The sequence below is a fragment of the Pinus tabuliformis genome, chromosome X (genome assembly GCF_031772625.1).
Source record: "Pinus tabuliformis cultivar Carrire ecotype Pingquan chromosome X, CPIR1, whole genome shotgun sequence".
In the NCBI taxonomy this organism is placed as follows: Eukaryota; Viridiplantae; Streptophyta; class Pinopsida; order Pinales; family Pinaceae; genus Pinus; species Pinus tabuliformis.
Genome location: NC_142308.1, coordinates 469,439,538 through 469,583,716, shown reverse-complemented (window position 1 = coordinate 469,583,716; position 144,179 = coordinate 469,439,538).

Here is a 144,179-nt window from a genome sequence, read left to right as displayed (position 1 = left end):
GATGGAAAAGTGGATGCAACAAAAGTAGATGCAAAATTATATGCAAAACTAGACACAAAACTCGATGTAAAACTTGGCGCAAAAGGGATGCACAAATGGATGAAAAAATGGATGCAAAAAATGATTTAAAAAAGATGCAAAAAAGGATGCAAAAGTCGATGCAAAAGTTGATGCAAGTGTAGGTGCAAAAAGTGGATGCAAATGAGGATGCAAAAGTATGTCAAACAAAATTAGGTGCCAAACTTGATGCAAAACCTGGAACAAAACCTGGTGTAAAGGATGACACAAAACTTGGCATAAAATTTGGTGCAAAACGTGGTGCAAAACCTATTGCAATACCTGGTGCTAAACTTGGTGTAAGATTTGGTGCAAAACTTGATGCAAATTTTGTGTCAAGTTTTGCACCATATTTGATAAATGGATGCAAATAGCACCAAAAATGGGCTCTAGATGCAAAAAAAGAAGTAAAAAGGGACGCTAATCGCTGGTTTTGTTGTAGTGTTTAGACAGATGATCTGACGATAGAACTTATGTTTAGTTTAGGGTTTTTCTCCCTAGAAGGCAACCCCTCTATTTATATGAGGGCATTGTATTGAGTCTGTGTAATATATGTGTATTCTCCAAGCGAGAAGCAGAGAGGTGAGACTGTGAGAGAAAACAGAGGATATTACAGCGGATTTGCTGTAGGTTGTGTCTCTTCATTTTGCTGGATAATAGAAAGGAAGGACTGGCTGTTTAGGGTGGACGTAGCCCAAACTGGGTGAACCACGTATATCTGTGTCTCTCTTGTTTCATGTGTTTTCTGTGTTTATATCTCTGCAATATTTTATGTGTTCCATTGCTCCATAATATATAATTTTCTAACAAAGACTGAACAACTTGATCATCAATTGAAAACCTTCAAGTTCAGAGTGAGAGTCATACAATTCCTTCAACTTATTTAAGGCTTCAAAATAATTTTAAAATGGAAAAATATGTCGACTCACCTATTCATTTATAGATGCTGCAATTAAGGCATAGGCCTTGCTGTTCTTGTTTTCCGAAATGGCAAGCTCCTTATCTGAAGTGGGCATTTCAAGTGCACTGTCTCCTTCTCCTACACAAACCCATTTCCACAACTGATTGAAAATGAGGTTGTGGTTTATCTTTGGGACCACTTTGGATAATTCTCCTTGCTAGTGAGAACCACTCCCATAATAGAAATTAGTGAATGCATCATAACAAACTGATTTGGCCTAAAAAAATTTAGTGGTTGCACAAAAAATAAATTGATGTGTTTGTAATAAATTCAATGGTGAAGTCTTAAAAACATCATCATCACAATATGGCCCCTTTTTAAAAACCAACACAAAAGGGAGCATATGTTCTTCAAAGATCATGTAATATATATATATATATATATATATATATATATATATATTGTTGGCATTATGATACAGGTGTTGTCCTTGATGGCAACTCACATATATGATGAATGATAGCAGTTCACAGTGCAACAGGTTAACAACAAAGGATTACAGATTAGACTCCAGAGATTGAACAAAGAAAATGGTTTAAGAAGTATACACTGGTTCACTTTGTCCAAGAAGCGTACACACGCAGTTTAACAGAACAAAATGAGCGTATACGTATGCACACACTTTCATAAAAGGAAAAGCATGCATGGGATGGACAATCGAGGTATTGGTTCGAGGTGTTGGTCTGAGGTTTTGGTGTGAGGTTTTGGTCCAAGGTTTTGTTTCGCGGTATTGGTCGGAGGTATTGGTCTGAGGTTTTGGTCCGAGGTATTGGTCTGAGGTTTTGGTCTGAGGTATTGACAAAGGATCTAAGTATATAAGAAGGAGAAGATCAAAAGGCTAGGTGTGCAAGTAATGAATATCTTATGAAGAGAAAATATGCATGTTATGGGTTTCTGGTGCTTTGCTTGATCTGAACTAAGGATGAACCTAAGTGGTTGATGATGGATGAGATCTGATGATGGATCAGGATCATAATACTTGAAATGTATTATCATTATGTGGTCTAATCATGGATAATCTAGATCTGGATGCTAACACATGTTTTATTCTGTAAATGTTATGATCTGGGTATGACTGAAGTCTGGAATAACTGTGAAGTTTTTAGTTAGTATTTGTAGATGTATATGCTGGTTCGCCTTGGTCAAGGCACGTATACACGTCCTTTCGGTACTCAAAAGTAGCGTATACATTATGAGATATAATGTTTGAAGTTGCAATTGGTTCTGGTTGTTGATGCAGAGTTTTGGGTTCTGCTTTGTGTTCTAGTGACAGTGTTCTGAATGTTCATATTAATTGATTGTGATTTGCTTCAGTGATGATGGGTTTTTAGTGATTGGTTTTATTGTAGTGGTGATTTATATTGAGATGTAATGTTGCTGATGGGTCCAATATGAAAATTGGATGAAACATGGCCTTTGTTAGTGTCAGTATCTTCATCCCTCCATCAGTGATCAAATTTCTCTTTTTTCATGCATATTAGGTGTCCCATTCGATCAGCTGCATTCCATTAGGTCATGGATCAATTGATGGTAGTGGTTCATTATCAATTCCCTCATGGCATTTACTTGCTAACATGTTTTCACATGTTTAGCTCATTTACTGTCATTTACTGTCATTTCATTTGCAAAAGCCATTTTTAGGGTTTTAGGTCTCACTAGGTCTAGGGTTTGTCACGATGGTCATCAAAAACCCAATAAAGGGTCAGCAGGCACATGAGGAGGTCTAATAAGTTCATAAGATAAAAATTTCACTAATGATATGCTCAATAAGTGATTTTTACCTCAAAACTCTGTTTTGAGGTGAAAACATAGTTTTTATTTTCTATGTACAAAATTTATGTAATTTGAAATATTTTCTATATGTAATAAGTTCCAGCTACTTCTCTTGTTCACCTTGCCAACTCCAACCACTACAGACAAAAGTAAAAGCATCAATGCATCAGTTTACCAAATGATCAAGAAAAGTCAATTCAAATGAAAAAACAGAGCTTATGTCCAAAAGTGACTTTGACATTAGAAAAGTGGGTTTGGAATAAGTAAAAATTAAAAGCCATCCATATATAAAGTGAAAGGAGTGCCATTTATCATTTTATTGTGCAAAATACCCTTGGAGAGCACAAAATCACGATTTGGAGGCAAATTGAGCTAAGGAGGTTAAAAACCCTGTTTTCCAAGCAAACTTGCCTGGCGCTGCGCATCAGAGGTAGTGCGCTGTGCATCAGATTGGCACTGCGCATTAGTGACCTTTTGCCAATGTTAATTTGCACGGGCACTGCACATTAGGAGGGCGCTATGCATTGGGCCTAGTGCGCTGCACATCAGTCCAAAACTTGCTAAATCGTTCCAAATCATTCAATAACCCTCAAAAACACTGCATTGCTATTCTACAAGTAAGTTATCATTGCCCTAGAGCTGAATTTGATCTCATACTTTTGTTTTTCATGAGTTTTGCATGATGAAAGTTAAACCTTAGTTTGTCTTCATTATTCTCCATTCCATTGTGCAATTTTCACTCCATAATCCCAAAAAAGCATCATTAAACCCTTTTCCCTCTTCCATTTGCCTAAATCACTCCATTTATCCCATTTTCCATATCCCACTCCCCTAAAACAACTAATTCCCTTCACCAAACCCTAAATCCCTCACTAAACCCTAGTTTCCCAAAACTTATTCCTTCATTCCCAAACTCCATTTCCTATTAGTAAAATCTCTTCATACTCATCTCCCTTGTCCTCCCTCATTACCATTTTCTACCATATCATCATCACATCCCTTCCCTAAGACAAGCACCAAGCACCATGGCAAGAAATAGTGAGTCAAGCTATGAAGAAGAAACACTAAGTGATAGTTCAAGAGACAGAAATGTACAACCTAGGAGACCTCACAAGGGTGGGAAAATTATCAGAGAGGAACCTATTAGCATTGCTGAACTCCTTGCTTGCCCCCTTGCTACCACTTGTTTCAGATACCAATCTTGCTTTGAGTTTTGTGAGATGGTTGAGAGGGTTAAGTATCATCATGAATTGGCAAGGCAATTTGTCATAAACATGGAGAATAACATGGTACATCTTGCTGGCATCAATTTCACTCTTTCACCAGCCATTATTGTAGAAGCAACTAGGATGCCAGATGTAGGGGAAAGGTGGAACAAAAGATAGAATATCAACAAACAACATTATGAACCATATATTAAGGCCAAATATCATGGTAAATTGAGCAGGGTGTTTCCTTTCAAGTTTTTGGAGGACCGGTATGTTCCACTTATGAAACTCATCATCAAATACTTCACATGTGAGGGTAGGTTCTCTAGACTCTATGCTTATCATATTAGATTACTTATGCACTTCACCAGGGTTAGAATGATGAGTATTCCATATTTCATTTGCAAAAACATAGAGAGGATGATTGTGATTGAAAAGAGAAAACCATACCCACAGCAACTCAACAACATTTATCACTTTGCGGTCATCAAGATTATTGCTGTGCATTAGCTCACTCAGTTGGGAGTACCATGGGAAACCTTCATAGCCCATGAAATCTTCAAGGGGCCTCAAATTTTTGCAGATCCTCAAGAGGAAGGTGGACCTTCCAGGCAACAAAAAGAGCATGAAAGCAAAACTGAAGAGGCTCACATTCCTGTGTTTATAACTTATGAAAAAGGTACAAGAAGACTTTTTGCAGCTGCCAAACAAGTATTATCTCCACCAGGGGTGGAAGGGGTCTCGTTTCCTTCACCGGATCACAGGAAAATGCTATCTTCACCTGGGGTGAAAGGGGCTTTGCCTTCTTCTTCAGCAGAACAGGTACAAGACAAAGGAAGGAAAAAATTTCCTGATGAAGGGCCTTCTGAAGGGCAAGACTCAAGGATGTGGTCATCAAAGAGAAAGAAGCTAAGATCCAAGCCTTATCACTTGACCTTGAGAGGGCTAAGTGGATCATTAAATTCCTTGAGCAAGAGAACAAGAAATTGGAGGACAAACAAACAATCATGGAGCTGCAAAACATTAGGGAAAACCGGCAAGTGGAAAAAGAAAGAAAATCAAGATGACATCGCTAGAACAAGAAATAGAGGCTGACCGAGAATCATGGTTGGAAAGAGTGAATATCCACCTTGAGAAGCTGTTTGATAAGGCTAACAAGGAGAATAACATGTTGTGCCACATGGCTTATCACTACTTGGCCTGGAATAAAATTTGCAAGACAAGGATAAGAAACCTAAAAGCTAAGTTAAAGAGAGCCTTGAGAGCCAAAAAGGAACAAGGCAAACTTAGAATTTTGGCTGAAGCTTCCTTGGCTCAGCAAAGCAATTAGTAGGCTTGCCTCTTGCCAAATTTGAAGCAATTTTGAAATTTTTTTGTCATTTCACAAATTTTAATTGCAAAACATAGGAATTTTCATCTGATGCGCAGCGTCGGTGAGCTGGCTTGGAATTTTCCAAAATGGCTTGCATTTTTGGATTCCTCAAGGAAAAATACTAAAACCTAGAAAGTTTCATGAAATTTGGAGGAGATCTGGGTCACCTAAAGGGAAAAAAAACACCTAAAAAATGCCCTCTCTGCCACTTTTTTGACCCACAGGAAGCAGTCTTGGGAGAAGTGATTTTTGAAGGGGTAAATGGACTCCAAATCCAAAAATTCCAGTTGTTAAAGAAAGTAGACAGACAGAGATTTCCAAAAAGCCATCTTGGACCTAATTTTGTGAAGGGGGAAGGCCTTCAAAATCAGCGTTGAAGTGGCGCTGCGCATTAGGCTCAGGGCGTTATGCATCAGGCAAAATTTTGCCAATTTTGCTCAAAAAATCAGAATTTCGCCTAGTTTTCTACAAGTTTGACTTTTTCTTCTCTCATGGTAAAATTCATGATGTAATATGATGTACTATGATGTAAAAATGATGAGAAATGACTTAAGGAGGTAGATACATCAGTTATAGGTGGTTTTGAGCTGAATGAATCAGTTTCCATAGTTTTAGAGGCAAGTTATTCCACTACCTATTTTTGAGTTCCTAGTATATATCTTGTTGAAACAACCCCTTGACTCATGGATTTGACCCTTGATGGCTAGTATAGGTGGTTTGATGCCTATATCTTGTACTTTCTTAGTCATTTGTCAAGGTTGGACTTTTGTGGATGGATTGAGCACTATTGTACATCACTTCTGCAGTTTGGCAAGGAAATAAACCAGGGTTTTGTAGCATTTTGTGGGATTCTTGTGGTAATGTGAATTAGCATTGTTTTCTTCTCTGTTATTCAGTTTATATTATGTTTATATGTGCCATCATATCTCTCTTTCTGCATAACTAAATGAATCAAGTGTAAAAGGTGGAATCCATTGGTGTGTCAGTGCTCTGCCTTGGGGTTTATTTAGTTAAAAATGTTTTCTGCTATTTGAAGAGGACTCATGACATTTGCATGCACTCTCCAACTCCTCACCAGTCTTTATACTCACCATTACATTCATTTCAAAGTGCTAAAACACTTGCCTACCTCGCCCCACAGAAACCTCTGCAAATTTGAGTTGATTTCCTGGACCCAAAGCTGCCTTCCTCATCTGATCCAGCAACCAACCATTAAAATCAATAAAATTCCTCTGAACATATACCTAGCCTAAAATTAGTATTCATATCAGTCATCTCAAGCCTTACTTTCCATATTTTCTTTGATATTGACAAGGAGAGAGCCCTCTCTCGACCTGGTAGGGCTAGCTACCAGGTTAAGCGTGGTTTGATGTTACCCTAGACCTGCCTTTCTCAACCTGAGGTAGATTTAGGCACTAACATAGTGGCGACCATACTGGGGAAGAACTGAAAACTATTACCCCAGTACATTAAACAATTCTAGACTTTTGGATGATGAGTTTAGAATTTAGTAGGCTGACAAGATTGTAATGTCAATTTGAATTTTGGGAACAATTCAACACACTGGCTTCTAGATGATACACCAGGGCCAATCCTGATCCTGATCCTCCTCCCGTGTATGAAAACCCAAATCTCATTCCAAGAATTCTCCGACAAGAAAGTTCTGTGATACCGGTTTTCAGATCTCATTCATGCCTAGTTGTTTTTGAATATCTTGAAGATCTCCAGTTTGATGAACATTTTGATCTATCTTTGTTTGAAACTAAATCTGAAAGTGTAGTTGGTGCTACTGTTCTAAATCCAGAGTTTGTTCAATATCTTGAAACTGAAAGGGCAAATAGATCAATTGATGCTTATATTTTGAATCTTCAAACTTCCATTGTGGCTACCAATATTCCCAAGTTCTTAGAATCTACATCCGCTACTCTTGGTTCATATGCTATTGCGTCTAGTTCAGAAATTCCTACTAAATATCCTTTTATCCCCACTCTTCTTGTGCAACCTACCATATATGATCAGAGATTTGATGTCTCTTCTCCCCCATCAACCCCTTCAACACTTCAGACATCAATCGTTTCCTCACCTCCTTCGACGCCTCATACACCCATCACATCAACTGCTATTGTTGTTCCAACTCCTCCTACATCCCCAAGGCCAATTTCAAATCCACCTCGAGCAATGGCTGCTAGATATGCACCTCTTGTTTTGCCACAGAACTTGGATGCTATTCCTGCTGATTACCAAAGTAAAATCCCATTGTTTGATGCTACCCAAGGTATCACGGTGCAGCAGCATGTTGATATAATGAGTGATTTCTTTGACCTTCATGAGATAGATGAAGAGAATGTGACTATGAGATTATTCGTGCAAACTTTTGGAGGCGAAGTGCGAAAGTGGTTCAGAGCATTGCCTGCTGGGACTATCAATACATTGGCGGTTCTTCATAGACAATTTCTGGATCGTTGGGAGGTAAAGAAAAACCCACTCCAAATTCTTTCTGAGTATGAAAACATAAAGAGGAATGTTGGTGAAAGTGTCCAGGATTATTGTGTTAGATTCAATACTGTTTATAATGCTATTCCAGCTGATATCAAGCCACCAATGGGGCTAGCTTTGATAAAATTTCCCGATGGCTTTGATCCCGACATGGCATATCAATTGAGAGAAAGAGATCCTGCTACATTGGAGGATATGTAGAAAATTGCAGTGAGAGTGGAGGCAAATCTGCTAACTAAGAGAGCTAGGACAAAGACCGAGAAGAAGGTGACCATAAAGGAAGAAGCTTCTTCCTCAGATCATTTGATTCGTAAAATTGAGAAGATGTTTGATAGAATAACCATTGCAGATAAGCCCGAGACATAGGTCAAAAACCCAAATTTCTGTGGTCAGCAGCAACCACAGTTCAGGATTAAACAACGGGAGCAAAGAGCACAAGATCAATCAGCTCAGTAGCAAGTTAAAACACCATTACAGCAGAACTATGTCCATGGCCTGGAATCAGATGATGATGAGAATCCAATAGGAGAAGAGAATCACTTTTTTACACCAGATGGTTTGCCAATCTATATCATGGAGGATGAGGAGTATTCAGAAAGCCCAGTTGTACAGAAAGATGAAGATTTTATATTAGCCAATGAAACAGTCCTAGAAGAAGAATTAGATGAATATCAGAGGGGATATATGAATGCATTGACAACGCAACAAAGATAGTATTCACTCAGGAGCAGGGATGTACCAATCAATCCAATTCAAAAGTGGAAGGAAGCAGCACCATCAAAGAATGATTCTCCAAATGTTCAGAAGAAAGGAAAGGAGCCAACAGATCCTACTTCCAGCAAAGCACAATCAACAAATGAAAAGTCAAATCAGCCAAGTGCAGCAAAGGAGAAGTCTGAAAAGAAGGATGCTCCAGTCAAAGAGGTAGAGAAAACTACAGCCTTTAGCTTAGAGAATGAGATTGCTAAGTTAAAAGTGTCGATACCTTTGACTGAATTAATGAAGAATAGCAGTTATAAAAGTCAAGTGTCAAAGATTTTGAATGTAGATCCCCTATCTGATATGGTTAATGTGGAAGATGACCAACCTGAGCTTATCTTTGGTCCAGCATTAGAAGGCCAATATGAGGATAGTGATGTAGCCCCTTTTTACATCAGCCTTAGATTGCATGATTATGTTTTGCACAATGCCATGTTTGATTTAGGAGCATCTCACAACCTGATGCCAAAGGAAATTATGGAAAAATTGGGTTTGGACATCACTCGCAAGTATCATGATCTTTATTCCTTTGATTTCGGTAGGGTCAAATGTATTGGTCTCATTAAAGATTTGGTTGTGACTTTAGATTAGATTCCAGCAAAGAATGTTCTCATGGATGTATTTGTGGCCAACATTCCCCCTAGATTTGGCATGCTTTTATCTAGGTCGTGGGGTGAAAAACTCAAAGGGACATTACAGTTAGATTTCTCCTATGCCACTATTCCCGTGTTTGGTCAGTTGAGAAAATTATATAGGGAGAAAAAGATGAAGTATATGATCACAAGCAAGGAGAAACCTTTGAATCATCCAATTAATTATGTACATACAGATTTAGAATCTTTTGTTCTTTATTCTGACAGTGGTTTCAATGATGTAAATACTCAACTAGTTCAAGTTGAAGATATTCCAGAGATAATAGAAAATTTCAGAGCAGTACTTGATCAAGAGAGACAAAGGCTTGAAAGTACAGCTGAACAATCAACATTCCGCCAGCAGCAAGAAATTGGTGGACAACAGCCAAAGGTAGAAGAGCAGGCAAAATTCCAGGACTTGGAGGAGGAAGCCGATTTGTGGAGTATGGATTTTGATGGAGCAGTAGGTAAGGATGGTGCAGGAATTGGTATTTGGATATGCAACCTAGTTTTCCTACCAAATAAAGTCCCAAGTAATGTAGGAATTTGTTCATATAAATTGGCTTTTGATTGTTCCAATAATGAAGCCAAATATGAGGCACTGATTGTTGGCTTGAAAATCCTCAAGAAGTTGAATGAAAAGATAATTTCAGTTTATGGCGACTCCAAATTAGTAATCAAAAAAGTCAAGGGTGAACACCAAGCCAAACATCCTCGAATGAGGGCTTACCGTAATGTGCTTTTAGATATTTTGAAGTTGTTTCCAAATCATACTTTGACATGTGTCCCTTGTACACAAAATGTTATTGCAGATTCCCTTGCTACAACTACAAGTAACTTAAAGATCCCAATGAATTCAAACAATAAGTTTGAAATTCATGTGAAGCATCACCCAACTGTCCTTGGTAATCAAAGATATTGGCAAGTGTTTCAGGATGACAAAGAGATTGAATATTTTCTGCAAAATGAAGGCAAATATAAAGACACTTCTATAGATGGTGAGCAAGATGATGGTGAAACAGAAATAGAGGTAAATTAGATGGAAGTCTTACAGCTGAAGGACAATGTCATCCCTAAAGGCCTTATACCTTTAGAGGAATTATTTGATCAAGATGATGTAGCCTGCAAACCAAGCTTAGTGCTGACCAAGAAGGGAGTTGAGGATGTGAATATCAAAACAACAGAAAATCCAAAGATGGTGATGTTTTCAAAGGCATTACCTCCTCAGGTAAAAGTGAAATACATTAGTTTACTGTCTTCATTTTCTGATGTATTTGCATGGGACTATACAGATTTGAAGGAGTATGATAAAAGTATAATTCAGCATATCATTCCAATCAAGCCAAATCAAAAGCCATTTCGCCAAAAGTTGAGAAGGATAAATCCAAAGTTGCTGCCATCAATAGAAAAAGAGGTGAACCGATTGTACAAGGCTGGTATAATTGTTCCGATAAGATTTTCAGATTGGATCTCCAATTTGGTGCCCATGCGGAAGAAGACAGGTGAGATTAGATTGTGCATTGATTTCAAAAATTTGAATAAGGTGTCCTTGAAAGATAATTATCCGTTGTCAAAAATGGACCACATACTCCAAAGAGTAGTTGGGGCATCTTGTATGTCACTGCTCGATGGGTATTCTGGCTACAATCAAATTCTGGTTCATGAAGATGACAGGGACAAGACAACATTCACTACTCCATGGGGAACATTCCACTATGCCAAGATGCCATTTGGTTTAAAGAATGCTGGTGCAACATTTCAGCGGGCCATGGACATCGCCTTCGCAAATGAAAAAGATGTGTTTCTAGTAGTGTATCTTGATGATTTGACTGTCTTTTCAAATTCAGATGAGGAGCATATTTACCATCTAAAAATTGTTTTTCAACATTGCAGAAAATACAGAATATCACTCAATCCCAAAAGGATCTTGTTTGCCATGGATGAGGGAAAGCTTCTCGGTCACATAATATCAAAGGAGGGTATCCGCATTGATCCTACTCAAGTGGAAGCCATTCAGAAAATTGATTTTCCTCGTAGTAAGAAAGAGATCCAAGCATTTAACGGTAAGATGAACTTCTTACGTCGTTTTGTGCCAAATCTAGCTGAACACTTGAGGGAAATTACAAATATGTTGAAGAAAGATAGTGTGGTCAAGTGGACCGAAGAAGCCATGAAGTCTTTCAACTTGGTAAAGTTGGCTCTTTCTTCAGCTCCGATTTTAATTAGCCCGGATTATTCCCAGGATTTCATATTATTTTCATTCGCTTCTGAACATACTATGGCAGCAGTTCTAATGCAGAAAAGAGACCAGCTTGAAAATCCAATTGCCTTTTTCAGCAGGACAATAAGAGATGCAGCCTTAAAATATAACATTATTGAGAAGCAAGCTCTTGCCTTGGTGAAAGCTTTGAAAGATTTCCGGGTATATATTCTGCACTCTCATATTCTTGCTTATGTCCCTAACGCAGCAGTCAAAGATGTTTTGGTACAAACAGATCTGGAAGGGAGGCGAGGTAAATGGATCGCAGCTTTGTTAGAATATGACTTGGAGATAAAGCCAACAAAGCTAATCAAGGGGTAGGGTCTAGCAAAATTGATGGCCGAGTCTAATTTGCATGCCTTGGACATAAACCTGATTGCTGCTATGTCCAAAGAAGATGAAGATAGTTCACTTGTTCAGGTATCTGAAATTTTTCTCCATTCTCCTTGGTATTCAGATATTGTATATGTGCTTTAGCACCTTTCACCGCCACCAGGGATGGCTAAAAATAAAGGTAGAACTCTGAAACTGAAGGCTGCTAGATTTTGTATTATGAACAATGCACTTTATTGGAAAGATCCCAGAGGAATTTTGCTGAATTGTTTGGTCGAGGAGGAAGCAAAACAGGTCATGAATGATTTTCACAAGGGAGATTGTGGAGGTCACCTATTTTGGAAGACGACGGCTAATAAAATTTTGAGAGCAGGGTACTATTGGCCTACCCTCTTTGCTAATGTTTATAAAACTGTCACAAGCTGTCATGAATGCCAGATTTTTCAGGGAAGGAGAAAGTTGCAGCCTCTACCTCTCAAGCTAGTCGAAGTTAGTGCTCCATTTCAGCAGTGGGGCCTAGATTTTATTGGAGAGATTCATCCCACATCTTCAGCTCAGCACAAGTGGATCTTAATAGTGACAGATTATTTTACAAAATGGATTGAGGCGATCCCCACTCAACAGGCTATAGACTCGGTAATAATTTAGTTTCCTGAAAATAATATTTTGTCACGTTTTGGCTGTCCTAACAAACTGATTACAGATAACGCAACAACTTTCAAGTCCAAAAAGATGATTGAATTTTGTAGCAAATACAAAATTACCTTGGGACATTCTACTGTGTATTATCCACAAGGTAACGAATTAGCTGAATCTTCAAACAAATCATTGGTCAACATCATAAAAAAGCTGTTGGAAACAAACAAAAAGAGCTGGCATAAGAAATTGGTTAATGCACTATGGGCGGATAGAGTAAGTTAGAAGAAGTCAATAGGCATGTCTCCATTCAAAATTGTATATGGTATTGACACGGTGTTCCCGACATCTCTCGCAGTCCCGGTTGTAAAACTTCTGCAGGAAGCTGGCAGCGAGGAAGATCATTTTCAGCGAAGAATAAGCCAAATGATCCATTTACAATAGACGAGAGAGGAAGTTTTTCAGAATACCTTCAGGCTGCAAGAGAGAATTAAGAAGATTTATGATCAAAAGGCAAAGGCAGACAAATTTCAGATTGAAGACATAGTGCTAAAGTGGGATGCTAGAAACAAGGATAAAGGCAAGCACGGCAAGTTCGAGAATCTGTGGAAGGGACCATACAAAATTGTTGCATATCGAGGTAAAAATGATTTTCTACTCAAAGAAATGAACGGGAAGATTGTCCAGGAGGGCTGGTCAATGGTCGGCTTCTGAAACGGTATTATCTTTGAGAAATTTTCTGCTGTCACATTTTGTCATTGTACATACCGTTTTATTTCTTTCATTGCAAAGTATGTGCTGTCGTCATTCATTTAGTTTGGGGCCCAAAGTGAAGGCTATAAAACTGAATGTCTGGCTTTAGTTTTTCATTATTTAGTGTTCGTTGATTAAGTCAGTTTTGAGTCAGTTTTCAGTCTTTGTAATTGAGTCAGTTTTGAGTCAAGAAATTTGTTTTAGTCTTCAGAAGTTATTGACTCCATTTTTCCTAATGGACGAGGCATTGGTCTGCTTTTCCAGAGATCTATGGTTCTTGGCACCTCCTAGGAGCTACCATCCCCATTGGAGCCAATGTTAGTGTTGGTATCTTCATCCCTCCATCAGTGATCAAATTTCTCTTTTTGCATGCATATTAGGTGTCCCATCCGATCAGCTGCATTCCATTAGGTCATGGATCAACTGATGGTAGTGGTTCATTATCAATTCCCTCATGGAATTTACTTGCTGACCTGTTTTCACATGTTTAGCTCATTTACTGTCATTTTATGTCATTTCATTTGCAAAAGCCATTTTTAGGGTTTTAGGTCTCACTAGGTCTAGGGTTTGTCACCATGGTCATCAAAAACCCAATAAAGGGTCAGCAGGCACATGAGGAGGTCTAATAAGTTCATAAGATCAAAATTTCACTAATGATATGCTCAATAAGTGATTTTTACCTCAAAACTCTGTTTTGAGGTGAAAACAGAGTTTTTATTTTCTATGTACAAAATTTATGTAATTTGAAATATTTTCTATATGTAATAAGTTCCAGCTGCTGCCCTTGTTCACCTTGCCAACTCCAGCCACTGCAGACAAAAGTAAAAGCATCAATGCATCAGTTTACCAAATGATCAAGAAAAGTCAATTCAAATGAAAAAACAGAGCTTATGTCCAAAAGTGACTTTGACATTAGAAAAGTGGGTTTGGAATAAGTAAAAATTAAAAGCCATCCATATATAAAGTGAAAGGAGTGCCATTTACCATTCTATTGTGCAAAATACCCTTTGAGAGCACAAAATCGTGATTTGGAGGCAAATTGAGATAAGGAGGTTAAAAACCCTGTTTTCCAAGCAAACTTGCCTGGCGTTGCACATCAGAGGCAGTGCGCTACACCTCAGACTGGCGCTACACATCAGTGACTTTCTGCCAGTGTTAATTTGCACGGCACTGCGCATCAGGAGGGCGCTACGCATTGGGCCTAGTGCACTGCACATTAGTCCATAACTTGCTAAATCATTCCAAATCATTCAATAACCCTAAAAAATGCTGCATTGCTATTCTACAAGTAAGTTATCATTACCCTAGAGCTGAATTTGATCTCATACTTGTGTTTTTCATGAGTTTGCATGATGAAAGTTAAACCCTAGTTTGTCTTCATTATTCTCCATTCCATTGTGCAATTTTCACTCCATAATCCCAAAAACGCATCATTAAACCCTTTTCCCTCTTCCATTTGCCTAAATCACTCCATTTATCCCATTTTCCATATCCCACTCCCCTAAAACAACTAATTCCCTTCACCAAACCCTAAATCCCTCACTAAACCCTAGTTTCCCAAAACTTATTCCTTCATTCCCAAACTCCATTTTCTATTAGTAAAATCTCTTCATACTCATCTCCCTTGTCCTCCCTCATTACCATTTTCTACCATATCATCATCACATCCCTTCCCTAAGACAAGCACCAAGCACCATGGCAAGAAATAGTGAGTCAAGCTATGAAGAAGAAACACTAAGTGACAGTTCAAGAGACAGAAATGTACAACCTAGGAGACCTCACAAGGGTGGTAAAATTATAAGAGAGGAACCTATTAGCATTGCTGAACTCCTTGCTTGCCACCTTGCTACCACTTGTTTCAGATACCAATCTTGCTTTGAGTTTTGTGATATGGTTGAGAGGTTAAGTATCATCATGAATTGGCAAAGCAATTTGTCATAACATGGAGAATAACATGGTACATCTTGCTGGCATCAATTTCACTCTTTCACCAGCCATTATTGTAGAAGCAACTAGGATGCCAGATGTAGGGGAAAGGTAAATTGAGCAGGGTGTTTCCTTTCAAGTTTTTGGAGGACAGGTATGTTCCACTTATGAAAATCATCATCAAATACTTCACATGTGAGGGTAGGTTCTCCAGACTTTATGCTTATCACATTAGATTACTTATGCACTTCACTAGGGTTAGAATGATGAGTATTCCATATTTCATTTGCAAAAACATAGAGAGGATGACTGTGATTGCAAAGAGAAAACCATACCCATAGCAGCTCAATAGCATTTATCACTTTGCTGTCATTAAGATTATTGTTGTGCATCAGCTCACTCGGTTGGGAGTACCATGGGAAACCTTCATAGCCATGAAATCTTCAAGGGGCCTCAAATTTTTACAGATCCTCAAGAGGAAGGTGGACCTTCCGGGCAACAAAAAGAGCATGAAAGCAAAACTGAAGAGGCTCACATTCCTGTGTTAATAACTTATGAAAAAGCTACAAGAAGACTTTTTGCAGCTACCAAACAAGTATTATCTCCACCAGGGGTGGAAGGGGTATCGTTTCCTTCACCGGATCACAGAAAAATGTTATCTTCACCTGGGGTGAAAGGGGCTTTGCCTTCTTCTTCAGTAGAACAGGTATAGGACAAAGGAAAGAAAAAATTGCCTGGTGAAGGGCCTTCTGAAGGGCAAGACAAGGATTTTGTTTTGGTTGAGGAAGATGACACTGATTTGGGCTCCCAAAGCTCAAGACTCAAAGATGTGGTCATCAAAGAGAAAGAAGCTGAGATCCAAGCCTTATCACTTGACCTTGAGAGGGCTATGTGGATCATTAACTTCTTTGAGCAAGAGAACAAGTAATTAGAGGACAAACAAACAATCATGGAGCTGCAAAACATTAGGGAAAATCGGCAAGTGGCAAAAAGAAGGAAAATCAAGATGACATCACTAGAACAAGAAATAGAGGCTGACCGAGAATCATGGTTGGAAAGAGTGAATATCCACCTTGAGAAGCTGCTTGATATGACTAACAAGGAGAAGAACATGTTGCGCCACATGGCTTATCACCACTTGGCCCGGAATAAAATTTGCAAGACAAGGATAAGAAACCTAAAAGCTAAGTTAAAGAGAGCCTTGAGAGCCAAAAAAGAACAAGACAAACTTATAATTTTGGCTGAAGCTTCCTTGGCTCAGCAAAGCAATTAGTAGGCTTGCCTCTTGCCAAATTTGAAGCAATTTTGAAAATTTTTTGTCATTTCACAAATTTTAATTGCAAAACACAGGAATTTTCATCTGCTGGCTTGGAATTTTGCAAAATGGCTTGCATTTTTGGATTCCTCAAGGAAAAATACTAAAACCTAGAAAGTTTCATGAAATTTGGAGGAGATTTGGGTCACCTAAAGGGCAAAAAACATCTAAAAAAATGCCCTCTCTGCCACTTTTTGGACCCACAAGAAGCAGTCTTGGGAGAAGTGATTTTTGAAGGGATAAATGGAATCCAAATCCAAAAAGTCCAGTTGTTCTAGAAATTAGAGAGATAGAGATTTCCAATAAGCCATCTTGGACCTAATTTGGTGAAGGGGAAGGCCTTCAAACTTAGCCTTGAAGTAGCGTTGTGCATCAAGCAAAATTTTGCCAATTTTGCTGAAAAACTCAGAATTTCTTCTAGTTTTCTACTAGTTTGAATTTTTCTTCTCTCATGGTAAAATTCATGATGTAATATGATGTAACTTGATGTAATATGATGTAAAAAAGATGAAAAATGACTTAAGGAGGTAGATACATCATTTATAGGTGGTTTTTAGCTGAATGAATTAGTTTTCATAGTTTTAGATGCAAGCTGTTTCACTGCCTATTTTTTAGTTCCTAGTTTACATCTTGTTGAAACAATCCCTTGACTCATGGATTCGACCCATGATAGCTAGCATAGGTGGTTTGATGCCTATATCTTGTACTTTCTTAGTCATTTTTCAAGGTTGGACTCTTGTGGATGAATTGAGCACTATTGTACATCACTTCTGCAGTTTGGCAAGGAAATAAACCAGGGTTTTGTAGCGTTTTGTGGGATTCTTGTGGTAATGTGAATTAGAATTGTTTTATTCTCTGTTATTCAGTTTATCTTATGTTTATATGTGCCATCATCTCTCTCTTTCTGCATAATTAAATGAATCAAGTGTAAAAGGTGGAATCCATTGGTGTGTCAGTGCTCTGCCTTGGGGTTTATTTAGTTTTAAATGTTTTCTGCTGTTTGAAGAGGACTCATGACATTTGCATGCCCTCTCCAACTCCTCACTAGTCTTTAGCCTCACCATTACATTCATTTCAAAGTGCTAAAACACTTGCCTACCTCACCCCATAGAAACCTCTGCAAATCTGAGTTGATTTCCCGGACCCAAAGCTACCTTCCTCATCTGATCCAGCAACCAACCATTAAAATCAATCAAATTCCTCTGAACATATACCTAGCCTAAAATTAGTATTCATATCAGTCATCTCAAGCCTTACTTGCCATATTTTCTTTGTGATTAACAAGGAGAGAGCCCTCTCCCGATCTGGTAGGTCTAGCTACCAGGTTAAGCGAGGTTTGATGTTACCCTAGACCTGCCTTTCTCAGACCGAGGTAGATTTAATCACTAACAACCTTCATATTGTGTTGTTGTGTACCAGAAGTATCTAGTCTGAAAATTTATGAAACATGGTCCCTGGAGGAAGAGAGAAGATCGTAGCCTTCTGTAGGTCAGCACCTACATACTGGTAAACATATCGATTAGTACAAGAGCCAAGGGGTTGGAGCTTCCTTCCAATAGCAACTGGAGAACGAGTGAAGGTTGGAGCCTTCTGTAGGCAGACGCCTATGTACTAGTAAACATATCAGCTAGTACAAGAGCTAGGGGGTTGTAGCTCCCTTCCAATAGAAGATGGAGAATGAGAGGAGGTTGTATCCTTCTGTATGTGGGTGCCTTCCTACTGCTATGAGTCTACGCCAGTACAATATTGTAGATAAGTTTTTCTTATATTAAAAGTAGACAAAGACGACAACAGTAGGTGGTTTTTCTCACGCATTAGGTTTCCACCTTAAATCTTGGTGTTCATGTGTGTTGCTTATGTGTGATGGTTTATTATGTTATTACTGCACATGGTTACTATTTAAATTGTTAATGAAATACTGATTAAAGATCAACATATGATGAATTAATTGAATCATAAGTTCACTAGATATATGCTAGTTTCCTTAAAGACAATTGCGTGCACACGCCAGTTCCCTTCATTGAAGTAGCGTATATAAATTTGAGTATGAAATGAAAGAGTTATTGATTTGATAAACACTGATTCACCCCCCCTCTCAATATTATTCCCAACAATTGGTATTAGAGCATATCCTTTGGTAGAAGCTTGATCGCTTGAAGGAGATCCATAGAAACAATGGGAAAGAAGCTAAAGAAGAAAGTGCCTAAGAAGAAGAAGACATCTCAAAGGAACAGTGACAACATGAGAGACAATTGGCCATCAGGTGGAAGCAAGTATTTGTATTCAGAATCACCTCAGATTGAAGATGAACAAGCAAAAGAAGTATCAGGTACAAATTTTTAGTCTTCTGGTGATACTTTTCTCTGTTCATGGAATGTTGAAGATATTGAAAGTGACAGTGAAAAAATATAGAGGCAAAAGTTAAAAGACTCATAGATAAAATTAGAGATCAACAAGATCTATTTAACAAAAGGGAGTGTGCCTTGAAAGAAGAAGTGACCAGATTAAAAGCTTAGTTGGAGGAAGGGAACAAAGTAAAGAAGCAGTACACGGAAAAGGAAGGTCAATGTCAAAAGCTGCAGGATGAGGCAACATCATTAAGAAATGAAGTAAATGAAAAGAGTTCAACAATCAGGAGATTTAAAGATAGATCCATTTACTATGAAGGTCTTGAAGTTGAGATCGCCTCTCTAAAAGAAGATCTTGAAAATTCAAATACGCAGAATGAAGAACTACCTCAAGCAGATGAAGAACAAGAAAATGAGATTCTCAAATTAAGGCAACAAGTGGAAGAAGGAAGAAAGGCTAAAGAAATCATGAAGAAGCAATATCTTGAAAAGGAAGAGTAATATCAGGTTGAGGAAAATATCCTAAAAGGTAAATTAGAAGAAAATGATAAACTTTTACGATTTCAAGATAGTAAAACGATTTCGGATGACGTTCTTAGTAGTTAAAGGTCTCCTTCCATCAAATCTGGTCTTGGTTTTCATGAAACTATTAAAGGCGAATGTAGCTCACACACTGAAGCAAGGAACTTTGACGAAAAATATGAAATTCTCAACAAGGAGATAAGAGGTCAACCCCATCAACAATCAAGGAAAGAAAATCTTCAAAGAAAATGATTTACTCCTAACCATGGAAGTGATAATCGATTCTTTCCTCTGATGAATAATGTTGAATGTTTTATATGTCATAATTTTGGACATGTTGCAACAAGATGCAAAAGTAGAATGGTTCAGGATAATAACCATCACACAGAAAGATCATTAGGTTCCAGGTACTTTAAGGGATATTCTTTTTCTTGCAATATGTTTGGTCACAAAGCCATTGATTGCTATAGAGGGAATATGAAACATATAAGATGTTATGCTTGTAACAAGTTTGGGCATATAGCAAAAGAGTGCAGGAGCAATTTTCAGCCAACATATCAAAAGGAGCAAACATCATCACAATCCAAGGTATGGAAGAAGAAGGAAGTACAGTCAGAAGGATGTGGCATATCTCAGTATACAGACATAACAGACTTAAGGGGAGCTGAAAGTGCGAAACTTCAGTATTCCAATTCTCATACACAGTTATCTTGAATACAAGTCGCATATATATGTGAGTTAAAAGCTACACAGTCACGTATATGGTGTTTTGAGGAAGAAGCAGTGGGACAAACTCAGAAAAAGGGGTATGATATGGTTCATTCAATTATCAATTATCTTTTCTATTCTGATTGACGATGATTACAATTTGCTGATGATATGTAGAAGTGCTTTTGGCCCTCATAAGTTGTTAATTACTTGACGAATAATTGGTTGATGATGATGCCTTGATGATTATTATTGACAAATGCAATGATCAGATCTGATAGTGAACAAATGGCATAGGCTTAGGGGGAGCATATGCTTCTAATAATGCATTGTTTTCATTATGCATGATGATACTTATACTGCTTGATTCACATAGTTGATTTGATTTAGATGAATCTTTTGATGATGGACATATACAGGTTGTTGATCTTGATGCTGTTGACAGATGCTTATGGTACAAATCATATATGGTGTATGATAGTTGCTGATGACTATCATGGTCTTATTTAGATCATTGGTCCTTGGTATAAATGTCATGTATATCATTTGATGTAAATCTCATGTAAAGAACTAATTTGTAACCCCACTGTGCATGGGAGAGATGATGTAATAATTTCTATTTCAGTCATGTATAAACATTTGGTATATCCCCACTTGGTTGGGTGGATGAGTCAAATTTTTTGTATCCCCACTTGGTTGGGTGATTGATGTATGTATGAGTCATTGGTCTTAGGGAGGTCATACTCACTTAGTTGAGTTATAAAGTCATGTTATTCTTTTGAAACATATCTCTGTAGACTCTGCATGTACTCAGGGGGAGCATGGACAACATAGTGTATCTCAAAGGGGGAGAATATCTTGGTCTGCCCTTTGCCCTTGATGTTAAAGGGGGAGAGTATCTTGGTGTTGTTTGATATATCTATCAGGTTCTACAACTTGACATAATAAACACCAATATGGTTGCCATAAAGTCCAAAGGGGGAGATTGTTGGCATTATGATACAGGTTTTGTCATTGATGGAAACTCACATATATGATGAATGCTAGCAGTTCACAATGCAACAGGTTAACAACAAAGGATTACAGATCAGACTCCAGAGATTTAAGAAAGAGAATGGTTTAAATTATACGCTGGTTCACTTTGTCCAAGCAACGTACACATGGTAGTTAGCATAACAAAAGGAGTGTATACGTATGCACGAACTTTCACAGAAGGAAAAGAACGTATGGGATGGAAAATCAAGGTTTTGGTCTGAGGTTTTGGTTCAAGGTATTGGTTCAAGGTTTTGGTTCGAGGTATTTACAAAAGATGTAAGTATATAAGAAGAAGAAGATCAAAAGGCTAGGTGTGCAAGTAATGAATATCTTATGAAGAGAAAATATGCATGTTATGGGTTTCTGGTGCTTTGCTTGATCTGAACTAAGGATGAACCTAAGCGGTTGATGATGGATGAGATCTGATGATGGATCAGGATCATAAGACCTAAAATGTATTATCATTATGCTGTCTGATCATGGATAATCTAGATCTGGAGGCTAACACATGTTTTATTTTGTAAATGTTATGATCTAGGTATGACTGAAGTCTGGAATAAATTTGAAGTTTTTAGTTAGTATTTGCAGATGTATATGCTCGTTCGCATTGGTCAAGGCGCGTATACATGCTGCTTCGCCTTGGTCAAGGCATGTATACACACCGGTTTGGTACTTAAAAGTAGCGTATAAATGATGAGATATGATGTTTGAAGTTGCAGTTGGTTCTGGTTGTTGATGCAAAGTTCTGGGTTCTGCTCTGTGTTATGGTGATAGTGTTCTGAATGTTTAGATTGATTGATTGTGATTTGCTTCAGTGATGATGGGTTTTTAGTGATTGGTTGTTTTGTAGTGGTGATTGATATTGAGCTTCAATGTTGTTGATGGGTCCAGTATGAAAATTAGATGAAACATGTCCTTCATATTGTGTTGTTGTGTACCAGGAGTATCCAGTCTAAAAATTTATGAAACGTGGTACTTGGAGGAAGAGAGGTGGTCATAGCCTTATGTAGGTCGGCACCTACGTATTGGTAAACATATCAGCCAGTACAAGAGCCAGGGGGTTGGATCTCCCTTCCAGTAGCAGCTGGAGAACGAGTGAAGGTTCGAGCCTTCTGTAGGTCCGCGCCTATGTACTAGTAAACATATCGGCTAGTACAAGAGCTAGGGGGTTGTAGCTCCGTTCCAGTAGAAGCTGGAGAATGAGAGAAGGTTGTAGCTTTTTACAGGTGGGTTCCTGTGTACTGGCATGAGTTTGCACCAATACAATATTGTAAACAGGTTTTTCTTATATTAAAAGAAGATAGAGACGACATTAGCAGGTGGTTTTTCTCCCGCATTGAGTTTCCACCTTAAATCTTGGTGTTCATGTATGTTTCTTATGTATGATGGTTTATTATGTTATTACCGCACATGGTTACTATTTAAATGGTTAATAAAGTACCAATTAAAGATCAACATATGATGAATTAATTGAATCATAAGTTCATTGGATATACGCTGGTTTCCTTAAAGACAGTTGCTGCACACGTGAGTTCCCTTCATTGAAGTAGCGTATATAAATCTGAATATGAAATGAAAAAGTTATTTATTTGATAAATACTGATTCACCTCCCCCTCAGTATTATTCCCAACACACACACACACACACATATATCCACCATCCAATGCACATTCACACTATATAAATTTTATACCTCTGTCATTAATATATCGAATAATATTAAAAAAATGGAGTATTAAGCAAATAACACTTCTTTGGAACATACTTTGACATAATTTCTTTGGAAGAGAAAAAAAATCCCCTCACCAATGTACTTAGCAAAACATATTGCTCTGTCACGAAGATTCAGACGTTTGGGAATGGAATGATGCTGCCACAAACAAACACTTTTCCCATAATGTATTCCATTTATTTAAGATTCGACTAGTATGGAAGATATCTCCTGGGTTGACTGAATCTTTGATTCGAAATGTTGCTTCTTTCGTGGGGTCAATTTCCTTTTCAACGGATGCTTCAGGAATTTATATATATGACACAATGTTTGATTGGGCTATCATTTCCAATCTATCAGGCGACGTCAATAATGGAGCACACAGGTGCACGACACAACAAAGCGCCTTCGTTCTGATGTGTGGAAAATAATTAGAACCCTCTACACAATGTGTTCACAGAGAGTAGTCTACAGGTCTTGGAATTATTATCATGGATGTGGGCTTGGTTGTGTTGGGATTTGAAGAGAGAATAACTAGATCAAGAGATGAGAATGAGAGAGGAATAGATGAAACAACTGTTCATGGGTGAGCGTGGTATGGTCTTTGCATGAGGGGGCCCAAAAGGAGCTGGATTTCTCCCAAGAGGTCTCTGCAATGGGAGCGGAAATGGTGGACAGTGAAACAAGACAAATTTTATATCAAAGGAGAGGGGAAGAGGATAGAGAGTAATGGAAAAAAATGACAAGTGTTACAACATAACCACTAATTTTAGGATCTCGCTTTGATATCATGTTAGGCCCGGAGGTAACTCCTCAAAGCGAATTTTGTTTTTTCATTAACATGAAACATGAATATATACATGGAGACGGATATTATTGGGTTTCATCTCCCAATATCTCTTTGTCTTCCAATTCCCTTTATTTTTCTATTTACATTATTTACATGGATTTACCTAATCCCAAAGATTAGGTGTCAACACTATGCATGCATGCATGCTTGTATGACTATGCATGTCTACAATTCTTTTTAGTGTACATTTTATAATTCAGATTAGATCTTGATGAATTTCAAAGAACTTTATTCTGGAAGATAACTTCATTGTATTGCATATCAATATTCGAATGATTTTTAGTCAGATTGGGACTTGTTTAACTAATGGTAAGATGCCAAATTCTTGTCTCCCAACAAATCTAAGAAGCTTAGGTTGATACTCTATATGCATCCAGGGATTGGTCGATGTCATGATTCTGCAATGACATTAGATTAATTGAAAATAGAAAACTTGTAGTATCCTAAAAAAAGACACTCAAAAAGTGTTTTGATTGAAGATTACGTCATACATATTCTTATACAGGAAGTTCTTTGTAAATCACATTTGTGAATTGATGGTTGTACGATTGAAAATCTTTTGACAAGACTTCTGAATAGTGATTCATGATGTGTGGAAAATCCATGATTATGATTCATATTTAACCTTATTAAAACAATTCTAGTTCTAATGAAATTTGCAACAAATTTCTCAAAAATCACTTATGTTTCTATGTAGATGATGCTTGTTGGTTATATGGTATTTGAGCTAAAATTACTTATGTTTCTATGTGGATGATGCTTGTTAGTTATATGAGATTTGATTTGACTATTATTTTAATGCTTTCATTATTTAAACAATACATTATGATTATGATTGAGATGTACTTGTATCTTGTTCTATTTAACCATTAATTTGTACATGGATTATTTACATTTGGTCATTAATGATTATATAAACCCATAGTTTAATTATTTTAAGTTTGGATATTTTTGGCATATTTTTTGGTTAATTTTGTTCAAAATTTGACATAATTTGTTGGCTTTGTTTGTTTAGATTGTATACTCTATACAATCTATGATATGTGTGTCTCAGGGGTTTTTCAAGACGTTGAATTCGTTTATGCATTAAAAGTGTAAATTAAAAAATCAAAAACTTCAATTTTATGAGGAATTGTACTATCAAATTCCAGGGAAAAAACACCAAAAAGTAAAACAATTATATTGCACCTTATATAAATATGGTATGGTTAATCGTGATTAGGATGTATTTGTAGTGTCTTCTGTCTTAACCACTAATTAGTACATACATTATTTGTTTGACAAAGCATTGGAATAATATTTTATGGGTTCTATTTTGGTATTAATTTTGAGTTGTCAAATAGCTCAAGAATGGCCAAGATGCAGGGAAGTATTTGCATATGGGCATGTTATAAGTGGTTCAATGTTAGTGAGACATATTTGTATCTTCTATCAAATTTTTGTACCATGGATTATTTGTATGAGACAACATTGGAATATGTTATGGGGTATATTTTGATTTTAAGTCATGAAGCATTGTACCAAGGATTATCTGTATGACAAAATATTGGAATAAATTTTGGAACAAATTGTGGCGTCTATTTTAATTTTATTTTTGAGTTGTCAAGCAGCTTAAGAATAGCCATGGTCATCAAAAATCTGTGTAGAAAATGGTGGTTATATTGATTTTATTATGTCATGCATACTGCTCATAAGAAGTATGAAACTTACTTACGGTAGTTACACTACTCATATTTAATGTCTCCATCTAAAATTATGACTTAAATGTAAGAAATTTCCATGGGAACCCTTATCACCATCACAGTTATACAAGACTCTACCACATGCACTGACATAGTGTATAATCCATGTGTGTGTGTTATAAACAAACAAAGTGTTGTTTCATTAAGAAATTTGGGTATTAGCACATACTATTTCACTTATGTATTTTTATGTTGGAAACCCTTATGTCACTAACATGAAGAGGGTAATGTTACAATGATGTATAGATTCAAAAGACTTGGTCGCATGTGTCTATTGATGTTACATATAAGCATTATTTTATGAGAAATTGTGTTTCTTGCCTGGTAGGATTCCCATTGATCCAAACTTATACAAGAATGCAACAGAACACATATATAAACATAAAAAAATAGATGCAGTAGAAATAAAACGCCATTTCATTAACATCAAAGAACATAAATATGCTTACATACAAAATGGAAATAAACTAGCTCGGGCAATGGTAGCTTATCTCTAAGAAGCGATGTGGTAGCTACATGCCTCTAAACTGTGTTACAATGAGGCCAAAGGGCCTTTTTTATTATTGAAAAACAAATGGGAAACCATAAAAACTAAAAACCTAACCATAGGATATGGAACAAAAATAGTTTGTGGGCCTCGTCGGGGTTAGTTGGGAACCTAAATTCCCGAGGTTGTTGTTGGAGGAAATTGTTCCCCTAGGGCTTTTTGGGTTGAAACCCTAGCAGACTGAAAGTTGTCTATTCAAAGAAGCACACATTCACACAACCATTATGCTATTATAAGCAAATTCTATTGTAAAGGGTACGTACCTTAGGTCCTACGTTTGAGAAGGCCCTTAGGGTCCAAACCCTCCTTGGAGTTCCCTTCTTCTCTTTTGTCCTGCAAAACAACCAACTCCAAAGAACACAACAATATATGGACAAAACCTTATAAAGAAACCATCCTCATGTTATAAAGAAAGGTAGTTAGTTATGAAATCCAAACAACCATTTACATATGAATTCTAAACATGAATATCATTAACATAAAGAGGATTCATTTCGGGAACCAAGACATGTGTTTCTTTTATTATAGACAAATAAAGTACATAAAAAGGAATGATTTCACCTGAGTCACCTTTAGCAGGCTCCAAGCAAAGCTTCCTTCTGGATCCGTTCTAGCCTCAAGCCTTTAACAAACTCCTTCCAGGACTCTCTCCATGATGTCACAAGTAATGGATGAACATCAACACACAAGGAAACAAGTGTTTCCTGTACAAATGGGGGAAGTGCAGAAGGCACAAGGGACTTCAGACCTGGTCAGGGGAAAAATCTTAGCATAATAACCTTTCTCTCTCCGCTCTCCTCCTTTAGGCCTTCCCTTTGAGGTCTTTTTATACCTCTCCCAAAGTAGTTTTTTAGTTGGGAGTTGGTTGGGAACAGTTGGGCCACGGGCACTAACAGGTGATCAGCAGGTAAAACCCGCGATCTCCGCCCGAAAATAAGGAGTTTTATATTTTTTTAAGTGTTTTAATACATATACGTGGGTTGGGTATATGCCTACCCGTGTATACACGCGTTTAACTCAAGGAAATGTCGCGTATAAGGGATAAAACATTGTTTTTTAAATTTTAGGACCAGGTCTGGAAGGAGGGGTTGCCCTAGGCCATGAGTGCAACATCACAAACCATAAGAGTGAGATTTGGAGCTACAACAGATGCCCCCTAATATATGAGGTCAGAAGGGGTACATGATGGCTGAAATATATTATGCGAGTACATGGAAAGGAAGTCTGCCAAAAACCGAGGAGGACTTCACCAGAATTCAGCCTGCCAAGCCACCAAAGGAGATCAGAAAGAAACACTGTCTGAGGCGGGCATACCCATGCTTAGAAAAAGTAAAGCATGTCCGCATATCAAGTACAAGCAGATCCACTATGTATACAAGTATAAATGACTGAAAGATACATAATGGATCATCTGATCATAATGAACAAGTACATGTCTGAATATCACATATAAGACTGTCAATGATGCTGAAAGATGCAACGGATCACTGATATCAAAGATTGATCCCAAAAGGTACCAACTGAACATGACGGAATAGGATGGTACTACACTGCAAACTCAGGTGCCAGCATATAGAATATTGCCATGACTGACTACAACATATAAAGTGGAGCGGTATCAACTAGCAGCAACAGGAGCAACTGTCAAGTGAACCAATGAATGCTGATACAACCTGAGGTCTTCACCGACTGCCATGGTACATTTCTACACCATGGGAATAAATGATATGAAGTCGACCATGTGAGAAACCGTTTGATTACCAGTCATTGATGTATACTGTTAACAAACGCGAGACTACTCACTGATAATGATAATGAGCGTCAAGGTACCCAGTACAATCTAACAAGTGTGAATATATGAGCTGGAGTCGAACACCTGTAAGAATCTATCGATTAGGAGACAATGATGGTTTCCCACTGTCGATAGCAAAGGATCTGCCACTAATGACTGCAAACCCCAAGGTACTGCCAAATGGACTCTAGATCTTTGCCCCAAAGCAATGAGTCGGAGTCGATAGGGAAAGATCCGCTAGAAGGAAGGCATTAAGGCATCCTTCATCAATCTAGCGCGAGTGTAACCCGTAGGCTAATAATGTGGAAGGAATCAGACGAAAAATATGTAGTAAACCAACCGAAGTACGTTTCCGGCGTACACAAGATGTGGCTAGCACACGACAGAAACCCTCTGAACCAACCAATAATGAAAGCTGGCACAGAGGCGAGGTATCCACCAATAGGGTCAAATGGAAACCAAGGTACTGCACGAATCCCAATGTGTGATAATGTAAGCTGATGTCGAACACAAGGGAAACCACTCAATCAAAGACCCATAATACTGATCGATGCTGAGCACAAGTTGACCTATCAATAATGAAAATAGGGCTAGGGTGCGGCTCTAGGCCTGTCCTTAGAGCAAGATGTCATCGTTGATAAGGACAAGACCTGCCAGCAAGAAGTCAATGGGGACCTTCTCAAACCGGCACGAGTAAAGGACCAATATAGCTGATGTGATGATAGACATGACACTGACAACCAGGGATGGCCGACTGAAAAATGAGTCAAGAGACACCGTAGAGAGGCCGACTCAGGCTAACTTCCCTTGAACAAAAGCACGACTCTATGTGACTATGTGGCAACATATGATGACTCTGTATAAGTTCACCATGTAGGAGGCACGAACGAACCCTCCATATGATTGGAAGAGATAACCAATCGGGGGAGAACTGACTCAATAACAAGGTTAAGGCGTACCTAAGTAAAACTAAATCCCACCCACATGGAGGAGACTTTGTTTTGAGTGCTTTGTTCAAGGGCGACACGACTGACTCTAGCTGCCAAAAATAAATGGAGATACTGTCCCGTTCCCGCTCTTTTTGGAATATTTAATTTTTTTGTCTTTTTCTGATAAGCCGGAAAAAGAATAAAAGAATGCTATGGTACAGTGGAAAGAACGAGTGCCGGTGAAACATATGATCTAGTTCCTGGGAATGGAACGTGTTAGTGTCAGTCTTTCCAGCCTTCCTCCAGTGATCAAATATGCTCTTACAAAGTGGTCTCAGAGTGTCAAGGTCAAATTTTGTCATTTCAAAGAGTTTTCAAGCAAAATTTGGTCACTAGGCATTAGGTCTAGGGTTTGCCCAAATGTCAGTCCATGTCATCATTCAGCTGAGCCTATCATCATTCAGAGGGTTTTCATTATCATGTCAGTGTCGAATGAGTCATTTTACATCTTGTTCATGCTTCAGTTGTGCCTAGACAAAGTTCATTTCCCTCTCTTAGGGTTTTGAAGCCAATTTCTCTTGGACGGTCAAATCATCGGCAAAACTTGTTTCCTGATGTTCATACACCTTCCCCTATCCTTCATGTACCTTATCAAATGCTTCCCATCACTGAGATCCCCCAAATTCCTCAGTTTTGCACAAACCCTAGTTTCTAGCTACAACCTGGCAATTTTCTAGGTTTGACCTGTGTTTTTCCCTTTTCGACCCCTTCCCCTCACTCAATCTCTGAGATTTCACTTTCCCCTTCTTCCTAACATCCCTCCCTACTCCCCAAAATTTCCCCAAGAATTTAGAAGTCCCCTATCCCCTTCATTTCGCTCCATTTCGACAAAATTCCTTGTTTCACACATCGGAACAAGTTTCACTCAAATGATGTTTCTGAGCAATCAAAGATGAATTTTGAAAACCGGAGAGAGGTTATTGTCCAAAACATGCCAAGGAAGAAAAACCTCCTTCATGTTTTACACAGGTGTCATGGTTTGAGACAAATGTCAAGAATTCCGTTGCCTCAGGAGAATCAAAGACACCTCTGAAGTGACCTTGGGAAAATCAAGTTTTCTCCTAGCTGGGTTGGCCAAATTATTTTCTTGATGGGTAAAATGATAACTAGACACAAATATCTTTCCAATGAGCTATCATGAGCTCAATTTGGGGTTGAGGAAGGCATTCAAAAGTTGACTGCAACAGCACTCTTCTTTCAGGCAGCCTCATTTGGCACTTTTTGATCAGTCTTGGGAGATTCGAGTTTTGGTAGGTCAAATCAACTCCAAATTGAAAAATTTCACTTGGGTTGGAAAGTAGACTCAAATATATTTCCAACGAGCCATCCTGTGCCCGATTCCAACACCAGGAAGGCCTCCAAACAGAGCTCCAAAGTGCGCGACCCGTTGAGGAAATGTGCGCGACCCGTTGAGGAAACTTTGCCAGATTTGACCAGTTCAGCTCAGAAAACGCAGTTTAGCTCCAGTTTGACTTTTTGAGGTGGATGGTGGTCCTCTTGACTGTAATTGTGACACTTTTTGGATACTTTTACTCTTGTTTAACTCTTCTAGAAGATTCTTGCATGTAAAGGGTAAAAATTGAATGTATGAACTGGTTTCCAAGTTTATAGAGGCAAGTTGTTTTGACTGCCTATTTTCTAGTGCTTAGTTTAGAAGTGGTTCAAACAGCTCCTAGGATAGTGAGCTCGACCCATGGAGGCAGGGAAAGAGGTTAGATCATCTATATTATGTACTTTCTTGCTCATTTTCATGGTTGGACTCTTGAGGGAGAAGCTATCATTGTATTATTCACTTGTATCTCTGCAATTTTTGGCTAAGGAAGACCAGGGTTTTGCAGTCATCTTTGGGATTCTTGTGGACTCATGTGTTGATGGTGTGTTTCTCAATGTTATTGTAAGTGTGTTTATGTGAATCATTTCCTTTCCTTTACTGCTGCACATTAAACAAATGAAGTGTTAAAGTATGAATTCATGCTAGCCATGCTCTGCTTTTAAATTTGTTTAATTTCAATGTTTTCTACTGTCTAAAGGGAATTCAATGTCATTGTTTGCTCTCTTTAGCTCCTCATCTTTCATTCCTGATCATCCATCTCAGTTTAAGGCATCAATACTGTTTCCTACCTCGCCCCAAGGAACCCCCTGCAGAGACTGTGCCAAATCCCCGCACCCAAAATTGCAATTCCTCAATTTGCCACCAAAAACCCCAAAAAACCCCAAATCAACCTTTTTAATCAGTTTACTAGCCTAATATCAGTGTTATCTTGTTGGTCATCTCATTCCATTGAAGATCTACCGAGATTGACCGGAGAGAGCCTTCTCCTGCCCCGTAGGGCTAGCTACGAGGCTAAATGGTTTGACGTAGCCTTGAGGTTTACCTTTCTCAGGCTGAGGTGAAATTTCAAGCGCTAACAGAACGTTCCTATGCTCAATGCAGGGAGGTAAAAACTGGTCAGTGACACTCAAAGGTATGTTCCTTCCACGGGTCAAGGTGTGTCAAGCTGCAGAAGTCAAAGGTATGCAAGGCTGATTTTGCAGTCATCATGGTCAAAAGTTGGCTTAAACACGAGTCCAAGTGAAGCCGGCTCTAGGCCAAAAGGTGCAAGTGGTCAACATGCAATGCAGTAGTACAACTCAACACAAAGGAGCCTCTAGGGTATAAGGCCATAACAAAGCGGAGAAGCTAAGAAGAATGAGTCTTCAACGCATAAGTCATGGCGGGACTACAGAGGACTCCTGAGCCTACTCAAATCGGAGCAGCATGGGAAACAAATGTCAGTGAGGTGCTAACTATGATGCCCATGTAAAGGATGGCTCTACCATCGTGTCATGATTTAAGGAATCGGCGAGTGAAGATGGCTTACGAACCATAACACGATGGGATCGACCCTATGGCAGATGTATCGGCAAATGGAGGCTAGTATGCATAATGCAAGGGAAAAATGGTGTCCCTAACCTATATGCCAGTGAGAAAACGATACCTGCCATGATGGGTTAGCAGTCATGGAACCGTCGCAAAACTGAAAATCGTCCAAAATGTCTTGAAAAACAAACCAATCTCGACATTCCAAGCTCCCAAGTTAAAAGTCACATGAGGCAAAACAAAATAAAATTTTGAAAAATTTTTGCATTTTCAAAACTTATAAAAAGAATTTTGGACTCACCATTTTTACCATTTGAGTTTGAGAGCAAAGGATTTGGAGCAAAAGGAGCAAACTTTCCAGAGCCAGATTCAACCGTTCAAATTCGTCAAAAACCTCTAGGTAACTCTTATACTTAGCTTGCAATTGATTGTGACTGGTTTTAAGATTTTTGATTAATGTTTCACCGTTGAATTTTTGTCAAAAATTTCCCCGCAGCGTATACGCGGGTTGGTAATATGAAACCCGCGTACACGCGGGCCCTATACGCGACTGTGTGCACAGGGACCCGCGTATACTCCGCGAACCATTTTTAAACAAAAACTAATGGTTACAAATCATTTTTTTCTCAGAATTCCTGTCATGTGGCGTGAAAGAGAGCACGCAGCGGTGGATAATGAAGTTATGAACAGTCCATAAGCTTTAGATGCCCTACGAGGATGCGGTTTGCTTAAATTTTTCAAACTGCCGAATATGAAAGCGAACACGCGTCTGCTTGAGATGCTCATTGATTATTGGGATGTCGAGGAGGAAGCCTTTATGATCGATCAGATGCCGCTCAGGGTAGAAGTGGAGGATATCTATTTTATCACGGGCCTTTCCCGAAGGGGAGAGGTAGTACATTCCCGGGGCAGGACACAGAGTAGCCTCATGATAGAGGACTATGTACAGATATACTGCACGAGACATCCCAAGAAAGTTGGGAGCCAAATTTCCATCACGCATGTGGCGAGTTTATCACTTAGGATAATCCTGTTCACCATAGCTCGAGTGAACGGATCATCCTCTCTGCATCAGGCGTCACAGCTAACCATGAGCATGGCAGTTGACTGTCTCACTACTGTGTTCGACTGGTGTACTCCTCTTCTGGCCAACATGAAGAGCCAACTCACTTCTACCAGGAGGGGACAGACCAAAAACTTTGGATACGAGACTATCCTGTGCACTTTCTTTTTCGAGAAGGTTCCCGCACTGTGCCCCAGGGTAGCAGTTTCCATCAGCACCCCATGCGATCCACGCATGGGCCGGTGGGCTGATCTGATGAAACGTCTGGGGGGCGGGGAGGTCCCAAGTACTGCCTTCGATGATGACTTCTTCACCTGGTGGGATCAGCAGATCATCGCCGTGGATGACTACCCCTATGCTGGGCTAGATTTCCGAGGAGATCCTGATCTAGTGTTACCACCGAACGTAGCATGGGGCGAGATTGGTAAGAATTTTTTGATTTTTTTTTTGGATTTTTCAAATATAATGATGATTTTTGAAAAGTATTTTTGATGAGATTCAAATGACTGATATGATGATCATGTTCCAGACATTGGGCCGGTACGACCATATGGGTTCCCGCGGCATGGACGACGCGGCCGAGGAGCCGAAGAGGTGGCTGCTGATACAGAACGGACTCTAAACAACATCCAGCGACACTTGGCGAGACTGAGCTGCCGAGTACTAATGGCCGCCATAGAGGACCTTCCTGAGGATATGCAGCGTCATGTGGTTGGCATGCCACGTGACTGGGTTCACACTTTTCGGCATGTGGCCAATGCGATAGTTACATACTTAGACGCTCATCCTGAGCCGAGGCATTAGATATGCCGGACATGATTATGGGCATTTGAGTCCCAATTTTGTATATTTTTGGACACACATATGTACACTCGAGACGCTTTATGATATATATATATATATATATATATACAGTTTGACTTTTTGATGCTTGATTTTATTATGATGAATGATTGATGTGCCAGTCTAATGCCTGATTAGCGATAGAATCAGCTAACCAATTATGAGATCTTGGAATGTGCAAATAATTAATATAAGTAAATGATCTTTGCAACAACCTCACCCTTAAATATTGGCGATATAAAGATGGATCCCTTACTTGATAAATGTTATTTAATTGAGACACTATCAATTGAGAATCAAGATACACTACCAACGAGTCGATCCCATGAGAGATTGCCTCGGATAATAAATTAATAACGGCAGTATACTCAGCCATATTGTTTGAAGCAGGACCGATGCATACGCCTCTTGATACCATCAATTGACTAGTTGGATAATAGAGTACCCAAGCTGCGGAAGCAAGATTCCGAGTGTGCCGACTAGCACCATTGGCGAACCCAAAATAGACCAAGTCATCCATCAACACCTGCCACAGCAGACCAAAAAGTGCTGATATCAAAAAACTCTCAATGATATATGTACAAATATACATAAAGTACAAAGAAGCCATTGCCTAGCCAAAACTAAGCAAATTACTTCTTTAAGTAGAGCCCGTTTCGGGGCTCCGCCAACTTGTTTCCCTCAAAATCGATTAACTCATACGACCCTTTTTCTAAAACTCATTTAATAATGAAAGGACTGTACCACATAGGCTTAAATTTGCCTGCCCCCAAGGTGTCTTTATCTTGGTCATAGACCAGGACAAGGTCACCTTCAGAAAAGACTCGAGGACGGACAGATTTATCATACTGCATTTTAACCCTTTTCTTATGAGCCTCATTCACCGTGGCGGCATCTCGACGCTGCTCATCGAGATGTTCCAAGTGAAGTAGGCGCTCTTCGAGACTCGAAGTCTCTGGAAGGAGCTCAACAACCAATTTAAGAGATGGAATTTCACATTCAACTGGAAAGATAGATTCCATCCCATAAACCAACTGAAAAGGTGTAAAACCAGTAGCCGTTTTCACGGAGGTTCGGTATGCCCAAAGAGCCGAATACAACATAACGTGCCAATTGGACCGATTTTTATCGATTGTCCGTTGGAGTATCGTCTTAAGAGTTTTATTGACTGCCTTGACCTGTCCATTGGCCCGAGGATAATAAGGAGACGAATGCTCCTGCCGGAAACCTAATTTGAGTGCCAATTCAGACATCAGTTGATTCTGGAAACGACTGCCATGATCATTGACAATCTCTCTCGGGATACCGAATCTTGAGATAACCTGATTGAAAAGAAACAATGCTGTTGTGTCACTATCGTTCTTTTAAGTAGGCATGGCCTCAGCCCACTTCGTAAAGTAGTCTACAGCCACGATAATGTACCTGTGATTCGCCGCTGAAGGCGGATTACAAGTCGTAAAATCAATACCCCACTTAGTAAAGGGACCGACGGTGACAACAGGAAAAAGAGGAGCTGGATGCACGTGCACATTTCGAGTAAAAATTTGACACGGGTGACAGCGTTTGACCGCTTCCACACAATCTTTAAAGAGTGAAGGCCAAAAATAGCCGGCACATAAGATGCACTGGGCTGTAGCAAGCCCTGATAGATGACCACCACAAGCTCCACATTGGCAGTCATTGAGCACTGACTCTGCTTCCTCTAAGTTTAAACAACGTCGAAGGATTGAATCAATCCCTCGACGGTATAATGTGTCACCGATGATAACATAATTTTTAGCTAGGTGACGTAATTTTCGACGTTCATCCTTGGAGAAAGTAGAGGGAAACTTCGAAGTCTGGAGATAGATAATGATATCTCCATACCAAGGGTCGAGTGAAGAGATGAGGAATAAATTTTCGTCGGGAAAACTTTCCTCATAAACAATATCCTCTCCACAAGGTGGCTCAAAAATTAGCTCCGCGAAAACCATGGATTTCTTAGACTTTGCAGACAAGAACTCGAGATCGAATTCTTGCAAAATGACTATCCATTGATTATATTTGCCCCCAATCACTCGCCTACTGAGGACAAATTGAAATGGACTGACTGCCGCTAAGACAAGAGTTTTGCGTAGCAGGATATAATGACGGAGCCACTGGACAACATGGACAACTGCCAAGGCCAACTTCTCAACAGGAGAATAGCGAAGTTCAGGACCTATTAAGCCTCGGCTCAAATAATAAATCACATGCTCGGTGAGAGCATCATCCTCCTGCACAAGAACCATACCAATGGTTGATTCTGTTGCAGCGAGATATAAAAGGAAGTCTCTACCATAATCTGGTGGACTCAAAAGTGGGGCAGAGACTAATGCCTTTTTCAAAGCATCAAATGATCGATGCGCAAAGTCGTCCCATACAAATGGAACTCCTTTTCGTAACAAACACATGAACCCTTTATGTTGGCATTATGATACATATGTTTTACTTGATGGCAACCCACTCATCTCAGATAATAAATTATAGTGTAGAGAAAAGTTCACGCACTTATATGCAGAGAAAAGTTTATTTCATGTAGAGAAAAGTTCACGCACTTTTATGCAGAAAAAAGTTTATTTCATGTAGAGAAAAGTTCACGCACTTTTATGCAGAGAAAAGTTTATTTCATGTAGAGAAAAAGTTCACGCACTTTCATGCAAGGAAAAGCGCGTATATGTTGGAGAACTTACCTTTGGTCCATGGTAGTTAGTCCTTGGTATTTGAACCTATGGTTTTGGACCATGGTACGCACTTTCATGCAAGGAAAAGCGCGTATATGTTGGAGAACTTACCTTTGGTCCATGGTAGTTAGTCCTTGGTATTTGAACCTATGAGGAAAAGCGCGTATATGTTGGAGAACTTACCTTTGGTCCATGGTAGTTAGTCCTTGGTATTTGAACCTATGGTTTTGGACCATGGTACGCACTTTCATGCAAGGAAAAGCGCATATATGTTGGAGAACTTACCTTTGGTCCATGGTAGTTAGTCCTTGGTATTTGAACCTATGGTTTTGGACCATGGTACCTCGTCAAAAGTGTTGATCTCACGCACTTTCATGGTTGGTTCATGGTATTAGTCCGACAGTTTTTGATCCTATGGTTTTGGCCCGTGGTATTGCATCCAAAAGTGTTGATCTCACGCACTTTCATGGTTGGTTCATGGTATTAGTCCAACAGTTTTTTGATCCTATGGTTTTGGACCGTGGTATTGAGAAGGGACTAAGGCTATAAAAGAGGAAGGAGATCATTTGGCAAGGCATCTTCTGAATTATCGAATATCTGATAAAGTGCTAGATCTGGAATATTGTGATTGGGTTATGGTGCAGATCTGGATCTGAATGAAGAAGGAACCTGAGCGTAAGGAGAAGGATAAGTTCTATTGATGGGTCAAAATATTAAGGCTGGAATAGTGGTATCTCTATATGATTTTGATCTGTGATATGTGGCATACGCTTGATCTATAAATCTAATAATTTGGGTCTGAATTATTGATGCATGTTTTATTTTACACATGTTATGATCTGGGTATGTCTGATGTAACAACTGCAAAGTTATAAGGAAATATTTGTAGATCTGTATGCGGGTTGGCTTTGGTGAAATTAGAGATTGATGATGCAAGTGTAGTTCATGGGTTTTTGATGTTCTTGGATCCAGTCTGAAAATTAATGAAAAGTGGTCCTTGAAAGAAAAGAAGTAGGGGGTTGTAGCTCCCTTCCAGGAGAGACTGGAAAACGAAAGAGAGAGTTGTAGCTCTCTGCAGGTTGTAGCCTGCGTACTGGTAAAGGACTGCACCAGTACAAAATCATTGTAAAAGGAGTTTCTTATTAAAGAAGATAGAGACATATTGCAGCAGGTGGTTTTCACCCACATTGGGTTTCCACCTTATATTTGGTGTTCTTTTGTGTGACTATTTGCTTTTCTTGTTTCTGCTCATTATTTTATGATTCTGACATACAAAGTAATGATCAATATTTGAAGAATTATTCAAAGTATAAATAAGGAAGATATATTGAAAATAATTTGATAATACTGATTCACCCCCCCTCTCAGTATTATTTCCAACACTTTAGTGATCTCGACATAGTTTGCTATAAACCGTCTTAAGAAATTAACCTTCCCTTGAAGACTTTGAAGTTGTTAAATCGAGGACGGGGGAGGCAACTGAACTATTGCCTCAACCTTGAAGGGATCAACTCGGATCCCTTCATTGGACACGATGAACCCTAACAACCAACCGGACGTAACCGTGAAAACACACTTGTTAGGATTCAACCGGATTTTATAAAAACGACATCGCTCGAAAACCAATAGAAGATGACTAGGGTGATCAGTTCTCTTTCGAGAATGAGCAGCAAGATCATCCAAGTATGCCTCGATAACATGTTTGATGTCGTGGAAAGCATATGACATGGCCCGCTGAAAAGTGGCTCCAGCATTTTTAAGGCCAAAAGGGATCTTTCTATATGCAAAGGTACCCCAGGGACATATAAAGGTTGTCTTATGTTGATCTTCAGGACAGATAGAAATTTGATTATAACCCAAAAAACCATCCATGAAGGAAAAAATCTCATTACCCGCACACTCGTCGATAATCTGATCAATGAATGGCGTGGGGTAATTATCTTTCGAACAAGCCTTGTTTAAGTCCCTAAAATCGATGCATACTCGGATTGTTCCTTGCTTTTTGTCCACAGGGACTGGATTAGAAACCCAAACAGTAAGAGGAACAAGGTATATGAAACCCGCCTTTAGCAGCTTCTCAACTTCAGCTTTGATAGTTGCTGCTTTCCTAGGGTTAACCGGCCGAAGCCTTTGACGAACTGGTTTGGTGTTTTCATACGTCTTGATCTCATGTTGAACTATAGAAGGATCAATGCTAGGCATTTCCTCATAAGACCAAGCAAATACATCTCGAAATTACTTAAATAGGTCGGTGTAAATTTGAATTTCTTCAGGGGAACATTCAATTCTGATGAAGAGATTCTTGATCACGTTAGGGTCCCTAGAGATGTTTATAGGTATCGTTTTTGAAATCACCGACATATTACCTTTGGCACGAACGTGTGCTGGAGCCAAAGGATTTGACACCGTACAAACATCACTAGTACAAAGCTCGGAGAATCTAGATTCTACTTCCTGCAATGGAGGAAGAAAGTATGAATGATGGTGCAAGTCTTCCCAAGGTCGATCTATACCCATCATTGCTTTGAGGATTGCTTCTTTAGAAGGTAAAACTGTATCTATGCAGTCCAAGGCAGAGATAGAATCAAGGCTGCAAGCCGGGGCCACATCACCATCTAACTCCTCTCTCGAAAAAGGAGCAGAGTGGTTGTCTGCAGAGTCTACGATAGACTGATATCTAAGCTCAGCTGCAGATATAGGGAATTCCATTCCATTTACTTGTCCTTCAACTAATGTGGTCGTAGGTGAAGGCAAGGTCCAAGGGTCTGAAAAATAACGAGTTCGAAAGAACTCTTCTCGAGGGGACTCCTTAGATGATGAAATGGCATTGATTTTAGCGAAAGGAGAGGGAAGATCAAAGGTACCCATCAATGAGGAATACATTCCCACTCCTAAATTCTCAGTAGGTGGGTGAGGGTTATCCACTAAAGGAACAGTAGAGTCAAAGCTTGCTTGAGGATCGACTGGACAATAATCCATTTGCTCAACCTTAACGATTTTCCCCTCATGAGGAAAGCAAATGACATGAAACAGAGTCGAAACAACGGCGTCCATTTCGTATACCCAGTTCCTTCCTAATAGGAGATTATAGTCTAGGTTAGCATCTATGACTTCGACTTCAATATTGACGACCTTCCCCCAACACATATAGGAAAGGCCAGGATAATCCCATGCGGCTTATGAGAATGACCATCAAATGCAGTCAAGATGGTGGGTGAAGGAACAGCCGAAGGTGATCCAATAGCCTTCCAGCATGACATCAACATGACGCACATGGAAGCTCCTTCATCTATAATGGTATGAAAAATGTTGATTTTCCGGTATGTAGACTTTATTTGGAAAGCCATATGATGAGGGAGTCTCTTTTTGACATTTAACATGTCAAAAGTGAGCAGTAAAGAATTAGCTGGATCGACTGCTCCAATCACGGAAAGTAAAGCACTTCGCTGAGCCGGACATGATTGGAGAACCTCTAAAGCGGACATGGTGCATGGACCCTGAGCTAGATCCTCCACAATGGAGTAATTCTAGGCGGCCCTGGCATTAGGATTAATAGTCGCGTGTTTAGCGGAACCTTTCGGTATCCGTGGTGTAGTCTCAACAGGGGGTCGCTCAATATGAAGGTCGATATTTCTGGGAACAATCTTGTCCTTGGAAGTTTCGGCTTCACCATAATCACATGACCAAGTAGCCACATGGACGTTAGAACCCATCATGAAAACATTCAGTGATTTTTCCCCTTCCTGGTTGCCCCCTGTGGAGGTACCAGGATTTGAACTCGCGCCAGCAAGAAGTTGCTGCCCTTGGGGAAAAGGGTTAGTTAACACAGCTTGAGAACTAGAAGTCCTTTACTGTCCTAACAAGCGCTGAGCGTCTTCAATATTAGGGCAGAGATGAGTTAAATGGTCTCCACTGCACAACTTGCATGGAAACTTGACTTTCTTTCTAGACTCATTTCTACCACCACCAGCGTTGTTGCCGGACTTATTTGCATTAGGCTTCCCATCCTGGTTCTTTTTCTTACCTCATCCTTTCTTTTTCCCATTGGAATTTTGATTTCCTTTGGGGTTGTCGGATTGGACGACATTAATTGAAGAAGTTTGGGAAGCCGGGGGATTAGACGATGTGACTTGGTTGTTAGAAGCAATTTGTAAGGACAACTGCTGCAATTGGTTCAACAAGTTCACGGTAGTTGTGTCTACCGACCCAACGATACCATCCGCGTGGGGACTTGGCTTCGACTTAGCTACGTCAACCTTAGACCCAGGAGCATCTGGCAAGTATTTTTGTAGGATCCCAGACTGAGAGTAGATCAATTCTAATTACTGGGCCCTAAAAATGGCTTGCTCCTCAGAATAGACCCCAGACATGGAGACATCCTTGGAGATCTCGAGTTGTAAAGATTTCAAAAACCACTCGAGACGGTACTCCGGAGGGATTTCGGCTTTAATGAGCCTTTTTCTTCGTCTCCATTCCTGAATATGGTCAGAAATGTGAGTTGCCTTATCCTGACGAAAAGTAGCCAGAAGTTCAGTTCCGGCATCATAACGAACAGGAAACTGGAAATGGTTTAAGAAAATATTGGCTAAGTCAGCGAAAGATGTAAAGCTGCCCCCTGGAAACTCTATATACCATTTGGCCACATTACCAATCAAGGTGCATTGAAAGAGTCTCAACCTAATCGAGTCATCGATAAGGGAGTTAGATGAGCACCACAAATGGAATGTGGTTACATGGTCGCCTGGGTCATCACCACTCTTCCCTTCGAATTTTGGAATGTCTGAAGGGAGTTTGGTTGGGACCAGAGGCCAGGCCGAATTGTATTTGATTGGGTCATTTGTTAACTTAGTGAGATCTGGCAAGTTCAACGTTGCCAGAAATGGAAGCCTAGGAGGACCTTGGGGATTCCACCCAGAATGGGCAAAACTCCCAAAGTTCTGAAAATATTGTCCTGGATTTTGGGAGGCACCAGGCTGCCCGAAGTAACCCGTAGAACTGGCTGAACCAAAAGGCAAGCCTTGTGATCCAGCAAAATTTGGAGTTTGACCAACTCCGGTCGCAAAACCTCCATAACTAGCAAAGTTTCCTCCTAAAGGATTATAAGGAGTTGATAACCCCAGATAAGGATTCCAAGCCGAAGCTAGGGGAGGAATACTTTGAAACGAACTAACCGTGGAGTACGGCCTATTCCCTTGTTGGCCGATAAATGGATTCCCAGTTCCCGCGCCACTAACCCCAGGGTTTTCCAACCTCAGAAAGGATTACTGCTTTGTCCTACAGAAGAAAAAGGCATGGATCCTATCATCGGGTTGGAATGTGGTATATGACCACTTCCTAAAGGAAAACCCTAGAATGAAGCCGATCCGCCCATCATGGATGTAGTGGCACTAAACAAAACCGATGGAATACCCTGTGAGTGGGTGCCAAATGGGAAGAATCCAGTACCAAAAGCATTGGTTTGGGCATTTCCACTCGTGGACGGAATGGAGGTAGACCCAACTAAAGATGTGCTAGCAAAAGATCCAAATAAGGAAGCAGAGGAGATGGAAATCGTTCCTCCCCCTTGCACCGATGTTGGAGTTTGCATAGTCGTAGCACTTGTAGAAGCCATGCTTCCAGTAGTGGTCATCGATGGTAAGCACGTAGCGTAACCTGGACTTGACGGTCTATGCGTCAGAGTCCCAACGTATTGTAATACGTCTGGATGACTAGATGGTAGTGGAGAATTCGGAGCTGCTAACGACTCTGAGAGTTCTTCTACCTCTATGTTATTCTCCGCTTGAAAGAGAACTCGAGAAAGGACTGGAGTGTCCCTCTCTTATTTGGAAGCGCCAGGCCTTGCTTGAACACTAATGCCCCTGAGAGGAGGATCAATCCCTGATGCGTCAACCGGCGGGGACGGAACCCACCAGTAGTATTACCTCTGCGCCTTCTAGGAGAAGGCTCTAAACTTGGTGGTGAAAGACCACGAAGTCTTCGAGACTGTCTGGGAGATCGGTCAGCCACTTTGAATTTTTTTTTATGATCTAACTAAAGACTCAAAAAATTGAATGCTAGGCCAACTAAGAGCACAGAGCACACACTATAAAGTCCCTAAAGATAACAACCAGTAAAACAACTTCCAAGTATTTCTGCTCCGGGTGATTAGGAACGGACACCAAAATACGAGAAAGTGAATTAAGGGGCCTTCCAAAGATAGTCTGGGATGATGAGGGCCCAGTCCTATCAGCAAAGGTATCAGAGGAAGTGACGCTGACCTCCTAACAACAGCCTATGCTAGTGCAAGCCCCCAAGCTTCGCAAGGGTGCCCTCCAATAGTACTGTAGAGAGTGATGCAACGTCGACCTCAGGTGCCACGGGATTCCCCTCCGCAGCCACCTGTGTAGATCCCTAGGAGTAGCAACTATGGATACCAACTCGTCGCAGAAGCTAGGCGGAACAGTCGTGAGGTAAGTTCAGACAAGTAGGAGAGGGGGTATCTCTCTTCCCTGTCTTCACAGACCCTCGTGCTTAACTCCCAGATCCGGAGCTTTCCTGGTCTTCCTAATGCTATTGGATTTTCTCTCATTATTCAGACTCCTACGTTTGACGCTTATATGGCCTTGGAGAGTTAAATCTCCAATCGCCTAATCCAAGGCCCTAAAATCCTAAACTTGTTGGTGTAACTGACTTAAACAAAAAGTTCTAGTGAATTTTAGTTAGCACTTGATTTTAAAATAGGCTGTTCTTTAAGTCACAAGGTAACGGAAGTGAAACTAGTGGTGTTTTTTGACGCAAAAGAAATTAATAAAAACTTAACTACATGCACATGCACTTTTTTCGTTTTTCGATGAAGAGCAATTTCTATACGATTCAGAGGAACTTCTAATAAAACGAAATTTTCTTTTCTTTTCGTTAATTCACGCTTCACACTCACAAAAGCTAACAAATCTATATATGCCAATGCAAGATTCGAAACTACTCTAACAAAATGAAAGTTGCTTGCTTATCAATCTTTATCTTGCCACTTCAAATGTCTAGGTGGAATATGAGATGATACCATTCATTTCATCTAAACACTAAAAACAAGTTCTAAGACAAACATAAAGCACTTTCATTCACTAAAAGGAAACCAAATGAAAACCAAGTTCAAGAAAGCAAAAACTAAGTTTTTCAAAAAGATTTTCTTCAAAAGTAACAACAAAAAGTCTTTTCAAAAATGCTCTCAACAACACTAAAACTTGTGATTGAAGAATAGGCAACAAATACTTTTGCAAATTGACACCACTCAATGGATGAAAACTCAACAAAAATAAATGCGTTTAAAAGTGCTCTTAACAATCAAAAGCAGCAATGAAAGCTTTGGTAATGAAAACCAAAAAGATCAAAAAGACAAATTCCAAGAAAGTGTCAATCAACACCTTTCATGAAACAAAGAAGCGTATGGTCACAAAAGCGGTTTTGTCAAGCAAACAAAAAGTCACCAAAAGCAAGATTTGACACAAAGACTGAGACCAATCTCCCTACCCTGATGAATCAGAGCAGCCAAGATTCCTAGCAAGAAATCTTGCGTGCTTTAGCAAAAAACAATGACGCTTGCAATCAACAAAAAACAAGACCAATACTCCTTATAATCAGAGAGAATTTGGAACAAGATGCTCGCTGTAAAAACAAAAACTGATACTGGAAAATGACTGTTTCAGACTGACTCAAACTACCAAACATACCTTCAGAGACAAAAAGATTTACAAATATTGAAAATTGCAAGATATACGTGACTGTACTTATGTACAGATTGCGTGTATACGCTACTGTAACTAAGGAAACCTGCGTATACGCGGGTTCACTTAAAGCAACATGCATACATACGCCTCTGTAACTAATAAAAAAAATGTATATAAAAGGTTTCAAGAAAAATAAAAAACAAACTGAAGAAACTGGCAAAACTTAAAGTTCAAAAACAGACCAGACAGCAATAGCAAACAAAAAGGCAGCTGAGCCCTGATTGGCTTGAAAACACCCAAACTAGGAACAACAAGAGTGTTGTCCCCAGTGGAGTCGCCAATTCTGTTGGAGGGAATTGTTCCCCTAGGGCTTTTTGGGTTGAAACCCTAGCAGACTGAGAGTTTTCTATTCAAAGAAGCACACATTCACATAGCCATTATGCTATTATAAGCAAATTCTATTGTAAAGGGTACGTACCTTAGGTCCTACATTTGAGAAGGCCCTTAGGGTCCAAATCCTTCTTGGAGTTCCCTTCTTCTCTTTTGTCCTGCAAAACAACCAACTCCAAAGAACACAACAGTATATGGACAAAACCTTATAAAGAAACCATCTTCATGTTATAAAGAAAGGTAGTTAGTTATGAAATCCAAACAACCATTTACATATGAATTCTAAACATGAATATCATTAACATAAAGAGGATTTATTTCGGGAACCAAGACATGTGTTTCTTTTATTATAGACAAATAAAGTACATAAAAAGGAATGATTTCACCTGAGTAACCTTCAACAGGCTCCAAGCAAAGCTTCCTTCCGGATCCGTTCCAGCCTCAAGCCTTTAACAAAATCCTTCCATGACTCTCTCCATGATGTCACAAGTAATGGATGAAAATCAACGCACAAGGAAACAAGTGTTTCTTGTACAAATGGGGGAAGTGCAGAAGGCACAAGGGACTTCAGACCTGGTCAGGGGAAAAATCTCAACATAATAACCTTTCTCTCTCCTCTCTCCTCCTTTAGGCCTTCCCTTTGAGGTCTTTTTATACCTCTCCCAAAGTAGTTTTTTAGTTGGGAGTTGGTTGGGAACAGTTGGGCCACGGGCACTAACAGGTGATCAGCAGGTAAAACCCACGATCTCCGCCCGAAAATAAGGAGTTTTATATTTTTTTAAGTGTTTTAATACATATACACGGGTTGGGTATATGCCTACCCGCGTATACACGCATTTAACTCAGGGCAATGTCGCGTATAAGGGATAAAACACCGTTTTTTAAATTTTAGGACTAGGTATGGAAGGAGGGGTTGCCCTAGGCCATGAGTGCAGCATCACAAACCATAAGAGTGAGATTTGGAGCTACAACAGTTGTAACTTGGTCACATGATCTCCATTTGGCACATACGATACCTTCTTAGAAATATTTCTCTGACTACTACAAGATTTTTAGAGAGCCCTTTCTTATGGCCACATGCTTGTAGAGGACCTAAAAAAACAACATTTAAGGGGTTAAAATAACTCCAGAAGTTTAGGACCTGAAAAACTACTAAAAATAATAAATGATGTTATAATTAAGGAAACTGGTGAAACCAACTAGAGGTTTAGGTGGAGTAGGTGGGTGGCCACCAATATCCACTTGGATCATCCATTGGTCTGGAACATTTTCTTTTGCAGTGAAAGGGAATGAACATACATTATAATTATTGATTGTCTCCTATAATTAACTAGACTGCTTCATTGGATATGTTAGCTCACTATATTATAGTGATAGAATGCGCCTTTATAAGGGAATTAATGTTATGATATCTCCAATGATCTGTGGTAGACATGGAAAAGACTAAAGCCATGCCCACACAGATTTGATGTCTAAAAATATATTTTGTTTCTTTAGACTCAGTGAAGATAGGTTGCTGGTATAGATTGCACAGTGAAATTTTGCTTGTAGTTGGAGTAGATACTATCTCAAATAAAAAAATATTGTTCATATGTTATGCCACTAATGTTCATCCCAATGACTTGCATGACTGTTGTTCAAAAGGGGATTTTCTAGATGACTTTAAAAGGTTGTTAAGTATAGTTGTAAACAATATCCCATGTAATTGCGCAATTATGGTCTAAGAAGAGTTTTTCCAATCTATGGTTCTATTGGTTTTATTATCTCATGCATACTGCTCATAAGAATAATGACACTTAGGGTAGTTACACTACTCGTACTTAATGTCTCCGTATGAAATTATGACTTAAATGTAAGAAAGTTCTGTGGGAACCCTTATCACCATCATAATTGTACAAGACTATGCCACATGCAAAGAAAAGTCATTTTAGCTTGAGAATAAACACTTCTTAGATTTCTACAGTGAGCCATGATTCCATGAGCATAGGGACCCTCACACTAATAAAACTACCAATAGACTGGGAGAGAGTTGGGAATGTCCACTAATGTACAAAGGATATATTGCAGCCTACATTTTTAATGTTGTTCATTCATTGTGAACTCATGAAAATGTATATATGTTTGATTGTTTACACATATAATTATCTCTTGATACATATAGATTTCATGCTTTTGAGTATATCATCAGAAGTAAACACCTTTAATATATATTTGGATATTTGAGCCAGTGAAGAGAAGATTGACTAACCCTTAGCCTAATAGGAGTAGACTAGGACAAGATTGAGAATGAGTATTCAGAATGTTAAGCACACTAGTCATTTTTAATGTCAATGTTTTAAGTCTACCACAAGACTCATCTTCAGGACAAATCCACAGAGAAGAGTAATGAGGAAGGGATTAAATAGTGAAAGGAAGGATGCGAAGAGAGAAATGACCGAGCAGATAACCCTAAATTATTAATTGAAGGAATAACAAGTAAAAAAGGTATATAAATGTGTTAAGGGAAATTAGAAATGATAATAATAATTATTAATAAACCTTTTGTTGGCTTGAGGGGGCCTGACCTAGGTTCAACGTTAGTTAGCCAAACAAATCCCTACACTATTGGCCCTTTCAGCATCAGCCTGTAGAGCGTGGATTGAAGTCTCACCCGAAGCAGTATGGGGTGATGCTGGAACCAAGTTTCTGCACCCTTGAGATGGTTGTGATGTCAGTTTATTCCGGTTATACCCGCCTTCGCGTAGGTTGCTTAGCCCTCTGTTCCACCCCTCTGTACCTTCGCAAAAGGGTACAATTGGTTTTCGCGCAACCCTAACTTGCGGCTGAGGAACTTTCGCGCTGCTAGGTCAGCGAACTGGGATATCTCCCAAACTAGGCTAAGTTTATCACTTATATTATTAACCGATCTTAGTTAGCTTAGCGTAAATAGATGTTCTTACTTGCATTCACTTAATCAACACATTTACATACATTCATGCATCATATAAGAATTATAAGTGAATTTCAACATAACAAGATGCATAAACAGGAAATAAAGACGCATAAATTTTAGAATGATTCTCTTTATTGATAATTTTGAACGATTACAGACTCGACCCATCCTACGCACTCAGCTGCGGACTTCTATGCCTCTTCGCACTCAGATGTAGAGCCTCTACCTACGCTACAACCCAAGCTTAGACTTCTACTTCAGAGCCGTTTCTCATACATCATATCTTCATGTGTCCCTCCTAACTACTTAGAGCTTAGCTCTTTTTATACAATCCCATAGTCCGCGGACCATGGGTAGATGTTTTACAGCAGACATTACATCTCCAAAATAAGGGTGGACAACCCTATGACTCTTTAACACCTACGCGCTCTGCGACCATAAAATGCAGAGTCTTTACACTTGGATTACAAAATTTGTACAAAATATGGGCTTTTAGCCCCAAAACTACCCTTGGGGGATCCCGCGCCCAACAGGTCCCCAACACAAACATCGTGACTCGCCCTCGAGTCACTCTGCAAGTGTGAAGATCTTAGCGCGAAGACCTCCCAGCTCCGTCTGGATGACCGCAACCTTGGCAGCGCACTAAGCAACCACCTGCTGGACTTATGCCACTCTTTGCTCGGTGACTGCCACTGAACTGTTGACCTGAATCTTCTGCTGAGTTTCCTGTAGTGTTGCGAGATTTCCTTCAATGGAAGATGTGATTGTATATGCCTCGTCTATCCATGGATATAGGCACGCTTTTAGGACTGCTTCTTTGTGTCGAGTGACATCCACTTGTTCCTTAATCTCGTTTGCCTCCTGCATCCGTGCCAGCCTCTGTGTGACGGTGACTGTCTGTGCGGTCCCTTTGACCTCATCATATTATTGTTGTAGCTTGCATGCCTCTGTCTCCAGGCGCTCTAAATTCAGGTCCTCCTGTAGGGTGGTCAGGACCTCGAATGACTATTCAAAACATCTTGTGTAGTCTGCTACTGCACTGTCGACTGCCACTATTGCTGATGTAATAGCGGTGGCACGCTATTCCCTTACTTCAAGAAGAGTTGAAGGCTGAGCCCTCAACTACAATTCTGTGACCTGCACGTTCAACTCCAGCTGAATCTTGACCATTTCTGTTCAAGCGTCACGCATTCTTGTGGCCAACTTGTGGACGCACGCCTCAACTGGTTCTTCTGCATGAATGTCCAACTTCGGTACCATTTGACAGGCTTCCTCCACTACCTGCATGATTTTCTTGTTCTGTTCTACTGCCTCATTGTGCTGTAGGCCCAACTGCTCGATATTGATGCATTGCTTTCTCATCACCTGCAGAGCGCGACTCTCCCAGGCCCTAAGTTCCGTGGTGACTCCATCCTGCAAGAGGTGGAGCATCTCTCGAGGGAGCGCGGCCATATTCAATCCCACCCCTTTTAGGCTGCTAACCATGGGCCTGTTGGCCTCATTTTCTGTAGTAAGTGCCCCATCTGGTAGCAGTATTGCGTTGGTCACCCTTGTGCGCAACATCTCCTCGGCAGCTAAAGTGCTGATCGCGAGGCTGGTGGACACTGTGCCAGCCTGTGGAGTGCGAACTTGCAACTCCTATAGCTCTGTCCAGAGAGTCCCTAAGACCAATTTCTACTACTCTTCGAACTGTTGGAGGGCCTTCGCAGTGACATCCCTCACCATTTCTCCAATATCACGCACATCCCCCTAAGTGAAGGTGATTGGGTCCAAGGATGTCTTTGAAGCCTTGGTTTTCTTCCACGACATTACCTTCTCTTGTGGTCGCTGACGCTTGAGTTGGGTGGATGTCGTCTGCGGGTCCATGCTACCTTGTTATGTCGGATCCTCTATTTCTGCCTTAGCCTCAGGCGAAGGTGGCTTCTATCCTTCGCGCTCTTCTCCTCCTGTCTTCTACTGTTCCACCAATTTCATGATGTCGCGCACTGCCTGGGCCTTAGCCTCCACTTCCTCCTTTCTGCGCTTCTCATCCAACTGTGCCATTCAAAGCTTTGTTTCTTCCTTCTTACGCTACGCAGTGGACTTATCTGTTTCCATCGTGGAGCCTACTCGAGCGTGACACTCCGACAGCCAAGACTGGAGGACTACAAAGATAACGTCATCAGTCACCAAATATGGTGAGTTATGCCATGTCTTCATAGGGTGCTTCCGCGCCCTGATAATGACATGGCGGAAATACGCTTTGAACTCTGGAAAGATCTACAAACTAGCGTATACTGTGGGTGACAACCACGACTTGTGATTGATCCCCATCCAGATACTCATTTCCATCAAGATCCAAAATATCTTACTTTCTTTTATGTGTCGCATGTCCTTGGTCGCCCACAATGAAGCATAATTCGCTGCCTCTGGAAGGTTAAGCATGACTGAAGGGAATTGACTGTCTTCTAGTAGCTCCCATGCCACCAGTACAATCGACAACAGGATCCACGCGTAGTGAAATGTCTTGCCCTGCTCCTGTGCCTTGTGACAGTTCGCAAGGAACTTGCCGCATAGATAATCCACTTAGTTGAACTGGACTCCTTCTACGCATTGGGCCACTAGTACAATCACAAGCGCAGGCACCTCGTCCGTGCGACACTTTCGCATCACCTTCCTTGCTAAAATTTGTGTTGCTACCTTGACTGCAGGGTTGTTAATGCTGGAGATGGCATATCCCCACTTCTTCTTCTCCAACTTGAATTTCTTCTTTATAGCTTCCGTGAGGGCCAACTCAGCACCTTTTCGTTCTGATATATTGGCTGGATCCTCCCCTGAGTAAGGCAGCCATGTGATTCGATGGATCAAGTGGTCTGTGATGGGAATGGGCTCGTCCAGCCACAAACACCCATCATGCACCAAGCAGAGCAACTGCCTAATGATGAAAATAGTCACTGGGGTGCGGTGGTAATGCGATGCCGAGAGAAAGTTGAACAAATCGACTTTCTCTACATCCTTGAGCCATGTTCACGGCTCCAATTCAATCGTTCCAACAGTTGCTTCAATTTGTCGGCGCATTAGCTGCTCAGTCATAAATGCGGGAATTTCTCATGACCTGTGAAGTCCCAATCTTTGAATTTAGTACAGGAACCTACCTTAAGTGCGACCCCTCAAAAACAATGTCATCTAGAAGCAACAGAGTTTGCAGGGAGCTCTAGCTCTCGTCTATGTCCTTCAGCACCTTTGCTTTGCCCTTGCGTGGAGGAACATATTTGGGTAACCTGGTAATAGGGTCCGCACTCTGGGTTTCAACTTCCATTTCCAATTCCTCCTCATCCACTAGGATTTCTTCAGATTCTTCCTCGTTTGCTTCCAGATTAATGGGCTTCCCCTTTTCCTGCAAAGTGAGCTTGGTCCTCTGTGGGTCTCTTAGTGAGACGCACACCGGGATCATAGTTTGCTTATCCTTCTTTGGTCTCGGTGTTCTGGGTGATTTAGGGACTTCAATTATCACTTCGACACTCTCTAGGGTAGCTTCTACTACTTCAATTTCCTACGTGACTTCCTCGGGTGTCGACATCATTCTATTCAGGAGGTCCTGTGTCTCCTTCGACAATCTCTCAAATGCTAAACTTGCTCTCAAAGCCTCAAAGTTCGCACAGTCCATACACACTTGATAGCGCAAAAATTGAATTTTCAAAATGCCAAACGTTTTTTCCTGGACAACCACTTGTAATTTATAGGGCCTTTTGAATTCAAATCCGACCATTCCCCCCACATTCGGCCCATTAATGCTAGATTAGCAGCATATTTTCAGGAATCTAATCCATAAAGTTCGCCTTAAATGCCTGCTACCCACTCCGGCCATAATCCAACCATCAAGTCATGAACAATAGCTTTAACGGTCATTTTCCAGTGAACCTATGCACTATTTCCACCAGTAGCGCAGCTGCCTTCGCGTTGTCGCGGACCCTGTGACACTTCGCTGCTTTGCGCAGTCCTGAAATCGCGCATCTCCCCAACTTGGGCAGTGTAGTTTATAGTCTCGCGCCTCCTTTCAGCTGCCTAGAGTGCTAATATTGTGCTACTTTCATTTAGTCACATGGCCGGATCACCAGTGTATGGCTTCAAGTGACTGCCATTCACCTTTCCTAGGAAGGGTTCTCCATTTGACTTGACCAGCTGTACCATGCCTCCGTCGATAATCTCCTTAATAACATAAGGCCTAACCAGTGCATCCTGAAATTTCTAAGGAATTTGTCAAACTTACAATCATACAACAAAACCAGATCGTTTACCTTGAATGTGCGCAGCTCGATGTTTCGATCGTGCCATGCTTTTTCACGCTGCTTTTGGACCTGTTGGTGGAATCCTACCAAAAATCTTTCTTCCTTGAGTTCATCTAGCAGCGCGAGCCTCTCTTCCAGGGCTTTGCGATCCGTCATACCTATGAGCGCTGCTATGCGCAGACTAGCCACGATGTATTCTATAGGCATTACAGCTTCCACACCATAGACAAGCCTAAAAGGGGTTTGTCCTGTCAAATTTTTGCATGTTGTTAGATAAGCCCACAATATTGCAGGTATGTGTATGTCCCAATCACTTTGCTTAGCATTGGAAACCTTGGTCAACACATTTTCAAGCACTTTGTTGAATGCCTCCATTGTCCTGTTAGCCTATGGGTGATAAGGTGTGCTCTTCTGGCGATATACCTGAAATTCCTCCATTAGTGCATTGATCGTCTCATTCAGGAAGTGCGTACCATGATCAGTCATCAAGATTCTTGGACATCCAACTCGTGTCAGTACATGTCCAAATAGGAACTTCGTGGAAGTCGCGCCCGTGCAATCCTTCACTGGCTGCGCCTCTACCCAACGATTCAAGTACTCTGTCGCAATGATAATGTACCTCGCTCTTGTCTTCCCTTGTGGTTGAATGGGTCCTACAAAATCTATTGCCCATTTTTCAAAGGGTTGCAACATCATTTGTAGATTCAAAGGCATTTCATCCCTCCACAATGGCCTACTTGTTCTTTGACATACATCACACGCCTTGCAATATGCTTTTGAATCCTAATAAAGGGTTAGCCACCACAGCCTAGCGCGTAGAATGTTCAGTGCGGTTGCTCTCCCTGCATAATGTCCTCCCACGGTGCCCCCATGAACGTCTGCGAGGATGCTGCTTCATTCGAACTCAGGTACATACCTTCGCAGTATCTCATTAGTCCCCATCTTGTATAGATGCCCAACAATGACAAAGAAATATGTTGCGCACACCACTAATTCCTTCTTTTACTGGACAGAGTATCCTTTCGCTGTAGTTCCTATTGTTAGGAAGTGTACTATATCCTCAAAATGACCATCCGCAACGAGCACTGGAAATAGCTGCGCGTTAGGCAATCCTTCTTCCAAGTTAGTAGGTTCCTCCCCTGTTTCGATGCGCAACAGATGATCTGGTCCTCCGTTCAATAGTCCAGGCTTCACAAAAACTTCAAAATCATACTCTTGGAACAATAAGAGCCATCTGTAGATTCACCCCCCCAACATAGGCTTATTGACCAAGTACTTCAGCGTAGAGTGATCTGTATACATCTTAAAGTGGCCTCCTAGAAAGTAGTGTCGATACTTTTGGAGCACATACACCATAGCTAGCCCCTCGTGTTCAATGGTAGAGTAATTCTTTTCTGCTTTGGATAATCTGTGGCTTGTGAACGCGATAGGGTGGTCCAAGCCTTCTCTGCCATCCTATGTTAGTACTGCCCCCAACGCTATACATGACGCGTCAACATGTACATGAAACTCTTTCTTCCATTTCGGGAAGACTAGAATCAATGCAGTAACCAACTTTTCTTTCAATATATCCAAACTTTTCTTACAGTCATCATTCCAGCAGAACGTGACATCCTTCTTCAGCAATTTCTCCATCGATGCGGTGATCTGGCCATAGATTTTGATAGACTTCCTGTAATATCCCGTATGTCCCAAAGTAGCGCACAACTGTTTCACACTCTGCAGCGCTTCCAAGTTTAGAATCACCGCGATCTTCACGAGGTCTACCATCAATCCTTGTCTGCAAACCACATGCCCCAATAGGTTCCCAAAAGGAATGCAAAACAAACACTTCTTGAGGTTGAGTGCGATCTAGTATCTTCGACAGGTATACATCATCAAGCACAAGCTCGCTACATGACGCTTAACCAGCGCAAATATAGTCCAATCATCAAAATATACCTCCAGGAACTTATGAACAAATTCCTTGAATGCTGCAACAACGACATGCGAAAAGATTGTAGGCGCATTCTTCAACCCAAACGACATTACAATATATTGAAAGCAACCCCACTTAGTCATGAAGGTTGTCTTGCTCCTATCCTCCAACGCGATTTTGATTTGGTGGTACCTGTAGAACCCATTAGTGAAGGAGTATGCTTCTTGGTTACCTACATTTGTTGGAAATACTGAGAGGGCGGGTGAATCAATATTTATTTCCAATTATTATTTTTACCAGTTAAATCATTTATATTTAGAACACAAAATGAACAATAGGAATAAATTCTTTTATTAATATAATCTTTACAATAAATCAGATACAATATATATAAGACTCCAACATGTTTCCAAGCACCAACTTGGACTTTTTGTGAGGCTCCAACCTCTAGGGCACCAACCCTGTCTTGTCAAGGCACCAACCTTAGATTTAGGAGCACCAACTCCAAGGACACCAATCCTTCCAATTCTGAGGCACCAACCCTAAGGGCTCTGACCCTATCTTGTTAAGGCATGTTTGATAATAATTCTCTGCTCCCAAAGTCTTCTTCACTAAATTCTGTCAATCTACAACTTCACTGTAGTCTCCATGCTACATCATCAACGAGAACCTGTCTTCATATGAAGGAGTCTTCACAACTCTTCATACTGTCCACACAGAGTCTGCAAATTTACCTCATGATGATTTCAAATATCCATCATGATCTCCAATAATGTCTCCACACAACTTCAATGTGTCTACAATGAACTGCATTAAGCTCTACACAAAAACCAACTCTCTGTTTCAAGCCTTTGTTCTCACTGTCACGACAAATGCTTCAGGAGTAACTGCTTTAAGAATGACTTCTTCAGAGGAGTGACCATCATAGTTTCATATTGTGTGTTCAAAAAAAAACCTGCCCTGTTCTTACTCAGATAATCTTCTTAGATCTGCAGAGAGTCCTTCTAAACTGTTATATGAAATCACCATTCCACACAGGTCCGAGCATTTCAATAAATAACCCAGTCAATCGACTGTTCAACCTTCGGCTTCCTTCTTCTTCCACCGGACCTTTTGGCTTCCTCCTTTATTCACTCGACCTTCGGCTTCCACTTTCATTCGTTCAACCTTTGGATTCCTTTTTCTTCCGCTGGACCTTTCAGCTTCCTTCTTCGCTCGCTTGACCTTTGGCTTCCCGATCTTCGACTTCCTCTGTCTCTTCGAGTTCACCAGTACTCAAAAGACATGTTCATTTGGAAGAAAGACTGAATTACAATAGATATTGCATATTAAAATTATATCAGAGAGGCCCTTTTTTAATATTCATACAATAGACTCATTATTTACGAAGGATTTCATAGGAGAGACCGTACCCAATGAGGTCCCACATCAACGTCATCAATCTCAATTCCAACTTTTAGAGGTCTCGCAATCACAACTCTTAACATCACCGATGTAACATGGCCGATATTCATACTGCTGATGAAATGGACGCGATATAATATGAAACAGTCATCAATAGATCCGCTAGGTCCATAGCTCCATCGCAATCGGCGATCTGTCGGGTCCATAACCTTATCGCAATCGATGGTTTGCGGGACTTCGACTGGCACATGGATTAAAAACAGCCTTAACCCCCGCACTTGACCATGATCTAGGGGTTGACTATGAGATCGACGACTAGGATTTAGCACGAGCCTTCATCCACGATCAAAACATCCGTACACTACTAACCTCTGCTCTTCTGATAGTTGTTGCTCCTTTGGCTTATCTTCCTATGACCTATTATAACTCTGTTTATGCTCCTCCGCTATTTTCTTCTTTACTCCTTTGTTATCGCTATTTCTCTTTGTTCTTTCGATAACACTTACCCTTGGGCATATGCGATAACCTACTTCTCTTGCACCGATGACTTGCTTCTTTGATGGTTTTCGATAAACTCTTCATCTTACTCTTTGGCTTCACGATGGCTTCTCCTCTTTGGCTTCTTTCTCCTGTTGCTTCACAGATCTACTGCGTCATTTGCTGTTAAATTGTTGGTATTCAATTGCTGTTCAATTGACCTCCTACGTCATTTGTTGTTCAATTGACCTCCTTTTGTTCAATCCACTTGGGTCCTCCATCTCATCATATCATCATATATCAAACTTTCATCACTATGAGCATTACGATCAAATGGGCATCAATGGGAAATCATGTATCAAATAATTTGCCATCACAAACACTGCTATATTGACATCAATGACAACCTAGATTAACAATCTCCCCCTTTGTCATTGATGGCAATATTCTTCTTCTCTTCCCCCTTGACATCAATGGCAAAGGAGTGCACAAGGACTCCCCCTGTCGAACTGCTCCCCCTGTCATGTAACATCTTTATGAATCATATATTCTTATGGGTATGTTACTCCCCCTGTCGTGGTGCTCTTCTTTTTACTCAAGATAGAAGGATTGCCGCCTCATCATCAACTAGCACATTATCCCCTCTTCATGTCTCATAACTTCTTCATAATTATTTCAACAATGCTTAAAGATGCTCCATTTCAATGCTTCCAAATAGGCTCCAAATAGCCATACACCAAATGTTCAAGTCCAAGTTTTTATGCTTCTGCAATCCGAATTTTGTTGTCTTCACAGTCAAAATTAAGGAGTCTTTATAGTCTGAATCAGGAGAAGATGCCACTGAAATTTTCATTCTCACTATCTTTCTTCAAATCAGGATTCCTTCAAAGCATCAAACCATATTTTCTTTCACATGTTCATGTAGTTTCAATCCAGTACAATAATTTTGATAACAAATCAAAAGCATCATCATCTAAATCTGGGACTTTGGTTCTGAGATCACAGGGCTCCCATTGAGGAAAAGGATGCCAATAACTGAGTTGTGAAAATCCCAGCCAAAATTCTTCATTTGGAATTTTGAGCAAGCTGAAGATCGCCTGAAGAATCTCAAAATCATTCCATCCCACAAAGAGAGGCTCCCTTCTATACAATTCAGCAAAAATGCAGCTGACATTCCACATGTCAACAGAAAGATAGTAGGTATCCTGACCCAAGAGTAGTTTGGGAGATATGTACTAGCGCACCCCTACCCTCTTCGTATAAGTCTTGCCAGATAAATCAGTAGCTATTCCCAGACAAACCCTTGCGATTTTTAGTGACACAAATTCCCCGTCCTCCATTTCTATCCATATAGCTTTAGGATTCAGGCTTCTGTGGATGACACCATGGCCGTGCATAGAAGCAATGCATTTCACAAGCTCGTATATAATTTTCTTGATAACCAGGGGTGGTATTGTGAGCGACCACATCTGATATTTGTTGAGAAAAATAAATTCAACTTCATATCATCAAATACTATATGAAGGCGAAATTGGCCGTATCGAATCTTTTGGCGTTTCGCTTGTCGCAACTTGACGATGTTGTAGGCGCTGTCAAACAATAACCATAAAATTGATATCTCTCTGATGGAAGTGGGGGGAATTCCTTCCGTAAAATGTGTGTAAGCGACTTTGAGATTCACTTCCTCCCTTGTTTCTGGCATTATTCCCTTATAAATCCTTCCTTCTAGATCTTCCTCTAACAACTGACACCTCATATACTTCGGAATCGTATCAGGATTCATGTTACTGCTTCAAAATTGAAAACTATAAGTTGATTTTCCCTTCAAACAAAGTCTCTATTACTATCCTTGATTTACCTGTTCTCACATTATATCCCTGAGTCGAGACATTCAACTTCTCTAATACCAACAATATAGTTATTAGCCCTATTTATCTCGCATTGGATGGCCTTCTTTGTTGCTCCAATTTTGTTTAGTGATCAAGTGGAAAGGATCTTCAACAACAGTCCAAAGAATGGTTACAAGATCATGTTCTTCAATGTGGTGCTCCTGAGAAATGATCTTTATCAAAGGATGATTGTTAATATAACTCAACAAGGATTTCATAAGGACCCTTTCATGAATAGCTTCTGCAATAATGATCAAGAATCACAAGCTCCCCCTAACTATATGCATGGTCTCTTTTTGGCAGAATCCCATCATCAAAGACTCGAAATATCAAGAATATCTTCATCAAGTCAACAACATGTGTTGTTGGATGGAGGGTTCAAGAGATTTTTAGATTGTATTTGCTTTCTTCTCCATACTTGTGTAACTTTCTTTTCTAGCATGGTTCTAGCTTGAGAAGGTGCCCAAATCAAGTTACAATTACATGCCATATGACCAATGTTATGACATTTGAAGCATTCTATGTTGTTCATGAATAAGAATTCATGACTTCTTGCGAAATTGCTTCTCAGAGATTGATAGGGATCATTATAAGCCCTACAATCTTTTGCCATGTGTCCAAAGTTTGTACAAGAATAACAATAACCAAGAAATAAACTTTGGTACCTGGGAGATGGAGATTTCCTTGATGTACTTCTGAAGCCTTTCTGCCTTGAGATCCTTTGATGATAATTATTGCTTCTCACATCCTTGACAAAATCTACATTTCTTCTTGGAGTGGGATTTCTTCCATTGTTGCCTTTACTCTTCTTCTTGCCTTTGCTGGAACTGGAAGAATCAACATTTCTTTAGAGCTTCCTCACATCCTTCTTGTTTGAAGCATTATCATTCTTGCTTAAGGATTCACCTGCATACCAGAGACCTGATTTATCAAATGGACATCTTTGATGGCTGAGCATGTCATCCAAGGTTTGAGAGCTCTTCAAGGTTTTGTCCATCCCTTTGGCCTTTTTCCTGAGGGAGACAATCTCTTCTTCCAATCTTTCACAATCATTATTTTTCGTAGCAAGTTGTTTCTCAATCTCTTCCTTAATGCGTATTGCTTCATTTGCTTCTAATTTAAGGGAGATGATATCTGACTTCATTTTGAAGATTTCTTCATTTTCTTTTGCTAGACTGCTCTCCATTTCTTCCTTGATCCTTGTAGCTTTACATGTTTCGGCCTTGAGAAGGTTGATGTTAGATTTTAATTTGAAGATTTCTCCATCCTTTTCTTTTAGTTGACATATCATGGTGTTTCTCTCCTTTTCTACTTCATCAACCTATCCTTCTATGATTGCCAATGCTTCCATTGTCTTCTCAGCTCCTTGTGCTTGTTTCCTTGCTTCTTCTAGCTGTGATCTAAGGGAGGAGACCTCTTCCTTGTATTGACCAATCTTTTCTTCAAGTTTGTTCAAGATTTTGTGCCTTTGTTCAAGGTGGTTTGACAAGGCATCTTCCTATTTCTTTGCTTTATCCAATTGAGTTGTTATGGACATGACTTCTTCATGATGCCTTCTTTTGCTTTGATGAAATTCCTTCTTAAGATTGGCAAGCTCTTCATCCTTTCTTGTACTTGAAGCTTGACAAGGTCAACTTTGTTCCTTGTTTGGTCTTTGTCACCAGCTAGTGCTTTCTTATTAAGTTCCTCGTTTTCCTTTTTCAAATTGATAATCTCTTCCATGGCAGCCATAAGTTTAGTGAGGAGATCTTCTACAAAATCTTTTTCATTCTCTTCATCTTCTAGGTCTTCTTTAGCCTTGATGTCATCATTCTCATTTTTAGCTTCTATGATGGGTTCTGGATTTCGTTCTTGGTTTCCATCATCTTCTTGAGTAGTGGTCATGGTCAATGCTCCTTTTGAGTGAAGCTCATGAAGTTTGTCCCATATGTCCTTTGCTGATGAACAGTTTCCTAAATTGTTCTTTATAGAATTAGGTAGCCCATTCAAGATTGCATTCATTTCTTTTGCATTGTACTCCTTGGATTCTCCATCCATCATGCTATCAACAATCATTGATTTCTAGATATCAATGCCTTGAATCTTTAAGAAATTCCTCATTCTTGCTCCCATATATCAAAGTTTCCTTTGAACCATGGAGCCCCTACAATTTGATTGTCTTCTATTTCAGTGGAAGGGGGAGACACATCTTTAGGAGGATTGGAGACTTTCTTCCTTAGCTTCACCATTTGTGTTCTAATGATCAACCTTCAGCTGTTAGGATTTTAGTGAAGGTACTAGCTCTGATTCTAATTGTTGGAAATACTGGGGGGGGGGGGTGAATCAATATTTATTTCCAATTATTATTTTTACCAGTTAAATAATTTATATTTAGAACACAAAATAAACAATAGGAATAAATTCTTTTATTAATATAATATTTACAATAAATCATATACAATATATATAAGGCTCCAACATGTTGCCAAGCACCAACTTGGACTTTTTATGAGGCTCCAACCTCCAGGGCACCAACCCTGTCTTGTCAAGGCACCAACCTTGGATTTAGGAGCACCACTCCAAGGACACCAATCCTTCCAATTCTGAGGCACCAACCCTAAGGGCTCTGAACCTATCTTGTCAAAGCATGTTTGATAGTAATTCTTTGCTCCCAGAGTATTCTTCACTGAATTCTATCAATCTACAACTTCACTGTAGTCTCCATGCTACATCATCAATGAAAACCTGTCTTCATATGAAGAAGTCTTCAAAACTCTTCATACTGTCCACACAGAGTCTGCAAAGTTAGCTCATGATGATTTCAAATAGCCATAATGATCTCCAATAATGTCTCCACACAACTTCAATGTGTCTACAATGAATTGCACTAAGATTTGCACAAAAACCAACTCTCTATTTCAAGCCTTTATTCTCATTGTCACGACAAATGCTTCAGGAGTAACTGCTTCAAGAATGACTTCTTCAGAGGAGTGACTGTCGTAGTTTCATATTGTGCGTTCAAAAACAACCCTACCCTGTTCTTACTTAGATAATATTCTTAGATTCGCAGAGCATCCTTCTGAACTGTTATATGAAATCACCATTCCACACAGGTCCAAGCATTTCAATAAATAACCCAGTCAACCGACTGTTCGACCTTTGGCTTCCTTCTTCTTCTGCTGGATCTTTTCGCTTCCTCCTTTGCTCGCTTGACCTTCGGCTTCCACTTTCGTTTGTTCGACCTTTGGCTTCCTTTTTCTTCCGCTAGACCTTTCGGCTTCCTTCTTCGCTCACTCAACCTTTGGCTTCCTGATCTTCGGCTTCCTCTGTCTCTTCAAGTTCACCAATACTCAAAAGACATGTTCATTTGGAAGAGAGACCGAATTACAATAGATGTTGCATATTAAAATTATATCAGAGAGGCCCTTTTTCTATATTCATACAATAGACTCATTATTTACAGAGGATTTCATAGGAGAGACTGTACCCAATGAGGTCCCACATCCATGTCATTAATCACAATCGCAACTCTTAACATCACCGATGTAACATGGCTGATATTCCTACTGCCGATGAAATGGACATGATATAATATTAAATAGTCGTCAATAGATCCATCGGGTCCATAGCTCCATCACAATCAGAGGTCTGTTGGATCCACAACCTTATCGCAATTGACAGGTTGCGGGACTTCCACTGGCACATGGATTAAAAATGACCTTAACCCCCACAATTGACTGTGATCTAGGGGTTGACTATGAGATTGACAGATAGAATTTAGCACGAGCCTTCAACCACGATAAAAAAATCCGTACACTCCTAACCTTTCTTCCGATAGCTGTTGCTCCTTTGGCTTATCTTCTTGTGACCTCTTATAACTCTGTTTATGCTCCTCTTCTGTTTTCTTCTTTACTCCAAATGACATTACAATATATTGAAAGCAACCCCACTCAGCCATGAAGGTTGTCTTGGTCCTATCCTTCGACACGATTTTGATTTGGTGGTACCTAGAGAACCCATCAGTGAAGGAGTATGCTTCCTAGCCACCTACATTGTCCAACACTTCATCCGTGAACGGAGTCGGGAAAGGATCATGCACACAAGCGTCATTCAGTTTTCTGAGATCCACACATATCCTTATCTCATCCTTCTGCTTCTTCTCTTGCACCACCATTGGGCTTACCTAATCAGATTCTTCCACGGGCTCAATGATGCCTGCTACTAGCATTTTGTCTAGCTCTAAGCAGACCTTCTCCTTGTATTTCAGATTTAGGCGGTAAGGCCTCTACTTAACTAGCTTCACGTCGAGTTTTAACGTGATCTTCATCACTCCTAGATATCTGATTATTCCCTTCAGATCCGTAAACTTGGTAGGGAATAAGTCCCAGTACTCGCGGGGTAATTCAACGACCTTATCTACCGTCACGTCATCCTAGTAGTCTCCAATATTCGCTAATTTGGGTTCTGCCTCCATACCAATGTTCACCTGTTTAGTTTTCGTCGGCGTAGTTATATCAGGGTTCTCAATTTGTGGTCCTTGAACCTCGTGGCGGCCTTCGGTTTCTAGAATGTTGATCTTCCACAGATCCTCATCCTCATCTTCAGTAGTTACATTATAACACTCGAGCGCGTGACTCAGCTGAGTAGTCCATTCAGGCTGAATCAGGTCTAAAGGATCCTGTGGTATCCTAAAGATGGCTACTTTCACCTCTTGTAGCGCTTCATCAATACTGTCAAACCCATCCTCAAAACTAAATGTCATCATGAATCCTTCACGTAGGATATCCCATTCACCTATCCCATGGTAGAGCTTTGTTTCTATATACCAATTCATAGGGATAGCATCCAGGGTATGACAGAACATGTGCACCCACGCAGGTTGTGGCTTTTCTCCATAGGCCTGCGTCCATTTGACCAGATGCACGCGGATCGTCCTGCTTATCATACTTGTCTGTCAATCACATCTTAGGCTTCCCAAATCGTGCTCTCATCATCCTTCTATATTCACGCCAATCATCAAAGCTTCCCTTGTGCGTACCCCACCATCTTGTGGGTGTAGCACATGTTAGAGTCAGTCTGGTCAGTCCTCCATCAGAGATCAAAACTCTTTATGCATTTCATTTTTAGGAGTCTCGCTCCATTCACTCAGCTGCATTCCGCTAGGGGCATGCCATAATCTGACGGAAAAGGTCATGCTAGTCATTTCCCCCCCATGACTGGCTCCTGCTGGCTTAGGTCTTTTGTCAATGATCACCAAAGTCCATGACAATCAAGGTCTGGTCCTTTAATGGAAAAAAGTCATTCTCGATCATTAGGTCTAGGGATTAATCAGTTTGGTCTTTAAATATGTCTAGTAAAGCCATGCAGGATAGAGTGAGGCCCTTACAAAGCAATAATTCAGAGAGTTTCATTGTCATATTGATAAACTTCGACTGTTCTTCAAAACTCTGTTTTGAAGAAAAGTCGAACAGTGTCATTGGTGATAAAATTTCCAAAAAAGTTGTCAGTTTATTTCTTTAGATGTAGACATGGTTTCTGTGGCCAAATTTCTTGTCGTGCAATCCTTGCAAAGAGTGCCAAAAATTTCATCATTTGAGCTAAAATTTCAAAGGGAAAGTGAAAATCAGTGTTGCTTTAAGTCAATGAAAAAGTGTCATAACATAACATTAGAAAAATGGTTTTTTGGAGAAGCAAAAATTTAAACCATGACTTCCAAGTCTTTATATACAAGTTTCCACCAAAATCAAAGTCATTGTGCAAATCAAGGCATAGGGAAACATTGCAAAGTGTTTGAGTGTGCATCGTGCGTGTTTGGAGCAAGGTTGGAGGTAGTTTTCAGGGCGCGACGCATATACACAGGGGCATGGCGCACACAGAGCCAACCCTCAGTGTATTTTTCCAACGAGCGCGGCGCACACCCAGGGCGCGACGCACTAGGTTTTGTGCGTGGCGCACACAGACAAAGCGCCAAAATAGTGCCAAACTTCCCCAAATTTTTTGTGAAGCCCCTCAAATTGACAGGTAGGCTCTATGACATGACTTGTTCCTCAAATTTTATAAATGATATGATGGTTTATGGCAATGTTTGAAATGCAACAAAACTCATAAATTCAACCACAAGAAAACACCAAAGGCCATTGTTGCTAGGGTTGCATATTTGTGGTATTGAAGCCAAGGTTCCATTTTCACCCACTATTTTTCCCTATCCTCCCTTTATCATTTTTCCCATTATCCCTACCCTAAAACACTACCAAACTCTATTCCCTTTCCCCTCCTCTTATTTGTCAAAAAAACACCCCAAAACCCTACCTTGTCAAAACCCCAAAATCCTACCCTATCAAATACCCAAACCCCCTACATATCCCTAAACAAACTTCTCCCCATAACCCCTATTCCCATCGCATTACTTCCTAACACTCCCTTTTGTTTCATTGTTCCCCTTGGTGGCAGATATCACAACAACACCTAGTTTCAGCATCATCAAAGGGCAGTCCAAGCACAGTACATAAACAACAGTCATGGAATCTAAGGGTTCATTAGAGTATGAGGTGGAGACTCAAAGTGATACATCCTTGGAAGAACAGGCTCCCAGGAGACATCATCAAAGCGGAAAACATGTTAGGGATGAGCCAAACACCCTCATTGTATTGCAGGCATGCCCTCTTGCTATGTCATGTTTCCAGCACCTAGCATGTTTTGAATTTTGTCAAAGGGTGGCTAATGTTAGAGTTCATCATGAGTTGGCCCGTCTTTTTGTGCTTCACCTCCATGGAGGTCAGTCTATCTTGGCTGGGGTCACCTTCACATTGACACCCGAAACTATCTCAGTGGCAACATGCATACAAAATGTTGGAGAACAATGGCATAAGAAGAAAAAGGTGGATAGGCAGCATTATGAGCCTTACATTAAGGCCAGTTGTTTGAGGCAGATCACAAGAGTCTTTCCATCCGATATTTGGGAAATGAGTATGCTCCACTAATGAGGTTGATCATGAAGTACTTCAGCTGTGAGGGGAGGTTATCTCGTCTATATGCCTATCACATCAGGTTGCTCATGCACTTTACCAGGGTGCGGATGATGAACCTCCCATTTTTCATTTGCAGGAACATAGAGAGGATGAACACTTTCATGCAGCATAAGACCCCTCAGCAGCAACTTAACAGTGTTTATCACTTTGCTCTTATCCGGATTTTGGTGGATCATCAGTTGGGATTGCAGGGCATTGCTTGGGAGGACTTCATCTCCCATGACTTCTTCAGCACTCCACAGGTATTATCAGAGGTAGAGCATGAGATAGGTGGTCCTTCTCACCAGTATGAGCGCCATGAGGTGGCTACTATGCCAATATTCATCACCTATCGGAGAGGCAGTAGACATTTGTTTGCAGCAGCAAAGCGAGTGTTATCTCCACCCAGGGTGGAAGAGGCCTCGCTTCCGGCATCGACGACACAGGAACAGGACAGAGGTAAGGAGCCAATGCATGATGAGGGGATTTTAGTTGAGCCATCAGGTGAACGAGAGACTGAATTCGTTCTCCTTCATGATGATGAGACAGATACAGAACCAACAAATGCAGAGCTTAGAGAGATCAACCAGGAGTAGCAATCAGAGATTGAAGCCTTGTCCCTTGATTTAGAAAGAGCCAAATGGAACATGAAATATCTGGAGCAGAGGAACAAATAGCTTGAGGATCATCAAGCGATCATGGAGCTACAAAACATTCGTGAGCATCGCCAAGCTGCACAAAGGAGAAGAGTTGAGCTCACGTCATTGGAGCAAGAGATCAATGAGGACCGGGAGGCCAATCTCGAGAGAGTTAACATGCACTTGGAGAGGCTACTGGACAAGGCTGACAAGGACCATGCCTTACTAAGACACATGGCTTTCCATTACAGGGCACGAAATATGAGTGCAAAGGCCCGGATAAAGAGCTTGAAGGCAAAATTGAGCAAAGCAACAAAAGAGGCAAAAGAGGAAAAAGAGCAAGATCGGCTTCGAATCTTGGCTGAAGCTTCTTTGGCACAGCATAGCACTTCATAGAGAACCTCCAGCCCAAATTTCAAGAAATTTGGGGCAATTTTGGTCACATGGTAATTTTTTGGTCAAAACACAGGTTTTTTCTCCCTGTGCGCCGCGCCACTGGCGCGGCGCTTAGAATTGGGAGCTCCAAATTGGAAATGGCTTGCATTTTTGGATTCAGCATGCAAAATCATGACTACTAGTGCTTGGACAAGAAATTTGGGCATGATTTGAGTCTCCAGGAGGTCAAAAACACCCAAAAAATGACCTCTCTGCCCCTATTTTGACACACAGGAAGCAATCTTGGGAGAATGAAGATTTGGAGGGGAAAATGAGCACCAAATTCAGAAATTCCACTTGGGTTGGAAAGTAGACAGGCCAGGCTTTCCAACAAGCACACTTGGGCACAATTTGGACTCCTACAGGTACCTCAAAACAGCCTCCAAAGTGGCACAACGCATATAGAATTTGGCGTGACGCATATAGAAAAAAGGCCAATTTCACGTCCGTTTCGCGAAATTTCGATTCGCGACTTTTCACAAGTGAGCCCTCTCATCTACACTTCACTTTTTCGGCACCTAAGGTGGAATTTAAATTATTTTCACTCTAGATTGGCTTCTATCCAAGTGGCGAAGGAAGGTGAAAAGTCACCCAAGCCATTTGTCATGTTTGTAACGCTGCACCTGTAGCTAATGGTTGGCTTTCCACCTCCATTTTGTAATGATTCGAGTAACTCCCCAACCCTTGGGCGTTCTATCTCTTCATGGCACATTCTATATATTGTATGCAAACTATTTGCAAAGGGTTGGTTGGCTTGTAATTTCTGGGAGACTGTGGGAAAGAAACTCTGTTTCTTCATTGTATATTTTGATAGGGGATTAATGAAAGGCAACGGATCTGTTTCATGAGATTCATGTGGTTGTGAGTGTAGCAAATGTGTCTCTTATGTTTCATATGTATTTCGTTATGTTTCACAGTTCATTTCATATTCATTTCCAGTGAAATTTTCTAAGTTAGATAAGGTAGAATTCATTTATATTGCTCTGCCTGTGGGAAAATTTCATGTTCAGTGTTCTTCTTCTGTTGAAAAGGATTCATGTACTTATGCCCTTTTCACTCTCCTAAGCAATCTCTCCATTCCGCGTTATTTCGAACTAAATTGCTACACTTTCCGCCGGTCTTGCCTCACGAAATAATCTGTACCTTTGTATTAAATTCTCTGTTCATTGCTGTCCGTTGGTCCCATACCATCCCAGAAACTCAGTCATTCATAAAAATTGTTTCTTGTATCCATATTCACTTACTAGCCTAAGATCAATATTTCATTGTAAGTCATCTCAGACCGTTTCTTTATCTATTTACTGAGCGTGACTCGGAGAGAGACCTCTCCTGTTCTGGTAGGGCTAGCTACCAGACTGAGCGTGGTTTGTGGTTACCCTGAATTTTGCCTTCCTTCAGCCTAAGGTAGATTTAGGTGCTAACAGCGCGCCGTGCCCAGTCCAAGGCCTGAAAATGTTGTTTTTTTGGCACCTCTCTTTCAAATGCATCCAAAAAGGTATCTACCTCATTTAGACCGTCATAAATGGGCAGATTTCTTACCTCTAATGGCACACAACGCATCGACCGGGTCATCATGTTGCAATTCAACATAGTTACTTCATGTAACTGATTCTACCAGCATTCTATTTCTTCATCCGAATTCGAAGTGCAGGAACTCTCGCGATCCCACGTAATCTGTCCATCTATGGTGCGATTCACCCAATCTTGGTCTCACGCTGTTATCTTATAGATGCAGTCCAGATCATCATCACCCTCATAATCACAGACTGGTTCTGTATAGCGTGATCCCTCAACAGGATCGAGGGGTATTATTACGCGCAGTGACTTCTTCTCAAAGATCATCTTTCCCTTCTTCAAATTGATTACCCTGTTCATGTCAGTAGCCTAGTCAATTCCCAGGAGCGCAGGGTAGGGATTGCTATCATCTACGATATCTATTACTTCAAAATCTTCCAACGCGCTCACTCCCTCAATATCCACGGTCAACCCCTGCAGTTGCCCCATGGGTATGAATTTTTGCTGCTTCACCATCCTTAGCTGAATCAGAGACCATTGCAGCAGAGGTCTCCCCATTCGCTCCCATGTTTGTTTTGGTAGAACATTCGCATCTGACCCCAAATCCTGAATGACTTGATCCATTTCGTATTCTCCGATCTGTGCGGTGAGTCTCATTTCATGCCCCATCCTTGTCTTATGCTTACCGATCTTTCGTACTACATGCGGCTCACCTGGCGCGGTTCTAGCACATCTATTGATGAGTCCTTGTAGCCCTTTTACAACCTTACTGTCGCGCAGTAACTTCATACATGTTTCCAGGAAAGTTGTGAGCATAGAGGGGTCCATCTCCAGCTCAGGCTTATCCTTGCTTCCTGAGGTAGAGGCCTCAGCGAAGCTCTTCTGAGCTTTTGTGAAGGCTTCCTGAGCGTGCTCCAAATCAAACTCAGCCTCTTTCGCTAGGGCCTTGCGAACCCATGTACTGTCTTTCGACTATTTCCCCTTGTCATCTCCTGTTGCGATTCCATTCTAGAGCACTATATTTACATTCAGATCTTCCTCGCGTGGCTTAGACCTCATCATCTACAGGTTCTGAGTCAAGGGAGGTGGTAGCACCCGTTTGTCATGTATCCTAGCTATCAGTGTAGAAAAATATTCTATCTCATGATCAAACAATGTGAAATACTTGCACGATGGATGCATTGGATTGGTGCAATCGCGGGCATAGTGTCTTGATCCTCCAAAATCATAGCGAATCAACTGTCCTTGATCTCTACTAAGTCCTCCTTCACCTCAGCCTCATCCGTGCCCCTGAAATCCTGTGCGCACCATCCCCGCATTCTGGTCAAGGGGCCGCGTTTCGGCCTGAACCTGATAGGTGGGAGTTCTGTCCATCATCAATTCATAGCTCTTGTAAGTACGCTCATTATGTCCTATTGACCTACAAAATTTGTAGAACAACTGTTGTGGTGCTTGCACATACTTCTGTAGCAAGTGACAACTATCCGTGGCATGTTTTCTGACAACCTGACAGATAGCACACCATAAAGCAAGTGTCGCGCTAGGTATTGATTGTGCTTCCAGCCTTAAAGGCATTGGTCCTCCTCCTGCAAGGTAATTTGTAAAGACCGGGGTGGTCTTTGTCATGACCCTGACTCTTGCATTTCAAACACCATATCTTTTCGCGTACCTCTGGCTGAACCGTCCTGTCCTGCTTCAAACTTTGCATCTCAAGGCACAGATTCTTCAGCTGTGCATGGATCAGTTAGACTCCTAGATTAGGGTCTTGCATCAGAATCTCATGTAGTCTCATGGCAATCTCCAAGGCCTCTGCCTGAGTTGTTATATTTTGCTGCGATAGGACACTTCTTAAGTGTGGTAGCAGTGAAGCCACAAACCACTCACGATGTTGTCCATTTGTCAAATTCATGTTGGTTGCACAGATTGTACATTTCAGCCTCTGATCTAGTTCACAAGGTGTCTCACTTGGTTGCATCACAATCTCTTTGAATCCCACAATCAACTGCACCTCATATTTAGGTCTGCTAAATTCCCTATTTAGTGCTGCTTGGATGTCTGCCACTCTAGAATTTGGGTTATCGTTGGAGTACTTAATGTACCAGGTTAGCGCACGATCTTGCAAAGCACTAACCAGTGTCGCCTTCTTTATGTGATCATTTGTAACACCTTGAGCTTCCCATACAACCTCACAACAAACCAGAATGGGTTCGGGTCCTCATTTCCCAAGCCTTTGAACAAAGGCAACTTCATTGTGTTTGCTATACTAAATCGTGGTGGAGGTGGAGGTGGTACGGGTGAAGTTGGAGGCGTTGGTGGTGAAGTCGGAAGTGGTGTGGGTGGAGGTGGTATTCGCGGGAATCCTTGTCTTATTAACTGAATAACACTTCGTGGAGAGACCTTTTCTATCCCTTCATCGTCCCTTCACGGAGGTGAAATCAAGGGGCTATGCTCTGGACCCTTATTTCCTTCGTTTCTGTAAAAAATTTGCTTGGCATAGTCCCGAACATCAAGGTAGCTGCATAACCCATTTTTCGTACAACAACATTTTAATCCAAGTATTCAAAGATTTTATGTACTTACCTCGTGGTCCTTTGAAAAAGCGTCGCTCCGCCTCGCTATAGCTGACTAAGGTGTCGACTGCAAACTCAGTAACAAATCCTCCTATGATGCGATTGAGCCAATGATTGACAATGCGGGCGATCTTATCCTCCGATGCTTCTAACCTTCGCACTAACTCTGGGGTCCACAAAATAGGACCGTCAAGTTTCCACCTTCCTTGGTTATTTGTTAGCTTCATGATCCACTCCTATAGCTCAGTGGGAAAGGAGGCAAAAAAGATTTCATGGATCTCCGTATACAGGTATCGGTCCAACCACTATTCTTTTGATAGCCGCGGGTTTTTGTTCTCCTGTGTCACGAATTTGTGGATATTTCTATCCAACCAGTCTTCAATCTCCTTCTTAGTTGGATTCCAGTAATACGACATCACACATCTCTTATGCAGATTCCGGTCCTGGCAACGGAACCATTTATTGGCTTGAGGGGGTATGACCCAATTTCAACATTAGTGAGCCAAACAAATCCCTACACTACTGGCCCTTTCGGCATCAGCCCGTGAAGTGCAGACTGAAGTCTCACCCGAAGCAGTATGGGGGGATGCTCGAACCAAGTTTCCACACCCTTGAGATGGTTGTGATGTCAGTTTATTCTAGTTATACCCACCTTCGCGAAGGCTGTTTAGCCTTCTGTTCCACCCCTGTGTATCTTCGCGAAAGGGTACAATTGGTTTTCGCGCAACCCTAACCTGCGGCTTAGGGACTTTTACGCTACTAGGGTAGCGAACTACGATATCTCCCAAACTAGGCTAAGTGTCTCACTTATCTTATTAACCGATCTTAGTTAGTTTCGTGTAAACATATGTTCTTACTTGCGTTCACTTAATCAACACATTTACATACATTCGCGCATCATATAAACATTATAAGTGAATTTCAACATAAAAAGATGCATAAACAGGAAATAAAGACGCAGAAATTGTAGAATGCTTCTCTTTATTGATAATTCCGCACGATTATAGACTTGACCCGTCCTGCGCACTCAGCTGCGGACTTCTAGGCCTCTGCACACTCAACTACAGAGCCTCTACCTACGCTACAATTCAAGCTTAGACTTCTACTTTAGAGCCATCTCTATACATCATATCTTCATGTGTCTAGCCTAACTACTTAGAGCTTAGCTCTTTCTATACAATCCCATGGTCCGCGGACCATGGGTAGATCTTTTACAGCCAACATTACATTTCCAAAATAAGGGTGAACAACCCTATGACCCTTTAACACCTACACGCTCCACGACCACAAAATGCGAAGTCCTTACACTTGGATTACAAAATTTGTCCAAAATATGGGCTTTTAGCTCCAAAACTACCCTTGGGGGATCCCGCGTCCAACACCTTTATTTTGGATAATGGTCAATTAATAAAGTTAATATGCTTTTATTATAAGAATTAATTACCTTCATTATTGGTAATAATAATTATTACTAATAATGAAGTTGAATTAATATCATAATAATTATTCTATTAACTATATTAATAAATTTTATACTAAATTAAGTCAATACTAATTTATTTATTTATTTTTTTTAATTTTTAGAATGGAATATATAAACTTAATAATACTATTTTTTTTTTTTTTGGGGGGGGGGGGGGGGGGGAGAGGGGGGGGGGAGGAGATAAATGAGAAGAGATTAAATATAATTGATGGATATTATTATTATTATTATTAGGGTTTAATAGGACAAGCTTATTAGTTGCTCTGTCTATCTTATTTGGAATGTTTGGAAGTTGATTTTAAATTTGGAGAAGTGACTTATCTGAAAGGAAAATGCAAATTGTATTTCTTCTGTAGGGTTAAGCTTATGTAATTTGAACATATGTAGTTGAAATATTTAATAATGTGATGGAGGGTTATTCTCATTCATGTCTCTATATGTCCAAATATCTTCAACCATTTCCTTGTTTTATTTTTTCCTTTACTATTGGTTAAGAAGAACTTGTATTATACAATCCTTCATGTTGTTGGAGATTTTACCAACATTTGGCTTCTCCACGGAAAATGTTTCTTACATGGTGCTACCTTTTGTGGCTTTTTTATTGTTGTTCCATATTCATTTCATGGGATCTATGTCGTGCTTTATCATTCTGCTAACACTCACCAAGTCTAGCATAGCTTGATTGTAGTAGTATGAATTTTAAGATATGTTCTGGTGAGCTAATGATTAGGTGCTCAAGTTTATGCTAAAAAATAAAAGTGTTAGAATTTTGTCACACTCAACTTTAGATCAAAGAGCTCGTCATTCTGAATCCAACTCAAATCCAAGCTTGTATGAAGAAGTTAGAGCAAGTCAAAATTCAAGTTTGACTTGTCTACATGGCAGGAATGGATGACATGGAAAAGGTCTCAGCGAATGAGGAGGCACTAAGTGGCAGGCTGCTATTAGCCCTCAAATATCACATACCACAAGTCACAGGTGGATCGGGTTAAGAATCGGCCCCAAGCAGTGCTGATTGCGATTTCCAATATCACATATCGCAGTTGTAGGAAAAAAGGTGTTAAGAATTGGCCTTGACACAAGCAGGTTGCGATATGATCTAATCGCAACCGCATATCGCAGGTGGAAGGTATTATGGAAATTTGCCCCCGACAGGTTGGGTTGCGATGTGATATATCGCAATCACATATCACATCCAGTACTCATCGATATATATATATATATATATATATATATATATATATGTTACCATCGATTAACGCCGATTGTGATAAGCGATAAAGTTTTGATTGCGATAGACTGCCCGGATGCGATACGTTTATGAATTCTAGTGTATATCCCCATCGGGTTCGCGACATTGCAATCAAAACATTCTAAAGTATTAATAAGACCTTCAGCCCACCAAACCTTGCTGATTGCGATTTGTGATATGGCCGACAAGTTATGGCCAGTGACGCAGCCAAACTCTCACTCAGTTGGCGGATTTTGGAGCGAATTTGTGGAACAAATGGTGAGAGAAATAGGAGAAGTCATAATTTCTTCAATTCATATCCAAATGGGATGCAAAAAGACACTAGATAGCCATTTTTGAGTATTTTGAACTCATTGAGACAAGATTTAGAGGCATTTGAGCATTGTAAACACAACTTTATTGTAAGTTTGAGCATAATAGAGAGGCCCAAGCATTAGAAGCTGGACCAAGGAGACGAAGCCCAGGAGGGGTGAACTCCTCATCAAATCTCTGTGTTGTGTGTTGTATGTTGATGTTCTTTGCTATTAGTTTGCTGTTGTTCAATCTATATATATATATATTTTTATGTTAAATTGTTTCTAACATTTGCATAAGAAACTCTCATGGGAATCAGTTAATTAAGAAAAAATATTGAATGCTTAAGAACTTGACAAGAAGATGATAAGCATCTTGGGTTTTATTTTGAATGGGGAATTAACAAAGCATTACTAAGATGCTCCATTTCAAATCAAGTTTGTATCGGAGCACTGGTTTAGATTTTCTTTGTGAAAGAAGGATTTAATTTTTTGCAAGTTTGTGTCATGCTAACAAGTTTAAAATTAAAAGGAGGAGAAGGGAGGCTGGTTCAAAGCCCTATAGTTGGCTCAAGGGGAAGAAGAGTAAGGTTGCTAAAGTCCTCTACACCAGTACATCCTCAAGTTGCAGAAGTTGGAGTTGAATTTTCAGAGACTATATCTCATGAAGGAGAACCTACCATGACAGAATATGAGAAGACTTTTAGAAATGATTTCTTTGATATGACAAAGATGGTGAAGTTCCTCTATGAAGAGAGGAATAGCAGGTTGCAAGCAGAAAGTTCTATACCTCCCAAGGAGAAGGATATTTATGAGGAGGTAATGGGAATGGAGACAAGCCTCCATCCTCTCCACCATCTTCTTCATCATATTCTTCACAATCATCTTCACACTCTTCCACTAATACAACCCTTACTCATACTCATCATCATTTTGCAAAAGGAACTGGTAAATCACCTTTTCTAAAGCTTGATGTTAAATTCAAGTTGCGTATGTGCAATGGAGAAGTTAATGCAGAAAAGATGGATAACTGGATTTGTTAGTTGGAGGTGTATTGTAGGATTCAAAACCTTCAAGAGGATGACATAAAGATTCAGTTAGATTCCTTGAGAATGGAGGGTGAAACACTTGTATGGTGGGAATAAAAGACACAAGAGGAGATTAAAAAACATGGTAAAATATATATTACTTGGTCTAATTTCATTGTTGCTATAAAAAGACAATTCTACTCTTTAGCTCATATGAAAAAATCTATCATGAATTGGAAAACTTTCAGACAGTTAAAAGGTCAAAATGTGCAAGAGTATACTCAAGAGTTTAGGAGAAGAGCTCTTATGCTAGAAGTAGACTTATAGTCACAAGCTACTTTGCTGAAATATATAGGAGGTTTGCATAGATATCTTAGACATACCATTCTTATGTTTAATCCCACAAATATTGATTAGGTCTCTTATCAAGCTACACACCTCAAAGAAAGAGGGAAAATTGTACAAGAAGAAGGTAAGAAGAAGCCATTCCAGAGTGGTGAAAAAGGAAAGAAATTTAAAGCAAAGCAGAAGAAAAATTCTTCTGTTAAAAAATAAGGGGAGAAACTCGTGTGCAAGAATTGTTCTAAAGAGGGTCATGATGAAGCACATTACTAGAAGCTTCATCGTGAATTAAGACCGAAGAAATTTAACAATAAAGGGAAACTGAAGACAAACACTGCTGTATAACAAGACTTGGGTTCTGACTCAGGTGACGAAGCAAATATTGCAGCCACAGTCACTAAAGGAAAAGCCATGGAAAAATCAAGAAAAGAGGAAGTCGTGGCAAGCACCAGCACAACAAATTACTCCAATAATGATTCAAATGAGGAAAACATAATTTAGTTGTTCCATATCAGAGTTATTTCCAAACACACCAAGATTGATACGTTGTTTGACAGTGGATCTCAGGCAAATTTAATTTCTACAGACTTGGCCAAAAAATTGAATCGGGAAACATGCCTCATCATAAACTTTATATGTTGGGTTGGATAACCAAGGATGCAAATCTTCAAGTCACAAGGAAATGTGTTTTCAGGTTTGCAATTATTGCCAATTTCATTGATGAAGTCGAATTAGATGTAGTGCCATTGGATATTTCTGGAATTGTGTTGGGAAGCCTATATCTGTATGACAGGAAATCCGTTTTCCATAGATTTGAGAACAAATATCATTTTTTCAAAGATGGAGTGGAGTGTATTGTGAGAGCCCATTGCAGAAAGCTTAATCTGTCTTTAGCAAGCGCAGGGCAAATGAAACGACTGGTCAAATCCAACAAGACTCTCGTGCTCTTTAGGATCAAGCAAAAGAATGACACGAAGCATGGATCCTTTACACACTATGATGTGAAGCTAAAAGCTGAATTGGTTGATGTGGTCAATCAATATGGAGACATGTTTTAAGAACCAAAAGGATTTCCACCAAAAAGGGAAATTCAACATGAAATTCAGCTACAACAGGACTGTCCACTCCCAAACATCGTTATGCATCGAATGTCAATTCTGGAAAGTTTAGAAATTAAGAAACAAGTCCAAGAATTTTTAGATAAAGGTGTAATTCATCCCTCTACTTTGCCATGTGGTTCACCAATTGTTTTGATACCTAAGAAAGATGGAACCTGGTACATGTGTGTAGATTATCGAGATTTGAATAAAATTACCATAAAGAATCGATACCCACTATCGAGAATAGATGAGTTGCTAGATCAGTTGAAAAATGAAAAATATTTCACTAAATTAGACTTGAGAAGTGGATATCATCAAGTTAGAATAGTTTAGGAGGATATTTGGAAGACCGATTTTAAAACAAAATAATGATTGTTTGAGTGGCTAGTTATGCCTTTCGGTCTTTGCAACACTCCAGCTACATTCATGAGAGTAATGAATGATGTTTTAAGATCCTTTATTGATGAGTTTGTAATTGTCTATTTAGATAATATTTTAATATTCAACAAATCACGAGAAGATCATGTCAAGCATGTAAGAAAAGTGTTGGATGTCTTGAGAAAATAACAATTATTTCTAAAGATGTCTAAATGTGAATTCGGGAAAACTTCCTCAGTGTATTTGGGCCACATAGTTGGAGGAGGTGAGCTGAAGATTGACCCCTCTAAAGTTTCAACCATTGTGAATTGGCCAATACCCAAATCAGTCACAGAAGTAAGGAGTTTTTTGGGAGAAGCACAATACTAGAGGAATTTTATTTCCAATTTCTCTTCCATATCAGCTCCACTACATGCCTTGACCAAGGTGAAGGTTGTCTTCTAGTGGGAAGGAAAAAAAAAGAATCTTATGCTTTAAAACAAAAGACCAGTTCAACCCCAGTTTTATCATTACTGGATTTGAAACAACCATTTGAAATACAAACATATGCGGGTGACTACGCCATGGGTACAATTCTTTTCCAACATGGTAAGCCCATTTAATTTCATTCTGATATTTTTAATGGTGTTGTTATTGACTATCCTATGTATGATAAAGAGATTTATGCATTGGTGCAAAGTGTGAAGAAATGGAAGCATTACTTGATGGGAAAAGAAACCATTATTCACACCGATAATCAACCTTTGCAATATCTGCAATCTCAAACAAAATTGCAGCAATCAAGGCACTTCCGTTGGATGGTATTTTTACAACAATTCCATTTGGTAATCAGGTGCAAGAAAGGTATTTATAACAAAGTTGTTGATAATATTTCTAGACTGGTTGTTAATGTAGCCATTTTACTCAAGAATAATTCTGTTTTGCCTGAAAGTTATGTTGAACAATACACACATGATGCTGACTTTCAAGAGGTATATTCAAACTTGAGTCAAGGCCACCAAGTTGAGGAATTAGACTACCATGTACATGATAATGTGTTGTATCGTTGGGGAAAACTTTGTGTTCCATAGGGACAGAGAGTAAATGTCACAAGGGAAGCACACACTTCTCTTATTGTTGGACATTTCGGTGTAAGTAAAACAATGGCAAATCTTCAGAGGTATTTTTACTCGCCTTGTATGCTTGAAAGTATGTCACGTTTTATCAGAGGTTGTTAATTGTGTGTAGTAAATAAGCCTAGTAATAGGAAACTAGGATTGTACACACCACTTCCAGTGCCTTCACGTCCATGGGAAAGTGTTTCTATGGATTTTTTAGGAGTTCTTCCTTTATCAAGAAAAGGTCATGATTATTTGTATGTAGTTTTGGATAGGTTAAGCAAGATGTACATATTAATGCCTTGTAAAAAGCAAATTATAGATGAACAAACAACTCAACTTTTCTTTCAAAATGTATGGGTTCATTTTGGATTACCTACTTCTATTGTAAGTGATCGTGATTCTTGATTTGTTGGGAATTTTTGGTCAAGTTTATGGAACTTGATGGATGCCAAGTTGAAGAAAATTACAACCTTCCATCCACAAACAGATGGTCAAAATGAAGTGGTTAATAGGACAATTATTCATTTTCTAAGAGGATATTACAACAAACATCCTAACCTATGGGATGAACAATTGCATTATATTCAACATGCTTACAATAGAGTAAAAAACTCTTCTACTCTAACTTTGCTTTTTGAGGCATGTCTTGGTTATTTGCCTAAATCGCCTTTGAATTTCATCTTTGAGAAAGATGTAGCTATAGATGGACATAGCGACATAAATAGATCAAATAAATTCATTGAGCAAATTCAGTTGATTCACCAAACAATTCAAGAATAACTAGAAAAGAGTCAAGGCAACTATAAGGCAAGGCATGATAAAAATAATGTGGATCATCAGTTTCAAGTAGGTGATGAATTTTGGCTCTACATTAGCAAGGAAAGGCTTCAAGATGAAGGTAAAAAGTTGAAACCAATCTGTTATGGTCCATTTAAAATTTTGGAAAATATTGGTAATAATGCTTTTAAGCTTGATTTTCCTTCATATATGCAAATTTATTTCGTTGTTAATGTTGAAAATTTGAGATTGTATGAGCCTCCTTTGATTGAAGATCAAGGAGAAAGTGTACATATTCCATCAATTGAAGATTTTTCTCCTGAATTTCTTGATGAGCTTCAGCAAGACACCATACTTGACAGAAGAATGAGGTCATCAAAGAGGGGATATTTTGATTATCTTCGAGTGGGTCTGAAAGGTACAAATCCATCAAAGTCCAAATGGATTGAAGAGGGGAAGGTGAGGGAAAAATACCCTCATCAGTTCAATAACTGAATATAATCTTTTGGGGTCCAAAAGGTTTCCAGTAGGGAGAAGTGATCAGGTGCTCAAGTTTATGCGCAAAAATAAAAGTGCCAAAATTTTTTCAAACTCAGCTTCAGATCAAATAGCTCGTCATTTTGAATCCAACGGTGTGAATGACACTCAAATTTGAGCTCGTGTGTAGAAGTTAGAGCAAGTCAAAGTTCAAGTTTGACTTGTCTACATGGTAGGATTGGATGATGTGGCAAAGGTCTCAGTGAATGAGGAGGCGCCAAGTGGCAGGCTATCATTGATGCTCACATATCGCATATCACAGGTGGATCAGGTTAAGAATCAGCCCCAGGCAGTGCCTATTGTGATTTGTGATATCACATATCATAGTCGCAGATAGAAAGGTGTTAAGAATTGGCCCTGACAAAGATACGTTGCGATATGATCTAATCGTAACCGCATATCGCAGGTGGCCGGTATCACGAAAATTCGCCCCCGACAGGTTGGGTTGCGATGCGATATATCACAATCACATATCTCACCTAGTACCCGCCAATATATATATGTCACCACCGATTAACGTCGATTTTGATAAGCAATAAAGTTCTGATTGTGATAGAATGCCCAGATGTGATACATTTATGAATTCTAGTATATATCCCCGTTGGGTCCGCGACATCACAATCACAACATTCTGATGTATTAACAAGACCTTCAGCCCACCAAACCTTGCCGATTGCGATTTGTGATATGGCCGATAGGTTATGGCCCACAACAAAGCCAAATTCTTGCTCAGTTAGCGGATTTTGGAGCGAATTTGTGGGGTTCTCTTGGTTTTGGAGCAATTTGTGGAACAAATAGTGGGAGAAATAGGAGAAGTCATAACTTCTTTAATTCTTATCCAAATGGGATGCAAAAAGAGGCTAGATAGCCATTTTTTAGTATTCTGAACTCATTGAGACATGTTTTAGAGGCATTTGAGCATTGTAAACACACTTTTGTTGTAATTTGAGGATAATAAAGAGGCCCAAGCATTAGAAGATGGACCAAGGAGACATAGACTAGGAGGGGTGAACTCCTCATCAAATCTCTGTGTTGTGTGTTGTATTTTGATGTTCTTTACTGTTATTTTGCTACTCTTCAACATATGTTTTATGTTAAATTGTTTCTAACATTTTCATAAAAACTCTCATGGGAATCTTTTAATTAAGAAAAAATATTGAATCCTTATGCACTTGATAAGAAAATGATAAGCATCTTGAGTTTTATTCTAAATGGGGAATTAACACAACATTACTAATCTGCTCCATTTCAGATCAAGTTGGTATTATAGCACTGGTTTAGATTTTCTTTGTGAAAGAATAATTTAATTGTTTGCAAGTTTGTGTCATGCTAAGAAGGTTAAAACTAAAAATACGAGAAGATAAGTTGGTTGAAAGCCATATAGTTGTCTCAAGGGGAAGAAGATCAAGGTTTCCAAAGTCCTTTACACTAGTACATCCTCAAGTTGTAGAATTGGAGTTGAGTCTCCAGAGACTATGTCTCATGAAGGAGAACCTACCATGATAGAAGATGAGAAGACCTTTAGAAAGGATTTCTTTGATATGACAGAGATGGTGAAGTTCCTCTATGAAGAGAGGAATAACAGATTGCAAGGGGAAAGTTCCATACCTCCCAAAGGAGAAGGCTCTTCAAGAGGAGGTAATGGGAATGGAGACAAGCCTCCATCCTCTCCACCATATTATTCTTCTTATTCTTCACAATCATCTTCACACCCTTCCACTAATACAACCTTTACTCATACTCATCATCATTCTACAAAAGGAATTGGTAAATCACCTTTTCTAAAGCTTGATGTTAAATTCGAGTTGCCTATATACAATGGAGAAGTTAATGCATAAAAGCTGGATAATTGGATTTGTCAGTTGGAGGTGTATTGTAGGATTTAAAAACTTCAAGAGGATGACATAAATATTCAGTTAGATTCCTTGAGAATGGAGGGTGAAACACTTGTATGGTGGGAATCAAAGACCCAAGAGGAGATTAAAAAGCATGGTAAGATCTATATTACTTGGTCTGATTTCATTGCTGCTATAAAAAGACAATTCTACTCTTTAGCTCATATGAAAAGATCTATCATGAATTGGTGAAATTTTAGACAGTTAAAAGGTCAAAATGTGCAAGAGTATGATCAAGAGTTTAGGAGAATATCTCTTATGCTAGGAGCAGACTTATAGTCACAAGACAATTTGCTGAAATATATAGGAGGTTTGCATAGCTATCTTCGACATACCACTCTTATGTTTAATCCCACAAATCTTGATTAGGTCTATGTTTAAGCTACCCACCTCGAAGCAAGAGGGAAAATTGTACAAGAAGAAGGTAAGAAGAAGCCATTCCAGAGTGGTGAAAGGAAATAAATTTGAAGGAAAGAAGAAGAAAAATGCTTCTGTTAATAAATAAGGGAAGAAACCCATGTGCAGGAATTGTTCTGAAGTGGGTCATGGTGAAGCACATTATTGCAAGCTTCATCCTGAATTAAGACCGAAGAAATTTAACAATAAAGGGAAACCGAAGACAAATACTACTGTAAAACAAGACTTGGGTTCTGACTCAGGTGACAAAGCAAATATTGCAGCCACAGTCACTAAAGGAAAATCCGTGGCAAATGCAAGCAAAGAGGAAGCCGTGGCAAGCACCAACGCAACAAATAACTCCAATAACACTTCAAATGAGGAAAACATAATTGAGTTGTTCCATATCAGAGTTATTTTCAAACACACCAAGATTGATACGCTGTTTCGGAGTGGATATTAGGCAAATTTAATTTATACGGACTTGGTCAAGAAATTGAATCTGGAAATTGTGCCTCATCATAAACTGTATCCATTGGGTTGGATAACCAAGGATGAAAATCTTCAGGTCATAAGGAAATGCGTTTTCAGGTTTGCAATTACTCCCAATTTCGTTGATGAAGTCGAATTAGATGTAGTGCCACTGGATATTTCTGGAATTGTGTTGGGAAGCTCGTATCTGTATGATAGGAAAGTCGTTTCCCATAGATTTGAGAAAAAATATCATTTTTTCAAAGATGGAGTGGAGTATATTGTGAGAGCCCATCATAGAAAGCTTAATCTGTCTCTAGCAAGAATAGGGCAAATGAAACGACTGGTCAATTCCAGTAAGAGTCTCGTGCTCTTTATGATCAAGCATAATAATGACACAAAGCATGAATCCTTTACAGGATGTGATGTGAAGCTGAAAGTTGAATTGTTTGATGTGGTCAATCAATATGGAGACATGTTTTAAGAACTAAAAGGATTGCCACCAAAAAGGGAAATTCAGCATGAAATTAAGCTATAGCAAGACTGTCCACTCCCAAACATCGGTATGTATCAAATGTCAATTATGGAAAGTTTAGACATTAAGAAACAAGTCTAGGAATTGTTAGATAAAGGTGTAATTCATCCCTCTACTTCACCATGTGGTTCACCAATTGTTTTGGTACCTAAGAAAGATGGAACCTGGCGCATATGTGTAGATTATCGAGCTTTGAATAAAATTACCATAAAGAATCGATACCCACTGTCGAGAATAGATGATTTTCTAGATCAGTTGAAAAATGCAAAATATTTCACTAAATTAGACTTGAGAAGTGGATATCACAAGTTAGAATAGTTGAGGAGGATATTCGGAAGACCGCTTTTAAAACTAAATAGGGATTGTTTGAGTGGCTGGTTATACCTTTCGGTCATTACAATGCTCCAACTACATTCATGAGAGTTATGAATGATGTTTTAAGATCCTTTCTTGAGGAGTTTGTAATTTTCTAGTTAGATGACATTTTTATATTCAACAAATCACGATAAGAGCATTTCAAGCATGTAAGAAAAGTGTTGGATGTCTTGAGAAAATAATAGTTATTTCTAAAGATGTCGAAATGTGAATTCGGGAAAAATTCCTTAGTGTATTTGGGCCACATAGTTGGAGGAGGTGAGTTGAATATTGACCCCTCTAAAGTTTCGGTCATTGTGAATTGGCCAATACCCAGATCAGTCACAGAAGTAAGGAGTTTTCTGGGAGAAGCACAATACTGGAGGAAGTTTATTTCCAATATCTCTTCCATAGAAGCTCCACTACATGCCTTAACCAACGTGAAGGTTGTCTTATAGTGGGGAGGAAAACAACAAAATAATTTTATCCTTTAAAACAAAAGACCAGTTCGGCCCCAGTTTTAACGTTACTGGATTTGAAACAACCATTTGAAATACAAACATATGCGAGTGACTACACCATGGGTACAGTTCTTTTACAACATGGTAAGCCAATTTCATTTCATTTTGAGATTTTTAATGGTGTTGTTATTAACTATCTTATGTATGATAAAGAGATTTACGCATTGGTGCAAAGTGTGAAGAAATGGAAGCATTAATTGATGGGAAAATAAACCATTATTCACACCGATCATCAACCTTTGCAATAGCTGTAATCTCAAACAAAATTGCAACAATCAAGGCACTTTTGTTGGATGGGATTTTTACAACAATTCCACTTGGTAATCAGGTACAAGAAAGGCATTTATAAGAAAGTTGTTGATAAGCTTTCTAGATCGGTTGTTAATGTAGCCATTTTAATCAAGAATAATTCTGTTTTCCCTGAAAGTTATGTTGAACAATACACACATCATGCCAACTTTCAAGAGGTATATCCAAACTTGATTCAAGGCCAAAAAGTTGAGGAATTAGACTACCATGTACATGATAATATGTTGTATCATTTGGGAAAACTTTGTGTTCCATAGGGAGAGAGAGTAAATGTCACAAGGGAAGCACACACTTCTCTTATTGTTGGACATTTAAGTGTAAGTAAAACAGTGGCAAATCTTTAGAGGTATTTTTACTGGCCTTGTATGATTGAAAGTGTGTCACATTTATTAGAGGTTGTTCATTGTGTGCAACCAATAAGCCTAGTAATAGGAAACTAGGATTGTACACACTACTTCCAGTGCCTTCACATCCATGGGAAAGTGTCTCTATGGATTTTGTGGGAGGTATTCCTTTATCAAGAAAAGGTCATGATTATTTGTATGTAGTTGTGGATAGGTTAAGCAAGATGTGCATATTTTTTTTTTTTCTGTGTAAAGTCTAAGCTATTGTATTAAAAGAAGAAAGAAAAATATTTACAAAGAGGTACTAGCCTCTGAGGATGCCTAAAGCCACCCTTTGTCATAAGAGCAAGGCAGGTGCGCATGGCAACCTGAATTACAAAGATAGAGACGATGAATATGAACATGGGAGAAACAGAAACAGGTAGCCCTCTGGCTTACAAAAGAGATCGCTTCAAAAAGAATCATGACAGCATATTTGTAGAACCATTGATCCTTTGCATGCCTCTTGTGTCTTGCTGCTGATATCATTGTGGCATTTAAGAGCAGAGAGACCGTTGAATCCAGAGATCTGGAGACACCACGAACTCTGGACGTTCCTCTACCCGAAATCAAAAACCTGGGCACCTCGGCAAGAGAAGAAACCTCTCCAAAATTCCAAAACATGACCATAGTGTGGCAGAAAAAACAGGAATTAAGCCTTCGAAGGCTCACCTTGTGCAATGTTGTCGAATTCTGGCATGGTTGCATCTTCCATTACTTGCAGGCGGAAGTCCGGTGGGTGTACTGGCGGCTGAAGCGAACCCATGCCAAGAACATGCTCCTCAGGTTTGACAACGCCAGGAGTAGGATTTACGACATTACCAACCTCCACCATTGTTCGAGCCTCACCAGTTTGAGCCTGCTCCCCAACGTCCTCCTCCTGGCTGTCTGAGTCATCTTCTTCTTCCTCCGTAGCAATTACAGTGATCAGTAGAGAGACACGTGATTGATTTCTCCGGCATCTGAATGTAAATCTGGATGTATGAACTTGACTTTCAAGAGGGTCCGACTCCTCTGAATGAGAAGACGAAGGTGCTACCATGGCAAGCGGCGGAATTGCTCTTGCTTGAGCCTCCTGCCGTCGACTTATTCCCCAAACACCTCCTCTTCTCGGGACCCCTCTCTGTCTCGGCGCCATGAGCAGGGGAAAACGTGTGCTATTCACAGTAGGAGGCCAAGTATTAAGACGCAGAGCCTGAACTCTGCCACCCAGAACTACTTTAGTAGAAGCCCGAATCAGAATGTGGATCCTCTCAATAACTTTGGCAATCAAGAGCCGAGAGAGCATACCCTGAACAGAGGATAAGCCTCCGCCACTGCGCACCCTGCCAGAGATCGGCTCTTTTTCACTCTGCTCAGAGAACATCAAGACAATACACCAAACATACCCAACCTGGAACCAATGCACCATTAAATAGGCCTGTGCTCGGAATAATCTGGATGCTGCCATGACGAACTCCATCGAATCAGCGTACAGGGTGTTTAAGTCCCCTCGCTTGAGACCATCCCCCCTCTGCCCAGCCATCTCCTCAGCCTTTAAATGCATTAATGCATGGCAGAGCCTATTAGTGTGGCCGTCCTGGCAGGCCACCTCAAAACGCCAGCTGCCCATCATCCGGGTGAGAATCATATCAAGTTACCACCCGCATCCGGGTGAGAATCATCCTGTGTTTGCATGTCTCTGTCCATTATTGCTTGGAAGGTGGAGAGATGATCCACCGACAGTGTAGCCTGTGGAGGGCCAACTGAGAGCTCTTTCTCATTATCCACCCCTAAATTAGCTAGGAAATCGGTTGGCTTATTCCCTTCCCTTTTTATATGCTTGAAGGAAACAGCTCTGTTCTCTTGCAGCCAATGTTGAACTTGTTCCAATCTGGATGCCAATCTCCAGCTACTGCTGATCTTATGAACTTGGGAACCCTGTTGGAGTTTTAAGGCCATGTTTATTAGAAGTTGGGAGTCCCCTTCCACTATCAAGGGAAGATAATTACCCTGCTGCGCCAAAGTGAGACCTTTCCATAGACCCTCCAATTCCGTTGCATTATTGGTGTTCCACCCTATTGTGCCAAAGTAGATAGTGTGAGGATTACCCTTATGGTCTCTAAAAATGCCTCCGTAACCAGTCTGACCCGGATTGCCTTTCGAGGCGCCATCGAAATTCAGTTGGAACACGTTGATGGGTGGTGGCATCCACTTTACTGACTGGGTTTGGTGCTTTGCTGGGTTGGCCTTGACCAAAATCTGATCTTGTATCTTTATCTGCCAATTGTTCCAGATGGCCAGCTCCTGAGGTTGCTTTGGGAAATCATCTTGGGACCAGTTCTTTGTGGAAAGAGTTTCACTGATATTGTTATGAATTCCTTTCCATACCTGCTCCAGTGTCATGTATTGACCTTTGAAGATCCTCCGGTTCCGTTCCTTCCAGATATTCCACATCAAGAATCCCGGTATTGTTTGCCAAAGGATATTTAGTATTTTACATTGGTATGGTGTTTGAGGCCATTGTCGTATTGTGTCTTTGATATCCCCCAGTACTCGTCCTTCCTTTTGACAGCGAAATGCCACCTTTTCCCAAATATTTCTGCTCATCTGGCATGTCTGCATTAGGTGTAGAGCTGATTCTTCTTCCTAATTGCAATTGAGGCATATGGAAGGTCCCATGAAACCCCGTTTCCTGAGGTTATCCCAGGTTAGGATTCGATTATAAGAAAGAATCCAGAGAAAGGTAGATACTTTCGGCCAGATTGGGGGTTTCCATATTTTGCTCCATATCTGATCTTTGTCCATTTTGTCCCTTATAATGATCCTGTAGGCCTCCTTTGTAGTGAATGTGCCCCGCTCCTCATAACCCCATCTCAATGTGTCTTTTCCTGCTTGCTTTAATATCCTGCGTTTTTTTAACTCTGAGTTGAGTGAGAGTTGGTTGTGACTTGAGCTGCGTGGTAGGATGAGGCTTGTTTCTTTCCACTCTTTCTGCTCTTGGTTATTCGGTTCTTTCCAGAAATTGCTTATTTTCTCCTGCGGGGTTATCTCCCATTCTGGAATAGTTTGCATGCTATCCTTGAGGTTTGGTAGCTGTTGCCAGGAATCCTCCCAGAACCTGACAGTAAGACCATCTTTCACCTCCCAAAAGCTATGTTTTTGGATGAGATCTCTATGCTGTATGGCCGAGTTCCATATTAGCGATCCTTTACTGGTTTCCGTCATTCTGATCCTATCTTCTAGGGGTAAGTTTCTTGAATACTTTGCTGTCCAAAGACATGCCCAGGGGGTGTTGAAGTTAGAAAGCCACCTCCACCATACTTTCGCCCCAATGGTTTTGTTACTATATTCTGGGTCCCTGAGTCCTATTCCTCCTGCCAATCTAGGAAGACAAGCCTTTTCCCATCGAATGAGAGCCCATTTTCTGTTTGGTCCTGAGCTGCCCCATAAGAAATTCCTTTGCAATTGTTTGATGGCCTTAAGTACCCATTTTGGCGCAGCTAAGATGGAGAATAAATAAAGCGGCATGGATTGCAAAACAACCTTGATTAGCACAATCCTACTGGCCATATTGAGCGATCTATAGGTCCAGAGGAGCAATCTGGCTTCTAATTTTTCAAGCAGGAGTGACCACGATGAATGCTTGAGGGCTGAAGCGATAAGAGGTGCGCCTAGATAAGAGGAGGGCAAGGAAGCCTTAGAGAAGCCAAGGATACGCGTTATGGCTCTTTGGGTATAAGGAGGGGTGTTAAAGAAAAAGACTTGGGATTTGGCATTATTGATGAGGGCTCCAGAAGCTTTTGAAAAAGAATCAAGGATGGATTTGAAAGAGCGAGCTTCTTGAACAGATGGGTGGCCGAAAAGCATGTTATCATCAACAAATTGTTGATGAGAAACTGCTGGGAGCTGGTGAACAGCAATTCCTTTGAGCTTATGCGCTTGTATGGCAGCTTTAATGCTTCGCCCCAGACCTTCAGCGAGGATAACAAACAGAAAGGGTGACAAGGGGTCTCCCTGCCTAATGCCCCGAGAGGGACGAAAGGTGGGAGAGGGAATCCCGTTGATGAGGATGGAAAAGAAAGATGAGGAGATGAGGCTACTAACCCATCTGACCCAAGGGGGAGCAAAGCCAAAAGCCAAGAGAGTTTTTTGCAGATAATTCCAGCTAATACTGTCAAATGCTTTGGATAGATCTATTTTGAGAAGCATCCCTGGCTTCTTCAACTGTTTGAGAGAATGCATTATTTCATGGGTAAGGATGATCCCATCAGTGATTTGACGCCCTTCTACATACCCGGATTGCTCGGGAGAGATGATAAGGGGCAGCAAGGGCTTCAATCTTAGCGCTATAACCTTTGAGACAATTTTATAAATAATATTACATAAAGCAATGGGCCGATACTTATCTGGAGTGTTGGCTTCCGAAGATTTGGGGATTAATGCTAGAAATGTTGCATTCATGGCTGGATACATCCATCTGAGAGTCCTTGATTCCTCCACGACCTGCCAGACTTCCCATTTTATTAGTTCCCAGAAATGCTGAAAGAAATTTGAAGTGAACCCATCTGGTCCAGGCGCTTTCCCTGCCTTAAGTTGGTTCACCGCTAACTCTACCTCTTGAAGACCGATCGGTTTGAGAAGCAGAGTATTCTGATCTTCGGTAATTATTCTTGGAATGTGCCTGGTGATGTTATCAATGGCTGCGGATCTGTTGATGTTTGGTTCTTGATTCATCTGTTTGAAGTAGTTGACGAACTCCGTTTCTATACCTTCATGGTTTTCGATCTTGCTTCCTTGCTCATCATTTACAAAGGATATTTGGTTGATCATGCGCCTTTGGACTGTTGTTTTGTGAAAGAATTTTGTGTTCTTTTCACCTTCCTTCAGCCATCGAATCCTCGACTTCTGCCTCCACAGGGTCTCTTCCTGCAGATCTCTTTCTAGGATTTGCTTTTCTATTGCTTGTTCCTGTTGTGTCAACTCCTCGGATCTGCCATAAGAAATTATTCTTTGTTGAGTGTCCTTCATTTTTTGAATGAGGATTTCCTTTGATTTGAAAATATTACCAAATGTGGATTTGTTCCAACGCTTTATTTCCTCTTTGAGATACTTCAGCTTCTTTTGGAATAGGGCCATTCTTGTCCCCTCAGTTGCCCTAAAATTTGTCCAGGTTGTCTTTATGAATTCATGGAAGTCCGGATGAGATAACCAGAAAGATTCGAATCTGAATGGCCTCCTTAAACTTTTGCCTGGTCTGTTCCAGTTTAAGGCAATGGGCCAGTGGTCCGATCCTGAATAAGGAAGGATTGAGGCTGTAAATTCGCCCCCCAAATGCACTGCATTGTCAGAAATTAGGAATCGATCTAGTCGCGAGGCCACATGCATCGGTTCCATTCTCTTGTTGCTCCAGGTATAAAGGCCGTTTTTAGTTGGAAGATCAATCATCTAGTTGTCTTGAATGAAATCTTTGAGTAAAGTACCGTCCCTGTTAATTCCGCATCTTCCTCCTTTCTTTTCCTCCAAAGTTGCTATCATGTTGTAATCTCCGCCGGAGATCCATAGCAGATGCATTCGGTTTGCATTAAGTTGCATTAATGCCTCCAGTATATCAGCTTTCTGCTGGATTTCTTGTGGAAAATATACATTTGTAATATGCCCACTAATATTTGTGCCAATTAGATGGAACTTGGCTTGGATGAAATTTCTGTTTGAATGTATATTATCCAGCTGTATCATTCTTGCATCCCAGAGGATTGCCAAGCCTCTTGAGGTGCCCTGAGCTTCCACCACAGTGACCTGCCCTGCTGGCCATGCCTTGGCTGCTACTTTTTCTAAAACTACTTGTTTACATTTGGTCTCTTGCAGGAAAATAATTGCTGGTTTTTCTTCCATTATCATGTTTTTTAGGAGTCTACCTTTCTTCTGGCCGTTAAGCCCTCTAATATTCCATGATATCAATTTCATTGGGAAGGTTTGGGGTTGATATTAAAATACCTGGTTAGCTGGGCATATCTGCCTGAATCCACCAGGACTTCTCTGACCTTGATGGTTCTCTCCAGAGTGGACTTCCTTCCTCGTTTTTTGCTATCCTTTGAAATAAACTTCCCATCCCATTGGCTGCCTGTTTGAACCCCGAGCGAATATTTCTTCTGGGCTTTGTGCAGTACCTCCACCAGGTTGTCCACTTGCGTTTCAGTTATCTTGTCGAAGTTCCTAGTTTTGCAAGCGGCTTCCAGACCAAGAATGTCCAGTTCCCCTATATCAAATGTTTCTGTGTCTTCCTCCATATTTTGGGCCTCTTGATGGCTTTCTTCTTCTTCCCGTGCTTTTACTGAGCCTGATTCTGTTATGTCTATCTCCATCTCTGGTTGGCTCCAGATTTTCGTTTTGGTGGTATGGGTGTTACCTTCCTGTGCCTCGCTTTTTCCTTTTGATGGCGCTTTGGGTTCCTCAGACACTTCCGGATTTGAGATGCGCTTGGATGACAGTGGGTCTTGGACATGTTGCTCTTCCTCTGCTAGAACAACAAAGCTATTACTTGTAGACGGCTTTGATGGATCCTTCGTGGCCGGCCTATTCTGAGATGGTTGTTTCTTGTTTCCTCTTCTACGGTTTGCTACTTTAGTGAACCCATCAGTCGATTGCTTGTCCTGATCTTGTTCCGTGGTCTTACTATTTAGCGGGCAGTCTCGGAACAGGTGCCCTAAGGCATGGCATTTTCTACACCTAAAGGGCACATGTTCATAGTCTATTAACTGGATCCAGTCTACATCCTCATGAGAGAGTTTTACCTTATCAGGCAGAGGTTCCTTTAGGTCCATATAGACGCAGATCCGGGCGTAAGAGGTGTATTTCTTCGTCTTAGTTTCTTCTGCTACCTTGACAAAGTCCCCCAGAACCTTCCCAATCTCCTGAAGCGATTCTTCCTCCCAGTATTCCCATGGCAGTGAGTACAGCCTGATCCAAACGGGTGCCCAGCTCAGATCCTCCTTATCTGGGTTAAATCGTTCTACCCATTCTCTGAGAAATAGACCCGCTGAGTTAAAGAAGTAAGGTCCATTCTCAAAGACCCTGTTTCTATCCTCCAAGCAGTTGAAGACTGCTGTAAAGAAACCTTTCGGTCCCAAATGCAGGGATATATGTCCTTTCGGGTGCCATTTGATATTTATCCAAGTCCTCAGAGCTTTCTCATTTGGCCAAAAGCCTATAAATTTGCCTATGAGGGCATGATCCTTCATATATTGTATTCTTGCATTGATTCTGTGACTGGGGAACTCCACTGTTGGCGTGTGCTTGGCAACAGGTTTGCATGTGGATGATCTCACTCTCTGATCCTTTGGCATGGCTTGATCTTTCTGCCTGTCCGGCATATCCTCAGTATCCTTCTCATTTGTCCTCTGATCCTTCCGTGAATCATTCTGGTTTTCGGGCTGCATTTCATTAGTTGGAGGGTCCCCTCCTGCCCCCTGGCGGGGGTTCATTTTTCGCTGCTGCCAACTTCCTACCACTGTATTTTGCAGCTTTGCCGCAGAGGGTTGGGCTTCTGCCCCTGCAGTCCGCCTGCCGTTGCAGGTCTGCAGCTACCCTAGCCGCTGTACGCCGCTTCCATGCTCATCTTCGCGCTCTTCAACTTCCCCCGTTACCAAAAATAAGCAAGATGTGCATATTAATGCCTTGTGAAAAACAAATTACATCTAAACAAACAACTTAACTTTTCTTTCAAAATGTATGGGTTCATTTTGGATTACCTACTTCTATTGTAAGTGATCGTGATTCTCGATTTGTTGGGAATTTTTGGTCAAGTTTATGGACTTGATGGACACCAAGTTGAAGAAAAGTACAACATTCCATCTGCAAGAAAATGGTCCAAAATTAAGTGGCTAATAGGACAGTTATTCATTTTCTAAGAGGATATTGCAGCAAACATCCTAAGTTGTGGGATGAACAACTGCATTATATTCAACATGCTTACAACCGAGAAAAACACTCTTCTACTCTAACTTTTCCTTTTGAGGCATGTCTTGGTTATTTGCCTAATCGCCTTTGGATTTCATCTTTGAGAAAGATGTATCTGTAGATGGACATAGTGACATAGATAGAGCAAATAAATTCATTGATAAAATTCAGTTGATTCACCAAACAGTTCAAGAACAACTAGAAAAGAGTAAAGGCAACTAGAAGGCAAGGCATGATAAAAATCATGTGGATCATCTGTTTCAAGTAGGTGATGAATTTTGGCTCTACATTAGCAAGGAAAGGCTTCAAGCTGAAGGTAAAAAGCTGAAACCAATCCGTTATGGTCCATTTAAAATTCTGGAAAAGATTGGTAATAATTCTTTCAAGCATGATTTGCCTTCATAAATGCAAATTTATTTTGCTGTTAATGTTGAAAATTTGAGATTGTATGAGCCTTCTTTGATTGAAGATCAAGGAGAAAGTGTACAGATTCCATCAATTGAAGATTTTTCTACCGAATTTGTTGATGAGCTTCAACAAGACACCATACTTGATAGAAGAACAAGGTCATCAAAGAGGGGGAATTTTGATTATCTTCGTGTGGGTCTGAAAGGTACAAATCCATCAAAGTCAAAATGGATTGAAGAGGGGAAGGTGAGGGAACAATACCCTCATCTGTTCAATAACTGAATATAATATTTTTGGGTCCAAATGGCTTCCACCAGGGAGGAGTGATCAGTGCTCAAGTTTATGTGCAAAAATCAAAGTGCCAGAATTTTTTCAAACTTAGCTACAGATTGAATAGCTCGTCATTCTAAATCCAACAATGTGAATCACACTCAAATCCAAGCTCGTATGTAGAAGTTAGAGCAATTCAAAGTTCAAGTTTGACTTGTCTACATGGTAGGATTGGATGACATAGCAAAGGTCTCAACGAATGAGGAGGCGTCAAGTGGCAGGCTGCCATTGGCCCTCACATATCACATATCACAGGTCGTAGGTGGATCAGGTTAAGAATCAGCCCCGACGCAGACAGGTTGCGATGTGATCTAATCACAATCGCATATTGCAAGTGGAAGGTATTACGGGAATCAACCCTCGGTAGGTTGGGTGGTGAGGCGATATATTGCAATCTCATATCACACCTAGTACCTGGTGATATATATATATATATATGTTACCACTGATTAATGCTGATTGTGATAAGCGATAAAGTTATGATTGCGATAGATTGCTCAGATGCGATACATTTATGAATTCTAGTTTATATCCCTGTTGGGTTTGCGATATCACAATCACAACATTCTGCTATATTAACAAGACCTTCAGCCCGCCAAACCTCACCGATTGCGATTTTCGATATGGCCAACAAGTTATGGCCCGCGTCACGGCCAAATTCTCACTCAGTTAGCAGATTTTGGAGCGAATTTGGGGGGTTCTCTTGGTTTTGGAGCAATTTGTGGAACAAATAGTGGGAGAACTAGGAAAAGTCATAACTTCTTCAATTCTTATCCAAATGGGATGCAAAAAGAGGCTAGATAACCATTTTTGAGTATTTTGAAATCATTGAGACAAGTTTTAGAGGCATTTGAGCATTGTAAACACAATTTTGTTGTAATTTTGAGCATAATAGAGAGGCCCAAGCATTGGAAGCTGAACCAAGGAGATGTAGCCCAGGAGGGGTGAGCTCCACATAAAATCTTTGTGTTGTGTGTTGTATTTTTATGTTCTTAAGAAACTCTCATGGGAATCAATTAATTAAGAAAACATATTTAATCCTTAAGCAATTGATAAGCAAATGATAAGAATATTGGGTTTTATTCTAAATGGGGAATTAGCACAACATTACTAATCTGCTCCATTTTAGATCAGTGAACCATTGCAATATCCATGGATGTTAACAGATAATCCAACTCAACAAATCCTTATTCTAACATGTTCATGTATCATAACACTTACATTGCAAAAAACCTCTATTGTTTAACATCAGATTTCAAGATCTAATTGAATAATATTAAGATTTCTCTCACTCAAATTGTAACATATCACATATGTCTTCATCTATGCTCTTTCTCCATATGCTATCAAATTACGTTGTTTCCTTTGAAACATCTTGTGCAATTGCTATTTAAATAGTAATTTTTAAAGAGGAGACAAAAATGTAAATAAATGGCCTTTCAAAAACTTACAACAAGAACGATAAGACTTGTGAAACAAAGGAGAAAAGTAGTTCACATGATTTCAAGGTTAGCACAAGTTTCATAAAAGTTAATCTTTTGCAGAGTTGCACAATGTTTACAAATTTTCCAAATGTTATTTCTTCAGAAGTTCATAGTATTTGTGAAGTTATTATGAAATTTAAATTCTTTTGATATCATTATTATTTTTGTGCGTAATAATATATTGTAATATATTTTCAAATCTTTTATCAATTACATGAAATTATAGTTCAAAAAAGTTCAAAAAAATTGATAAATTCTATTAACTTTCTAATTGTCTCCCTTAAACTACAAGTAATCAACAAACTACAAACAATTTCATTCTTCCTGCATCTAATATCTTTATGGAACCAATAAGTTTAAACAATAAAAACATTGTTTTTATAACCTAAATCTTTTTTGAAATATCTTAGAATTCATTTTATCTTAGTAACAATAACTTATGTTATCAATTACTTTTTGCATAAGAAATGGGTACTAAGAAGCAACAATGCATATTAAACTAGTTTATATTTCTTGTTTCTTCAAATTCAACATAAATTATTCCAACTTGAGGATGAAACCTTTGTTTCATGGATATCAAGTAATGCTTATGTTGTTTATGTAAGAAATCACTCGAATTAAATCTAAGAAACATTAGTTTATATATATATATATATATATATATATATATATATATATATATATATATATATATATATATATATATATATATATAAACATTAGTTAAGGAATTGGGTGGGTATAGTTTTCTTTAATATATATATATATATATATATATATATACACACACACATGCAATTAATTATATTGTAAAAAAAAGTATACCCAATTCCTTAACTACTGTTGCTTAGATTTAATTGGAGTGGTTTCTTACATCATAAACGAATGATAGATTATACTAATCAAAAGTACCTTTGTTTGATGATATTGAATAATGCCAAGTTTTTAATATAGGAAATTAATGAATTAAATCTTATTTTAGAAAAGAAAAAACCATTAATAATTTGTTTACATATATCAAAATTTTCAGAAAACCACCATTTCTAGTGAGTAGTTTGTGTGTACAAAAAAGTATCACACATACCTCATTTAAAATTGTCTCTTAAGAGAATATAACATGAGAAAACATATTATGTTTACTACGTCTGAAAAAGTTATGACACATATATAGAAATATGTTAAACATAAGATTCATATCAAGAGAGAAAAACTTATGTGTAGGTGATTTTCCCCATCGTTTGTAATTTGTTGTTGAAGTAGGTAGAATATATAATCTCCTCTGGTTGATATCTATTTGCCACCTTTGAAATAACATTTGCAACTCCATTCTATTCTCTCTATATATGAGAAAATGTCACCCTACGAAAAATCTAATCAATAATCTTATCCTTTTCATCTAGTTTATGAGCATAAGAGGATCGAAACAAGACCTCTCTGTATCCCAATCAATAACTACCTTTGAATCTCCAAAGACATCCAATGACTCTATGGATAAACAATTAGCATAACATAAGAAACCCCAAAGAGAAATGGTTTCCACTTGAGTATTGGAACCAATCCCACTATTCCAATAGAAATGATAAAAACGACCAACCTTTATGACAATGAAAGCCACATTGCCACACATATTATTACTAACCACCCCATCATAGAACCCCACTAAATATCTACTCCATATATATATATATATATATATATATATATATCGAGAGTACCTTTTGTTTCATGGATATTGAATAATGCAAAGTTTTTAACATAGGAAATTGCTAAGTTAAATGGGGGCGTTAAGGAATTATAATATATACATATATTTGATTTATTAGTCCCTTCCTCACTAGTAACTATAGCATTCGCTTCACAGTCAAAGTGCATTGACTCTCAATTATGTTTCTAAGCTTTTACAATTTTAACCAAAGTTTTGGGAAAATGTTGAATATTCCTAATTGTTTGTAAATTGAAATATAATTTTCTAGTTTTTAGAAATCTTATTTCTAATTTTCCATTCGTTGAGTGAGCCTTGCTGTGAAATAATTCTCCTGGTGGAGGGTGATTTATTTTCGATATTTTTTAGTGCCTGACAAATCATTCTATAATAATAATAAAATAGGATAATTTTGTGAGTAGTCATTCCCTCGATGAGTGCTCTGACATTGATATTGACATAGTGCTATGAGAAGATCCTTTAAGTAAGTGGGGAGGAGGCACATTTTGTCATTGAGTTCTTTGACACTGACATTGAAACTACTAGTGGTTTGCTTAGTGATGCCAAAATTGACAGGGTTTCATAAAGTTGATACATTGTGTAGACTGCAGAGGAAGAAATGAGGGAATGGGGTTGACTCCATAACATTGATACATTAGGTGGAGGAAGTAACATTAATATATTGTGTGGAGTGTGGAGGAAGCACAATAAAAGTTTCCTCCCCACCTTCAAACTCCGCCCATAAATACTTATTTATTATTACATTATCTATGCAAGATATTAAATAATGTTCCAAGATTTAATATACAGAGGCAATAATCATTAATATCACGTAATCCATGCTCTTCATCTTCTAGATTTTCATTATTATCTTCTTCCATAATATTTTCTTCTTCAGTTTGGTCATTTTCCTCTTCTAATTGATCTTTGAAGTCTACGAATCTCCCAAAGTATGCCTTTCCAATCATTCCATTTAATGGTGGTTGAGGTTCCTCTTCCTTTTTTTGCGGTACATGATTCATTAAAATCCCCTTTCCTCAAACCAACTTTTTGCATTGTATATGGAAGAAATTGAAGAGCATTAATTCTTTGTTGAATAAATTTGCACTGTACTGAGTCTTTTTCAATGGAAATGCAATTTCTTCATTTTTGTAGGAAACATGCTAGTGTTGTACCTAATCATCAAGTACAAAAGAAATAATTAAGTAAATTAGTATAAACACATAAAAATTAAAAAAGAAAATATTGAAATTAAATTCTATATAATAAAACTTACCTAAGTCTCAGAATAAATCCAAAACCCAATCTCCTTCATTTGAACATAAATCTATAAGATAGTTAATTAATGATTGTGGTTTTTGATAAATGTTAACTATCTCTCAGTTTTCTTCTTATCTTCATATGTTAGATTTTCTACAAGAACATCATGAAACAATACTTGGCTATGACACTTTCCATCTACCCTATTCAAAATCATAGGCTTATAGCTATCATCTTTTGTCCAACATTCAACATGGATGAATTCACAATCACTTATAATTGGTTGATCTCCACAACCAATAAGATTTGACTTTTGCCTGTAACATGAAATAGTAAAAGTTCAATTAACTTGTACATAAATAATTTTTTTAACATTAATCAAACATACAATTTCAACCTCTTACCATATAAGTTGCATCCTTGCGTTTGCTTTTCCCTTGAAGCTTGTTAATAACATTGAAAATTGTGTGTCTGAATGAAATGTCACAAATCTCCAAAATGGTGATGTTGTGACTTCTAGAAATCCCGCAACCACTTTACTAAAAGCTTGATAAGTATAAGGGTCACTATCATATTCAATGTTTGGGATATTGAAACCATGAGGAATATTTCCAATAACTAGGGAATAATCCCTTTTATGTATTAGTTTTGCAATGTCTTTACAATCACCTTGTATTATTTGATATTGGATAATCTGGAGTCCATTTCAAATGAAATGAGTAAAACTAGGATCAAGTTCAACATTACTGATACACTGCTTTCTCAGACTTTCCATCTTAATTTTTTCGATAAAGCTTTTGAAACTATCTAGTACTCCATTTACATCCTTCTTCATATTTAATGAAATAAACAAATATATGTATAAGTTATAAAATAAAAAATAGTATACATATGAATAAAAATGAATGTATAAATCAACATACATTTTTAAATGCAAGATGAAAATATTTTAGTGTTGATGCAGAACTTGAATCTGGGTAGTTACGTACAACATCATCCCAACTATCTTCATTCAAAAAATTAACCATTTTTTCTTGTATTCTCATATAAAACTTGTGACTAAATAAATAAAGTAAAAAATGTTAATATAATGATATGTATACAAAATACTACCAACAACAATATGTTATATTTAAAAGAAACTTATACTCCAAAAATAAGTAAAAATAACTCAACAAACTTACTTTTGAAATTCCGCACACATTTCGTTCAATGATAATTCACCTACCTTCACACAAGATAATATTGTTTTGACAAGATTTTCATCATTCACTCCTTGCATTGCTCTTCAAGGTGTGATAGTCATATCTTATGGAAGGAGCTTCATTTCAAGCCCTGATTTACTGCTGGTACATATCAATAGTTTAGACCTTTTAACCCTCTAGTTTTTTATGCCAATGTTTTCCCACATGTCAAAAATATCATTAATCAATTCCCATATCTCTCTAGTTCTAAATGCCAACTGGAAAATGTTATCCATACCTCTAAATATTTTGTAATTTACTTTTTCACCTTTTGAATTTATTTTTTCCTCAATTTGATAACCTGTTCCCATACAACATTCCTTTTGAAAGGCTAGACTAACCTTTGTCTTATCCCCACCACATTTTTCTTCAAATTAATTATGAATAAACCTAACCCTTTGGATGAAAGTCATAGACATCCTATACTCATTATATGTATTATGTTCCCATGCCAATAAATTTGCTTCTATATTTATTAAACCAACATAAATGATACATTTCATTGTTTCAAAATGCATATTATTGGGATATTCCTCCATCAATTGCCTTTTAGCTTCTACAGAATGGTCCCCCACAAGTACATAATATTTATATTCAAAACATATTGACTTATCAAATGTATTTTTGTTGGGAAATTGAATTGGATCAACTCAACCACATGTGCATATGGATAGTACCTGATCAATGTTTTCAAGTTGTGAACATGCATGTGGTGTGGCTTTCTAATTTGATATTTAGATTGTCATTCATTTAGCTTATAGAGTTGGATGACATTAAGTTGAAATGTATGACAACCCTCAATTAAGTTTGTCTTCATCAAATGACGTCGAATGGCATTTTGTTTTGTTTTAATAATTCCATCCTCTAAATCAACTCTTGGTGTAACTATTTCCCTACTTCCTTTTCAGTTTTAACTAGGATCTTCACTGTTTCCCATGATTTTTTTTATTTTTTTTTCGCAGAATGACCAACTTTTAATTTCTTCCTCCTATGGGTTATCATATTTTCTTCTACATAAGAAATCTCCTCATCATCAACTGGAAGGGAGAAATTCCTGGGAATTTTTGTTTTTGGTATTTCATGGCTCTTCTCCTTTCTAACATCAGTTCTAATCTCATTCTTAATAATGGCAACCTATTCTTCAGTTTCAGCTTCCTCATCTTCAAAAGTAACATGTCCAGATTTACTAGATTGATCCACCATAGGAATTCTTTGTTGATCCCTTGTATCAAGTCTTATAGCATCATGAAGTAATTGTTTTTGCTTGTTTCTCATATCTTCTTCTGACTTTGAGTCAAAACTGCTGACAACATTCATACTATCACACTCTATATAATAAAGTCCCCCCAACATAATTGAAAAACACTCAACAAAATTATGTCAAATAAAATATAATATGCCAATAATAAGTAAGTCATAAAATATATAATGATACAGTTACAATAACGCAAACACATAAATATAAATAAGAATATTTACAATATTTTGTGTAATGTCATTTTTTTATTTGCTTATACATCTTTGTAGAATCTTCCGCTGTGTCATATATCGACAATGCAAAATGATATCTAATCTTCTCATGTGACTTGGGTGGTTTTGTAGGTACATAAAAAACTTTAGTATCTATCACCAAACATATTTCTTGTACTTTTCCCAGCACCTCATAACTTACACCATCGTAAATCATACCAACATATAGATATATTTGGAGATCTTCATTGCCTTCTCTATCTTTCACATACCATGCAAATTTTGTACGCTTCACTTCTTATGATTTATTAAAGTATTAAATCAACTTCTTTTCCTTTGAGGAGCCACTTTATGGATTTTTACCAATTAGCTCAGGTCGGGTTCGTTCAACAATATTTTTTTAGTGTCCACCTGTAGCTCTAGATGATGTAATTATTGTCTTTGGTCTAGAAAGATTCACCGAAACCTTCCTTGATGCCATTTCCCTGCAAACAAAACAAAACAAAACAAAATTTAAAAACTAAAAAACACCAAAAACATGCACAATGGGCCCCATATTAGGTGGGTTGTTAGGTTCATCAAGGATATAAAAAAAACCCATTCCTTAATTTATTTATGTATATATTTATTTTTATTTTTATTATTTTTTACATTTTCCCCTACCTTCCAGGGAGCCAGTGTGCCTTAGGTGGGCATGCCTAAGGCCCGGGCATGCCCGCTAGTGGCACAACGACCCCCTTGGCAGGTAAGGGGCCAATTCGCCCCCTCGTCGCAAAGTGTCCCCTTGGTTGTCAGGGGGTCATTGTGCTGTAGGCGGGCATGCCCGCCCAAGGAACAACGACTCCCTTCTTGCCTACCAAGAGGACCGCTATGACTTGGGCGGGTGCTCTCGATGCATGCATGCCCACCCGTGGCATATCGTCCCCCTACATTCTAGGGGGCCTTAGTGCCCGGGCGGGCAATTGCAAGGCCCGGGTGTGACCACTGGTGGCACAAAACCCCCTTGGAAAGCAAGGGAATTAGAACCCTGCCTACTAAGGGGCCATTATGCCTTGGGCAAGCGTGCCAGGGGGTCGATTCTATGGTAGGTAGAGGGTCGATTTTATGGAATGCAGAGGGGTGATTCTCAAAATCACCCCTCTGCCGTCCAGGGGCCGATATGATGCTGGTGGGCGCATGCTCGCCCGCAGCACAATGAACCCCTTCCTTCTGGGGGGCCCTTGTGCCTTGGGAGGGTGTGCCTGGCTGTGGACATGATCTTTCGCATCACAACATCCCCCTCATAGGCAGGAAATCGACCCCCTACTTGCCAAGGGGTTGCTGTGTTGTGGGCATGGGCGTGCCCACCAATGACACAACATTCCCCTGATAGTAAGGGGGTCGATTCCTACCTGAGAGATGGCCATTGTGCCTTAGGCAAGCGATCCCGCCCATGGAACAATGACCCCCTGGCAGACAGTGGGCCAATTTTGAGAATCAGCTGCATGCCTGCCAAGGGGCCAATGTGCCGTGAGCGAGAACGCCCATCGACAGGCGCGCCCAACCAAGGCACAATGGCAGGGCGATGCATGTTGTACCATTGGTGGGAATACCCATGGACGAGTGCGCTCGCACAATGCACAACACGAGGGTGAGGTATAACCACCCTAGCACTATGCCTTGGGCATGTGCGCCCGACCGTGGGTGTGCCTGCCTGTGGCACAATGGACCTACCTTCTAGGGGGTTGCTATGCCGTGGTAGAGCATGACCAAGGCTCGGGTGTGCCCGTCAGAGGCACAACAATCCCCTACCTTCTAGGGGGTGCTGTGTTGCTGGTGGGCACGTCCAGGTGTGGGCGTGCCCACCTGCAACACAATGTCCCTCTGCTTGCCAAGGGGTTGCTGTGCCCCAAGCCGACACGCCCATGCCCGGGCGTGTCCGACCGTAGTACAAAGACCTTAATATGGGGCCGTTATGCATCGAATAGATGTGGGTGTGCCCATTATCATCGAGGTCGGGGTTGGGCGAGCCTGGCCTATGTGATTTAAAAAAAAAAAATTAATTTGAAAAATAATTTCTACTTCGTTAAATAAATGTAAAAATAAATAATTTTTTTTGATGGAATGGGTTTTTGTCTGGTATCCTAGATGAACCTAACAACCTACCTTGCATGTAACTACTAGTAAATCTATGGGGGTTTATGACCTGTTGATCAAGTGATCAATATTTAGCTCAAAGATAAAAGTGCCTAGAATCACTCAAAACCTAAATGAGCGTGTCTGTCCATGTGATACGAACCTAACACAACTCGTTTCACTTAAAACCAAGCTCGTATGAGGAATATATCACGTTCTATTCGCTTTGCCAAACAGAGGAATTTTTGCAAAAAAAAGGTGCAATCACTGCATAGTTAGCAGTCCGTATTGTTGACATGGTAGGTGACTGGGCAGGGTCAAAGGTGGTCAACGACCAACCAGGTTTTGCCAAGTGGCGTGTTGTGGTTGGTCTGTAGGTTGGTGATTTGGTTTAATTTCATTGAATAGAGGTGGACCAATGAGGAGGAGACATGTGGCAAGCTCGGAGGTGGCCACATGTCCCTCCCCAAATGCTAGACTTATCGAAACGTAATGAAAAAATAGTGGGCAGGTCAGCGGAGTCGAACTCGCAACCTCACCCAAACAAACCACATGACTTATGACTATAACACCGTGTCGTGACTTAACATTCAATTATCACAATACATATTTAAAGTTTAACTGTTGGCGGTTTGGGGGGAGGAGGGAGCCAACCCATAGGCCAGCCCCCTCCCATGTGAATATTACCAAAAAAAATGAGGCTATGCATTACCGTTGGCATTACCATCAACCTAAACCTCATATGTGACCACACCATACTAACCCTGATGACTAACGGTTAGTAGAACTACACAATTAACGCTAATCCAGATTAACGTTAATTAAATATAGTTTATCCGATAGTTAACGTGCAATTTAGTTTGGTGTCAAGTATGGCAGTCCGATAAATTCAACGGTAACTCCATTTTTAGTGGAGTTAATTGGAGTTCCTCTAGTTTTAGTTGAGTTTTACAAGGAGAAATTGTTTTGGCCATAACTTTTGCAAAATTTGACCAAATTGGGATTGGGAAAAGGCATTCTCGGATGATTTTGATGTTCATATCACATTGAAGCAGGTTTTAGGAGTAGTAGAGCATTTTAAACATCTATTTTTCCATTTTGAGCTAATACAGAGGCCCAATCCATGGAAAATGGACCAAGGAGATGTAGCCCAGGAGGGGTGAACTCCTTCATCAAAATAATATGTTAAGTGTTCATTTTGATGGTTTGTTGTACATTTATTTGTTGTTGTTCAACACTTTACTTTCATGCTATTTTTCTCATGAATTTGACATAAAACTTGACAAAATTTACCTGTTCATTCACAAACACCATAAAGGAAACCTATGCACATGAAGAAAATGATAAGCAATTGTTTTTAATTCTGAAGTTGAAATTAGCACAACAAAACTAACATTCAACAACATATCAAGTTGGTATCAGAGAAAAGGTTATTTGCTTGATTGCTTGAGTTTTGTGCAAGTAGGGTTTTAATGGTTGCAAATTTGTGATGCTTACAAGGTTAAAGTTGCAGAGAGGAGAAGGGAAACTATTGGTTGCAACTCTTGAGGTAATTCCCAGAAGAAGGAGAGCCACAAGGCCACAATCTCCACCCAAAGTTCCAATCCCAGCTGCACTTGAAACACCTCAAGTTTTACCTTCAATTGAGATTGAGGAGGTACAAGCAGTACCAGAAGCTGAGCTTGAATCCAAAGCCATCATGTCTGGAGCAAGAGAGACTGAAGGTCTTTCAAAAGAGGAAGCATTCAAGAAATATTTCTATGATTTAACTGACATGGTTAGAGTCCTCTATGAAGAGAGGAATACTAGAATGGCTGGAGAGAGTTCTAAGTCCCCACATGGAGAGGGAAGCTTAGGAGATAAGAAAGATGAAAAGAAGGATTCAAAGGGTAATGGAGGAAAGCCTCCTCCATCTCCACCATCTTCATCTTCCTCATCATCTTCATCTTCCTTGTCATCTCAAACAACATCAACTTCCACTTCCACCACAAAAATTGTTCATACCCATTCAAAAATCCCAAAGGAAAAAACTCCCTTACTCAAATTGGACATTAAGTTTTAACTTCCCATGTACAATGGTGATGTCAATGTAGAAAAGTTAGACAATTGGATTCGACAATTGGAGGTTTATTGCAGAATTCAAAACCTTCAAGAAGATGACATAAAAATCCAGTTGGCTTCATTAAGGCTAGAAGGAGCAGCATTAGTTTGGTGGGAAGAAAAGACTCAAGAGGAAATGTGAATTCATGGTAAGATATCCATTTCTTGGGTTGAATTTATTTCTTCAATTAAAAGACAATTTTATCCTTTAGCCTATATGCAAAAAGCCATTATGAGTTGGAAAAATTTTAGGCAACTCAAGGGCCAAACAGTTCAAGACTATATATAGGAGTTTAGGAAGAGGGCTTTGTTGTTAGGAGTAAATTTGAATTCCAAAGATACACTATTGAAATATATTGGGGGTTTACATTCCTACTTAAAACATACTATCCTTATGTTCAATCCAAGCAATTTAGATGAGGTATTTGTGCAAGGCAAACACCTTGAAGCAAGAGGAAAGAACATTCAGGAAGAGGGTAGTAAGAAGAAGCCGTTCAAGTGTAAGGAGAAAGAGAAGGGTGGAAAATGGAAGGGAAAGAATAATGCAAGTGTGAAGAAAGAAGGGGAGAAAACTATATGCCAACATTGTTCCAAAGAGGTGCATGATGAAACCCACTGTTGGAAATTACATCTCGAACTAAGCCCTAAGAAACCAAACAATAAGGGAAAACAAAAGACGACAGCTACCACAAAACATGATCTTGGATCCAATTATGGTGATGAGACCAAGATTCAGTCATGGTCACAAAAGGAAAATAAGCTATAGCAAGCACTAGTTCCTCACATAGTCACAACAACACTCCAAATGAAGAATCAAGGATAGATTTGTTCCATGTAAGGGTAATTTCAAATAATACAAAGATTGATGCATTATTTGATAGTGGGTCACAATCGAACTTAATTTCATAAGACTTGAACAAAAAGCTTAACCTTGCAACTGTACCTCATCATAAGCCATATCCCTTGGGTTAGATAGTCAATAATGCAAATTTACAGGTTACAAGGAAATGCTTATTCAGGTTTGCCATTATTGAAAAATTTATTAATGAAGTTGAGTTAGATGTAGCTCCACTTGACATCTCAGGAATCATTCTGGGGAGCCCATATTTGTATGATAGGAAAGCAATATTTTATCGCCATGAGAACAAATATCTATTTCTCAAGGATGGAGTGGAGTACATTGTGAGAGCCCATTGAAAAAAGTTAAACATTTCCTTGGTTAATGTAGGGCAAATGAAGAGACTAGTAAATGCAAGTAAAAATTTTGTGCTTCTCATGATCAAGAAAAATAATGATATTGATTGTGAATCTTTTGAAGGTTGTGATGATAAGTTAAAGTTTGATTTGTTTGATTTGGTAAGAAAGCATGGCAAAATGTTTCAGGAACCAAAGGAGTTACCTCCCAAGAGGGGAATTCAACATGAGATACAACTACAACATGATGTTCCACTTCCAAACATTGGCATGTATCGCATGTCGATTATGGAGAGCATGGAAATCAAGAAGCAAATTCAAGAATCGTTGAACAAAGGTATCATATGACCATCTAATTTTCCATGTGGTTCACCCATTGTCTTGGTGCCAAAGAAGGACGGGACTTGGTGCATGTGTGTAGATTCCATGCACTGAATAAAATAATGGTAAAGAATCGTTATCCACTCCCAATAATTGATGATTTTCTTTATCAATTGAGGTATGCAAAGTATTTCACTAAGTTAGACATACGAAGTGGTCATCATCAAGTTAGAATAGTTGAAGAGGACATTTTGAAAACCACATTTAAAACTAAACAAGGATTGTTTGAGTGACTTGTTCTTCGTATATGGAATATGCACATATACAAAAGTTGCACATATACGAAAGATGTGCATATAAGAAAGTCACACATATTCTATATATGCACATATTTTGTATCACATATCTTCTGTGTATGCACTACTTTCGTATATGTGTATATATAGAAGTTATGCACATATGGAAGATATGCACATATATGAAAGCTGTGCATATACAAAAGATATGCACATATTATATAAAAGTTGCGCATATACGGAAGATATGCACATATACAAAAGTTGTGCCTATACAAAGGCTAAAGTTCTGCACAACATCTGTATATGCACAACTTTTGTATACGCGCATATACGAAAGCTACGCATATATAGAAGCAGTGTGTAACTTTCATAAAATGAATATATGATAACATCCATATATGCACAACTTTTGTATACATGCATATCTTCTATATATTCACATCCTCTGTATATGAAAATGTATTGTATATGTGCAACTTCAATATATGTGCATATAAGGAAATATGCACAAATGTGGAAGATGCACATATATAAAAGATCTACATTTAATTTCCTTCCATCTCTCCTTTTTTGTCTCTCTATCTCACCCTCCCAATCACACATGCTCTATCTCTTTCCATATCTATCTATCGCTCCTTCCCTCCCTCTCTCTGTCTCTTTATTATTCTCTCTCTCCCCCATCCATCTATATCTCTCCATATCTCCTTCTTTGTCTTTCTATCTCACCCCCTACAAATACACACTCCCTCCCTCTAGATAGATATGAAGAGAGTGTGTGTACATTTAGGGGCTAAGATGTTCATGTTATTTAAAATCTTGTCCAAAAATTATTATTATGTCATGTGATTGTTTATTAACATTTCTATTAGTTCCACTACCATAGCCCAAGTCTCTGACCTTATCCCCTTCAACTCCATATCTCTAGTATCATTATACCTTTCTCCTTTCCTAAATACATAAACTTGCATTTTGTGTTTCAAATGCTAAAGATATTTTCATTGTTTTATTTTAAGAATTTCATAAGCACTTTATATAAATTTTCTATAGTTACTTTCAGGAGACATTACTTTATTTCCCTGTTTGTTACATTGTTCTACAAATATACAATTAGAAATTAATATGTTTTTTCTTAATCAAGCAATACTAAAAATACTATGCAACAAGTATAGAATGACTATGAATCTAACCCTCAAGTCACTTAATTATTGTAGGCACAACAACAACAACAACAAAAACAATAATAATAATAGTTCATTATGTTTATTTATTTATTAAGACTTGAAATTTTAATGTTATACTTTTAAAAGGTTGCAATTCAACCACAATTTTGAACTTTTAAATAGTTTTTTAAAAATTATACATTAAAAAAATATTTCTAATATTGACATACATATAGACTTAAAATATATGGTATTAAAATTTTATTTGTTTGATGAATTTGATAAATCATATTTTTTCCTTCATGGTATCATTTTCAAATAACATTTGTATATTAAATATTCCTTTTAAATATTGAAATTGAATATTTTTTATTTAGCATCATGATGCTATTAAAGAATAATTGATATATATATATATATATATATATATATATATATATATATATATATATATATATATATATATATATATATATATATATATATATATATATATATATATATATTTTTCATCACCTTATAATATCTAATCATGCATAAGATAATTAGTTTAGATAATATAGTTAGTTTAGAGAGTCAATGTTTTTGTGTTAATAGTGGATGTCATTACCTTTTCTTCTAACTACTTGTATTGAGACCAAATAACTATTTGTATTTGCATAGTTTACTTCCTTTGGGATTAAATTTTCCATGTACACCCTTGCATTGGGGCTTCTTATACATTTTAAATTAGTCTATACATTTTTTCCTCGAATTTTTTTACATCCAAGGCTCAGTTGAGTACTTTTGTCTTGTAACATTCTGTTGCAGTCATCTTTTCTGATCTATATAAATGTTTAAAATTTTGAGTCTTTATAAACAAAAATTCTATAGCTATATCCCTCCTCTCTCCATCTCCACATTTCCTCCCCCCTCCCCCCACTCCAGTATAGGTTATCAACCAAGGTTATGCTATCATGATAAAATAATGAGCTTAAATGAGCTTATTCTTATCTATATAAGGCATCACTAATAAGTACATGGGAAATACAAGATCTCGTATATCCTCCCTCAAGCTAGGAATGGAAGCCCAATAGCTTCCCTCAAGCCATTGTTCACTATATACCCCTTGAAAACTCACTTCAAAACTATGTCTAAGCTCAAATGATTAGGACACGAATATAACTTCCTTCAATACAATTTTAAATAGAGGGACTTTACCTATGTAATATGTTTCCCATATAGAAATAACAATACTGTATGGATACAAAACACAACACCAAAAAATGGCCCAACGTGCATACCTTTTGTGAGGGGAACCATTGATGATTCTACTATAGAAGTGCATATTTCTCTCATTCCATGCTCCAACACTAAGCCACATCTCCTTCATGTGATCATATCCCTTAATTATTTGTGGTAGAAATGCAAGATATTTGTCTCCAACAACCCTCCATCCTTGTACATGGTGCATTATTTAGGTTGCGATCATTTAGCCATATAGTTTTATTATTGTGTTAGATATTCTATATGCTAGGCATCTACCCTAAGTTATGTCCTTAGTGAGTAGGATGCTCCACCCACAAATGGAGGTGCTCACAACATGCTAAATATTGCCAATCCTACTCATATAAATTGTCTTAATAATCATCATATATTTTAAAATTAAAATCACCATGGTTGAAGTGGAATACTGTTAAATAACTCATATGTAGTTCAATTATACACAACGTAAATATATATAAGTATTTGTATGTAGAATAATATTATATCATTCATACAAAAAAATTCTTAATATGCCCTAGCTTTACATTGGTCATTATTATAAGAGGTGGTGGTGGCAACTAGGGCCATTCTAACAATCGTCAAAAAATTAAAGCATTACCAAATTTCCTCCGTTGTGAAAAGGGATGTTCTTAAAATGTATTGTTCTAGGATTTTTGTGGATTTAATTAGACATATTGTGTGACAAGAAATAATCTAGAACATAGTGCTAGTTTCTATTGATATAAACTATATCTTTCTAGAGAATACCCATAACCATTTTAAGCATACAAAACTTATTTTTACTTCCCAAATGATTTACCAGAAATAATTTATTTTCTCATACATAAGTCCTCACAATTATCATTGAAAGTGTCAAAGCCTTGCCTTACAATTTTTTATGTAGCTCTACCAACTTCTTCAATAAGGGACCCACAAGGACCTCAATGTTCAATATCTATTACATCTCATACCTAGAAAATATAAGAAAGAAATGAAAACTTGTGATATCAAGATGAAATTTACTTAAAAAACAAGAAGAAGAAGAAAAGTGAACTTGAGAAAAAAGAAATGCATTTCCTCCACAGTTAAAAAAGGTTCTTTCCAACGCATAATACCTTTAATTTAGTCTCGGTTTTCATGATCAATGTCAAGCCAATGTAGGATTGCATTGGAAAGTGAAAAGACCATTTCATGAATGGATTTTAGATTTTTCATGGTGAATTTTTAAAGATCTATTAACATTCAACATTTCTTGAAGAATGAGATGTAAAACTATGATTTCCCTTGTTTTCCAAATTTAAGTGCATGAGAAAATTCACTATGGTAAAATGCATCGGAAATCCTCTGCATTTGGAATCGAGAGTCACCATTGTGGTCGTTGACGAATCATCTAGGCAATCCTAGTTTGTTCTCAGTGGTACTTCCTTCCAAGATATGACGTATATTCCTTGTGGAGTTACATATTTGCTCAATATTGGAGTCATGCATTCTTTGTTTCGAAGGTATTTATCTGCTCTAGATGGTAGATGATATCAGTAGATGAATTTCAAAAATGGTTTGTAGACTTTTCATTTACACAGAGGATAATATTGAGATGCACTCGTTGGGCATACATCCATTAAGCACACATATGTTAGATGCACTTGGGCACACTGGACATAGTTCGACTATAGTCATATGATTATTAATTGACATTTCTATTAGTTCCACTACCATATTCCAAGTATCTAAACTTATCCTTTTCAAATCCATGTCTCTAGTATCATTATCCTTTTTCTCTTTCCTAAATACGAAAATTGCATTTTTTGTTTCAAATGCTAAATATATTTACATTTTTTTCTTTTAAGAACTTCATAAGAACTTTATATAAAATTTCTATAATTACTTTCATGGAGACATGAATTTATTTCCTTGTTTGTTACATTGTTCTACAAATATACTATTAGAAATTAATATGTTTTTTTCTTAGTCAAGCAATGTTAAAAATATCTATGTAACAAGCATAGAATGACTATGACTCTAACCCTTAAGTCACTTAATTGTTGTAGGCACAATAATAATAATGAATATTAGTTCATTATGTTTATGTATTTATAAAGGCTTGAATGTTTATGTTATGCTTTTAAAAAGTTACTAGTCAACTACAATTTTGAACTTTTACATCTTTTTTTGAAACTTCTACATTAAAAAAATATTTCTAAGATTGACATACATATAGACTTAAAATATATGGTATTGAAATTTTATTTGTTTGATGAATTTTATATATCATATTTTGTCCTTCATGGTCTCATTTTCCAATAACATTTGTGTATTAAATATTCCTTTTAAATATTTGTTATTTATCAACATGATGTTATTAAAGAATAATTTATATATAGATTTTTCATTACCTTGTATTATCTAATCATGCATAAGATAATCAATTTAGATAATATAGTTAGTTTAGATAGTCAATTATTTTTGTGTTAATAGTGAATGTCATTACCTTTTCTTTTAACTATTTGTATAGAGACCAAATAACAATCATATATTAAATATTCCTTTTAAATAATGAAATCAGACATTTTTATTTATTTACATACTTTTGTTATCAAAGAATAATTAATATATAGATTTTTCATTACCCTATATTATCTAATCATGCATAAGATAATTAGTTTAGATAAGATATTTGATTTAGAGAGTCAATTGTTTTTGTTTTAGTAGTGGATTTCATTACTTTTTCTTCTCATTATTTATATTATCAACAAAAAAATATGTTGATATCATTATTAATAAAAAATTATGTCTATGTTAAAGCATATTAGAAGTCAAATACAACTAAAATAATCAAATGAAAACTTTATTGCAAAAAATAACTAAGATAACCCCTTAAAAAATATTACAAAAATTAAAAAAATTAAAAAAAAAAAATGGTAAGAAAATAACTAAAAAGTGGTTGTTTAACTTAAATGTAAGGAGTTTGAATAGCATATTTCCCATTCATTATTGTTCACTCTAAAGCTAGCTTGTTAGATTTACTTTCTTCACGTGTTATATGCATCAATGTCTTCATGTCCCTTTATTTAACATTTCTAAAATGATGGCCCTCCTTTAATGTCTTTGATTTTGACATTTCTTTGTCAATTTTGATAGAGAGATATGAAAATGCTTAACAACACTTGGGAAACAATGGAAAATATATTCCTTTATAATGACCATTTTTTGTTCTTAAATGTTGTAACAATTTGTTGCAGAGGAAGAATGTAAAACTATAATTTTCTAAAAATGTGGACCTCCCTTAATAGCCTTATTTCCATCTTGTTTTCTTAGTTTTGATTGAATAAATAGATGAATATCCTTAGCAATGTAAAACCATGATTTTTGAAGGATCATCTTTATTTCTTAATTCTTATAACAATTCATTATAGAGGAAGGTTATAAAACCATATTCACTTCTTGAACATTTCATTGTTTTTCCTTTGTTTTTTTATAACCTATTACACAACAAGAATACAACTAAAGAGAAACACTATGATATTTGTGCATAAATTTCAATACAAAGACATGAGAAGAATATATGTTCAAATACTTTTGTGTTAGGTTATTGTTATTATCTTAAGATTGTGATCTAGTGCTTATAGATTGGGAAGCCAAGTCTACTCAGCTTCTAATCATAATTTCGTTTACATCATTGCAATGTCTTTATAACAAATAACAACATTTATGAACTTCGTAAATACATAATTAGAAAAGAAAAGTAAGCTACAATGCTTAATTTACAAATAAGTTGAGTTAAAGATTCACATTGCAAAAGTGAAATATTATAAATGATGCCTTATATCTATGATATCTCAAATTTTGGAATTCAATAACACATAACCAAATTTGTAGTAAAACAAACAAATAAATAAAAATTCTAATCCTTAACCAAATTTGTAGTAAAACAAACAAATAAATAAAAATTCTAATCCTTTACCATTTAATTACCATATTTTAAATACATTTTATTTCCTTTAAATTATGTAATTTTTTTATTTTATTAAATTAACTTAATTATATTCAACTTTAAAAACATGGATAAGAAATGTTTACAAACCAATAAAAATTATTTAAAAAAAATAAATTAAAAATAAACTTTTCCATTATGGAGTGATGTCAAAATATATATATTCTCGAATTTTCCACTAAGAAAAAAAAGGCACATGGAAATAAGTATGCAATTAGTATTACAGTTACCAAAGATTACCAAGGGCAGACCTATCACAGTTACTCTATAAGGCCTTTATGAGTATATAGAGTCTTTAGAGAAACATAGAGAAGAAAGAGAAGCCAAGCTACAAAAAGAGTTAGAAGCCATGCTAGAAAATAAATTTGCATCTCTTGAAGACACGATCCAAAAACAAATAGAAAATAAAATAGAACTACTATAGAATAAAATGGAGGCAATGGAGACTAGATTGTAGGTTATAGAAAAACAAAACCAAGATACTAACCAACCATCCTAGCAAGGAGATGTTGATACTTTAGAGAGCCTTAAAATGAAAGACATGATTAAAGAACTAGAAGAAAAAGTTAAGAGCTGCCTCACCCTAAATAATGTGGTAGATAAGTTAGATATCAAACCAATTAAAGATGAAATGAAAATATTAATAGAATTAAACCATGAACGTAACAAAAGGGCCTTCAACCTTATAATATTCGGTTTAAAAGAGGAAGTAGATGAGGATACTTTAGCCTTAGCCCAGACATAATTACATAATAGATTACAAATTGAAACAGTGTGTCTCACAGAAGCAACAAGGTTGAGGAAATTAACCGAGAATAAAGGAAGACTAATCCGCATAAAGGTGAGCTCCATTGATCATAAGTATGACATACTTAGTAAAACCTCAAGTCTAAAAGGAACGAGAATATTCATAAATGAAGATCTCATTCCAGAAGATCAAGCAGAATTAAGAAAGGAGGTTCAAAAGGTAAAAGAAGCTAGAAAGGAAGGAAAATGAGAAATAATAAAAAATGGAAAAGCCTTTATTCGAGATAGAAACCAAAAAGATAGTAATCAATAGCAATTAAACATGCTCCAGATCCTTTCTTGGAACTGTCGGGGCTTCCCATGGAAAAAAGGGCCCAAGCTAAGTTGGATTTCAAATGATGTTGATATTATTTTGCTTGTTGAAACTTGGGAACACGAAGAATCTAAGATCCCTAACATAGATAGCTTTACGCTATGGTCTACCTAGAACAAGCGATCCTCCTGTAGAGGCATTGGGGGAATATCTTGTTACATTAAGAAGAACATCTCCCCCCATGCTAGGATTTATAAAAACGACCCTCACAACCAATATAGTTGGATAGAGACCAGTGACATTAATAATAAAAAGTCCTACATATCAATATGTTATTTTCCCCCCATCAATTCTAACTTCTATAAGAAGAAGAATCTAGATAAAACTAACCCTTACAATGGTTTAGAGAATGATATTTCTAGCCTAAGGAATGATGGTAATATCATTTTAATAGGTGACTTTAATGCTCGAACTTCAAACAACCAAGCTATTATTCTAAGCAATCATTCCAACCCTAATCCTCTTTGGTTAGACGAAGACCCTACTCTGGCTAGTAGGTACAAAAGGAGCTCTGAAGACTTTGGGGAAAATTTGTTTGGGTCGGAGCTAGTCAAGCTCTATAGTGCTCAAGATCTCATAATTTGCAACGGTCTAAAGAAGTGGCCCAATTCCAGCAAGATGACCTGCATCCATGGACTTGGTAGCAGCGTGGCAGACTACGTTATTTCCGATCTCCCATTATACAATGAAATAATAAATTTTGACATCTTAAACGACCACGAACCTGAATCTGATCATAGGCCTTTACTTATAACTCTCAATTTTGTCATGCATAGAGTTCCCATAGAAAATAATACTTACAGCCAAAAGAACTTAATATTTGATAGAAATAAAAACGATATCTTTCTAAATGAATTAAAAACTAATTTGCTTTGTTTATCTAGTATAGACAACATATAAGACCTCTATCATAATTTTACTACAACCCTCTCATATTCTATTAACAAGTTCTCAATTGAAGTTTCAAATAATAAAAGAAATAGAAAAACCAATCCATGGTATGACAAAGATTGTAAAAGTGCGAGGAGAGCAATTAAGGAAGATGTTGATGAATCTCTTAAAATGGACAAGATAAAAATATACAAAGCCCTAACTAAAAAGAAAAAGAGGCATTACATTCGTCAAAGACAGGAGAATCTCTTACACCTCTCTAAGGCAGCTCCTAAGAAATTTTGGAGGCAAATTCTAACTAGGAAGACTAAAGATAATAATAAAATTGCTCTTTACGATTGGAATTCCTATCTTAAAAAGCTTTATGAATCTCCAAATGTCATGGATAATTTGGAAACCCTGCTCACAAGGAAAGAAGTTTTCTCTTTAGAAGACATTAAGTTTGGGGTTAATCGCCTCACTAATGGGAAAGCTAAGGACACTGAAGGTTACCAGGTGGCAATCTTAAAAATTGGAGGTCTTGTCCTCATCCCCCACATCCACAAGCTTTCAATCAAGTAGTCAAGCAAGGGTTCCCTAAACCTTGGACTGAGAGCCTCATTATCCCTATTTTTAAAAGTGGGGATACAAATAACCCCTCTAATTATCAGAAAATTATGATCAGCCCTCTCTTAGGCAAGTTATATGGTAGTATTTTGGAAAAGAAGTTAAGCATATGGATTGAAAGTGAAGGTAAGCGGGTTAAAGGCCAAGCAAGTTTCAGAAGGCATCACTCAACAACAGACCACCTCGTTACGCTTAGGATCATTGCAGAGGAATGTCATAATGATAAATCCAATTTATTTTGTTGCTTTGTGGACTTTATAAAGGCTTTCGATACGGTTCCTAGATACAAACTTTGGAATAGATTAGAAGAGCTAAAAGTTCCTCTCGAGTTGAGAGCTGCCGCTATAAGGTTATACAAGAATGTAATTGCCAAGCTAAAGAGTAATGAGGGGTGGTTGAAAGATATTAAGTGTAACATCAGAGTTAAACAAGGTTGCCCCCTCTCCCCTACCCTATTTGGCATTTACATTGATAAGCTCGAAGGCTATTTAGAGGAAGCAAGATGTGATGGCATGATCTTAGCTGGGATAGTCGTCATCTTCTTCTCTATGCTAACGATATTGTTCTTTTCACAAGGTGCCCATCTGATATTGATAAGCAACTTAGGATTCTTAAGGATTTATGCTCTACCATGGGTATGACTATTAACACTGACAAAACAAAGTTATGATTATCAAATCCAAGAAAGACACTTACGCTAATTTTATGTATGATTATAATAACTTGGAGGAAGTGTATTCTTACAAGTACCTAGGAATTGATATTCATCACAAGCTCAACTGGAACCATACCATTGAGAAAAGGATTAATGGGGGGTGGAAAGCTTATTTTGGTCTTGAAAATAATTGTAAAACAACAAACCTCGTAAAGTGGGATAAAAAGAAGTTCCTCTTTGAAACTTCAATCACTCATGTTATCTTATATGGCTGTGAGGTTTGGGGTTGCAGCATCTCCAGAGAATCATGGAGAAAGATTAAGCAAATCCAAAAGCGTTTTATAACTTATAACCTGAAAATTAAAAGTAATACACCCTATCCTATTCTCCTTATATAAGCAGGTCTTTCCCCTATTGAGAGCCTAGCTATGATTAGGTTTCTGCTATACAAGCACAAACTCAATAACATAGACGATCATAGACTTCCTAAGCTGGCTTTAAATTCTAGCCAAAACCACCTAAGGCTCAATCGGGGGTGGCATAAAGACACAAGGGACTGGTTAAACTATTGGGAGATCGACGAGAATGATGCATTGCAAAACATTAATAACATTAAAGATATTGTTACTTCTAAGTTCAAAGAAAAAATGTGGTGTGAGAAAGATTTAGCGGCTAAAAGAAAATTAAGTTATTATAAGAAGGTCATCAACCCCACCCTAGAAGATCAAAAGTATCTCTCTATTTTAACTAGCTCAAAGAAGAAAATTAATATAGCAAAGATCAGAACGAATTCTCATGAGCTCCATAGTGAAACAGGTCATTGGGCAGTTCCTAAAACGCCATGGATGGAAAGGATCTGCCATATATGTGAGAATAGGAACACCGAGGATGAAAACCACTTCCTCTTAGAGTGCCCCGCGTACAACCACATTAGATCTCAGTTTCACAATATTTGTTACAGTACTGACCTTCCTAGCCTTTTACAATGTCAAAATTATAGTGCGCTGGGGAGGCTTCTCTCCAAGCTTTTTGAGTATAGAAATGAAATCTTAAATCAAAATAAATAATTTGTTTCTTTAGGTCTGATAGACCAATGCTTGGTCTCAGCGGACGTTAACCATCATCATCATCATCATCATCAACATGAAATATACTACAAACGTGAAAGCAAAAATCAAGAGACTTAAATGAAACATATTCATTGCTTAAATCTAACGTGAAGTAATAAACTAAATGAATTTGACGTTTAATAAACCCAATAGATTTTGTTGTTTGATAAACCCAATGCATTATTTTACAAAAAAAAATTATATATATTTTATATTTTATTTTTTTGGAAAATAGAAATATTTTTAATTAAATTTATTAAAACCATTTAAATTTAAATAGAATTATTATCATTATTTTAAATAGTATTTATTAATTAAATTAATTATAATTAAAAATATTTATTTAAATTTAAAATTTGTTTAAATATATTAATTTTAGTTTAATCTTTGTTATTTAATTAATGGACCAATATGGGATTGTTCCATATAGAAGAGTAGTTGTGACATAATATTGCATTAAATAAAACATAAATTGATATAAAATAGAGTGTAAAAAAAAAAAATATTATCAATTTTATCATAAATATTAGTAATAATAACATTACATATAAAACATAAATGAATATAAAAGAGTTTAAAATAAAATAATTTTATATTTTTATTTTCTAATTAAAAATAAAAATAAAATGTTTTATTAATTTTATTATTAGTAATAATAACATCACATATTTGTTTCATAAAATTATATATAAATTTTATTAAATAAATATAATTTCATGTTTTTGAATATATATATATAAATTTTATTAAATAAATATAATTTCATGTTTTTGAGTTAAATTTAAATATAATTGTTAATTATATTTATAGGTAATAATATTGTTTTTTGGATTAATCACATTCTTGAGGTTTGGTTAATGTTTCGAACCAACTAATGTGGTTCATCCTCAGAATAAAGGTGAAGAGATCAATCTTCGCACATGTTTAAATAGCAGAGAAAAATCCATGCCCAGAATTAGCCGTTACGAAATAGTCGTTGGGAAAGTTGTTAAGAAATTAATTATATTGTTAAATTTTTTATTATGAGAAATTATTAATATAATATAATAATACATAAGTGTATGATATTTATTTATTGAATATTTTTATTCAAGATCAAGGTTATAAACTAACTAGATTTATTAATTAAATTCTATTTATGAAGAGAGAATGTAAAATAATTAATTATATATAGAATATAGATGAAATAATAATAATAATAATAATAATAATTATTATTATTATTATTATTATTATTAGAAAATTTTAAATATTAAAAATATTAAAATGAGAAAGGAATACATTAAGGTTAAAATATTTATTTATTAAATATTTTTATCAACAAAGAGGGAATGTAAAATGATTAATTCTATATAGAATACAAATGGAATAATAATAATAATAATAATAATAAAAGGAAATAGTCAAGAGGAAAGGGCGGGGATCCAGCTTCTGCTCAGCTTCCAACCATCATCTCTGTTGAGATTGATCGCATGTTTCTCAATCTCAATGGCTTCTCTTAGCTTCCTATGATGGAAATGGTTAATCTTGGCGATGACATGGGTATCCTCAATGCACACATGGTGTTTAGATTTTACCGCATGTTCGGCTAAAGCTAAGGAACGAGAGTGACAATGCCTAATGTCAGCTGCATGTTCTTGGATTCTTTGGTTGATGGATCTACCAGTTTCACCAATGTAAGGAACCCCACATGAGCAAGGAATTGAGTAAACCCCTTTCATTTAACTAGGTCTTTCATAGATCTAAGAGAGTTTCTAATGGTGGTAAGAGGTTTGAAAATTGCAACAACATTATTCTTTTTAAGAATATGAGAAATCTTATCTGTGGTCCCCTGGATGAAGGGAAACAACACATTGGAATTACGAACATCACGAGCAAGCTTAACTCGAGATTCTTTACAGGCTCTTTGAAAGGCTCTAAGGCCTTGTTGTCTGCTATAGCCATTATTTTCAAAAACTCTCAAAAGATGAGATTTCTCTTCTTCAAGGTGATTCTCATTAGAAATCCTAAGAGCCCGGGTGGCAAGAGTGTTAAGAACCCCCATCTTTTGGGCTAGAAAATGATGAGAAGTTGCATGAAGATACTGTTCGGTGTGAGTTTTTTTGCAAAAAACTTGGTGAGAAATAGAACCATCATCCATCCTAGAGAGGAGAATATCAAGAAAAGGAAGGCACCCATTATCTTCAACCTCCATTGTGAATTTTATGGATTCATATTGGGAATTAAGATGACGGAGAAACAAATATAACTTCTCACGACCATGAGGCCAAATGACACAAGTATCGTCAACAAACTTTTTCCATTTCTTAGGGCGGAAGGGAGCAGAGGCTAAAGCTTTAGTCTCAAAATCTTCCATGAATAAGTTAGAAACTATGGGGAAAGAGGGGAACCCATAGCAACCCCACAGGTCTGTTCAAAGAAATCACCTTCAAAGGACTATGTAATACGTACCCTAACATTAAACTCAATAATATAAAATCTATATTATAAACCCCAACATTAAACCCAATAGTATAAAACATAAGATCAAACCCGATATTAAGCACAATACATTAAATTCAAATATTATAAAACAAAATGTTATAAATATAATATTAAAAGCATCAATATTAAAAAATATAGTATTAAAACAAATTTATAAGCAATTACATTACATTATCGCAATCTTAGGGTTTATATTATTGGGTTTAATATTGTGATGTTTGAATGGTACATAAATCGATCCATTGTTGCATTATGACAAGCATAGTCCCAAAGTGATGATTAATGTGACAATCATTGTCGCAACATTACATAACAATGCAATTTATTCAACTTCACATTACAACATTACAAAAACAGGGTTTAATATACGAGTTTAATATTAGGGTTTATAATAAATTTGTTTTAATATTAGGGTTTTTAAATATTGGGGTTTATAATACTGAGTTTATAATATTTGGTTTTATAATATTGAGGTTTAATATTATAACGTAATATTGGGTTTAATATTAGGGTTTATAACATTAAGTTTAATACTGGGTTTATAATGTTAGGGTTTGTAATATTGGTTTTATAAGGTTAGGGTTTATAATATTTGGTTTAATATTGGGTTTAATATTGTGACATTGGAATGATACATAAATATATCCAATTTCAGATAGTGATAAACATTGTCGCAATGTGATAATCAATGTGACAATCACTATCACAATGTTACATTACATTGCAATTTATCCAACATCGCATTGCCACATTTCAAAATTAGGGTTTAATATGAGGGTTTATAAAATTGAGTTTAATTTAAGAGTTTAATATTGAGTTTATAATATTAGAGTTAAATATTGAGGTTTATAATATTTGGTTTAATGTTAGGGTTTATAATATTTTCTTTTATAAAATTAAGGTTTAATTTTAGGACTCATATTGTTGGATTCAATATTATGATTTAATATTGTGATGTTGGAATTGTACATAAATCTATCCATTGTCACATTGTGACAGGCATTGTCCCAAAGTGACAATTAATGTGACAATCATTGTCGCAATGTTACAACACATTGCAATTTATCCAACATTGCATTACGACATTATGAAATTAGGGGTTTAATATGAGAGTTTATAATATCGGGTTTAATATTGGGTCTATAAAACTAGAGTTTAACATTGGGGCTTATAATATTATGTTTAATGATAAGGTTTAAAATTAGGGTCTATAAATCATTTGGGTTTAATATCAAGGTTTATAATAATGAGTTTTAACATTAAGGATTATTATTGAGTTTAATATTAGGATTTATAATATATTTGTTTTAATATTGTAGTTTAATCAACATCACATTGTGACATTGAAAAATTAATGTTAAATGTGAGGGTTTAATATTAGGGTTTATAGTAAATTTATTTTAATATTTGGGCTTTTGAATATTGGGGTTTATAATATTGGGGTGTAATATATTAGGTTTAATATTATAACATAATATTAGGTTTATTATTAGGGTTTATAATATTTGGTTTAATATTAGGGTTTAATATTCCGACGTTAGAATGGTATATACATATATCCAATGTTAGATAGTGATAATCATTATCACAATGCGATAATCAATGTGAAAATTATTGTCACAATGCTACATTGCATTGTAATTTATTCAATGTTGCATTGCCACATTTCAAAATCAGGGTTTAATATGATGGTTTATAATATTGGGCTTAAGATAAGAGTATTATGTTTATAATATTAGAGTTTAATATTGACATTTATAATATTGAGCTTAATGTTAGGGTGTATAATATTGAGTTTATAATATTGCTTTTATAATATTAAGGTTTAATATATTGAGTTTATTATTAGGGTTCATACTGTTGGGTTCAATATTGAGGTTTAATATTGTGAGATTGGAATGTTATATAAATCTATCCATTGTTGCATTGTGACAACCATTGTCCCAAAGTGACATCCATTGTGACAATCATTGTCGCAATGTTATTTTACATTGTAATTTATTCAATGTACCTTTATGACACTATGAAATTAGGGTTTAATACGAGAATTTGTAATAACGGGTTTAATATAAGAGTTTAATATTGGGTTTATAATAATAGAGTTTAACATTGGGTTTATAATATTTGTTTTAATTATAAGGTTTAATATTAGGCTTTATATTAGGGTTTATTAATATTGAGGTTTATAATATTGAGTTTATAATAATTAGTTTTATAATATTGGGTTTAATATATTAGGTATAACGTAATATTGGGTTTAATATTAGGATTTATAATGTTGGATTTAATACCAAGGTTTAATATTGGGTTTATAATAATATGATTTGTAATATTGTTTTTATAATGTTAGGTTTAAATTACACAAGTTTAATATTAGGGTTCAATATTGTGACTTTGGAATGGTAGATAAAAATATCCAATGTCGAATATTGATAAGCATTATCACAATGTTACGTTACATTGCAATTTATTCAACATTGCATTGCCACATTTCAAAAATAGGGTTTAATATGAGGTTGTATAATACTGGGTTTAATATAAGAGTTTAATATTGGGTTTATAATATTAGAGTTTAATATTGGGATTTATAATATTGGGTTTAATGTTAGGGTTTATAATATTAGGCTTAATATTATGGTTCATTTGGTGGGTTCAATATTAAGGTTTAATATTGTGACGTTGGAATTATATATAAATTTATTTGGCATTGTCACATTGTGACATGCATTATCCCAAAGCGACAATCAATGCGACATTGTCACAATGTTACACTAGATTGTAGTTTATTCAACATCGCTTTGTGATGTTATGAAATTAGCGTTTAATATGAGGGTTTGTAATATTGGGTTTAATATAAGATTTTAATATTAGGTATATAATACTAGAGTTTAACATTGAGGTTTATAACATTGGGTTTAATGATAAGGTTTAATATTAGGGTTTTTTAATATTGAGGTATATAATATTGAGTTTATAATAATTGGTTTGGGGTTTAATATATAAGGTTTAATATTATAGTGTAGTATTGGGTTTAATATTAGAGTTTATAATATTGACTTTAATCTCAAAGTTTAATATTAGGTTTATAATGTTAGAGTTTGTAATATTGGTTTTATAATTTTAGGGTTTATAATATTTTGTTTAATATAAGGGTTTAATAATGTGACGTTGGAATGGTGCATAAATATATTCAATATTGGATAGTGATAAGCATTGTCACAATGTGACAATTAGTGTGACAATCATTGTCACAATGTTACATTATATTAATATAATATAAGGGTTTATAATATTTTCTTTTATAATATTAAGGTTTAATATATTGGATTTAATATTAAGGTTCATAATGTTGGGTTTAATATTAGGGTTTAATATTGTGACATTAGAATGATATACAAATATATCCATTGTCACAGGCATTGTCCCGAAGTGACAATCAATGTAATAATCATTGTCACAGTATTATGCTATCTTGCAATTTATTCAACATTGCTTTGCGACATTATGAAATTAGGGTTTAATACAAGGGTTTGTAATATTGGGTTTAATATAAAAGTTTAATATTGGGCTTATAATACTGGAGTTTAACATTTTGGTTTTTAATATTGGGTTTAATGATAAGGTTTAATATTAGGGTTTATGAAATTGGGTTCAACATTAAGGATTATTATTAGTTTTAATATTAGGGTTTATAATGAATTTATTTTAATATTAGGATTTTTTAATATTGGGGTTTATAATATTGAGATTAAAACATTTGGTTTTATAATATTAGGGTTTAATATTAGAGCTTAATAATGGTTTAAGATTAGGGTCTATAATATTTGGTTTTTTATAATGGGTTCATTATTAGGGTTTATAATATTGGTTTTATAGTGTTAGGGTTTATAATGTTTCATTTAATATTAGGGTTTAATATTGTGATGTTGGAATGGTACATGAATCTATCCAATGTTACATTGTAGCAAACATGATTAGAATGTGACAATTGATGTGACAATCATTGTTATGGTAATGTTATACTAAATTGCAATTTAATGTGTCACACTATGACATTAAAAACCTAGGGTTTAGTATTGGGGTTTATAATATTTGTATTATGGTTTATTGAATTTATAATATTAATAAACTCTTGGGTTTATTAATCCCTTGGGTTTATTAATAAATTGGGTTTATAATAGTAATACCTTGGGTTTATTAATTCCTTGCATTTATAATATGAATATCCCTCGGGTTTATTAATTTCTTGGATTTATAATATTAATCCCTTGAGTATATAATGTTAATCCATCGGGTTTATTAATTCCTTAGTTTTATAATATTAATCCCTTGGGTTTATAATATTAATCCCTTAGGTTTATTAATTCCTTGGGTTAATAATATTAATCATTTCGGTTTATTAATCCCTTGGGTTTATAATATTAAACCCTTCGACTTATTAATCTCTTTGGTTCATAATATTAATAATTCCTTGGGTTTATTAATACTGGGTTTGATGTTAGGTTAAATATTAGGGTTTATGATATTGGGTTTAACATTACGGTTTATAATAAATTTGTTTTAATATTAGGGGTTTTAATATTTAGTTTATAATATTAGTGTTTAATATTAAAGCTTAATATTTGGTTTATCATATTGGGTTTAATATTAGGGTTTATAATATTGGGTTTAATATTGGGTTGACTATTAGGGTTTAATGTTGTGTCGTTGGAATGATAGATAAATCTATCGAATGTTTCATTCCAACAAGCATTTTTCTATTTGACAATCAATGTGATAATCATTGTCATAATATTATATTAAATTGCAATTTATTCAACGTCGCATTGTGATGTTAAAAATTTAGGGTTTAGTATTTGGGTTTATAATATTTATATTATGTTTTATTGGGTTTATAATATTAATATAGTATTAGCGCTTATAATATTGGGTTTAATGTTAGGGCTTGATATTGGATTTATAATATTTAATATATTATTTGGTTTATAGTATTAATATTGAGTTTAATATTAGAGTTCAATATTGGGTTTATCAATCCCTTAGGTTTATAATATGAATTCCTTGGGTTTATTAATCCCTTGCGTTTATAATATTAAACCCTTGGTTTTATAATACTAAACCTTTGCATTTATTAATCCCTTGTTTTTATAATATTAAACCCTTGGGTTTAATAATCCCTTTGGTTTATAATATTAATGATCCTTTGGTTTTATAACATTAATCCCTTGGGTTTATAATATTAATCCATTAGGCTTAATATGTGGTTTATAATATTTAATAAATTATTTATTTTATAGTATTAATATTGCCTTTAATATTAAGGTTCAATATTGGGTTTATTAATCCCTTGGGTTTATAATATTTTTTCCCGTGGAAAAAGTCGCAATTTTTTTATTGATAAGAAACTGCATTTTGCAGATGCATTGCATATACAATATTCAGGCCTAAGCCTATCAATAACCAAAACCATTTCAACCTGTGTTCCACCTCATGTGTGAGGCATTCAATTAAAAGTCTATGAAAATATTATGAAGCTCTTCACAGAGAGCCTTACTGTGCTGTAAGATAAGGAAATAAACAGTAAATATTTACATATGGTCATTCAAACTATGGATCCAAAAGTGCAAAAAGAAAAAACTGTTGGAGATTTATCATATGCCAGGTTCTATAAATGGCCTATGGTAGTACTGATAGGTGTTGCCATCTCTTTCCTCCATGATCAACCAAGAAGTGTCGTCCCTGTGTGCAACCTCCTTGGATAAGATGTCAGCGGCTGTGTTGCATTCCCTGTAAATGTGACGGCATGAGAAGACATCAAAATATGTTATGAGTCTGTGAGTTTCATCCAAAATATGCTTTAGAGAGTATGCATTGCATTGTGCTTTTTTGTTTATCCAGTTGCATATGATTTTTGAGTCTCCAAATAGCTGTAAATGAAGGCAGTTTTTGGACAAAGCAAATAAGATGAGGTTTTTGGCCGCGATGAGCTCTGCATAGTTGTTTGTCCCCCTTCCCAGTCCCATTTGAATTTTATAGACATGTGCTTCAGACAGATGAAGTATGGCCCCCCCCCACAACTAGCCTCCTGAGCTGATCCATCAAAATAAGCCCATGGATGAGCTGAATTGATAACTTCTGGTGTAATATTCCTATGGGTCGACTGATCATCCTCTTCGGGGATGGAGTTGTAGTCGGCTAGTAGTTTGGTAGTAATAGAGGGCCAGTGGGGGAGTTTTTGATGGAATATGGCTTGGTTCCTGGCGATCTAGATGGCCCAATTGATAAGGAGCTAGATGTTCTTTTGTCTAACAGAGGTAATGGAGAACCAGTTATTCCATGCTTTAGAGGGATGAGAACCCTGTAAATTTCTTTGTGGAGGAGATCGAACTGAGGAAGCGATTCCATAGTTCTTGTATGCAAGGATAGTGGAGAAAGAGGTGGTCAGTATCCTCATTGTCACTTTTGCAGAGATGGCACCAGAATGGCCCTAAGAATGATCTTTTCATCAGGTTGGCCCCAATCAGGACTTTGTTGCGAAGGATAGACCACATGAGAAATTTGGTTCGAGGGGGCGCCTTCAACTTCCACATCTACTTCCACCACTGTATCAGTTCTTGTGGCTTGTGCCTCTCCATCAACACTTGGTAACCTATCTTGGGGGAGTAAGTACCATGTTTAGCATATGCCCAGATGAGCTCGTCCTCGCCCTCGGTTATTCTAATGTGAGCCTCTGTCAATGCATTTGTGTAATTACGCCATTCCTGCTGCCAGCATCGGGGGATATTCAGATCAGTGGCAGTTCTCCAAGCTTGCTGAAAGATGGTAATAAGTGCCTCGTCTACAATCTGATTGATGTATAGTATGCCATTGGCCTGTAAATGTCCTCTCAGGCCCTCCGTAAGCCTGTGTGTGTTACCACATCCCACCCATGGGTCTGTGCCAATCTGTACCTTTGCCCCCGCTCTAATTCTCCAAGTTAGGCCGCTTCGAATGAGCTCCTTAGTGTTATTGACTGCCTTCCAGATGATAGAGATGTTACTCATCTTGGTGTCTTGCCTGATCCATGCTTGCACGCTTGATGGATGGATGTATTTGGACACTGCAACCTTCACCCAGACACTGTTGTTGATAAGAAATTGCCACCCTAACTTAGCAACCAAGGCTTTTGAGAAGGTATCCAACCTCTTAATACCCCATCCTCCCCAACTCTTTGGTAGGGCCAGTGACTCCCAGCTCGTCCATGCAAAGATTCTCCCTGACTGATTCCCTTTCCATAGGAACTAACAACATATGTTTTGTAGGCAAGATAGGATGCCTCTGGGGATCCAAGCCAATGTCATCCAATAAACTGGTGTAGCTTCTAGGACAGGCTTGATGAGGATCAGCCTCCCCACTCTAGAGAGATATTTGTGGTACCAGATGTTGAGCCTTTTCTCCACTTTTGATATGAGCCACGTCCAGTCGGCGATCTTGTAGCCAAGGGGTTTTAGCCTATACCCAAGATACCTCAACCCTTCTTTGATAGGCACTTCTGTAAAGTTAAATCTCCTGAGAGAAAATTGGACCTCATGCGGGGAACAACTAGTGGCAGTAATTGTAGATTCAATACCATGCCCATGGCTTTTAGGAAGATGTCGAGGGAATGGTGTAAAGAGGTGGTGTCCCCAATGCCCCCATTTAGGATGATCAGTACATCGTCCATGAAAAGCAAGTGGGTAAGGGTGCAGTCGTCTGTAATTTTTATTCCCCTTATTTTCCCTTGTCTGTATTCATCTCCGATGGTTCTGCTGAGACCCTCCATAATAAGAAGGAATAGTAGTGGAGAGAGTGGGCATCCCTGCCTCAGTCCTCTTTCTGCATGGAAAAAAGGGGATGCTGAGTCGTTGATAAGCACACTGAAGGATACATTCGTGATACAACACAGGATCCATTTGATGAAGGAATAGGGGAACCCGAGATGAGTTAACAGAATACGGAGGTAGATCCAGTTTACCCTATCAAATGCTTTGGACAGGTTGAATTTTAGTATCATTCCTTTGAGTTTCCTGGTCTTAACTAAGTGGAGAAGTTCTTGTGCAGTGCCAACAACCTCATGGATTTGTCGGTTCTGCAGGAAAGAAAACTGTTCCGGGGAGATATGGGCGGATAGAATGGGCTTGAGGCAATTAGCAATAATTTTGGCTATGATCTTGTATATGCAATTACACAGGGAGATGGGTCTGAAGTCATCATAGGATGAGGGGTTATCAGATTTGGGGATAAGGGCTATGAACGTAGAGTTGAAGCTCTCCCACATTCTACCCCTCATTTGGCATTCTTCTATCAATCTCAGGAGGTCGGGTCCCAGGATGTCAAAAAAAGTAGTGTAAAACTCCACAGTCCATCCATCTGGTCCAGGACTCTTATCTTTTTTTAGCCATTTGAGGGTTGCTTCCACCTCTCCTAGAGTCACCTCCTTAGTCAGATCCTGCTCTACTTCCTCATCCACAAACCTAGGGAAAGTCTGAGCTATGCGCATGACCTCCGCCAGGTTAGCGATTGGGGGCTCCTTGTAAATTTCTTGGAAGTGAGCTCTTGCAAGAGATGCAAGTCCCTGGAAGGTTTTAATGGAGGTGCCGTCCTCCTTCTTGAGCTCCCATATAGTATTAATCGCCTTTCTCCCATTTGCATGTCTGTGAAAGAACTTAGTATTTTCATCTCCTTCTTTGAGCCATATTGCTCGACTACGAAGCCTCCAACTCTCCTCTTTGTCTTTCAATACTTGTGTCCTTTTTTGGAGTAGGGCAGCCAGCTTGTCCTTTTGTTCTTGAGAGCTTAGTATCCCCTCTGATTCCTCCTCCATTTTGGCTATTTCTTCTTCTGCTAATTTGAGTTGGTGCTCGTCCTGTTCTTTTTTCCTTCTAGCCCACTCTTTTGAAAGCTCCTTTAGGGCATTCATGTTTCGTGCAAACCCTTCTACTATAAGGCCTTCTGAGCCCATTGGGTGAGCCTTCCAATAGTCACTCACTACCTTCATATAACTAGCATCCTTTAGCCATGTAGAGTTGAACTTAAAGGGAGCCTTTGGCTTATAGTGGGTAGTTTGTAATTCCAAATATATAGGCCTGTGATCTGAGATCCCCCCGGAACCAACCCACTGCCTAACGTGATGGTCACTTTTGACCAGAGCTTCTCGAATGAGAAAACGGTCCAATATTTTGGCCAAACTGGCCTCTCCGGTTCGGTTGTTCCTCTAGGTGGGCTGGATCTTTGCAGTAGGAATGTCAATAAGGTTATAGGAGTCCAGTAAGTTCTCGAAAAATGTCGACAGAGTATCCATTTGTGCATTGTGACCCCAAGATTCTGCATAACCCATCAAGAAGTTTAGATCACCTCCAAGGATGATATTATCTCCTTGCAAGGTGGAGGAGGTAAGCAGATTCCTCTAAAAAAACTCCTACTCTCGGCAAGGCCCATAGATGTTGAAGAGCTTAAATTGGTTTCCAGGGTCGACGAGTAGATTTCTACGCCCAGGTAACCTATCCCTCCCCTGACATTTAACAGATGAATAGAATGGGTGCATAAGCCTAAAGATATCCCCCCTGATCTACCTATCGCATCAAGGGAGTGAAAGGACCAGTTTGGGAGCCAGGATTCCACGAGGGGTGTTATGGAACTTTCTGGTCCAAGTGTTTCTTAAAGGAAGATGATGTCCACAGGCTCAGTAGATAATAGTCATCTCAGGGCTAGCCAGCCCCCTACAGTTAAAGGAGAGGATCTTCATGGAGGAAGGGGGGTGGGGGCATCCTCTGCTCTAAGACCCCAAGGGATTAATGTCTGTTTGCTTGAGGAAATCTCTTCTCTGGCCCGATGTTTAGCCCTGGTGAGCTGGGAAGGTCAACCATGGGGCAGCTTAAGGAGATGAGGGCAGGCAATTACCCCGAATCCAACCACATCCTTGCCAAGTGAGCGAAACTTTGAGCACGTAGGATAGTGGTGGTCTGTTCAGGGGGAGGGCACCAAAGCAGAAAGTGGGAGGGTCTCCGGGAGAGAAGGTTGGGGAGGAGGGTTAGCGGAGGGAGGGGCCATAATAGGGAAAAGTAAATTGGGGAGGGGATACTGTGAGGGTAAGGGGGGGGGGGGGGGGCAGGAGGACAAGGGAGGGGAGAGGGAACATCTCGAACCGCCCACAGGGTGGGAAGAAATAACATGAGAATGCAATGCAGATACATTAAGATTTTCACAAGCAGAGATACCAGAAGGGGAGTTAGAAGGAGTCGTACCCGTGGTAAAAGCCTCCCTTGAAGCCGCCCGAGCTCTCGTCAATGGCGGAGAGGGTGGCCTGAGTGGAGCTTTCCCCTGCTTCTTTCTGGGACCCGGATCTACTTCTTCGGTTTCCTCGGCTGCACCTTGTACCGGTTGTTCCACTATCATCTGCTCTTGCTCTGTAGGCTCCGAGGGGGGCTCATTTTGCTGCTCATTTTCCCTTGTCCTCAAACCCCATTTTGTGATCAGGGGGCAGTCCCTGTATACATGGCTGACCTTGTGGCAGCGTCGGCACCTGTAGGGCACACCTTCATAGTCCAAGATTTGCTTTCTGGTGAAATTCCTCCACTAGATGGTGATAAACTCTTGCAGGCCCCCTCGCGTATCCATATGTACCAAAATACGGGCATATGCCATCTTTCCTATAACGAGGTAGGATTTATCCAAGCCCATATACGAACCAAGTGAGTTCCCAATTCTCTTAAAGATCTCCTCTGACCAGAAATGTGGGGGGAGCCCTGGCAACCTAACCCAGATAGGTCCTATTCCCAGCTATTCAAATTCCAGATCAAATAGAGGTGACCATCGCTTCAGGTGAACTGGAGCTTGGTCGAAGTGCCAGTATGAGGATAGTACTTAGTTTGTATGGTCTAGCCGTGCAAACTTGAAGGCAAACCAACCCCGCACAAATGTCTGCACCATGGGTAGATCTGCTAGTCGATGGCCCCATACCTTGGACACCCAAGCCTTTAGTATTTTTGCTGAGTAGTTTTGACCACGAATCCTTTCGACCAGCACCCTATCCACGATATCCATGGATTCCGTCAACTATATATCTTCCTCCAGCTTTAGGAAAACGTCGTCTATCTTCGATTTGAAGCACTTAGCCTTCTTCCGGGGCCTCGCTTTCTCCGGTTGTGGTACCCTCACGTCAAAGTTGTATCTAGGGCCAGAGTGATCCTCAAGTCTAAGGGGAGGGGGAGATTGAGGGGCGCCAAGAGATCTGGGGGGTTGTTGAGGTTTCAAAGGAGGGGTTCAAGGCTGTGAGACGAGGATGGAGGTGCTTAATTCGGGGGAGCTGAAGGGCAGTGAAAAACGGAGGAATGTCTGCTTGGGAGGGTAATATAAGGAGGGTCAACCCAAGACTCTAGGAGGTTAGGGTTTAGACAACCCATAACAAACCCTAATGAGGATGGGGAAGCCAGCGGGGTAGAGAGAGATGGCTAGGTGGGGGGTGTGTCTGGCAGGATGACCAGGCGACTAAACGACTCTGTGATCGGAGGTAGGTCAGCTATGGCCTTGTTCAACTCAACTAAACGGAATGCGGTCAACCCTTTCAGAATGCGGCGATGACTAGACAGATCCTTCTGGCAATGGGTCCTCCGAATAGTCGACAATATCGAGGTCCATTGCTGTCGGGGGGATCCTAGAGCCAGTTGCCTGTAACTGTCAAGGCTGGAAAGGTGAAAGCGAGAGGGAAGGCAACCCTAAACGGAGGTTGCGAGGTAATGGTAAAACCGCCGCTGTAAAACACAGTAATACCATCGCAGGCCAAAGAGAGTTGGGTTTATAATATTAATAAGCTCACGAGTTTATTAATTCCTTGGCTTTATAATATTAATCCCTTGGGTTTGTTAATATATTAGGTTTATAAAATGAATCCATTGGTTTTATAATATTAATCTCTTTGGTTTATAATATTTATCATTTGGGTTCATTAATCCCTTGGTTTTGTAATATAAAATCTCCAGTTTATTAATCACTTTGGTTTATAATATTAATGATCCTTTTCATTTATAATATTAATCCCTTAGGTTTATACTATTAATCCATTGAGCTTATAATATTAATCTCAATGGTTTATAATATTGATACCTTGGCTTTATAATATTAATCCCTTGGGTTGATTAATCCCTTTGGTTTATAATATTAATAATCCCTTCGATTTATTTGTCCCATGAGTTTATAAATTAATAATCCCTTGGTTTTTAATATTAATCCCTTAGGTTTATAAATCCCTTGGGTTTATGATATTAACCCCTTGAGTTTATTGATATTGGGTTTGATCTTAGGTTTAATATTAAGGTTTATAATATTAGGGTTTACGATATTCGGTTTAATATTATGATTTATAATAAATTTGTTTTAATATTATGGTTTTTAATATTGGGGTTTATAATATATTATATATATAATATTATGGTTTAATATATTGGGTTTTATATTAGGGTTTATAATATTCCATTTAATATTAGGTTTTAATATTGTGACATTGGAATGATACATAAATCTATCCAATGTCACATTGTGATAAGGATTGTTGCTATGTGACAATCAATGTGATAATCATTATTGTAGTGTTACATTAAATTGCAATTTATTCAACGTCACACTGTGACATTAAAAATCAGGGTTTAATGTTAGAGTTGTATTTTATTTTATTTATTTATTTATTGTCCATGGAAATTCATGGTCGGTCCACCCGAAGGAACCACGCTCCCCGACCAAACCTATCAGAGCTTAACCCCAAGGGCGTTAAGAAGAATTGAACCATGACCTCCCAATGGCAAGGTGCTTTAGTAATGAGACCTCAACCAATTGAGCTAACCCTTGGGGCTAATATTGGGTTTATAATATTAATATAACAATATATTTTAATATTGGGTTTAATATTAGAGTTGAATACAAAGTTTATTAATCATTTCGGTTTATAATATTAATCCATTGAATTTATAATATTAATCCCTTGGGTTAATAATATTAATAATCCCTTGGGTCTATAATATTAATATTCTCTTGGATTTACTAATCCTTTGAGTTTATTATGTTATTAAAAATATTATCATATTATTCTAATATAATAATAATTATTATCATAATTATAATATTTTTTTTTGTTAAGCTTGGCAGGTCCATTCCATTTTCTATTATATATTAGGAAAATTTACACCACATAGATTAATCGGGTGGCCTCAACTTGCCCCGAGGGGAAACCAAGTCTATTGGCCACCAGTCAGCGTTATAAGCCATCCAAAAACATAATTGTTTCAGTCTTTCTAGCCAGGCTAGATAAGTCTCGATCTCATGTCTAGATACTACATAACTGTAAAAACTAACATATGCAACAGGAAAATTAAAAGCTAACCACATAAACCAAAATTATGCATGGGGAATCTAGTCTTTCTGCTCCTCAAAGGTAGATGCAATGGGAGCAGGATCTTCAGCAGTAGCCCTTGGCATTCCATATAGCTCCAGAATGCAAGGGATGTGGCAGTCAATCCTATCCATCCTGATGTCCTGTTTGTGCAGCTGGAAGAGAATTTTCTCCATATATTTTTTGTAATTTGGCAGGCCCTAGACTGTAACCACCATCCCCACAGAGATTTGTTCCATCGCCTTTCCAAGAAGGCTCTTCATTAAGTAATACAGGTAGAGAGTATGTTTAAATTGAGTAATTCTCCCACGGGTATTCCTTAGATCTGGGACCAGAGTCCTCCAATTGTCAAGCTCATCCTCTAATTCGCTTTCTTGCTTAATCTCCGCTTCCCAGTCTTCCATCAACTTTCAAATTCCTGTGTCTATCCCGTCTCGGTATGCCGCTGCTGCCTCTGCAATGAGGTGCTCTACATATTTATGACCCCTGCAAGCTTTCGACGTGCTTGGCCCCTTATCTGTCTGGGGGCCCGGCCTCTCCTACCATGCCCGCGCCCTCTCTGTTAGGTCCCTATACTACTAGTGTAACCCCTTATTTTTATTAGTGCAACCCCCTTATTATATTGTTGTGCCCATGTAGTCCCCATATTGTTATTATTATGCCCCATAGAAGCCCACTATTTTTATTATTGTGCCCTTACATTATTATTGTTATGTCGGTTCTAGTTATATTATGACCCCTTAGACTCCTATATATAGAAAGGAGGTCTTGTCATTTCTATCATCTAAAAATTGTTCATTTATGTAATGTAAAGGAGGTTTCCCCCTCGAAGAGGCTGATTTGTAAGTCGTTGATCTATCTTTTCTATCTTTTTGTGAGTTTGTTTCATAACATTTGGTATCAGAGCTTTGGATTCTAAGGCTTCGCTGCTCCAAACAGGTCATCGTGGAATTGTCTCTATAACTTTTCCTTTCTGCGACGTTTCAGAAGCTAAAACAAAAGCCCATTTGAGACGAAATCGCATTGAACCTCGGGTCCGAATTTTAGATCTTGTGTCACTATATTTGTGGAGATCTGATCTAAGGAAGTTAGGGTTTTTGCAAGCTCCAAAATTCCATCTCAAACAGGTCATCATGGAATTTTCGCTATAATTGTTTTTCTACAAAGTTTCAAACTCTGAAATTAAAACCCATTTGAGCCGAAAACATGGTGACAGTCAGTCTTGAATTTCAGATCCTGTTTCGATGTAGTTTCGGAGATAAAGTCCAAGACATCTAGGGTTTCTGCATGCTCTCAAATTAAATCCCAAACAAGTGACCTTGGAAAAATCGTCATAACTTTCTCCTTGAGCATTAGATTGAAATTTCGTAAAATGTGATAGAAAACAGACAGGTGGTAGTTTGTTGGATATCATGTTCAGAACCTAAGGTCAAAACAGTGCCACATGGCATGTCGTAGAAGTTCACTCTACTGAAATTGTCTATAATTAGGTCATCGTGGGAGATTGGACTTAACTCTTTTGTCAGGAATCTAATTGTGATCAGACTTGTGGGGTTAGAAAGAGGACTCAGAGGGATATCACAGACCAAAATTTTAGAACTTAAAGATCCAAAATTACAGAGTTACAGTCGTTTCAAGGTCGAGCTCCTAAAAACAAGAAAAAGCGATATGAGGAAGTTTAATGGCAAGGATCCGGTAAATTGGATACTATAGATGGAGCAATATTTTGATCTACATGAGGTGCAACTGTTACAAAAGGTATGTATCGCATCTTTATATTTAGAATCGAATCATTTTTTATGGTATGAAGGACTTTTTTCTCATAAACCACTTGTCACATGGTCGATTTTCATGGAGGAAATGATAGCACATTATGTGGATACAAAGAGAAACACCTTCTTTAACCAATTGATAAATCTCAAACAAAAGGGTTCAATGGTAGAGCACATTGAGGACTTTCAGAAATTGAATATAAGGGTAATTGATATTCCAGAGATGAAAAGGATTGATGTCTTCATAGGGACTTTAAAGGATAAAATTCAACATGAGGTTCATATTTGGGAACATGATTCATTGGAGAAGGCATCCAGGTTGGCAAGAAAAAATGAAAGCAAAATTATGGAAACAAGGAATCCAATCACTCACAACTATAAATATAGAAATTTTTTTTCTCCTAGCATTCCACAACCTACATGGTTTACACGACAGCAATTGGAAGAAAAAAGAGAAAAAGGGCTTTGTTACATTTGTGATAACAAATACACTAAAGGTCATAGGTGTGCTGAGAAGAAAATATTTTACATAGATTGTGAAGAGGAGGAAGAAAAGGATAAAGAAAAATCAAAAGAAGGGGATATACACTAGGAACCAACCCCAGAGAAAGAAGAAATTAATCTGACCATATCTTGTAAAGCATTGACAAGAATTACCACTCTTCAAACTCTCAAGATAGAAGGACATATCGAGAAGAAAAAGGTTCAAGAAGTGAAAGATCAAACCGAGAAAGAAGAAATGAATCTGACCATATCTTGTAGTGCATTGCCTGGAATTACCACTCCTCAAACTATTAAGATAGAAGGACATATCAATAAGAAAAAGGTAATAGTGTTGATTGATTCGGGCAATACCCATAATTTTAGTCATTGTAAGATAGCCAAAGAATTGATTTGCTTCCTATATCCAGCACCAGAGTGTCAAGTGATGGTTGCAAGGGGAGGAACCATAAATTGCTTTGGAAAGTTCCATAATATCAAGCTATCCATGGGAAAATATGTATTGAATAGCCCAATGCTTTACATTCCAATGGGTGGTGTTGATGTTGTACTAGGAGTCCAATGGCTACAATCCTTGGGTACACTAGCTTTTAATTTTCAAGAACTTTTCATGAACCTTTTTTCGAAAGGAAAGAAAGTTGAATTAAGGGTTATCACAAGGAAATCGGGAAAGATAATTAGCTTTAACGGAATGACAAATCTTCTAAAGAAAGAAAAAGGAGGTGTAATTTCACAATTATGTTCGCTAGAGGTTCCCACATCGAAATCATCTATTTCTCCAGATCTCCAAAAAGTCTTGGACAATCATTCCAAGGTATTTTAACAGAAACTGGCTCAAGCTTCAGTGAATTATGATCCTGACACCTTTGCAGAAGCTTCAGACCATCCATATTGGGAAGCAACTATGAATGAAGAATATCATTCATTATTGGCAAATGATACATGGGATCTTGTTCCTCTACCAAAGGGACGAAAACTTGTTAGATGCAAATGGGTTTACAGAACCAAGTACGGACCAGATGGGAAAGTTGATAAACATAAAGCTCATCTTGTTGCTAAAGGTTTTTCACAAGTTGAAGGCATTGACTACACTGAAACCTTCTCCCTTGTTGCCAAAATGAACTCTATCCACCTTGTTCTTTCCCTTGCTGCCTCTTTCAAATGGGAAGTCCATCAGATGGATGTTAAATCTGCCTTCTTGCATGGGGACTTGCATGAAGAAATCTATATGGAACAACCTATTGGCTTTATACAAACAGACTCCAACCTTGTGTGTCGACTTAAGAAATCCCTTTATGGTCTCAAGCAAGCTCCTCGAGCTTGGTATGCCAAAATGGATAACTTTCTTTTAGAAAATGGCTTTTCTAGGTGTCATTCTGACAATATTGTCTACACCAAGAAAGTGGGCAAGTCTCTTATCATTCTTGTTCTTTATGTTGATGATCTTATCCTGACTGGTAGTGATCCCAACCTTATAAACCATGTGAAGTCTAGCCTTAAAAGGAAGTTTGAAATGACAGACTTAGGACACTTACATTATTTTCTTGGTCTTTAAGTCTTGCAATCCAAGGAAGGTATTTCACTTTCCCAGTCCAAGTATGCCTGTGATATTCTACGCCATTTTCACATGGAAGACTGTAAGCCAACCCCTTCTCCCTTTCAGTCTGGAGTCAAACTTTCAGTCACTTGTACTTCTCCTGAAGTTGATGCTACCTTATATCGTCAACTTGTAGGAAAACTTTTGTATCTAACCCATACTCGTCCTGACCTTTCCTTTGATGTTGGCCTTGTTGCTCGGTTAATGCAAAACCCACATGAAAGTCATTGGAAAGCAGCTAAAAGAATACTTCGTTATGTTCGAGGTACAGTTTAGTTTGGGATTCATTACAGTGCTGAAGCAGCTCCTCTATTGGTTGGTTTCACTGATTCCGATTGGGCTGGTGACCTTGATGATCGGAAGTCTACTGCAGGTTATGTGTTCACTCTTGGCTCAGGACCTATTACATGGGCTTGCAAGAAACAAGGTGCCATTTCTCTTTCTTCAGCAGAAGCAGAGTATCGTGGTGCCGTAGAAGTTAGTAAGGAAGCCTTGTGGCTTCGTCAAATCCTGTTAGAGTTTGGCTTTCAGCAGCAACATCCGACTACACTTTGGTGTGATAATCAAAGTGCCATTCAACTATGCAAAGATCCAGTCCAACATCAGCACAACAAACACATTGAACTGCACATGCACTTCATCAGAAAGCCCATTCACAACCACGTTCTTGAAGTGCAATATTGTTAAATAGATGATCAAGTTGCAGACATCTTTACAAAGGCTCTCACAGAGGCGAAGTTCACTAAACTTCAATTATGGTTGGAGTTCAGGAAGTTGTCACTAAGGGGGGATAGGCTCTAGTGCCTCCTTCCTTCTCCTATTGTGTCATATTTGTAAATGCTTCAATCCTATCCCAAGTTGTTCTTAAGGGGGGATGTTAGGATATTCCGACACATAGGAAATAGTTAAGTATAACTTGGTCTAGTATAGAGTTAGGTAAAGTGTGTTTCTTTACTATGTACATTTTGTAACTTACAATCCGATGGCTACGATATGTAGTGATCGGACGGTTCATTCTCTCCTCGGTATTACTGAAACTTGATCCGTGGCTTAACACCCGATTGGTCCATGATCTCTATTTAAAGAGCATGGAGGGTCATTTGTAGGTTAACTATTCATGAGAGAAGCTTATGTAAAATTTCATTCTTTTATTAATAAATTACCTGAAGTGGCCGCGTTGGCTCAGGCCGTGGACTGTTTCCCTCTTTGAGGGTTTTAACCACGTCAAAATACTGGTGTATTGATCTGTGATCTATGTGTGAGTGGTGTCCTTTGGTGTTCTGTCTGAGGAAATGACCCTGTAAATTCCTACAGAGTCCAATGGCTACAATCCTTGGGTACACTAGCTTTTAATTTTCAAGAACTTTTCATGAACCTTTTTTCGAAAGGAAAGAAAGTTGAATTAAGGGTTATCACAGGGAAATCAGGAAAGATAATTAGCTTTAACAGAATCAAAAATATTCTAAAGAAAGAAAAAGGAGGCGTAATTTCACAATTATGTTCGCTAAAGGTTCCCACATTGAAATCATCTATTTCTCTAGATCTCCAAAAAGTCTTGGACAATCATTCCAAGGTATTTGAGACTCCCAAATGCCTACCACCTATTCGTGATCATGATAATTCTATTCATTTGATTCCAGGAAGTGTTCCTCCAAACATCAAGCCTTACAGATATCCCTATGCCCAAAAGAGTGAAATTAAATGTATGGTTGCAGAAATGCTAGAGGCTAGTATAATTCAACCTAGTCAAAGTTCTTTCTCTGCTCCAGTATTATTGATGCACAAGAAGGATGGGTCATGGCGTATGTGTCTGGATTATAGAAATCTCAAAAAACTCACTATTAAAGATAAATTTCCCATTCCTATCATTGATGAATTATTGGATGAATTGCATGGATTAATTTACTTCACCAAGTTGGATCTTCGTTCAAGATATCATTCAATAAGAATGAAGACAGAAGACATTCTGAAAACAACATTATTGAAGAAAGATGCATTTTCATGGACTACAGAAGAAATGAAGGCCTTTGAACATCTTAAAGAGGAAACGTGCCAAGCTCCGGTCTTAGCTACGCCAAACTTCACAAAAACCTTTACTGTGGAATATGATGTATCAAGAAATGGAATTGATGATGTTTTAATGCAAGAAGAAAGACCCATTGCTTTCGAAAGTCGTCCAATCAAAGGAAAGTATTTACAAAAAGATATTTATGAGAAGGAAATGTTGGAAAGACTACATGCACTTAAGAAATGGTGACCTTACATAATGAGAATATCCTAGTTCAAACAATATTGCCAGAACTTGACTAGGAAGGAAAAATCATATTTGAACCTGGAGCAGTCATAGAAACAAGAACCTGAAAGCTACGAAATCGATCAATTTCAAAGTATCTCATCAAGTGGAAGAACTTCCCTGCTGAAGGTTTCACATGGGAGGACAAGAATTTTATACAAAAGCATTAAGGACAACACTTTTTGAAGGAGAGGGGCATGCTAGGTCCCTATACTACTAGTGTAACCCCTTATTTTTATTAGTGCAACCCCCTTATTATATTGTTGTGCCCATGTAGTCCCCATCTTGTTATTATTGTGCCCTAGAGAAGCCCACTATCGTTATTATTGTGCCCTTACATTATTATTGTTATGTCGGTTCTGGTTATATTATGACCCCTTAGACTCCTATATATAGAAAGGAGGTCTTTTCATTTGTATCATCCAAGAATTATTCATTTGTTTAATGTAAAGGAGGTTGCCCCCTCGAAGAGGCTGATTTCTAAGTCATTGATCTATCTTTTCTATCTTTTTGTGAGCTGGTTTCATAACACTCTCGCTACTCTGGCCATAACCTGTGCAATAGAGCCCTGTTGACACCCAAACAAAGTTAGATTCATCGAAATTTTCTCAACACACCACCTTTTCCATTCATGCATTTCCTCTCTTCCATACTTCTCCGCCTGAGTGTAAGGGTAACCCAGAGCCTGCAGATGCCCGAGGGGGGTGGGTTTCAGACTCTTCTCCCAGGGCCCATCATAGTACCCCTCCCCCTTGCTATGGATTATATGTCAGTCGTCCCGCTGTGTCTCAAGCCGAGCCCACAGGCCCTTCCAGAGCCTGGTAGGACGCCTGCAATTATTCCATCTTCTTGCACCCTCAGCCAGCAGATGAGAGTCATGGCTTTGCTTGCCCCTCCGACCAGTTTGCCACACAGGGTTCCTAGCTTTGCCTTTAGTGCCATGCAGGTTCCCACTCTCCCAATGGTTTCTTTGAATCCTACTGCCATGGTTTTAGTCCCATCCCCTAACCTCAACTCTTTCCTGTCTCTCTCTTTAGCTCCAGCCCCCTTGGAATTTCAATACCGCTATCCCTTATCCCCATGGCCTTAGAAACTAAGCATAGACCCACATAGATTTGCAGCCCGCACTTTCCCACTCTGCACCCATGGTTTTGGCTCAATTGGGAGAGAATAAAAATGCAGAACTAGGCCATGGCATGCCCTTTCTGCCACCATTGCCACCCATACAATTCTAATCCCCATTGCGTCAGGTGCTTTCCCCTCCCCCCAACAGAACCCCAACCAGATCATGGAATCAACACAGAGAGAGGACCAAATTACATACCTTGATTCAGGCCTTTGTCTGCGACCAAGGTTCCCATCTTTCCATCGACCTTCCCCAGCTCTTAATTGCCTCCTATCTGCAACCATTCTTTCCTGCCTTGCACATTGAATGGCTTTGCCTTCTCCACCACCCTACCTTATTCCCTTCTCCACCACCTTGCCCACTTACCATCCATGCTTTCATTCCAAAGGACAATGCACCCCTTGCATTCACACTACACATATCAATTCCCAGCGTGGACTCTTTGACATCGACCTGCATCCCGATCGGGGGCTTGATTTGCCCGACTTTTTCTTTCTTGGCTCTATCTGAGGTCTTGGGCCAAAATTTCCCCCAAGGGTTCAAATGTTGTATCCTAGGGTCGAACAGACCATTGCATTTCCATCCTGTCCTACTAATGGTTGCACCCCCAGTTGGCCAAGAAGTTGGCTCCTTTGTTTCCATCTCTCCTGACATGTTTAACCTATATATAGTCAAATTTGGGGATGATTTCACCTATCTCTTGGATAAGTCTTGCAGTCCTCTAGCTCTGGCTAAGTTTATCCCACTTAGTGCCATTGTTTAATTTTGCCACTGTATTTATAACCAGGCTTGAATCCCCTTCCACTTCCAGGTTTTTGTATCCCATTTTGACAGCTATTAGGAGGCCATATCATACTATAGCAAACTCCACCTCTTTATTATTGGCAATCTTGCAAATTTCTACATATATGAGATGGGTGTTAGCCCGAGGGTTTTGAAAGAGGCCACCTAGACTTGCCTCTCCCGGGTTTCCTTTGGAGGCCCCATCAAAGTTAAGTTTTATGAACCCTTCTTCTGGGGGGGTAAAATGGGACCTAGAGGTCATGCCTGTGTTGCTTGTCTTCCATGCTTTGGTGTCAATCATCCCCAGGGCTAGATTGAGTTTTTGTAAGATTCAGGCTTCTTGGGGCAGCACTTGCCAGTCCTCTTGTGCCATATTTTTTCTAAGATTGTTTCCCTTATATTCTGGAAAATGCCTTCCCATACTTTTTCCTGCGGAGTTGCTTTATTCTTGAAGATTCTATGGTTTCGCTCCTTCCAGATGGCCTAGAGGGTGAATCCTAGGCCTAGACTCCAGGCCCGGTTTACTACAGGGCTGGAATAGATATGGTTCTGCCATAGGAGAATTGTTCCTTTAATGTTGTTTTGGTCTCTGTCCATCCTTTCAAAAACTCCTTGCATTTGCCTCCACTTCTGTTTTGCAAACTGGCAAGTGTTGAGGATATGTTCCATGTCTTCCTAGTGTTGGTGGCATAGCCAACAGAAGGAGGGCCCCTGAAAGCCTCATTTCTACAATTGATCCCAGGTCAATATGTGTCCTTTACAAACCATCTAGAGGAAGTGGGTTACCTTTGGCCACCACCCACCTTTCTAGATATTTTTCCATATGATATATTGCCCTTCCTGCTCTTGTCTAACTTGTATATCGTAGGATTCGATTATGGTGAAGGTACCTTTAGTGGTGTACCCCCATCTCAAGATGTTTGGGTCTTGATGGATCATTATTTGCCTTGTCCTTAGTTCTTTGTCTAGGTTTGCCCATTGTTATGTTTCTACTATCTGGTCCCAGTCATCTTTTGTCTTCCATCTCCTCCAGCTTTCACTCCTTGCTCTTCCTTCCAGTATTGTTTCACCACATGCATATTATTGTCCCTGGTGTGCTGATATATCTCCCTGAGTTCTTGTCATTCTATGATTTTTCCTCTTTGTTGCCAAGATTCCATTCAGAATCGGGATGTTTTTCCATTGCGAACCTCCTAGAAGGCATGCTGTTGGATAAGGTGCTTGTTGCGGGTTGCCAGATTCCACACTGTTGATCCCTTAGGAGGGTCTTCATATCTTATGATATCATCAATTCTCACCGACATGTTGTATTTACAAGTTCAGATTTGTTTCCAAATATCTATTCCCCCACCCATCCATCACCACCAAATTTTTTTTCCCATAGTTTGGTTCAAGATGTATGGGTCTCTGAGGCCTAGTCTGCCATCCTCTTTCTTGTTGATCAGGCCCTACCATGACACTAGTGCTCATTTCCTAATTTCTTGGGCTCCTCCCCACAGGAATTTTTTGAAATTGTCTACCATTTTGGAACACGCTCCTTTGTGGCCACCATTTGGGATAGTTGGTATATAGGTATCGACTAAAGAACTGCTTTAAGTAGCATTGTTATGCTGGAGATGTTTAGAGATCTAAAGGTCCAGCAATTGAGCTTTCCTTGTAGCTTTTGGAGAATGTTTTTCCAACAATCATTTCTTAGAGGGTTATCAGAGAGAGGCATACCCAGGTATTTGGATGGCAAGATACCAATACTAAACCCTAGGATTTTGGCTAGGTATTCATTAACATTCCCTTGGGTATTGAAGAAGAAAATGCAAGATTTTTTATTATTTATCTTGGTCCCTGAGGCTTCCATAAAGGTGTTAAGGATGTCTCTAATGATTCGAGCTTCCTTCAGGGTGGCTTGACAAAAAAGCATAATGTTGTCCACAAATTTTTTATGAGTGATTGGCATGTCATTACCCCATATCCTTAACCCTTGGAGCTAGGAATTGCGTATCTTCTGTTTTATGTACCGGCCTAGCCCATCTGGTGCTAAGATGAACAGGAAGGGTGAGATAGGGTCCCCCTGTCTCAGCCCCCAGGTTGGGTTGAAGGTCGAGGTGGGGGTTCCATTCAGCAAGATTGAGAATACCAAGGAGGATATCATGGCAAGGATCGAGTTGATCCATCTTTGGGAAAAGTCGTAAGCTTTGAGGATACTCGATAGGTATCCCCAGCTAAGTCTGTCATACGCCTTGGATAGATCCAGCTTTATCATCATGCCCGAGATCTTCTAGGACTTTAGAGAGTGGACTACCTCTTGGGATGTAATGAAGGCATCGAGGATTTGTCAGCCTTCTACAAATCCGGTTTGTTTAGGGGAAATAAGGTTGGGAAGAAGGGGCTTCAGGCGTTTGACAACAAGAGTGGCTATAATCTTGTAGATGACATTATAGAGGGCAATGGGCCTAAATCCTTGGGGTACATCTGTTATGAAACCAGCTCACAAAAAGATAGAAAAGAGAGATCCACGCCTTAGAATTCAGCCTCTTCGAGGGGGCAACCTCCTTTACATTACATAAATGAACAATTCTTGGATGATACAAATGACAAAACCTCCTTTCTATATATAGGAGTCTAAGGAGTCACAATATAATCCAGCCGACCTAACAATAATAATATAAAGCCACAAAAATAACAATAGAGGGATTCTATGGGGCACAGAAATAACAATATGGGGGTAATAGGGGCACAACAATATAAATAGGGGGTATAACTACAATAGTAATGGGGTAATCACTAGTATTATAGGGACCCAACATGCCCCTCTCCTTCAAAAAAGTGTTGTCCTCAACGCTTGAGCAGTTCTGGATACTTCTGCATAAAATTCTCATCCTCCCATGTGGAATCTTCAGCGGATAAGTTCTTCCACTTGATAAGATACTCTGAAATTGATCGATTTCGTAGCTGTCGAGTTCTTGTTTCTGTGATTGCTTCCGGTTCCAATATAATTTTTCCTTCCTCGTCAAGTTCTGGCAATATTGTTTGAATTGGGAGCTTGTCACCTATAACCTTCTTTAAACATGAAACATGGAAAACTGGGTGCAATCGAGAAGCTGCAGGAAGCTCCAATTTGTATGCCATAGTACCAATCTTTTCCAACACCTTGTACGAACCATAATACTTTGGTGATAATTTATTATCCTTCTTAGCTTGCTTTAGGGACATTTGCTTATATGGTTGTAGCCGTAGGAATACCCAATCACCTACATCAAAACTTCTTTCACTGCGATGTTGATCTGCCTGTTGTTTCATTCTATTTTGTGCCAACACGAGGTTATCCTTTAAGAGTTGGAGGACTTGTTGTTGATGTTCGATGTGATGTTCCACTGCCTGAACCTTAGAATTTTCTCTTAAATATGATGTGATGGATGGTGGTTGATACCCATAAAGTGCCATAAATGGGGTCATTTTTGTTGCTGTATGGAAGGAAGTGTTATACCACCATTCAGCCAGAGGCAACCATTTGACCCATTGTGTCTGTTTATCAGATACAAAGCAACGAAGATATCCTTCCAAACATTTGTTTACTATCTCAGTTTGCCCATCAGATTGAGGATGATAAGATGAGCTATGAGCTAACTGAGTACCAAGACAAGAAAATAATTCTGTCCAAAAATTTCCAGTGAAAATGGGATCTCTGTCACTTACAATAATCTTTGGGTTTCCATGTAGCTTTTGAACTGTTTCCATAAATGCAGTAGAAACTGTACTGGCTTTAAATGGATGTGATAATGCACAAAAGTGTGCATACTTGGTAAGTCTGTCAACTACCACCATGATGACACTCTTTCCCTCAGACTTGGGTAAACCTGTGATAAAATCCATTGAAACCTCCTCCCAACGTTGGCTTGGAATGGATAAAGGTTGTAATAGACCTAGTGTCTTAATTGTTTCAACTTTATTTTGCTGGCAAACCAAACATTCCGCCACAAACTTTTGAATATCTGATTTAAGGCCATCCCAAAAAAATTCCTTCTTAACCCTGTGGTAAGTTTTTAAAAATCCTGAGTGCCCTCCTAAGGGAGAAGTGTGCAATTCCATAAGAATCTTTTGTTTTAGCTGGGAATTCTTACAGAGGTATAAGCGATCTTTGTACCATAACGAATCATTTTGCCAGCTAAATGTATCAGAAGTACTGGAATCTTGTTGTAGCTTTTGAATAAGTGCCCACACTTCTTCATCGTTCTTCCATTCCTCCCTTGCTTCGTTTATCCAATCTGGTTGGATAATAGAAATGGCACACAACAATGCTTCCACATCCTCATCCTTTCTTGAGAGTGCATCTGCCACCACATTTTGCTTCCCTTTTTTGTAGATGATTTCAAAGTCATAACCCAACATCTTTGTGACCCACTTTTGTTGCTCTTCAGAGGATAATCTTTGTTCTAAAAAGTATTTAAGGCTATCATGATCCGTTTTTACCTTGAAGTGTCTTCCCATTAGGTAGGGTCGCCATTTCTTAAGTGCATGGAGTATTGCCAACATTTCCTTCTCATAAATAGCTTTGCTTAAAAACTTTCCCTTGATTGGACGACTTTCAAAAGCAATGGGTCTTTCATCTTGCATTAGAACAACACCAATTCCATTTCCTGAAGCATCACATTCCACAATAAAGGTTTTTGTGAAGTCCGGTGTAGCTAAGACCGGTGCTTGGCACATTGCCTCTTTAAGATGTTCAAAGGCCTTTGTTGCTTCCGAAGTCCATGAAAATGAATCTTTCTTCAATAATGTTGTTAGAGGTGCTGCTATTCTCCCATAATTCTTAACAAACTTGCGATAATACCCTGTCAACCCAAGAAATCCTCGCAGATGCTTTATGGATGTGGGGATTTTCCATTCCTTAATGGCTTTAATTTTGCTAGGGTCTACCTTAACTCCTTCATGAGATACAATATGACCCAAATATTCCACCTCCTGGACTCCAAAGAAACATTTGGATCTTTTTGCATATAATTGTTTCTCCTCCAATAGTTGTAGCACCCTGTCAACATGTTCAACATGATCCTTCCAAGACTTGCTGTAGATTAGTATATCATCAAAAAATACTAACACAAATTTTCTAAGGAA